At 34.2% G+C, this 126,149-nt stretch overlaps 8 protein-coding genes, 4 long non-coding RNA genes and 1 pseudogene across 18 annotated transcripts; 8 read left to right on the top strand and 5 right to left on the bottom strand.

Moving 5' to 3' along the window:
* Positions 1–1,168: 1,168 nt before the first annotated feature.
* Positions 1,169–7,112, top strand: LOC133857024 (uncharacterized). Of its 4 annotated transcripts, none has more exons than XM_062292119.1 (4): positions 1,170–1,414; positions 2,716–2,961; positions 5,397–6,595; positions 6,715–7,112. In XM_062292119.1, the coding sequence occupies exon 3, from the start codon at positions 5,407–5,409 to the stop codon at positions 6,577–6,579; it is 1,173 nt and encodes a 390-aa protein (XP_062148103.1). In that variant the 5' UTR covers positions 1,170–1,414; positions 2,716–2,961; positions 5,397–5,406; the 3' UTR covers positions 6,580–6,595; positions 6,715–7,112. The 4 variants fall into 4 exon arrangements, with proteins under 4 accessions (XP_062148101.1, XP_062148103.1, XP_062148102.1 ...); XM_062292118.1 differs by having other exon boundaries at positions 6,685–7,112; XM_062292117.1 differs by having other exon boundaries at positions 1,169–1,414; positions 5,384–7,112.
* A 4,076-nt stretch (positions 7,113–11,188) lies between these two features.
* On the top strand, positions 11,189–13,509 carry LOC133857828 (uncharacterized). Of its 2 annotated transcripts, none has more exons than XM_062293181.1 (4): positions 11,189–11,297; positions 11,411–11,873; positions 12,530–12,794; positions 13,096–13,509. In XM_062293181.1, the coding sequence occupies exons 2-4, from the start codon at positions 11,607–11,609 to the stop codon at positions 13,113–13,115; spliced, it is 552 nt and encodes a 183-aa protein (XP_062149165.1). In that variant the 5' UTR covers positions 11,189–11,297; positions 11,411–11,606; the 3' UTR covers positions 13,116–13,509. The 2 variants fall into 2 exon arrangements, with proteins under 2 accessions (XP_062149165.1, XP_062149164.1); XM_062293180.1 differs by having other exon boundaries at positions 11,195–11,340.
* A 1,540-nt stretch (positions 13,510–15,049) lies between these two features.
* Positions 15,050–18,469, bottom strand: LOC133857734 (uncharacterized). The gene is made up of 2 exons (XR_009898368.1): positions 17,466–18,469; positions 15,050–15,347 (listed from the first exon to the last, which is right to left on the bottom strand). It is a non-coding gene; the product is annotated as an uncharacterized LOC133857734 (long non-coding RNA).
* A 29,207-nt stretch (positions 18,470–47,676) lies between these two features.
* On the top strand, positions 47,677–50,100 carry LOC133857628 (F-box/kelch-repeat protein At3g24760). Of its 2 annotated transcripts, none has more exons than XM_062292907.1 (2): positions 47,677–48,944; positions 49,736–50,100. In XM_062292907.1, the coding sequence occupies exon 1, from the start codon at positions 47,767–47,769 to the stop codon at positions 48,919–48,921; it is 1,155 nt and encodes a 384-aa protein (XP_062148891.1). In that variant the 5' UTR covers positions 47,677–47,766; the 3' UTR covers positions 48,922–48,944; positions 49,736–50,100. The 2 variants fall into 2 exon arrangements, with proteins under 2 accessions (XP_062148891.1, XP_062148890.1); XM_062292906.1 differs by having other exon boundaries at positions 47,678–48,940.
* Positions 50,101–52,494: 2,394 nt separating this feature from the next.
* LOC133856550 (uncharacterized) lies at positions 52,495–55,392 on the bottom strand. Its single transcript, XR_009898219.1, has 2 exons — positions 55,066–55,392; positions 52,495–52,713 (listed from the first exon to the last, which is right to left on the bottom strand). It is a non-coding gene; the product is annotated as an uncharacterized LOC133856550 (long non-coding RNA).
* Positions 55,393–55,813: 421 nt separating this feature from the next.
* Positions 55,814–61,596, top strand: LOC133858034 (uncharacterized). The gene is made up of 8 exons (XM_062293446.1): positions 55,814–56,084; positions 59,619–59,699; positions 59,793–59,881; positions 59,984–60,058; positions 60,264–60,367; positions 60,505–60,651; positions 60,764–60,826; positions 61,049–61,596. Exons 1-8 carry the CDS (start codon positions 55,962–55,964, stop codon positions 61,285–61,287), a joined length of 921 nt encoding a protein of 306 aa, XP_062149430.1. The 5' UTR covers positions 55,814–55,961; the 3' UTR covers positions 61,288–61,596.
* A 6,589-nt stretch (positions 61,597–68,185) lies between these two features.
* On the top strand, positions 68,186–72,481 carry LOC133858041 (protein SULFUR DEFICIENCY-INDUCED 1). The gene is made up of 4 exons (XM_062293457.1): positions 68,186–68,376; positions 69,989–70,201; positions 70,361–70,516; positions 71,913–72,481. Exons 1-4 carry the CDS (start codon positions 68,263–68,265, stop codon positions 72,315–72,317), a joined length of 888 nt encoding a protein of 295 aa, XP_062149441.1. The 5' UTR covers positions 68,186–68,262; the 3' UTR covers positions 72,318–72,481.
* Positions 72,482–73,510: 1,029 nt separating this feature from the next.
* LOC133857936 (uncharacterized) lies at positions 73,511–74,404 on the top strand. The gene is made up of 2 exons (XR_009898399.1): positions 73,511–73,793; positions 73,970–74,404. It is a non-coding gene; the product is annotated as an uncharacterized LOC133857936 (long non-coding RNA).
* A 2,967-nt stretch (positions 74,405–77,371) lies between these two features.
* LOC133857782 (uncharacterized) lies at positions 77,372–78,572 on the top strand. Its single transcript, XR_009898377.1, has 2 exons — positions 77,372–77,946; positions 78,147–78,572. It is a non-coding gene; the product is annotated as an uncharacterized LOC133857782 (long non-coding RNA).
* Positions 78,573–84,088: 5,516 nt separating this feature from the next.
* On the bottom strand, positions 84,089–88,473 carry LOC133857933 (UPF0481 protein At3g47200-like; annotated as a pseudogene).
* A 5,325-nt stretch (positions 88,474–93,798) lies between these two features.
* On the top strand, positions 93,799–99,299 carry LOC133856937 (pantoate--beta-alanine ligase). Of its 2 annotated transcripts, XM_062291994.1 has the most exons (4): positions 93,799–94,657; positions 95,887–96,000; positions 98,135–98,266; positions 98,997–99,299. In XM_062291994.1, the coding sequence occupies exons 1-4, from the start codon at positions 94,052–94,054 to the stop codon at positions 99,117–99,119; spliced, it is 975 nt and encodes a 324-aa protein (XP_062147978.1). In that variant the 5' UTR covers positions 93,799–94,051; the 3' UTR covers positions 99,120–99,299. The 2 variants fall into 2 exon arrangements, with proteins under 2 accessions (XP_062147978.1, XP_062147979.1); XM_062291995.1 differs by lacking the exon at positions 95,887–96,000.
* Positions 99,300–99,810: 511 nt separating this feature from the next.
* Positions 99,811–102,686, bottom strand: LOC133856938 (vesicle-associated membrane protein 722). The gene is made up of 5 exons (XM_062291997.1): positions 102,348–102,686; positions 101,383–101,524; positions 101,122–101,242; positions 100,957–101,019; positions 99,811–100,191 (listed from the first exon to the last, which is right to left on the bottom strand). The coding sequence occupies exons 1-5, from the start codon at positions 102,535–102,537 to the stop codon at positions 100,042–100,044; spliced, it is 666 nt and encodes a 221-aa protein (XP_062147981.1). The 5' UTR covers positions 102,538–102,686; the 3' UTR covers positions 99,811–100,041.
* A 3,489-nt stretch (positions 102,687–106,175) lies between these two features.
* On the bottom strand, positions 106,176–109,910 carry LOC133858164 (uncharacterized protein At4g13200, chloroplastic). Its single transcript, XM_062293629.1, has 3 exons — positions 109,622–109,910; positions 107,504–107,658; positions 106,176–106,546 (listed from the first exon to the last, which is right to left on the bottom strand). Exons 1-3 carry the CDS (start codon positions 109,842–109,844, stop codon positions 106,301–106,303), a joined length of 624 nt encoding a protein of 207 aa, XP_062149613.1. The 5' UTR covers positions 109,845–109,910; the 3' UTR covers positions 106,176–106,300.
* Between the last annotated feature and the right edge of the window lie 16,239 nt (positions 109,911–126,149).

Below are 126,149 nucleotides of genomic sequence, written 5' to 3'. Positions count from 1 at the left end.
AATGTTGGTTTTTTTTCTTTTGGATGACTGATCGATTTAGACCCTGTGAGGTATTTAAGGACTGATGGAGAAAGATTATGACTGAAAAAAGCCGTGTGGATACGCAGATCATTTGAAGATTTCACCCAAAAATTTGATGCTCTAGTTTGTTGCGTAATTAGGGGAAGGAAAAGACAATTTGGATTAACTGACATATGTCACATATTCCTATTCCTCTAACTTTCTTCCCCCCATTTTTCCAGCAAACAAACAGAATATGTTCAAGAAACAAGAACATAAGAAGAAGAAATATCGATGTGAGTATAGGGACTTGGCAATGTTGACGAGGATCTTGGGGGCAAGGTGGACGACGTCGAGGAGCTTCATGACGGTGGCGCCGTCGTTGGAGATTGTGACAGTGCCCTTGTGGTCATGAATTAGCTTGTCCTTACCCCTGTACCCCAGTGTGGTCCTCACCACATCAGCCACCGCCGTGCATGCATGCATTGATGCAGATATGCATGCAGTTGCTGTTATTTTCACACAAATTTTTGTTTTTGTTGTTGTTGATGTGAGGAACATCATATTCTCTTTATTGAGCAATATTTGAAGATTACACCGCCGGCCGTGTCCCAGTTCCCACCCCCGGGGGTGGGATTTCCCCCGTAGGTGGCAGGCGGATATGATCGATCTTCTTCCTTTATAGTGGACTGAAAAGATATTTTGTTAAATCTTCGATCCTGGTTAAGAAGGATCATCATCTTCTTAATTAAACGAAGTTGATGCATTTAACTATATATATATATTAAAATTAAATAATATGACATTATGTTAATAATATAGTACCTTTAAATTGTACTGTAAAATAAATATTATCCATTTTCATTTCATTTTAAAATGGAGAATATTTTTGTCCGATAAAAAATGCTAAAGTGTAAACTTTTGTGTGACAAGTTGGGCCGCTTCCACAGTATTTTCTGGGCATTCTATTTTTCCTTCTCCCTCTCATTCTCTCCATAATATTTTCTAGTTTATTTTTTCTTGTCATTATTTTTTTTAAAAAAAATAATAATAATAAAAAATTACCGAAGATTTCACCAAGCGGGCCCCATAGCCACCTGGTGGACGCCACGCTAGAAAAGAAAGTCACCCAGCAGCAGCCTAACCCCTCCACCTGACCCCTCACACAAGGCGGTTGTTGTGAAAACCAACCTGTTTGAGAGTCCCGTCCTTTTTGACCCAAAGTGCGTTGCAATTCTCCTCTCTGTCTTTGGGCCTATAAAATAAACAATAGCGTCTCTTGCAACACAAATTTCACATTCTCCATTAATTTTTTAATTTTTTTTTTAATTTTTTTTTTCCTAATTTATCTCACCGAGTCCCTCACGCAATCTCACCACCGATTCCAGAGCGAGACCGAAAATTCAATTATTTCGTAAATCCTCCCCTTTACATCTCAATTAAATTTCAGTTTTTGTTTGATTGTTCGTTCTGATTGATTCTGATTCAGTTTGATCTTTGTTGGATCGGGTGCTTTGATTCTGATGTGTTTAATTCTTTAATTATATAAGAAAAAAAATGAGAAATTTTGGTGGGTTACAGCTGGGGTTAGGGTTTGGTGGAGGTTTGAAGTTGTGGGTTTGATTTTGGGGTTAATCTAATTTTGATTCTAAATATATCAATCTGTGTAGGAAAAAGAGAGAATTTTTGGGATCTTACAAGCCTAACCTGTATACAAGTTTCTATTTTTCTTTTCTTTTAAATTCTTCCAATTTAATTATTGTGATCTTACAAGTCTAACCTGTTTGCAAGTTCCTATTTTTTTTTTCTTTTAAATTTGTCTGATTTTCGAATGGTTCATTGGTAATCAAAATGATCAGCTTTAAGAATCGTCTTAATTTACTTTTTACTGGGTTTGAATTTTGCGTCTTTGGTGCAAACTGCAAATTGATGAATGTATTATGCAATTGTCTGTAGTTGTAGATGTATGGAAATAAAGTTTAAGGTCCATATGGAATCTCCAAACAACAATAGAAATGGCAAGAAGGGTTTTTAGATAATGGCTGTTGTTCTCATCTTGTACGTATGCTCATTGTTTTAACGATGTGTCTCCTTTTCCTGTGAAGATCCTTTAACCCCAAAAAACCTCACCTGTAATGAGTTGAACCCCAGACCTTAACTTTTAAAGGTGGAGATGTACCACCTTTTACTATAAATGCTGGCCATTTTCTTATATTTGAAGAAAATGTTTCTGGGAGTTCTGTTTGTTATTATTAAGTGCCGAGCTATCTTAAAAGATATTTCCTCGCCTTTTTTGACGGCTATGCATCGCTCTAATGCTACATTTGGTAGTCTAGTTGGCGAATGATCATGCGTGCTTAAGGGAAGTGAGGTTTGAAGACATTAAGAGCAAGTTCATGATGATAATGTCAACTGTTTTGCAATTTCTGAACTGATGTGTTGTCTAAACTGATTTTTGTCATATCTACCTATTAAATTATCACAATCTGCTGGAGATTAGGCTGTTGAGTGTTTTGGAGCAGTCTTGAGCTGGAGTTACATTTCCTTGATCTATTTTACTTTTCACTAAAATGGGTCATATTTTCCTGGTGTCAATTTAAAGTAGACACTGCTTATACACTTTACAATGATGTCATCTATAGTTTGATGACTGATAAAATTTTGACATTGAGATTCTGAGTATGCGACTCACTTCTTTTTGTTGTATAACTGCAGGGTTTTGGTATTGGTGACCTGGTGAGAACCAGTCATTAAGCAATTATTCAACGCTGTATTCCTTCAAGTTCTGATGTGCTATTCCACTGCTTCATTGTTTAAAACATACTCCAGAACATTGCTTAGCGCTTGCCTTGTTATTTAGTAGATAAAGTGAAGTAAAGATCTGTATTTTTCAACTGGTAAAACAAATAGAGATTCAGAAGCCTCGAGTAGGAAAATATTTAGAGGAACTACCCCCTCTTGGTGAGTTTATATGTGGTTGAATGATTTGTTTTCTCCTGTAAGTTCCAGCCTCTTCTCATTCATTAATTGCTTTCACATCTCAAAAAAATATTCGTCTCGATATGGGTTGCCTTCTTGTTTTATATCCTATTGTATATGGTTTAGTAGTGTTTATTCCTGACAGAATATAATTTTATTTGGCTTCTGCTCATGCATGTAGATTTTATAGTTATCTATTCATTAGTCAGAGTTGTGTTCATCTTGATCCTCACACGGTGAAGTTTGGGGAGTTGATACTTCTCAGTGGGAGATCCATCACATTAATGATTAGCATTTCTTATACTAGTTAGTTTTTGAATTAAAATACTCGGAGGACATTAGAAAATAGTGGATGATAGCCTAGTAGGTTTGTTTCTCATTGGGCTGGCTCATGCTATGCATTCATTTAGAAGTTTTGTGCTGTGGTCGAAATATTTTTTATGCATTGCACTTATATGAATGGAAAAAAATCATTTTGAAGTTGTTTAGCTTCAGTAAGACGTACCTATTCTAGCTCTTGTGCACATTGCACCCCATTGAGGTGAATTTTCTGGTAAAATGCTGGATGAAATTACTTTGAGGTTATATATTTTCAGAAAGACCGACTTATCCCGACACGTGCACATTTCACCTCATTAAGCAAATGTTGTGCTAAGATGCTGGTTATTTTCTTGTTTTAATGTGGAGAGGTCTACTCAAATGTAGTTTTATGAACAATAAATGTAAATTTTTTAAGTGGATTGAAGGAATTTGGTAGATTATAAATGATTAGTCGAGATGGGTTTACAGAGTGTTTTAGGATTAATAAAATTGGATGCAAAGTCTTGAGGATGCCATCCATAATGGATGAGAAAAAAAAAAGGTGACAGTTGTTATTTAGTGGTCAAGTATTCTATGTCAATATGATGATTTGTCATGGGTCCAAAAGTATTGACATGTGAACTGTGTCCTATGAGAAGGCTGATTAGATGCTGTCGATCTGGATAAAATCTTCCTTGTCATTGTTGATTTCGATTCATGTTTTATATCATACTTTTAATGCTAAAAGGACTAGTTGATTTGTGAAAATATATCAATTGTAATCCGTTTGGCAGATAAAGGTGATTCTAAAGCAAAAGTAAGTTCGGACAGTATTTGATGAATGATGAAGCTAAAGACGCTATATGTTACTGCTGATTATTGTAAACATATTAGATGAAAACTTCTCCATGTCGCAATTTTTAGGTTTGGATAATGTTCTCATTGTGTGTTTTTCAAATTTTCACTAGTACACAGATGCAAAATGGTTTTAAAAAGAAACAATTATATTCCGGACTTTTTCTGCAATTGTTAGTACACAGAACATGCTCCAATTCATCAAAAAATAAAAAGAAAAAAGTTCTCTTCTAATGCTTCTTTGGTTTGGTTTCGTCCAAAATCATTTATAGTTGGACTAGTTTTTGCTATTCAGATTACTATATTTTCCCTTACATTTGTCTTGGCCATTATGAAAGGCTTAATGTTGTGTCAAGCAAGTAAAGAACATTTTGTGCGGGAAAAGACAAATTTGGGGTCCATTATGGGAGAACATGTTTTTCTCCGTGTAAAATTGTTTAAGAAACCGTTGAGGCGTGATAATCTGTGGTGTTGATTAGTTTGAAGGATTAAATGATAACATTTTCTTCTGAACCATAGAGCAAGAATATGGTTCTGGGCTTGATTTTACTAGAAGTCTTGAAGCAAAATATCTTTCGGTGAGAGGGAAGATGTGATATAAGAGAATTGTAGTTACATGTAGAGGGCAGTGTTACTTAGTTCATGATTGCATTGTTAACTAGTTCATGATTACGTTGTTACCTAGTGCAACACAAACTATATATGCAGCACCAACAGCTGATTTACAAACATCATGAATTCTTGGCTTGTGAAATATAACACCTAGCTTACTTAAAGGGTCACGGATGTTGTAAGATCTAAAATTTGTTCATCGGGAATTTATGTACTATATCACTAATAAGCTGCTGGTTATTGATCTAGCAGCACATTCGGACAAGTGAATTTGATCTTGGAACCCCAAAACCCTTTCAAGTGAATTTAGGAATATTTTAATCGTTTCTTTCTCGCTTTCTGTAAAGCAGAGCACGTTGGTAGGGATGTGGGTGATAATTTTTTTTAATTGTTTTGGCTTACTGCTCATAGCTTGCTATAAATATTTTTCTGTCTGACATGAATGTATTTTCATTTCAATTTGGACCTGTTAGAATTTTTTTCTTGAATTGCTTGTCAAAAGAATTTCTCTGTCGAATTAATTGTCACTGATAAGTTTTACTCTCAACAATGTCATCATCTATTAGTATTTCTGTTTGTTTAATGTTGAAGTATGCTTGATGGTACTGCTTTTCTGATATATTAACTTGTGTTTAAGTAATTTACAACAGTGAAAACAAGATGGCTGGTGTAAAACGAAGAATACATTCTGATTCAGATATGTGTGCTCTTCACAAAGAGTTGGATGAGGCTTCATGCCCTATCTGCATGGACCATCCACATAATGCTGTTCTCCTCCTGTGTAGCTCGCATGATAAGGGTTGCAGATCTTACATCTGTGATACAAGTTACAGGCATTCAAATTGCCTGGACCGCTTTAAAAAATTAAGGGCCAACACTAGGAGCAGTCCAACTTTACCCGGTTCTTTACCTGTAAACACATACAATTCTAGTAATACTTCTGATGTGAACTTGGCTTTGAGCACGGACTTAAATGAAGCTAGTGAAAATCACAATCTAAATGAAAGAAATACAGTAATATCTGTTGGATTGCCTGGAGAACAAGGAGGAGATGGTTTTCGGGATCCAACTAGACATGAAATGCAAGAAGGCATTTTGGAAACAGTTGATTCTGAATCTGGTCGGGAAAGGGTTGAGATTGAAGAATTAGATGTGGAGAATTCATCAGAATCAAAATTGAGCTTGAAATGTCCATTGTGCCGAGGAGCCATTCTTGGCTGGGAGGTTGTAGAAGAGGCCAGGAAGTATCTTAACCTGAAGAAGCGAAGTTGCTCCAGGGAATCATGCTCATTCTTTGGTAATTACCAGGAATTGCGAAGACATGCCAGAAGGGTTCACCCAACAACCCGACCCTCTGATGTAGACCCATCTAGAGAAAGTGCCTGGCGACACCTTGAGCACCAGAGGGAGTACGGTGATATTGTCAGTGCTATTCGTTCAGCTATTCCAGGTGCTGTTGTGGTTGGGGACTACGTTGTTGAAAATGGAGATAGATTAGCAGGGGAGAGGCAAAGTGGTACAGGGGAAGTTAATGGGCCATGGTGGACTACTTTGTTTTTGTTTCAGATGATTGGCTCAATGGATGGTGCTGGGGAACCTAGGGCTCGGTCGAGGGCTTGGACAAGGCATCGACGCTCAGCAGGAGCTTTATCTGAACGGCGGTTTCTTTGGGGAGAGAATCTGTTGGGTCTACATCATGATGATGATGATGACAACGATGATGATGAAGAAGATGACTTGCGAATCTTAAGTGATATGGGTGATGACGCATCACCAGTTCCTAGAAGGCGTAGGCGTCTGACACGATCAAGGTCCAACGGAGATCAACCATGAAGTGTAGTAATGCCTGGTAAATTTCCAGTTTATAAATATTTACTGGAATTCTTTTTCGGAATGGCTTGGCTGACCCAACTGGTGTCTTCGTCATTATTGTTCCAGTAATGCGCTGAAACTGCCTTTGAACAACAGGATCCTTCCTGCTGATCAAGAAGCAGGATTTCAGAAACTTACAAGCTTGGTCCCCGTCAAGAGTAAGCAGAAAGTTCGGTTAGAGATGGCGTAAATTTGAGTGGGATTCTAGTTCAGCTCGAGTTATGTTCAGAGAGTGGAGAAGACTACCAAATTCTATTGCTAAAGGCTAACTCTAACACGAGTCACTCTTTGCTCTAGAACTGTTTTTATTACAAGTGGAAGTGGAGTCGATGCATTGTGAATTTGTGATTGCTATGGAGTTTGTATGTATAATAAGTTTAGCCATGGATTGATGAACTATTTTCTACCATTGTTTTTCTTTTTCTCTGTCCTTTCCCAGATGTAATTTTGGGATGTAAGTTAAATATGATTTTACAGTGTTTGGTTTTCTGCAATTTCAACATCATTTCATCTTTCTTCCTGTCTTAACCGTCCATGCACGAAAGTAATCACATTATGTCTAACCCGTTGTGCATTCCACGAGTCGAGTTTGTGTAAAAATGTGAAAAGACAATTATATCTTTATTTTTACACTAAATGGAGAGAATTTTTTTCATTTCAAATGAAGAGGATCCAAATTCGTCGATTTTGTACATGTCATCTTCGGATACAATGTAAAGATTAGGTCGAAGATCTTCTGTTACTAAAATGACTGAATAGCACAAAAATTTGGACAATTTAAGAAAAAAAGTTACGGAGCCTATATGCTCGTGCAGCCTAGAATGCGGGATTCATCACTCGGGGTGGGTGAGTCTCACAATCCCTCTCTTAAGCTGCTTGAATTTCTGTGTTTTTTAGGCAGTCTAATAGGAATCCTAATACAAAGAAATCTTTTAATGAATTTCATGAAAATGTGAAAAGCGATGTTGAACGAAGCCTACTTCCTCGGGCAGCCTAGAATGCGCGACTCATCGCTCGGGTGGGTGACTCACAATCACAATTCCTCTATTTTGCTCGAATTTCTGTGTTTTTCAGGCAGTCTAATAGGAATCCTAATGCAAATAAATCTTTTAACGAATTTCATGAAAATGTGAAAAATGATGTTGAAGTTGAGAATTTAGCTGTGCGAGTGAATGAGAAATACTTGGTAAGAAATTACAATTTATTGCATAAATTGATGTGCTAGCACTAGCAGAATAAAGAATTGGAGAAAGAAGAAAAATAGATGAATTGCCGAGAAAATTTTCATGATGAAACAATAAATTAAAAAATCATGGTGTAATGACATGTGAGATAGAAGTTATAATTATTTTAATTTCGTTTTATTAGAAAAGTCTTAATAGTTACATATGTAATGCATATTATCGGTTATTATTTATCAGATATCTAGTTCGATGATAAATTTTAAGTGAGAAAATGTTTAGTATATTTTTTAAATTTAATTACAGGAGATATTTTTAATTCTAAATATTCATCTTTTTTAATAAAATACTAACGGTTGACTAGAGTAACAGATAGTCAACGATGAATTCATTAGCATAGTATCTATTGCATTTAGATCATAATAAAATATGAGAGACAAAATACCACATTTTAGGGAAAATTGATCGTCTTATTTTGTCAATTGATTTGAAGAATGAAAAAAAGATAGACGAGACTCATTGGATTATTGTAATAAGCTTGGTGATTTTGTCTAATTTTTTTTTTTTTTTTCAAATAATTTAATAAAGAAGACAAATTAAAAAAGGCTCATTCGATAATATAATAACATTGATAGAAGTTTTCCTCTAAATTAGGTTGAAGAAAATTCTTTTAACTTACTGACTCAGTCTATTAAACTGATATCTATCCTTATAACAAGTAAGTTTTACATGCTCTAAGGCAGAAGCAGAGGCATAAATTCAATTTTTGAAAGGCCGAACTAAATTTTAATGATAAGATAATTTTTTCTTTTTTTCTCTTTATATACTATGTTTGTACTATATATAAAAAAAAATGATAAACACAATTAAAATATAAATGAAGTAAATTTCATAACACAATTGTGTATCAAACTTTATAAATGTGTTAAGATTGATAGATTTGTATAAGGTAACATGTGAAAACTAGTACAACAAAGAAATTACAAAAATAACATGTGCATAAAATTACACTCTACATTATTTTAGAGAACTAAAATCAAATCTGAATTGAAAATTCTTAGCAATTTTCCTTTCAATATAAATAATTAATTTTTTTTTGCAAGAAACCCATTCTTTATTTTGTTACAAAGTTTTGGAGGGGGGTCATGGTTTCCACTGGTCTTCGTGTGGTTCCATTACTGCTCTAAAGACAAACGTCAGTTTAACAGACTAAATTAAAAAACTTTGTTCATTCCTGTATTGTTTGCTTATGTATGAAACAAGGGGAGGCAGCAAACGTTGATTGCCATCCTACCACATATGAGACCCAAAAACAGCCCAAAAAAATAGTGCCACCATATCCATAACATAAGTCTTATTTTAGATAGACATTCCCCAACCCCAAGAGACTCTCTCTCTCTCTCTCTCTCTCTCTCTCTCTCTCTCTCATGCACAAAGCAATGGATGGCAGAGTGACACTTCAACTTACTTGGCTCTCATCAGATCCTATGAGGGGGAAAGGTGAGAGAAGCTCACACACATGATTAATAATACACAACAAACACAAGTGTTTAAGGATATGAAATCTTAATAACATGTCTTCTCTTAGTTGTTACTCAATGCCATGTGAGGCCAACATATCTCCTCTAAGGTCCCGGTCTCCATGCTCTAAAATATCTTCTTTCCCACATGCTCATGCAAAAGTTATAATTTTTTTTTGGGTACTATTATTGATAGATATGTGGAGGTAGATAATTAAAATTAAGCATTGTTTGATCAACATGGAGTTTGTCTAGCTGGCAAACAAACAATGGGAAGGAAGTTTGGTGGCTAGTAATGAAGTTTTCTTTTTCTTTTTTACTTAATGCTTTAACAAAAAATTTAGGCCGGTTGAACAAAATTTTCCTCTAAACTAGGTTGGAAGAAATTTTTCCAACTCAGTTCATTAAACTGACATTTTTCCTTAGAACTTGTAATTACCACATGCATTTTTAATAATGCATGTGAAATTGCTTGTTCCGTTAATTGATTGTATTGTCAAATTACCATTGACGAGAATGATTTTGTATCGAAACCCTTGGTATAAATGATTGAACAGACTTGCTGATATAGTGTAAATTGTATGACGATTTTTAATTTTCGCATTAAAAAATTTAATGAAAGTTTCAAATGTTCTTTCAAATTCAATTTAGAAGAGCTATGAATTTTTTACACGACTCACAAACCTAATAGAAACACATCACAAAATTAAGAGGTTAGGGTTTACTGATTTAGTGTAATAGGATTTGGGTCAAATTGGATCGACCACATTAATAAATGGATCAATCTTGGGTTAACCTACTTAGCCGACAAATTGGCCCGCATTACCCGTATAAATTTGAATTACATTCCAACTCTATCTACTTTCATTATGTTAATAATTATTGTTGATGCTTAGTGAGGGTGCTTTATCATGTTATTTGTTGCATTGTAATCTTATTTTCTTTGTTGCTACGTGTTTGTTTTATGTAGATAAATTTTATTGATTGTCATACCAAGTATTTAGGTCAATTTAACCCATATATATTATACCGGTTGAAATGGGTCGTATTTGGGTCAACTCAATACGATTTGTTTATTAAATGGGTTATGCAGGTTGTGTTAGAGTTAAAGAATTTGATCTTTTATTAAATATATCAGGTTATGGGTAACTCATATAGTTGTATACTTATGGCTCTGCTCGACACGATATGAACCCGACCCATGAATCAGAATTGCCAATCCCTTTAAGATCTGCTTCCTTACGTTCTATCAAGTTTCTAGGTCAGCTCAGGATTTTCCACCATAACCATGCTCTCGTACAACAATTAGGACCATTCACATCATCAAAGAAGCCTTCTTCACATCCTATCCCTAAATTTACTCCATTATAAGTGTAAGCTCTTAATTTCTCTATAGAATTTATATAACACAAGTAAATCTTGGGTCAAGTGAATTCCTAGATCCATAACATGGGGACCAACCTGCTTGATAAACCATGGAAATACAAGTGTATGGCTAAGAAACAAGCCACCAGGGCTAATCACATTTTGGCTCTTAATTAACTCACAAATTTTCCTTACTACCCACCACATGATCATCTTATATAATACTAAAACCCCATGTTAAAAAGAATCACAAGCCAACCCTCACCCACTCACTGCTCGGTTGTCTCACCATCTTCCTTAGATTCAACACAATTTCCTTTGTCTTCATCTCCCAAAGACCTCATGGATTAGACAGGAATCTCTAGCAAGCAGACAACACAGATAGATCTCTTGGTGCTGTCCATTTGACCAAGAAAGATCTCTCTCTCTCTCTCTCTCTCACAAACACACACACACACACAATACTATATAAACGAGGCTCTAAGTATCAAACACAGACATGCAAGTAAAATTTGCACTTTCTTGACCAATACTTTAGCTATTGTGCAGCATCCACACCGAAGCTAATCTCCCTCTTGGTGAACTGTAGCAGATTCTTCAATGCCTCTTTAAGGTAACACATGAACAAGCGAGGGAAAAGAAGGAAACCATTAGTGGTAAGCCAAAACTTCACACCAGTCAAGCATACATTTTGTGGGATTGATTTACATTTTCTTTTTTCTGCAGAACATGAACCAAACTCAGAAGATACAATTCTGTTGAGGCATCCTGGGGGGCGTCGAAGATTGATTGAAGTTGAAGGAAGTGAATTTGGTGGCAAGAATTTCAAGTCATTTTAAATATTAATTAGGAGAGATATTGCAAAGGCTTGCTTCTATAGCACCCTCAAGTTAAAAAGACTAGGAAGTGTTGGATCCACTCAATGAAAATGAAGAAAGAAGATATTGCTCGAGGGCTAGGAATCAGTCACAAGGTGGATTCTACTTCTCATGGAGGAAACAAAGTTTTGCCAATAAGCGAGACCACATTGTCATCATCCACTAACACAGATGACCAATGTGGCAGCACATCAGAAAAGAAAGACAAGCTCAAGGGGGACAAAACCAGAACCATGTCCAGAATGAAGGAGCTGCTGAGATGGGCTGCTACTGCAAAATCAGAGAAGGGAGGAAATTTCATTGGTCGAAAGGTAAGTTACTTAACCTCATGATTCAAGACTAATTTCTTTTTTCACTTTGTAGATTTGATCTCACTTTGTCATAAAAAAATAAAAAAATAAAAAAATAAAAAAATAAAAAAATAAAAAAGAGAAGAGAAAATAAGAAAATAAGAAAAAAAAAAAAAAAAAAAACAAAGGACGGAAACAAGGTTCGAAATTAAGACATTTGCTCTATAAGAACACATAATTTAAGAAAGAGAGATATAATTAAAGTGGTTCAGCTTATGGCCTGCGTCCATACGTTAAAGTCTTATTGACTACATCTTTCCTTGATAATTTGATTGCATACAAGACTTTATTTATAGAGAAAGAGTTTGAACGTTACACGTCTCTTCTATTTCTACATTAACAATAATAAATTTAATCTACACAAACCATCTTGTAACTTATGAGTTCTTGTAACTCTTGTCTCTTGAGTGCTTGTAACTTTTGTCTCAATATACTCTGATACCATTTTAAATTACTACTTATCTCGAAAGCTTAAGCTTATATTCTGACAAAACAAATGATTCTTCACCTAACAATTGGATGAATTTTCAATGGCGATTTTTCAATTAAATATTTCACGTATTAGGTTTCGGGGAGTGTTAATTCCTACTAAAATTAAGCAAAAGTATATGTTTCAGGTTCTGCATTTTCGAAATCGTGGCAACCTTAAAGCAGTCCCAAATGATGATCAACTTAGCAATGATTCTCCGAAGATCAGTTTCAGGTGGGATGTGGAAAGCTGCTCCACCACTTCCTCTGCCTACTCAGCGTTTTCTATGGCATCCTCCTCTCAAATTGACCATCATACCCTGAACGTTCCATCATCATCAAATTCAACTCTTTTTCTGGGCCACCATCATACCACTTCTAGAAAAGGAAATTGGATCACCACCGACTCCGACTGTAAGACCCTTTTTCCTCTATTCATTTTTCATTGCCGTTAGAGGTATTACGGTAAATTCTTTACAAACTGAAGTGATAGTTTACGTGACACTTATCTTATTAGTCACTAAACTGTCAAATTTTATTGGTTAATTTTTTTAATTATTAAGATACTGTTACGTGAGTTTGTAAGGAAATTGTAGTTCCCAAATCGTTTTCCTTCATTTTTTTTATTTTTTATTTTTTTGTATTTTTCATAAATAAAAATAAAATGCTAGGCCCCTATGCAACTAAACTTTTTTTTGTTTGTTTCAATTTGCAGTTGTGGTGCTAGAGCTATGAAGAAGAGAGTTTAAAGATGATCTTCCAAGGTTATAAATCAAAATCAACTGCTTAGAGCATTCGCATTTGGCTCAACAAATTTACTCTCAATTTTAGTTTTTTTTTTAAAAAAAAAAAAAAAAAAACCATGTTTCTCTATTTTAGCTACCCACTTTTCTAAACATGTATGTGATCCGGCTCTCTATTCTAGCTATTAACTTTCACTATTCTATTTACATATTTATTTTTGAAGATTTCTTTATTCTTTCTTTGAGAGAAGAGAGAATGTTAGAGATTTTTTTAATGCTTTTTTCACATTTGGTGAGTGAACCAGTGTTCACCAAATGTTTCAGCATTTTGCTGAGCCAGGTGTAGTTTATTTTAAATCTTATTTTAGTATTTTGACTATGCAAAATGACATTAGAATTATTTTGACTTGTCGGATGAGAATGGTTAGACTGTGTATGACAAGCATTGTTAGAGATGGTTCTTGTTCATTCTATAGTTCCTATAAAATATAAGAGGAATTTAATGTAACATCAATTTAAGGCTATGAAATGTACCTACATAATGAAGATGGCCTACATGGTGACTTGCCTACAGTGACAAGAGAATGTAAGCCGTTGCGTGCTCGCATAGTAATTTGGTTGCTGCAATAACTCTACTCAAATTGTCAAATCAAAACACACAGAAACACAAGTTTGTGAACTTTAGGTATTGGAGGGTGCTAATAGTTTTGTATCGTCATGGTTTTATTGGCTCTATTAAAGTCTCTATCCCGTTAGATAATATATTTTCCATATAAATAAATGTGATTAGATATGGTAAGAGTGCTACACGCGAGGGAGTGTGTTAAGAGTCTCACATTGTCAAGATATACTTGAGTTATTGGCTTTATAAGTTTTAAGCAAACATCTTCCCTTAAGATGCCTTTTGTGGAAGAATAAGGCTCAATAGACTATATCAATAGACTATAGGCTTTCATATGGCCCATAGTTGGCACATTATTTGTACTTTGGCATTTATGGTTTTGTTTTAAACCCATGCTCATTTCAGCCATTAGTTGGCTTTCATGTAAGGCCCATAGTTAGCCCGTTCCGGCCCAAAAGTTGCTGATGTTCAAGAGTCACTGATGCTTCCAATTCTGGCGCCATCACCTCCTTCAATGCTGTGTTCAGAAGCAAACTCAAGATTTCACAAGTTTCCACATTGAGTTTAAGGGGGAATATTAGATAATATATTTTCCATATAAGTGTGATTAGATATGGTAAGAGAATATATGAGATTGTATGATTTGATTATAATTGATTATAATCAAATCAGAACAATCAAACCAGAATTGAATACATTCAATTCTGATTTGATTTGATATTCTTTCATACCTTTTTGTACTCTCCTTATATCCCTATAAATATGGATCATTTGTATTGTAAATTCATCAAGAGAAATAAGAGTAAAATGTAGTCTTTTGGGCTTTATTTTGTGAACGTAGGTCATAAACCGAACCACATAAAATGCCTTGTCTCTTTTTTATTATTCCGCTTTATTTTATTTTAGCTTTATGTTTTCTTTCATATCCATCCTGCATAAAGTGTTTTTTATCTGATTGGTATCTCTAGGAATAATAGTATAATGTTCATTTCCTCATACTCTCTTTAGATCTTTCTCAGATCCCATTGATTTCCAATTGTGGCCTGCTCTAGGCCATGCATGCCTTACTAAGGTCACCTTATGATACTAAAGGTTCACTGTAACTTACTCAAGTTACAATATGACACAAAGCTGCTTTAACCAGTCCTCAGAGCGTAATGCTCTGATACCAAACTGTAACGCCCCGCCTTTTACAAAAAGGTGTAAGTGAAAATTTCGATTTTCACGTAGCATTACGACATCATCAGAGTTAAATATTGGCAACGGAATATATTTTTTTTTTCTTAACAATGACACATCAGAGCTGACTGAATAACCTCAATATATAAAATAATAACCTTTGTTCTGATAATATAAATACATCTCAAACAATAACACACGTGCCACAAGCGGCACTTAATAAAGTATCAGTAATACCAAAATATTATAGCATCAAAGAGACATATAAAAAGAGTTTGGCATATGTACATGAAAGGATAAACTAAGGAGGGTAGTCCATCACATCCAAGAGACCACAACACAAGAGGTAACCTAGCCTCAAAAGACTGCTACTCATATCCATCTAAGCATCTGGATAGTCCTGATACTCTTCATCCTCAAATCCTGTATTAATAAATAATATAGATAGAAACAATAATACAAAAATACCTAAGTGAGTCAGCTGTTTCCAATAATATAATGAATGCTGATATATTTATGAAATGCAACACAATGAAATATAACTCTATGATTATATGTATATGCAATTCATGTTCCGAGCATGAATTGAATATATATATATATATATAATAATAATAATAATAATAATAATAATAAAGCAATGATATGACAGTTTTATATGCAGATTTTTATTCATTAAAGCAACTTTCTTCTTACCTAATTCTAATTATAGCCTTTGCTCGGTTAACGGCTTATTCTAGGAACCTATGCTCCTTCCAATTGAAGCCTATGCTTCATATATTTAAAGCCTATGCTTCTTTTATTAGGGGCTTATGCTTATCCGTCAAATTGAAGCCTATGCTTCTTTTATCAGGAGCTTAAGCTTATCCGTCAAATTAAAGCCTATGCTTCTTATATTTGAAGCCTATGCTTCTCTCATCCAGAGCCTATGCTCAAAGCTTATTATATTAATACTGGTAGCCTTTGCATCCCAGTGTTGTTATTTATTAGATCTTTCATAGAGCCTATGCCTTACTGATGGCCTTTGCACACCAGCTTTGTTATTAACCAGTTTAGTTAAAATAGAAAATATGTAAAATCACATGCGCAAACAAATAAATAAATAAGTCACTACAAAAATACTGACAATTGGACGCGTGTCTACAGTACCGGTTACTGTAGACACGCGTCCAATTTGACACGTGTCTAATTGTACAGCCGCCACAATTGGACACGTGTAATTGGACACGCGTATTAAATACACGTGTCAAACTGTTATTTTTTTCCAAATATAATTTTTTTTATTAAATAGAATTTCAACAATTGGACACGTGTATTAAATACACGTGTCAAACTGTTATTTTTTCCCAAATATAATTTTTTTTTAATTAAATAGAATTTCAACAATTAGACACGCGTATTTAATACGCTTGTCCAATTAGACGCGTGTATTTAATACACGTGTCTAATTGGACACGTGTATTAAATACACGTGTCAAACTGTTATTTTTTCCCAAATATAATTTTTTTAATTAAATAGAATTTCAACAATTGGGGACGTGTATTTAAATACACGTCCCCAATTGTTGAAATTCTATTTAATTTAAAAAAAATTATATATGAATATGTAGGCGCGCGGGAATTATCCCGCGCCCACTGATGACCATTAAACTTAATTTAAGTTTCAAAAAGATTTTTTTTTTTTTTTTTTTAATATACTCTCGCTCTCACTGTTCTTTCTCTCTCTCACTATATCGCTTTCTCTCACTCTCTCTGTATCGCTCTCTCTCACTCTCTCTGTACCACTGGCCAGCTTCCCGACCACCGCGTGGTCGGCCTTCCCTCCGGCCTTCCCACCGTCTCTTGCTCGCTCTCTCTCTCTCTCTCTCTCTGTCTCTGTCTCTCGCTCTCTCTCACTCTCTCTCTCTCTCTCTCTCTCTCTCTCTCTCTCTCTCTCTCTCCGTCAACACTGGACCACCGGCTAGCTTCCCGACCACCGCGTGGTCGGCCTTCCCTCCGGCCTTCCCGACGTCTCTTGCTCGCTCTCTCTCTCTCTCTCTCTCTCGCTCTCTCTGTCTCTGTCTCTCGCCTCTCTGTCTCTGTCTCTCGCTCTCTCTCACTCTCTCTCTCTCTGTCAATACTGGACCACCGGCCAGTTCTAAGTGGACGACGAGTTGGTTCTGCATGTGTTTCGTATAGGTATATCGTATACGTATTAGGAAGGAAAAAAAAAAAAAAGAAGAAGAAGAAGAAGAAGAAAAGAACAGATCAAGAAAAATATATAATTTTTCATTTTTTTTTTGTATTAAAATATATATACACATTTAGCCACGTGTATGTATACACGTGGCTAACAATTTGGAATTTTTTTTAAAAAAAAATCGGTTTGACACGTGTATGAAAATACACGTGTCAAAATGTGCAGTTATTGACTTCCACATCCGTGTCAAAATGCACGTGTCAAACTGCACGTGGCAATTTGAAGTGATTTTTGTAGTGAGTAAACACAATATTAAGGAAAAGTTCACCAGCATCACCCTCAGTAAATATAAAGATACTTACCTTCTTCTGCTTCCAAAAGGATTTCCACACAATAATTGACGAGCGCTCCTAGAAAACGGGCCGAAAGCGCACCCTTGTTGCAGCATACGGGCGAGACGACTTTTCTGTTTTCCTTGCAAAAAGAATGCAACTCGTGAGAGGAAAAGAGAGTTCCTTCTTTTTTGTTTTCTCCCTTCCTACTCTTTTCTTTTCTTTTCTTCTTCCTTCCATTGTTTGTTGCACCCGAGAGAGGAAAGAAAAGAGAGTAGAAGAAATGGAGAGATCCGGTTTCTCTTTCTCAAAAGGGGAAGAGAGTTCTTGTTTCTTTGTAGAGGAAGAGAAAAGGAGGTTGTTTGCTGAAATTTACAGCAACAATGCTTTGCAGAAAACCAGAGAAAAAGCTGCTGAAAGTGAGAGGAAACAAGGAGAAAAGAGAGCTTTTGCTGTACTATTTTTCTGCAGAAGGAGGAGAGTTTTCTGTGGCTTTTTAAAGAGAAGAGGCTGCTGTTTTGGGAGAGAAAACAGGGACTTTACTTGCTGTTTTTGTGCAGCAAAGGAGAAGAAATGCTGCTGGTTTTACAGAAAGTTACAGCACCTATAGAACTGAAAATAAAGAGGGAAAGATGAGAGATTTTCTGCATTAAAGACCAAGAGAGAGGAGAGAACTTTTGAGAGATAAGTTTCTGCAGAAAAACAGAAACAAAAGAGAGAAGAACAAGAAATTCTCTGCTGTTCTACGTGAGCCTAAAACCAGAAAAGTGAGAGGAGAAACACTTGCTGAAACCCATACTTATTGTGGCGACAGAGTGAGTTCCAGGGAGTGGTTTGGGAGAGCTTTTGTTGCTGGTTTTACAGCAGCTTAACCGAAGGAGCTTGCTCTATTTTCTTTGGGTTCTGACCAAGAGGAAAGCAGAGGGAAGGGGATAATAATTCTTCATCTTTCTGTTGAAGAATTCCTCTAACAACAGTATTAGACTACTGCTTAGAGAAACACACAGAAAGGAAGAGAGTTGCAGAGAAATTTCTGCAAAGAAGAAGAAGGTGTGCGTAGGAACAAGAAGTGAGCTTCTTCTTTGTACTCAAACGGATGGCTTGGATCATTTTGGGTAAAATTGATCGAAGGGCTGAGGGTCTTAGACGTGTGTAGCAAGTTGGGTGAGTCATGTGGGTGACGTACGTGATGAGGAGGAACACAGCACCTGGACATCTATCCTCAACCAACTGATAGTTAGCTTCTCCTTGTAATGACACTTGGTTTGATCAATTTTCTGCTTGTATTATTGATGTTGTAACTAGGGAACAGAGAGTCCCTAGATCCTGAAAATCTTTGTACTCTGGGATCAGTTTTTTATCAATGAAGAGCTTTCGAACTTCGTTCAAAAAAAAAAAAAAAAACTGATAGTTAGCTTCTAACTTAGGAACTAATTTCCTAACTAAATTTCCTTTCGTTGGTTTCTCTGTTGATTGAACTGGGTTGGGCTTATGCACATGCTGGAAATCGTGGACTGGGCTGAGCACAATAATATGTAATAATGCAAGCTAAAAAGGAATGCTGGACTTGTGGAAAAGAAATGAAAACAAACCTGAACATGGGTTTTAACTACCCACGTGAACCATAACATTTTCCTTAAGTAAAAACTAGTCCCTTTTTAAAACATGTGGGCTGGTTCTACTTGGATTGGGCTGCCGTATGGACTGGGTTTGTGGACAAAATAACAAATGGGCTGGGCCGAGTTAAAAGGATGTACCCATCAATTATTAATGCTAATTTTCGCCCTAATTAGAGGGACTATTTTTCGTGGGTGTTTTCGTATTCTTAACGAAGTCTAAAAATTATGAAATTTGGAAGGTAGCTAGAGAATTTCAAGAAGAGTGTTCTGGATCTTGAATCGATCAAAACGGAGTTCGTTTGAATCTATTTTCGTCGTTACAAAGTTTAAGGTCCGTTTGAACTTTTATTAAATTGAAACGATAAACGCTTCTTAATAAATGAATATTTATTTTCATAAATATTCGTATTTATTCTTTTTCTTTATTATTGGGTCTAAAATCATATTTTAAGATATTTTATTTAATATCTTAAAATACGGGGCATTACATATCAGCTCTCCAAAGCCAAATAGCATGAAATAAAGTCTCCTTCTCCAAGTTACAGCAAGGACAAATGTCTTCCTCAATCACTTTACGCTTCAAAAGATTGGACTTAGTGGGCAGAATGTCATGGCAGGCACGCCAAGTAAAGGCCTTTACCTGATTTGGAACCATTAAACTCCAAAGGAACTTCCAAATTAACTTCTCCTCCAATCCCCTATAACAATGCCTCTTATAAAGGTCATTAAGGCACAAACCCAAATGGTAAGCACTTCTGACGGAGAACTTGCCATCTTTTGAATCCTTCCAAATCAGCCGATCAGGGGGAAGACATGGACTAAGAGGGATATTAAAGATCATATCAGCCTCTTCCTGAAAGAAATTCTCTCTAATAATGTCTTCCTTCCAGACACCTCGATTATGGTCAATGAGCTCCCCCACCACGTCAAGTTGGCCCACAAGCCTTTGGAGAGATTGAACTTCATGAGTAATAGGGGTGGGCAACCAGCTATCCTTCCATTAATTTGTAGGATTGACAAGGGGCTAAAACCCTAAACTGTCGCATTAATTTGTAGGGTTAAATACCCCATTTGTATCTGAGTTTTAAGCGTTTTTAAATTTAATACCTGAGTTTTCATTTGTATTATAGGTGGTACCTGAGTTAGGGGTAAAAACCCATTTGGTACCTCTGGTAGATTTTTCATCCAAATTTTAACGGATCACCACGTGTCAATTGTTGAAATTGACACGTGGCACTAGCTGTCATCCATCTTCAAATCCAACGGTTATAATTTATTCCACTTTTAATCGGACAGCTATGGGCGTTGCATTTTGAATTCTCGAGAAACATGCTGGCCGACTCGATTTTGGGGGGAAAAAAAAATTCCCTCTCCATTTTTTGGGGTTCTAGACTCTTCCTCTCCTCTTTTTTTTTTAAAAAAAAAAAAAAAAAGAAAAAAAACAATTCTCTTCATTTTTTTAACTAAGCCTTCCAAAATTAATTTTAAAAAAAAAAACTTAAAAAAGACTAGTCTAAATTTCTAATAAATTAATAATATTAAAAAATATATTCATTTTCATAAGATAAGTTATAACTTATAAGTGTATTTTTTTTGTTAATAAGTTTTGTTAAAATACCATGTTATGTACATTACTATGTACAAGTCTACATATGATGTAGTATTAATATATAAGTTAATTTAAGGAGACTAGTCTAATTGTCTAAGACTCTAAATGTTACTTTAAATATATATATATATATATATATATATATATATATATATATATATATATATATATATATATATATATATATATTGTCTAAATGTCTAATAAATTATTTGTTATTAAAATTAATAAAAGTAAAAACCAAAAAAGAAACAACTTAAGTGCTTAACAAAGGCTAGTCTAATGAGTTAATAATATTAAAAAAATAAAATTCATTTTCATAAGATAAGTTATAATTTATGAGTTATAAGTGTATTTTTTTTGTTAACAAACTTTTTTAAATACCGATATACCATATTATCTACATTATACATTTATACATTTATACAATTGTACATTTATTTAAATATATGATGTAGTTTTTTTTTTTTGGTATAGACCATATAGATTGTATAGTTATTACTTTTTACTTATTCCTTGTTAATTAAATACTAAAATCTATAGGATTAGGGTTTTAATGTAGATGTAATTATTACCTATTGGCTATTACCTAATGTTAGTAACTTAGTATAATAGTATTAATGTATTAGTATATAAGTTAATTTAATTATGAATCTATGATATTAATTAATTTGTAATTATAAACAAACACATTACACATTGTTAATTATAATTTATAATACTATTAAGTCTATTATACATTTATACTATTAACTTAAATTGGAATTACATAAATTTATCTAGTAATAATGTGTAACATATCTAATGATAATATGTATATAATTATATTTAGGGGTGTAAACGAGTTGAGCTACTCGTGAGCTTACTCGAAATCGGCTTGAATAAACTTTACTCGTGCTCGAATCGATTATTAAATGAGCTATTCGTGAACACGAAAATCAAACTCGATTATTAAACAATGCAAACTCGTATAAACTCGGCTCGATTCGACTAAAGCTCGTGAACCCGCTCGTATAAGGATCGACTCGTTTATTAAGGCTCAACTCGTATATATATATATATATATATATGTTAAAAATAAGTTTTAATTTTTTAATATATAACTTATTTGTACAATATACTATATATAAGCATGAATTAAGTAACAAATAAAAATAGTCAATAAATATTAATTGGTTATAATTATTTGGTTGTATCAATATGTATATAAAATAGTAAAAGTGAATAATATTAATACTTAATTGTTAATCATATAATCATATGATATAAGGACAATTCAGATATTTAATCATATGATTCATATTATATTATTTATGCAATATAATATGACTATATGATCATATAATAATATAACATTGTGGCATATAACATGTAATTATTGATTCACTATATTCAATATTATAACTTATAAGTATTATTCTTAGATACTTATGAATCATTACATCACCGTCATCACGTGATTCAAAATCTAAGATCATATGAGCATACAAATAAAATGATTAAGTATTTAGATACTTAGATACACTGATTAAGTATGATGTAAGATTTTAAGTATCTAATTATTATTAATAATACTTAGAGTCTTAGATACAATGAATATGTATATAGATTATATACATAAGTATGAATTCATATTAATTATACGAATTATAATAACACTTTTTAAACTTAATCATATTATTCATATATAATGACAATGTAATTCATATAATCCCAAATTAAGTTATTAGAATTGGTCGAGTGGTTCAATTGGAATTACTAATGTGTTAATTATGATAATAATTTAGGTGTTATCATTAGAATTTAATCATATGATTTATATTGTGCATTTGTGCTACATAACCATTAGATATGAATCATATGATCTAAAAATTATCATTAGACTTTAAAAAAAAAAAAAGGTATTATTATCATTAGATATATAGAACCATATGAAAATATAATTATTATAATTATTAATGTTTTAACTTAATATTTATATTGACTATTGTTATATATATTTTTTTTATTTATAATTAAAGGACATAAATTTCCTACAAACCAGTAGGTAGGAAATTTAATAGAACTCACATATAAGATTGACATGTGTCCCTTAACATGTGAGAATCACATGTTGTTTTAATAGCAAGTGCTTCTTGAAAGAATTCAATGTCCCATATGACCTGACACATAAGACAACTTATTAGACTCGATCTTAATGTGGTTAATTAATCCTCCTTTATTAATTGTTGGTTAATGGTTAATTAATACACCTTAATAAAGTGTTGGTTAATTAACTACGAGAAGTTAATGTTTCTTATTAATTAATTCTAACTTTGATGGAAAGTAGAATTAATGGTAAAAGAACAAATGTTAAACTCGTATAAACTCGGCTCGACTTGAGCTTAATTGTTACCGCTCGAACTCGGCTCGAGCTCGTGATGAATGAGTTCGAGATCGGCTAGGGCTCGTGATGAATGAGCTCGAGCTCGGCACAAGCGAGCTCGAGCTCGGCTCATTTACACCCCTAATTATATTGAACGGATCATATGCTTATATAGTTATATAATTATAAACTTATAGTTGTATTCATATGAATCTAATGATGATCAAAGGATATGATCTATATAAGATATATCATATAATTAATAAATTTTTATATCCAAATTGTTGATTTGAATTTTTGAAATTTCAAGCCCTAAACGTGTCGGGCAAGAGGGACGGGTCAAGCGATACTCAAGTCGAAAATTTCGAGCCATAAACGAGCCGGGCGGGCAAGTCGGTCCGATCAGGTCTTAAACGAGCCGAGCTCTAGAGGCCTCATACAAGCCGGGCGGTTCGGTCTCTGAACAGGTCGAGCTTACGAGCCACCGTCGAGTTATGTCGGGCGAGTTGGGTAGGTATCACTAATTAATCGAGCGGATTTCAACAGTAACGAGCGGGTTTCAACAGTGCCGAGCTCGAGCTCTGATCGGACTAAACCGGGCGGGTACCGAGCGGGACCTCGAGCCTAGTCGGCTTGCTTACAGCCCTATGTGGGAGTAAAATGGGCTCACAATGTTATATATTAATTTTTGTCTAAATTAGAAGTATTATTTTTTGCAGGTTTTTTTATATTCTTAATGAAATCCAAAAAATTATGAAATTCAAAGGGTAGCTAGAGGACTTCGAGACGAGCTTTCTGGCCTTTGAAACGACCAAAACGGAGTTCGTTTGACCCTATTTTCATTATTTCAAAGTTTAATGTCTGTTTGAACTTTTTATTAAATTAGAACTATAAACGCTTTTTAATTAATAAATATTTATATATATTGTTTTACCTTATCATTACGTCTTAAAATATAATTTAACACATTATATTTTATGTATTAAAATCTGAGGCGCTACATAGGGTTTTTTAGTTTTTATGGCGCAGGGACGAAACAAAATGGTTTTTTTTTTTTTTTTTAATTTAATTAAGCATAAGACCCGGTCCCAGGTATAATCGGGTCTTGTGAAATTAAGAACTCGGGACTGGGATCGGGTACCCTGGGTACCTGGTTTCCCGATTTTTTGAGCCTGGTTAGTGCCTGGATTTGGTTCCGGTTTGGTTATAACCAGCCCGGATTTACACCCCTAATCTCCCTCCTTATTTTTTCCAAAAAGAGAAGAGAAAATATGTCAACATCTTTTTAAAACTATTACCAAATAATTTTCATCATTTTTTTCTCTCAAAAAAAATTTAACCTTGTTTTTATTTTATATCACATTGCACTTTTTATTATTATTCAAACAAAAAATTCACAACAAAACTCTTTATCAAACGACCCGCAAGAAGAAGATCTCTCTCTCTCTCTTTTACTAGATAGTGATACATTAATTTTAGCAAAAATCACTATATCCTCTTGAAGTACAATCACTTCCGCGTTTTAGTTTTTAAAGTTTAGTGCATTTGATCTTCACAAACTACCAAATTATGATAATTTAGCTCATATGTTAAGTTTTTTCGTCTTTTTAGACGAAATAGAAGTCGCTTGTCTTCTTAGTCTCTAAGCTCCTGAAAAGATCTAAATAAAATTTGCAAGCCACCTTCTTTAGCCCAAATGAGGGTGGTCAAGCTATCCTCTTGACCATATGGCTACTCCCAAATGATTTGGAGGTGGTCCTGGCCAACCCCGTGCCAGCAATATGTGGTAGCTCCACTATACCCAATTGGGGATTTAAGAGAGAGAGAGAGCAAAATGCAAACATGAAAGTGTAAAAAATAATAAACAAATCATGTGAGTAAATATTTTTTTGGGATTAGTTAAAAAAGAAAAAAAAAAAGAAAAAAGAAATATCATTTCAACAGTTGAAAGCTATAATAAATGAGAAATGATACTGGTACACAATGTTTACAACAATGTTACAACAGTCCTACGTGGAAAGTGGGTTTAAACGTTTTTTTTTTCATTTTTTTCAGTTTTTCGTCAAAACCGGTTGGAGGGGAAATGAAATTTCATTTCCCCCCAACGCACCCGCCCTCTCTCTCTCTGAATTCTCTCCGTACAGTCCCCGTCCTAAATCCGGCGTCCGGCGTCCCTCTCCGGTCCTTTACCGGAGTTATCCTCCTCCGTCCGTCGGAGACCGCCGCCCGCAGCCCCTCTCTCTCTCTCTGGCCGGATCTGCCTCCTACGCACCTCTCTCTCTCTCTGGCCGGATCTGCCGGATCTGTCCATCGGAAACCGCCGCCCGCAGCCCCTCTCTCTCTCTCTGGCCGGATCTGCCTCCTACGCACCTCTCTCTCTCTCTCTCTCTGGCCGGATCTGCCTGCTCCGTCCGTCGGAAACCGCCGCCCGCAGCCCTCTGTCTCTCCCGCTCGCTCCGGTGCCGGTCGTCCCTGTCCCTCCGGTAACTCTCTTTCTCTCTTTGAAATTATTGTTTGATGTTAGTTTTTGTGTGGTTTGCAATTATGTCTTTCTGATCTTTCAGTATCTAACTTGACCAGAATGGATAGACAGCGCCGTGAAGAAGAGCAAAAGAACAGTTCTTCCAAGAAGGCACCTGAGGCAGAGCAGTCCATTTTGATTAGGGTGTGGACTTATGACTTTCTGTACAATAAATTGAAGGCTCAAAGTTATGATATTTCAGATAAATAAGTGCTTTGATGTCTTCATATCCCTCAAATGCATGATGGAATTTCCTTTTAATTTGGATTTACAGCTGTATTCTTGGTTCCACTTTGTAGGCCACCAGTCCTCAAACAGGTGAACAAGCTCGAGGAAGCTTAAAATTAATGAAAGACAAATCATAGAATTGTACATAGAATCATAGAATTGGAGTTGGCTATTTTTTGTGAAGCATCACCTGAATTTTCTAAAATACTTTCAAGAAGTGGATGGTTTAAATTATTTAAAGTTTCTCTATTTGATTCAAGATTGGTTTGGGCTCCTGATATGGTCATGCATCAGTTTATAAAACTCTAAACTGAAAAAAGTATCTTTGGGATTTAAAAAAAATGATATTTGCATATTTGAGTTTCTTCATGGCTTGTCTCTTTTAGTAACTGAATTGCGCTAGTGAAAAAAAATGGTTTTTGAAGCAGATGTTGGTGAACAGTGATGGTAGAACTATGGAGATGGAATAAATGTTTTACACGATATAGGAGCAACTAGATGATCATTTACTCTTTAGGAGCATTCTTTTCCTCAATTTACTCTTGAAGTTGTTCAATCTATGTTCATTGTGATTGACTTGAATTTGAATTGCAGAAAGTGAGGATGGGAGAGTAGTTAGGGAGTTTGCAGTATTGCTGGATGCTTGTGAAGCTCATCTCGACAAGGTGAGATCCCCATACTTTTAGCATCATATGATGAAGTGTAATAAAAAAAAAATGATGTCTTGGTTTTTCAGAGTGGCAATACAGCTTGGGATGTAGATGAACACCATCAGGATGAAATTGAACTAGACAACTTCATTGAAGATCAAAAGAACATCAACATTTGCTCATGAAGAAGATGAACCAAAGCAAAAATTTAATTGAAGATCAAGGCAACGTTGCAATGTATTTTGTTGTGTTTTGACACTTTTGTGCTGCTTTTTTTTCTTTTTTCTGTTTTGTTCTGTAATGTTTTACCTCCTTGCAAAGGCAACATTGAGCCCAAAATTATCAAAGTCTGGTTTTAGAACCACAAGTAGACATGTGAATATGTTCAAGATGAAATCACGTTCACTTTGTCATTGTTCATTTATTTCTCTTTGTCTTGGATTTTCCTTTGAACCTCAAACTCCATTTTTTGTGGAAGACCATATGGACAACCCCAAGATATACACATGTTTTAGGCTTTATTGACCTGATTACCTGAGATTGGATATGCAAGAATGAGGTGCTTTGTAAATCTTCATTCTTCTTTGCTTAAGGTTTGAGTTTTATACAATTATGCCTTGGGCTATTGCAAAACAAATTTTACAATATGTTTATTTAAATTTCAAGCCTGTTTCTTCTTTTTAGTCTACTATATTATTCTTAATGGAATTGGACTCACTTCATGAGCAAAAATACATGTAAGAGTCTCAATAGAATTAGAGGTCCACCATTATTACATTCCTCAATTTCTTCCTAGCACTGACATTAACATCAGCCTACCAATTTAGCATGACAATGGATGGTTTCGCCACCAGCGCCATGTCATTGGAGGGTACCTGATTAAAAAATTTCAATCCATCAAATTCATAGTTAACATAAAATTGGTAGAATTATGAATTGCTATTTCTCATTAATCCAAGTAGACAATATATGTACACAAATATTTACAGAGCATCGAAACAACGTCGCTGAAGTAAGTCGACATGTCAGAAAGTCTACCAACTACATATTGCTGGACTACATTTACACCAAAATCTTCCTACAGAATCCTTTTTTTCTTCCCCTTTTCTTCAGATACGATTTGAGCTGCGAAAACCAGGGCCTTGTTCGAGTGGGTTGCATCCAAACAAGCCTTGAGTTGTCCCACCATGCTCCATCAATTTTCCTTTGTACAACTCTTGGCTGCTACTTGTTCCAAGATGAGGACTCTCGTCTAAATGCTGCCACATAGTAGTATTCCATGCATCCTGTGGAGAAAATTAACCAGAGGTAAAAAGACAATTAATTACAATTTAAGACGGATTACAATCAAAGCTTGAAGAAATGGACTCCCAATTCAAAGTCTTACCCATTCAATCGAAAGCGACAATATCAAACTCAAGAAAAAGTGCAAAACCCAAACAGCACTACAAAAACTTTAACAAACAACAAATCAAAGTGAATTCAGCTGCAAACCATATACTCCCAAGTCCCAATCAAAGTCTCAGCTCTGCTCTCAATCATCCATAGATTGCAGTGAATAGAGAAATAATGGGGGGGTGAAAAGTCATAGAAATACACACAAACACACAAACAAACCAGCACTAGAATAACCGTAAAATGATAAATGAGACATCACTAAAAGGGTCATTCGTCAAATTTACAAAATAATGCATCATGAAGACCATTATTCTGATTCAATAAATGTTAACTAACACATACTACTAATTACTAAAATGTGACAAAGCTGTTGCAACCAATAAAAAAAATAATATATGAGATAACCAAGTATCAACTATGAAAGAGACACAAAAAAACCAGCTCTTTATACAAGATCAAAGGAAAACTTGGACATTAAAAATGAAAAACTGAAGACTCTTCAGTAAGGACTAGTTCGAAAAATAGGCTTCAGCTATGTGATAATGAAAAAAACCGAAGACAGATGAGATGGGGCTGATTTCCAGGACACTTACTACTAAGCAATGACAAAGAGAAACAAGGAAATCTTGGTCCAGTGACTCCACTTTAGCACACTCCAATTTCAAATGCAAGGACACTTACTACTATGGAGGGCCAAGACATACAAATTGAACAAATTCGATTAAATACCAAAGTGGCAACGCCCGTGGTCAACGAAAAAAAATTGTCTTGCTTCCAAACTCGGCCTTGTACATATCTGACCTTTGGCTTGGGTTGTATTTTCTAACTCTACCTTTCATGGCTTGGAAAGTCTCACCCCAAAAAGAATGAAACAAACACAGACGAAAAAAAAAAAAAAAAAAACCCCAATCTGCAACACTTATACTTCGTTTTCTTTAACAACAACAAGCATTTCGGAAGCAGAATATGCAACAAATTTCAGATTTGTACAGTGGGAAGAGATGCAGATAGGGATGGATGAAGCAACTCAAAAAAGCCAAAAACAACTCAAAAAACCAAATCTGTATGAAGAAGAGAAAATCCAAATGAAAATCGAAACAAAACAAAGAAGATCTTACGATGGATGGGTCGTCGGAGTCGTCTGCGGTGGTGGTGGTGGTGATTCGGCTTGGCTCGTCACCGGCAGTGGTGGCCCGGCTGGGATCGTCGTGGCGGAACGGTCGATGGGTCGTTGGAGTCGTCAGAGTTGAACGGGGGATGGAGGCCGGAGATGGGATAAATAGTGATCCGGCGGGAGAGAGAGCGGGGCTGGGGGCGGCAGATCTGGCGGGAGAGAGAGCGGGGCTGGGGGCGGCAGATCCGGGGGGAGAGAGAGCGGGGTTGGGGGCGGCAGATCCGGCGGGAGAGAGAGCGGGGCTGGGCGCGGCAGATCCGGCGGGAGAGAGAGCGAGCGGCGCTGGGGGCGGCAGATCAGGCGGGAGAGAGAGCGGGGCTGGGGCGGAACTCCGGTGAAGGACCGGGGACGGACGCCGGAGGCCGAGAGAGGGGGTGCGTTCGTTCAGCTTTGGGGGGAAATGGAATTTTTCATTTCCCCCCAACCGGTTTTGACGAAGGCTGTGTGATATTAAAAAAATGAAAAAAAAGGTTTAAACAGTCTTTCCACGTAGGACTATTGTAACATTGTTGTAAACATTGTGTACCAGTATCATTTCTCATAATAAATACTTCATTGATTGATTTCGTCGTTACATCACCTTAAATAGTACCAACACGTATTGAATAATCGATAAGAAAGAAGTACAGTTAAAGACAATGAAGAATTCAAATATCCACAATTTTTAATTTTTAATTATTTGGCTCCCATTTTCTCTTTTTATTATTACTAGTTGCTTGGCATATACTAAAAGTGGCCTTCCACATCGAAATTTGTGATGCCCACAGCCGATTGCCCACGTAATTGATGGATGCCAGGATCACGCGCACTCGACGCCTACGATTGCAAGTTTCGTAGATTAGGTTAATTAGATGCAATATATATATACATATATTAAGCAGTGGCCCCACTATAATAATTGACATAAGAGTAAAAAATTTTGTACAACTTTTACATAATTTTTATACAACTTTAACTATTTTTTTTAATGATTAATCATTTAGATTTATTTTCCTACATGTGAGCCCTAAATATTCAATTATTGATCTTAAAAAAAAGTTGTGTAAGAGTTGTGTAAAAAACATTACTTTTAACGTGTTATTATTTATAGATAGAGTAGAATATTGCTCTGAAAATAACGAGAAGTCGAGAAAACAGTGTAGAATATGACCCTTTTTTTTTTTTTTTTTTAATTGTGTTAATTGTTTTCATTAAACTATCAACAAATGTTAATATTCTCTCTAAAGCTAGTAAAAAGAGAAAAATAACCTTAAAAAAGTTTTAATAAGATAAATATATTCTTATAAATTTGAAAAGAAAAAAAAAAAAAACTAAAGCTAACATTTTTTTTTTTCGAAAGTTTTTTTTTTTCGGAAAGATTTAAAAAAAAAATAAAATTTAAAAAAAAAAATTAAAAATTTAAAAAAAAAAAAAAAAATAAAGAAAAAAAAAAAAAAGAGAAAAATGAAAATTCAAGGGTGGCTCAAACTGAAATTATATAAAACAAAATCTAAAAAATAATTTTTCAGTTTTTTTTTTAAATTTAATTTTTTTGTTTTGCTTTTATATAATTTTTATAATTTTATGTAGAATATTTTTGTCATTTTGGAGGATATTGACATTGTTTGGCTGTTTAGGGGAGACATTAACACAATTGGTAATTTAGATGGCACATTGACAATTATGTGATAGTTTAAAGGGGCATGTGTGCTTTTTTTTTTTTTTTTTACAGCCGCCCCTTGTAGGGTTGACAATTTAGGTTGTTGGATTTGGGTCAAACCGCTTGATCCGCCAATCTGAACCTAATACGATTATTAATTGTGTTGAAACCCGACACGACCCAACTTTTTAAAAGATTTATTATTATTATTATTATTATTTATTTTAAAAAATAATATGTTTTTAAATATTTTTTCATTTTTTATTCTCTTGGATGTCGGGGAATCATGCATTTTGTTTTAAGAGCATTTTTTTTTGTTTATTTTTTTTGTTTATTTTATTTTTTTAAAAAAAAAGTCAAGAACTTCTGTTTTTTTTTTTTTTTTTAATAAGTAAACGAGTTGACGGGTCAACCTGCGAGTGAACAGGTTAACATGTGACCCGAAAACTAAACAAGTTGGCGGGTCAACCCGATTATATAATCGTGTAGGTAAACAGGTCAATCAGTCAACTCGTTTAGCTTAAACCATAACCGTATAATTTCATATTGTGTTCGTGAATCGTATCAAATTTGCGGATCATGTCAAAAATTATCAACCCTAACCACTTACCTTTTTTGATGGTCGTACATCTACCTCTCTTTAATTTTGATGGTTGTAATATATATATATATATATATATATATATATATATATATATATATAAAGCAAAAAAGTTAATATCTAAAAGTCAAAGATATAAATTTTCCTTACCTATTTGAATATTTTTCCTCCCATTCTTGAAGTTATAAAATGCCATATTTTTTTGTTGGCGTGTCTACTTCAAACCCAAAGGAATGAAAGGACTCAAACGAGAGAAAACTCAAAATCGACTCATAAAAGAAAATCAAAGAAACCGATAAAAAGTGGGGCATGAAACAGGTTGAATGCGACACACAGGGCGGACCAACCCATGTGCCAGCGTAGCAGTGCTACTGATCTAGCCGCCATGGTCCTAGCACTTCTGTTTCATAAACTCCTTGCCCCGTTTAATAACCCTCCCCATTCCCCTTATTTTTACCTTTCCCAAAAAAATTAACTCAAAACATTCTTAATTTTTTTTACTTTTTATATCACATCAACAATTTTTTATTATTATTTAAATAAAAAAATTCACTACAAAACAATTTTTTTTTTTACTTTTTTATATAAATTCTTTCTACTTTATATCACATCAATCCCTTTTTACTCACACTCAAAAAAAATATTCTCTCATAAGGGAAGGGGAGGGGAGGAGAGGGGTCCCCGCCCCTTTTCCCCCCTTATCAGTACGATGATCAGATGACTGAAACGGTTGGCTTCTTCTATAAGCTAACATTTCAGTCTATTCTCATTTTACCCCTAACATTACAATCTATTCCCTTTTTTTTTTTTTTCCTCGTATTAATAGGTTGAGGGTAAAACAGGAATAGGATGAAATGTTGCCTTTTTATTCCTATTTATTGAAAGATCGGGGTAAAATGGGAATAGAAATAAATGTAGAATTCTTTTTCAAACTCCCACTACTTTTCCGTACCGACACAAAAAAAAAAAAAAAAAAGGAGGAAAGGGGAGAGAGAATTACTAAGCATGGCCCATTTCTAAAAAGACAAGGGGGATTATGTTCCCATAAAGGAAAAATCAAAAGAACTACATAAATGAGAAACGATGAGAATGCAGTCAAAAAAATAATTCATTTGTCACTTGATGAGTATAGAAATTTACACTTCGGTTGATTTTATGAACTGTTTATCTAATAAAAAGTAGAATAATAAAATTAATAACTGAAATAGTAGATGCAATTCTCCAATTTTATATAAAGGTGGATAATTGGAGGACTTGAATAACCATTAAATGATCCACCTTCAAAAGAAAAAAAGAAAAAAAAAAAAGTTAATATTGCATTCCGACGGTATAAAAGCGTAAGCATCACGAATATTTTTGTTTACACATTTCTCGCTCTTTGTGTAACCAAATTAGGAGAAGTGATTTACAAGGGACGGAAAACGTCACCCGTTCGTTTTTTTTTATTAAAAAAATATTTTTTATTAAAAAAAGTAACCACTTATACGACATTAACGGTCATCTTTTTCTTAAAAAACATTATTTTAATAAAAAATGATGGGTGGGACCGTGGGGGATGGCAAACAAAGAAATGATTATAGAAATTGCAAATGCAGGATATCCACTCAGTACTCACCCACCGCATGTACAAATTTCTTTCGAAGTACTTCAGCCCAATTTATAAAAATATTATACCTATAGAATTACATATTTTTAAAATAGTAAAAATAAAATTGGAACAGACACAAGTTTTCTTTTTTAATTATATTTTTATTATTTTAAAATATATATTTTTCACATGTAAAATAAATCTGTGATAATTTTATAAATGTAAACTTCCTCCAACTTAATTCCGAGAAAAACTATATAATTACGGTATCCATCTAAATATAAATAATGATTACCAAGTTGAGAAAAAAAAAAATAAAAAAACTATAAATAATGATAAAAAAAATAAAAAAACTTGGTGGGGGCACGTTGCTTAGAGAAATGTTAGAAATGCACCTCTCATTCCCCCTTTGTCTCCTCCTTTTCTTTAAAAAAATTGATTTTAAAGAAAAAGTTGTTTCTGATGTCATATCATAGACAATTTTTTTCTTAAAACCAATTTTTTTATTATGAAGGGGGATGAATGGTGCATGTGTAGCATCCCTCCGCTGCTTAGCAGGAACCAAATGCAACCGCGCACCTGTCCCCTGTTTTTAGCCTGAGCACCGTCCATATTGGAAGCCCCCATCTATCCACCTACTCCCATACGCTCTCACAAACGCACAAAACGCGACAAAAAACCAGCTCCTCAGCCGCGAGCTCTTCAGAAAATGACAAACTTCGGCTCCCTGAGCGGAGACCTGACAGTGCACATACTGTCTCTTCTCCCAATCCCAACCCTCATCAGGGCCTCGGCAGTCTGCAAGCACTGGAACTCCATCATCTCCTCTCCTACTTTCCCCTCCGAGCAAACCCAGACCCGCCCTTGGTTCTTCCTCTACGGCCTCCACAACACCTCCTCAAAGAACCACCAGTCATTCGCCTTCGACCCCCTCACCAACCTCTGGTTCCGCCTCCCGTCCTCCTCCTTCCCTTTCCCTTCTTCCGCCTCCTCCTCCTTCCTCGGCTCCCACGGCTTCCTCTTCACCACCGCCCCTACCTTCTGTTTCTCTCCTATTCTCCACCGTCTCTCCTATGTCTTCAACACCTCCTCTCTTAACTACTCTCGCGTCAACCCTCTTCTCGGCGTCTTCTATGCCAACTCCATATGAGAAGGCCAAAATTAAATGACGGTAGGCTTTCACTCCACCAAATATATAACCAAGTTCCAACGTACATACGTCAACCCTTACCTCCATAATATCCATTAATATTACTCATCAACCTGTAAGTTCACCACATTCTTCAATATGATTGTTCCGTCAGTGTAACTTTCTCCAAAAACTTAAACCCAAAACAAAATTAGTGAGATAGGGTTAAAAAGCTTGACTTGTATAATTAAATGGGTTGACTTATATAGTCTTATATTCATAATTCAGCACGACCTAAACCCCACACGCGCGCAAACAAGAATTTTCCGTCAATTACAAGCACATATTTCTGTCACTCGTGCAGAACAAGCAATATCCATGCCCATCACATATGGTGGACACTGTTCATTTTTAATTGACTAAAGCTCATTAGCAAAAGTATAACGTACGTAAAAACCTCTTGTGTTTATCTTATTTATTTACTCTTTGTTTGTTTCCCTCTAAATTGACCTCGTTGCTACATGCTAGCTGGACAGTACCCATTACCCAATTACCCGTGTTATTAGCGTCCAGAAATAATTTCAAGTGAAGTCAATAAGACTTTAACGCATGGACGTAGGTCATAAGTTGAATCGCTTTAATTATATCTCTCTTTCTTAAATTATGTGACTGATTCATATTAGGCTAGGAATCAGTCACAAGGTCGATTTTACTTCTCATGGAGGAAACAAAGTTTTGCCAATAAGCGAGACCACATTGTCATCATCCACTAACACAGATGACCAATGTGGCAGCACATCAGAAAAGAAAGACAAGCTCAAGGGGGACAAAACCAGAAACATGTCCAGAATGAAGGAGCTGCTGAGATGGGCTGCTACTGCAAAATCAGAGAAGGGAGGAAATTTCATTGGTCGAAAGGTAAGTTACTTAACCTCATGATTCAAGACTAATTTCTTTGTTCACTTTGTAGATTTGATCTCACTTTGTCATAAAAAAAAAAAAAAAAAAAAAAAAAAAAAAAAAAAAAAAAAAAAAAAAAAAAAGAAGAAGAAGAAGAAGAAGAAGAAAGATGGAGACAAGGTTCGAAGTTAAGACATTTGCTTTATAATAACACATAATTTAAGAAAGAGATATATAATTAAAGTGGTTCAGCTTATGGCTTACGTCCATACGTTAAAGTCTTATTGACTACATCTTTCCTTGATAATTTGATTGCATACAAGACTTTATTTATGGAGAAAGAGTTTGAACGTTACACGTCTCTTCTACTTTTACATTAACAACAATAAATTTAATCTACACAAACCATCTTGTAACTCATGAGTTCTTGTAACTTTTGTCTCTTGAGTGCTTGTAGCTTTTGTCTCAACATGCTCTGATACCATGTTAAAGTACTACTTATCTCGAAAGTTTAAGCTTATATTCTGACAAAACGTATGATTCTTCGCCTAACAATTGGATAAATTTTCAATGGCGATTTTTCAGTTAAATATTTTACGTATTGGGTCTTGGGGAGTGTTAATTCCTACTAAAATTAAGCAAAAGTATATGTTTCAGGTTCTGTATTTTCGAAATCGTGGCAACCTTAAAGCAGTCCCAGATGATGATCAACTTAGCAATGATTCTCCGAAGATCAGTTTCAGGTGGGATGTGGAAAGCTGCTCCACCACTTCCTCTGCCTACTCAGCGTTTTCTATATACGGCTTCCTCCTCTCAAATTGACCATCATACCCTGAACGTTCCATCATCATCAAATTCAACTCCTTTTCAAGGCCACCATCATACCACTTCTAGAAAAGGAAATTGGATCACCACCGACTCCGACTGTAAGACCCTTTTTCCTCTATTCATTTTTTATTGCCGTTAGAGGTATTACAGTAAATTCTTTACAAACTGAAGTGATAGTTTACGTGACACTTATCTTGTTAGTCACTAAATTGTCAAATTTTATTGGTTAATTTTTTTAATTATTAAGATATTGCTACGTGAGTTTGTAAGGAAATTGTAGTTCCCAAATTGTTTTCCTTCATTTTTTTTTTTAATTTTTTTTTTTTGTATTTTTCAGAAATAAAAATAAAATGCTGGGCCTCTATGCAACTAAACTTTTTTTGTTTGTTTCAATTTGCGGTTGTGGTGCTAGAGCTATGAAGAAGAGAGTTTAAAGATGATCTTCCAAGGTTATAAATCAAAATCAACTGCTTAGAGCATTCACATTTGGCTCAACAAATTTACTCTCAATTTTAGTTTTTTTTTTAAAAAAAACCATGTTTTTCTATTTTAGCTACCCACTTTTTTAAGCATGTATGTGATCCGGCTCTCTATTCTAGCTATCAACTTTCACTATTCTATTTACATATTTATTTTCGAAGATTTCTTTATTCTTTCTTTGAGAGAAGAGAGAATGTTAGAGATTTTTTTAATGCTTTTTTCACATTTGGTGAGTGAACCAGTGCTCACCAAATGTTTCAGCATTTTGCCGAGCCAGGTGTTGTTTATTTTTTAAATCTTATTTTAGTATTTTGACTATGCAAAATGACATTTGAATTATTTTGACTAGTCGGATGAGAATGGTCAGACTGTGTATGACAAGCATTGTTAGAGATGGTTCTTGTTCATTCTATAGTTCCTATGAAATATAAGAGGAATTTAATGTAACATCAATTTAAGGGCCATGAAATGTACCTACATAATGAAGATGGCCTACATGGTGAGAATGTAAGTCCAAACACAAGATTTTTATAGAGGCAATTTGAGGGTTTTGTTAAAAGTAAATAACACTATATATCCCCCATTGATGTTAAGAAATCAGTACAACAATAGGGAATTTGATCTTCTGAGCCAACAAAAAAAAGGCGAATTTGATTTCAAATTTCTGAAACTTGTTCCGACGGTGGCACAATATATGAAGAAAATGTGCTAACGTAACGAATAAGCAACAGACTGAATTGCCAAAACGTGAGTGAAAGCCGTTGCGTGCTCGCATAGTAATTTGGTGGCTGCAATAATTCTACTCAAATTGTCAAATCAAAACACACAGAAACACGTGTTTGTGAACTTTAGGTATTGGAGGGTGCTAATAGTTTTGTATCATCATGGTTTTATTGGCTCTATTAAAGTCTCTATCCCGTTACATAATATATTTTCCATATAAATGTGATTAGATATGGTAAGAGTGCCACACGTAAGGGAGTAAGTTAATAGTCTCACATTGTCAAGATATACTTGAGTTATGGGCTTTATAAGTTTTGAGCAAACATCTTCCCTTAAGATGCCTTTTGTAGAAGAATAAGGCTCAATAGACTATATCAGAGTTATAAGGTAACGCCATTGTTCGATCCAAGGGTCCTATGAATTCTTTTTTTTTTTTCTTTATTCTTTTATTGCCTTCTCCTTGATAGTCTGCAAATCTCCTCATCATAGATTTTGCATAATTAATTTGATCAAAAAAAAAAATCACTCCATTGTTTTGTTTTTCTTCACGGCAGAACCTGTTTTTGCTTCTCTTTTTTTGTTTTTCTTCATTTCTTTTTGGTTTGCGTTTTGTCAAACAAGTCGTGTGCGTGAGTTGAAGATAAGTTTTACTCCAACCCACACCACCTGTGATCTCATTTGGAGACAAAACAAACCAAAACCTCTCATACACAGCAAGCATCAGATCTTGCTTCGTTACTGTTACTCTCCATAAGGCCCAGCCGAATTCCACCCTTCACAGCCGGGCTCGGTCTCTCTGCCGCCGACCACGTCTCAGATCCGGCACCTCCTCCTTTGATTGTGGAGGCCCAGCGTCGGCGCCCACTTCTCCGGCCATCCATGGCCTGTCGCAAGTAGAGCTTCTCCTCACCGTCACAGTCACCACCTTGCCGCTCCTTCGCCGGCCATCCATCAAGCCCACGGTCCTCTTCAAGGTTGCGATCGCATTTACTCTTATTCCTGCGAACTTCTTGTAGCTGTTGTTCGTAAAGACGATTATTGCTCCTTTGGTTGTTATTCAGAGAAAAGGTGTGAAAAAAATTAAAAATAAAATAAAATAAAAAAAGAGGCAAAAATAAATAATAATAATAATAAAAGAGGCAAAAAAAAAAAAAAAAAAAAAATTGCCTATAAAAGAAGCTAAAGTTGCCAACATTGATTTGGCCCTTTGTTGGCCCATTACTTGTGTTCGACCCTTATGGTATTGTTTCAAACTTAGACCAATTTTAGCCTATTATAGGCTTTTATATGGCCCATAGTTGGCACATTACTTGTAATTTGGCATTTATGATTTTGTTTTAAACCCATGCCTATTTCAGCCATTAGTTGGCTTTCATGTAAGGTCCATAGTTGGCCCGTTCCGGCCCAAAAGTTGCTAATGTTCAAGAGTCACCGATGCTTCCAATTCTGGCGCCATCACCTCCTTCAATGCTGTGTTCAGAAGCAAACTCAAGATTTCACAAGTTTCCACATTGAGTTTAAGGGGGAATATTAGATAATATATTTTCCATATAAGTGTGATTAGATATGGTAAGAGAATATATGAGATTGTATGATTTGATTGTAATTGATTATAATCAAATCAGAACAATCAAACCAGAATTGAATACATTCAATTTTGATTTGATTTGATATTCTTTCATACCTTTTTGTACTCTCCTTATATCCCTATAAATATGGATCATTTGTATTGTAAATTCATCAAGATAAATAAGAGTAAAATGTAGTCCTTTGGGCTTTATTTTGTGAACGTAGGTCATAAACCGAACCACATAAAATGCCTTGTCTCTCTTTTATTATTCCGCTTTATTTTATTTTAGCTTTATGTTTTCTTTCATATCCATCCTGCATAAAGTGTTTTTTATCTATTTGGTATCTCTAGGAATAATAGTATAATGTTCCTTTCCTCATACTCTCTTTAGATCTTTCTCAGATCCCATTGATTTCCAATTGTGGCCTGCTCTAGGCCATGCATGCCTTAAACAAATGCCAAAGAAAGCCACAAAACTCATCCATTGTAAATGCAGCTAGTGGTTTTAAAAACTATGTTCCTTTCTTCTTGCTAGCATCAAGAAGGTCCTCTATCTTTCTTTTTCTTTTTCTTTTTTGAACAGAAGAATAAACTTCACATTAAACTAGAGAAATACAAAGGTGATTCTAAACAGAATCTAAAGATGCAAACAATCTCTAACCAATAAATCTACAATACAAGTCAGTGGCTCAACCATCCAACAAGAAGATAAATTTTGGTCAACTGCCAATTTTGCTAAACAATGAGCAACTGCATTTCCTTCACTTTTAACGTGAACAAATTTGGCAGATGTCAAGTGATAAATGTCATGGGTAATACTTTCAGTAAAATGGCCAGACTTAGAAAGATGAGGAAGAGGGGAACAAATCTCATCAATCACTTGAGCCGCATCCTCAAAGATTACCTCACGAAACTCCATCTCCATGCAAAATCTAACTGGACAAAAAGCTGCCAAGGCTTCCGCTGATTTTGCCTCTATTTTCTAAGGGTGCAAAATACATTTGGCAGCAAAAAAAAAACACCATTATAGTTCTTGGCCACCAAACCAAAACCAACACAGCCTTTACTAGAGTTTAAAGCTGCATCCCAATTGATTTTAATGAAGTTTGGAGGAGGAGCTGACCACACTTGACACTTCCGAACTGTAGATGCATCCGACTCTTGCCTATTAGTGTTGTCACGGCACAAACTATAACGATAGTCTTGCAGGGAAATCATCACAGATTTAAGGACATTCGAAGGATGTTTAAAAGAACCTTCAAAACTGACAATATTTCTTCTAAGCCAGATCTTACGTGCAATATTAACAAAGAGTTCCATATCTTTTTTGGAGAATTTGGACATACATTCCTCAAAAAAGGATTTAAAAGAATTATAAAGCATGTTGTACTTTTGAAAGCAAGACTTGGAGTCCCCCCATACATCTTGGGCCGCAGGGCAAAGCCAACATAAATGATTTGTGGGGGACGAAAAACGGTCCCCCATCACCCTCTTTTTGGTTTTTTAAACCAAAAAAAAAAAAAAAAAAAAAAAGGGGTGATGGGGGACGGGACCGTCTCCCATGTATCAGCTCTCCAAAGCCAAATAGCATGAAATAAAGTCTCCTTCTCCAAGTTACAGCAAGGACAAATGTCTTCCTCAATCACTTTACGCATCAAAAGATTGGACTTAGTGGGCAGAATGTCATGACAGGCACGCCAAGTAAAGGTCTTTACCTGATTTGGAACCATTAAACTCCAAAGGAACTTCCAAATTAACTTCTCCTCCAATCCCCTAGAACATTGCCTCTTATAAAGGTCATTAAGGCACAGACCCAAATGGTAAGCACTTCTGACCGAGAACTTGCCATCTTTTGAATCCTTCCAAATCAGCCGATCAGGGGGAAGACATGGACTAAGAGGGATATTAAAGATCATATCAGCCTCTTCATGAAAGAAATTCTCTCTAATAATGTCTTCCTTCCAGATACCTTGATTATGGTCAATGAGCTCCCCCAACCACGTCAAGCTGGCCCACAAGCCTTTGGAGAGATTGAAGTTCATGAGTAATAGCGGTGGGCAACCAGCTATCCTTCCATTAATTTGTAGGATTGACGAGGGGCAAAAACCCTAAACTATCGCATTAATTTGTAGGGTTAAATACCCCATTTGTACATGAGTTTTAAGCGTTTTTAAATTTAATACCTGGGTTTTCATTTGTATCATAGGTGGTACCTGAGTTAGGGGTAAAAACCCATTTGGTACTTCTGGTAGATTTTTCATCCAAATTTTAACGGCTCGCCACGTGTCAACTGTTGAAATTGACACATGGCACTAGCTGTCATCCATCTTCAAATCCAACGGTTATAATTTATTCCACTTTTAATTGGACGGCTACGGGTGTTGCATTTTGAATTCTCGAGAAACATGCTGGCCGACTCGATTTTGGGGGAAAAAAAAATTTCCCTCTCCATTTTTTGGGGTTCTAGACTCTTCCTCTCCTCGTTTTTTTAACTAAGTCTTCCAAAATTAATTTTAAAAAAAAAAAAAAAAAAAAAAAAAAAAAAAAAAAAACTTAAAAAAGACTAGTCTAAATTTCTAATAAATTAATAATATTAAAAAAAAATATTCATTTTCACAAGATAAGTTATAACTTATAAGTGTATTTTTTTTGTTAATAAATTTTGTTAAAATACCATGTTATGTACATTACTACGTACAAGTCTACATATGATGTAGTATTAATATATAAGTTAATTTAAGGAGACTAGTCTAATTTGTCTAAGACTCTAAATGTTACTTTAAATATATATATATATATATATATTGTCTAAATGTCTAATAAATTATTTGTTATTAAAATTAATAAAAGTAAAAACAAAAAAAGAAACAACTTAAGTGCTTAACAAAGGTTAGTTTAATGAGTTAATAATATTAAAAAAATAAAATTCATTTTCATAAGATAAGTTATAATTTATGAGTTATAAGTGTATTTTTTTTGTTAACTAATTTTTTTAAATACTGATATACCATATTATCTACATTATACATTTATACAATTGTACATTTATTTAAATATATGATGTAGTTTTTTTTTTTTGGTATAGACCATATAGACTGTATAGTTATTACTTTTTACTTATTCTTTGTTAATTAAATACTAAAATCTATAGGATTAGGGTTTTAATGTAGATGTAGTTATTACCTATTGGTTATTACCTAATGTTAGTAACTTAGTATAATAGTATTAATGTATTAGTATATAAGTTAATTTAATTATGAATCTATGATATTATTTAATTTGTAATTATAAATAAACACATTACACATTGTTAATTATAATTTATAATACTATTAAGTCTATTATACATTTATACTATTAACTTAAATTGGAATTACATAAATTTATCTAGTAATAATGTGTAACATATCTAATGATAATATGTATATAATTATATTTAGGGGTGTAAACGAGCTGAGCTACTCGTGAGTTTACTCGAAATCGGCTCGAATAAACTTTACTCGTGCTCGAATCGATTATTAAATGAGCTATTCGTGAACACGAAAAATCAAACTCGATTATTAAACAATGCAAACTCGTATAAACTCGGCTCGATTCGACTAAAGCTCGTGAACCCGCTCGTATAAGGATCGACTCGTTTATTAAGGCTCAACTCGTATATATATATTTTAATTTTTTAATATATAACTTATTTGTACAATATACTATATATAAGCATGAATTACGTAACAAATAAAAATGGTTAATAAATATTAATTGGTTATAATTATTTGGTTGTATCAATATGTATATAAAATAGTAAAAGTGAATAATATTAATACTTAATTGTTAATCATATAATCATATGATATAATGACAATTCAGATATTTAATCATATGATTGATATTATATTATTTATGTAATATAATATGACTATATGATCATATAATAATATAACATTGTGGCATATAACATGTAATTATTGATTCACTATATTCAATATTATAACTTATAAGTATTATTCTTAGATACTTATGAATCATTACATTACCGTCATCACGTGATTCAAAATCTAAGATCATATGAGCATACAAATAAAATGATTAAGTATTTAGATACTTAGATACACTGATTAAGTATAATGTAAGATTTTAAGTATCTAATAATTATTAATAATACTTAGAGTCTTAGATACAATGAATATGTATATAGATTATATACATAAGTATGAATTCATATTAATTATACGAATTATAATAACAGTTTTTAAACTTAATCATATTATTCATATATAATGACAATGTAATTCATATAATCCCAAATTAAGTTATTAGGATTGGTCGATTGGTTCATTTGGAATTACTAATGTGTTAATTATGATAATAATTTAGGTGTTATCATTAGAATTTAATCATATGATTTAACATTGTGCATTTGTGCTACATAACCATTAGATATGAATCATATGATCTAAAAATTATCATTAGACTTTAAAAAAAGAAGAAGGTATTATTATCATTAGATATATAGAACCATATGAAAATATAATTATTATAATTATTAATGTTTTAACTTAATATTTATATTGACTATTGTTACATTTTTTTTTATTTATAATTAAAGGACATAAATTTCCTACAAACCAGTAGGTAGGAAATTTAATAGAACTCACATATAAGATTGACATGTGTCCCTTAACATGTGAGAATCACATGTTGTTTTAATAGCAAGTGCTTCTTGTAAGAATTCAATGTCCCATATGACCTGACACATAAGACAACTTATTAGACTCGATCTTAATGTGGTTAATTAATCCTCCTTTATTAATTGTTGGTTAATGGTTAATTAATACACCTTAATAAAGTGTTGGTTAATTAACTACGAGAAGTTAATGTTTCTTATTAATTAATTCTAACTTTTTTCTCTCAAAAAAAATTTAACCTTGTTTTTATTTTATATCACATTGCACTTTTTATTATTATTCAAACAAAAAATTCACAACAAAACTCTTTATCAAACGACCCGTAAGAAGAAGATCTCTCTCTCTCTCTCTCTCTCTCTCTCTCTCTCTCCCTTTTACTAGATAGTGATACATTAATTTTAGAAAAAATCACTATATCCTCTTGAAGTACAATCACTTCCGCGTTTTAGTTTTTAAAGTTTAGTGACATTTGATCTTCACAAACTACCAAATTATGATAATTTAGCTCATATGTTAAGTTTTTTAATCTTTTTAGACGAAATGGAAGTCGCTTGTCTTCTTAGCCTCTAAGCTCCTGAAAAGATTCAAATAAAATTTGCAAGCCACCTTCTTTAGCCCGAATGAGGGCGGTCAAAGTATCTTCTTGACCATATGACTACTCCCAAATGATTTGGAGGTGGTCGTGGCCAACCCCATGCCAGCAATATGTGGTTGCTCCACTATACCCAATTGGGGATTTAAGAGAGTTTATAGAGAGAGAGAGAGCAAAATGCAAACATGAAAGTGTAAAAAATGAAAAAACAAACCATGTGAGTAAAGAAATTTGATTCTTATACTATACCATCACAACAAGTACACAACAATCCTTCACATGAGGGTGAGTTCCAGTGTGTGGGACCCACCCTCATGTGAGGGGTTGTTGTACAATTGTTGTATTGGTGTTGTAAATCTAACATTTTTAGTGAGTAAATATTTTTTAGGATTAGTTAAAAAAGAAAAAAAATAAAAGAAATATCATTTCAACAGTTGAAAGCTATAATAAATACTTCATTGATTGATTTCGTCGTTACATCACCTTAAATAGTACCACCATGTATTGAATAATCGATAAGAAAGAAGTACAGTTAAAGACAGTGAAGAATTCAAATATCCACAATTTTTATTTTTAATTTTTATTTTTAATTATTTGGCTCCCATTTTCTCTTTTTATTATTACTAGTTGCTTGGCATATACTAAAAGTCTAAAAGTGGCCTTCCACATCGAAATTTGTGATGCCCACAGCCGATTGCCCACGTAATTGATGGATGCCAGGATCACGCGCACTCGACGCCTACGATTGCAAGTTTCGTAGATTAGGTTAATTAGATGCAATATATATATATATATATATATTAAGCAGCGGCCCCACCATAATAGTTCACATATGAGTAAAAATTTTTCAACAATTCTTACATCAGTTTTATACAGCTTTAATTATTTTTTTTAATGATTAATCATTAGATTTATTTTCCTACATGTGAGCCTTAAATATTCAATTATTGATCTTAAAAAAAGGTTGTGTAAGAGTTGTGTAAAAAACATTACTTTTAACATATTATTATTTATAGATAGAATAGAATATTGCACTGAAAATAACAAGAAGTCGAGAAGACAGTGTACAATGTGACCCTTTTTTTTTTAATTGTGTTAATTGTTTCCATTAAACTACCAACAAATGCTAATATTCTCTCTAAAGCTAGTAAAAAGAGAAGAATAACCTTAAAAAAGTTTTAATAAGATAAATATATCCTTATAAATTTGAAAAAAAAAATTACTAAAGCTAACATTTTTTTTTTTCAAATTTTTTTTGAAGATTGAAAAAAAAAGAACATATCAAAACAAAAATTAAAAAAGTAAAAAAAAAAAACGAGAAAATGAAAATTCAAGGGGTGGCTCAAACTGAAATTATATAAAACAAAATCTAAAAAATAATTTTTCAGTTTTTTTTTTATAAATTTAATTTTTTTGTTTTGTTTTTATATAATTTTTATAATTTTATGTAGAATATTTTTGTCATTTTGGAGGACATTGACATTGTTTGGTTGTTTAGGGGAGACATTAACACAATTGGTAATTTAGATGACACATTGACAATTATGTGATAGTTTAAAGAGACATGTGTACTTTTTTTTTTTTTTTTTTTTTACAGCCGCCCCTTGTAGGTTGGGCAATTTAGGTTGTTCAGTTTGGGTCAAACCGCTTGATCCGCCAATCCGAACCCAATACGATTATTAATTGTGTTGAAACCCGACACGACTCGACTTTTTTAAAGTTTTTTTTTTTCCTTTTTTATTTATTTTAAAAAATAATATGCTTTTAAAATATTTTTTCATTTTTTATTCTCCCCTGGATGCCGAGGAATCATGCCTTTTGTTTTAAGAGCATTTGTTTTTTGTTAATTTTTTTATTTTATTTTTTTATTTTATAAAAAAACTAAGTCTAGAACTTCTTTTTTTTTTTTTTTAATAAGTAAACGAGTTGATGTGTGACCCGAAAACTAAACGGGTTGGCGGGTCAACCCGATTATATAATCGTGTCGATAAACTGGTCAATCCGCCAACTCGTTTAGTCTAAACCCTAACCCTATAATTTTATATCATGTTCGTGAATCGTGTCAAATTTATAGATCATGTAAAAAATTGTCAATCCTAACTAATTACGTATCTTGATGGTTATACATCTACCTCTCTTTAATTTTGATGGTTGTAATTTTTTATTATTTTTTTTAAAGCAAAAAATTTGATATCTAAAAGTCAAAGATATAAATTTTCCTTACCTGTTTGAATATTTTTCCTCCCATTCTTGAAGTCATAAAATGCCATATTTTTTGTTGGCGTGTCTACTTCAAACCCAAAAGAAAGGAAAGGACTCAAACGAGAGAAAACTCAAAATCGACTCATAAAAGAAAATCAAAGAAACCGATAAAAAGTGGGGCATGGAACAGGTGCCAGCGTAGCAGTGCTACTGATCTAGCCGCCGCGGTCCTAGCACCCATGGGCCCTGTTTATTAAACGCCTTCCTCCCCACCCCTCCCCTCCCCTCCCCTCCCCTCCCCTTTCCCCCCTTGTCAGTACGGATGATCTGAAATGGTTAGTTTCTTCTAGAAGCCAATATTTTTGTCTATTCTCATTTTACCCCTAACATTACAATCTATTCCTTTTTTTTTTTTTCCTCATATTAAAAGGTTGAGGGTAAAACGGGAATAGGATGAAATGTTGGCTTTTTATTCCTTAATTTTTTTTTTTTTCCTTTTTTCGTATAAAAAGATTAGGGTAAAATGGGAATAGAAATAAATGTTAAATTCTTTTTCAGACTCTCACTACTTTTCCGTACTGACACAATCAGATAAAAAAGGAAAGGAGGAGGGGGGAATTACTAAATAGGGCCCATCTATAAAGGGGGATTCTGTTCCCGTAAAGGAAAAATCAAAAGATCTACATAAAGGAGAAATGATGAGAATACAGTAAAAAAAAATAATTTATTTTATTTGTTACTTGATGGGTATAGAAATTTACATTTCAGTTGATTTTACGAACTATTTAACTAATAAAAAGTAGAATGATAAAATTAATAACTGAAATAGTAGATGTAATTCTCCAATTTTATATAATGGTGGATAATTGGAGAACTTCGATAACCATTAAACGATCCACCTTCAAAAGAAAAAAGAAAAAAAGAAAAAAAAAGGAAGTTAATATTGCATTCCTACGGTATAAAAGAGAAAGCATCGCGAATATTTTTGTTTACACATTTTTTCGCTCTTTGTGTAACCAAGTTAGGAGAAGTGATTTACAGGGGACGGGAGACAGTTTCTCATCCCCTGTCAGTTATTTTTTTATTAAAAAAGTCTTTTGTCAGTTATTTTTTTATTAAAAAAGTGATCACTGATATGATATTAACGGTCACATTTTTCTTAAAAAACATTATTTTAATAAAAAAAATGATGGGTGGGGGATGGTAAACTGCCCACCACAAATCATTTTCCCCAAATTAGACAAAAGAAATGATTATAGAAATTGCAAATGAAGGATATCCACTCAGTACTCACCTACCGCATGTACAAATTTCTTTCTAAGCACTTCAGCCCAATTTATAAAAATATTATACCTATAGAATTACATATTTTTAAAATAGTAAAAATAAAATTGGAATAGACACATGCTTTTTTAATAATTTTTTTTAAAAAAAATATATATTTTTCACATTTAAAATAAATCTGTGATATTTTTATAAATGTAAACTTAATTCCGAGAAAAACAATATAATTATGGTATCCATCAAAATGGAAATAATGACTCCCAAGTAGTTGGGAAAAAAAAAAAAAGAGGAAAAAAGAAAACTATAAATAATGATAAAAAAACTTGGTGGTGGGGGTGGTGGGGGGCATGATGCTTAGACAACTGGAGCTTTTTTAAACTTTTGGATGTAATCGACGGTCACGATTTTAAGGGGATCAGAATCCAATGCAAACCACACACGTCCCCTGTTTGAAGCCCCCATCTATCCACATCCACCTACTCCCATATGGTCTGACGAACGCACAAACGCGACAAAGAACCAGCTCCTCAGCCGCGCGCTCTTCCGAAAATGACAAACTTCAGCTCCCTGAGCGGAGACCTAACAGAGCACATACTGTCTCTTCTCCCAATCCCAACTCTCATCAGGGCGTCGGCAGTCTGCAAGCACTGGAACTCCATCATCTCCTCCCCTACTTTCCCCTCCGAGCAAACCCAGACCCGCCCTTGGTTCTTCCTCTACGGCCTCCACAACACCTCCTCAAAGAACCACCAGTCATTCGCCTTTGACCCCCTCACCAACCTCTGGTTCCGCCTCCCGTCCTCCTCCTTCCCTTTCCCTTCTTCCGCCTCCTCCTCCTTCCTCGGCTCCCACGGCTTCCTCTTCACCACCGCCCCTACCTTCTGTTTCTCTCCTATTCTCCACCGTCTCTCCTATGTCTTCAACACCTCCTCTCTTAACTACTCTCGCGTCAACCCTCTTCTCGGCGTCTTCTATGCCAATTCTAACGCACCCAGATTCATTGTTGTCGGTGGCGTCAGGTTCATCGGCAATCTCGTCGATATCGAGGACCGTTTGGCCGTCGAGATATACGATCCCCAGTTAAATTCCTGGGAAATCTGTCCTCCTTTGCCTGATGATTTCAGATCCGGAAACTCCTCGTTATCGCTGTCCTCGGCTTTGTTTGGAGGGAAATTTTATGTGCTTGGGATTTATTCGTGTTTCATATCGTCCTTTGACTTGGAGAAACGTGTCTGGACCTCAGTCCAGACGCTTAGGCCTCCTGGGGTTATCTTCTCCTTCTTGTTCTCGTGCCAGGATCGGCTTGTTCTTGCTGGAATATGTAATTCGTCGCATGGGCCGTCGTTTAATTTGTGGAGGATCGATGAGAGGACCATGGAGTTCAGCGAGATTGCGATTATGCCTCAGGATTTGCTTTACAGCTTGTTTGATAGCGACGAGGATGATAAATTTGCGAGCTTGAAATGTGTTGGGTTGGGTGATCTTATCTATGTTTTTAACGAAGAGTACCATAAAGGTTACCCGGCTTGTGTTTGTGAGATTAGCAGTGAGTCCGGGAAGTGTAAGTGGAGGAAATTGCCTCCATTGCCTATACCTGTTAATAAGTTTCACAAAGTCATTAGCTTTTGTTCCCCCGTTTCGCTGCATAATATTCTTCAGGGTGGAGAGGAAGGAACTGGTGAGGTGCGGGCTATGTATCTCTGAGTGATCAATTCTTCTACTGGTTGGTATCAACGCACCATGAAATTTCTCTCTCTTTTTTTTTTTAATGCTTAATTGATCTTATTAGCACCTGATTTACCCTTGTTATCGTGGTTTAAGCGACTTTGATTCACTTCTTATAATATCTATCAATGAGCAAATCTACTCTATAACCAATTTTGTTTGAGCTGTGAAATCTTTGAATGAGCAATTGTAATAAATGCGTATTACAGAAAACTTGACAGCCATTGTATATAGCTGCCATCTTGGCCTGCGATTTTAGATGTAAATCCCTAAAATCCACGTGGTTGAGAATATGAAAAGCATAAACCAAGAAGGCTATGGAGTTAATCCATGGAGGAGAGATGGAATATGCCTATATGTTTTTGGTATAGGCGATGATTTATTAGAGGGGGGCCACAATGTTGACCCCATCCCGCACCCCCCAAAAAAGCAGCACTTCCACTCAATCTTGCTTAGGAAGACCATTAGTTTCACTGAAGCCATAAACTGACTACAAAAAATGATGATCTTTGAAGTTGGCCTTTGATCATATATTGCCCTCAAATTCTAGTATAATTCTCATGTTTAGTATCTTCTACTATATTTTGTATCTCGGAAGTCAACCATGCTAGCAATGCTGCGAGTCTTAGCTCTTTTTTCTTGTCATCATTGTTTTGTTCGTGCCTTGTTCTTGTCCTCCTGACATCTAGTTATTCTTTGTGTCAAAACTTATTTGCATTGAAGGGTATGACCCTTGGATGCTGCAACGGCAGTTGAGATGTTACTAACTTACAGCTGTCCACTTGTCTGACAGCAATGCAGATGATGGATTTGCAATATTCAAAAGCTTTTATGTCTTCTTCAAATGAACAAGTAATGCAGCTGGATTTAAGGCCTTTTATCTGCTTGCAAGATATTCTTGGTGCAAGTAAAATGGATATCACCTATGTTGTTGTTGTTTTTACAGCATCTAAGCCAAATCCAAAAAAAAAAATATAGTTATGTCTGTAATTATCTGGTGTGCATTACTTATAATGCAATGAAATACACTGTACCTTGTAATAACTTTCAGCTTGAGTTGGTTGTGTGATTGGGTTTAAGGCTACTGTGGAGTTTTATTGTCATGTAGTTTCAGTTTTCACTCTGTTATTGCTATATAACATCAAGATATTTCTTTTCTGGGATGGAGGAAAGTGAAGAGGGGTAATGTACATTACAATATGTTGAACAGATGAAGTCGAGGTCGGCACGTAAGGGGGAGTGTGTAAAACGCACGTATGGATAGCATTACTCTTTTTCTAAACGCAAACTTACCCAGCAGGTTCACCATTTGAAAGACCAAGGAAAAATAGATGTACTCTTGGTTTTGTGGGCATTGTATGAAAAACATCCTGTGAAGCCCTTTCTGTATTAGTGGTTGAAGCTTCTTTTATTTATTGAGACATGTTGTACATTTTTCCATGGTTCTTCCATTCTTTTACACAAATTCAATGGTAATTTTGAAAAGATGAGAAATAGAAAAAAGTCAAGAAGGAAATGAATTATTTAATTTATTTCTCTTATTTTATACCCCATTTCAGGTAAGTGGTTTCAATTTTAATTTCTGATTGCGACTAAAAGTCTAAGTCAATCCATGTCTGTCAGTGATGGTTTAATTTTCTCTATCTTTAGGTGCATCACTCCACAGCTGAATACAACATAATACTACTAAGATATCATGAAAATTGATAGTTTAGGGCCAATAAAACTGATGAAGTCAAATAAGTAGAATTTTGTGATTTACTAAAAATGATGTGATTTACCATTTGATTTATGATAGATTATTATTGAATTTTGATCAAATTGTGATTTTAAAAATCATATCAGTTTTGAAGGAATACAAGAAGGATATGAGTATGATGTCTATAATTACTCAAAGAAAAAAAAAACCTTAAATAGTTTTAATGAGGAAAAAAAAAAATCCATTAAACTTCTATTAGTTTTTGGAAATAACTTCAATCCGGTCATGGCAGAAACTATGCATTTTTTGCATTCCAATGAAAGGTTGACACGTAAGCATGGAACAAAAAAATCAAATAGAACAAAACAGACGATCACTTCTTCAACGCATGCTAAAAAACAAAATACCCTCTATTCTTAAACACCGGTGAATCGCCACCTAAATCCTAACGTTGCTGCTGCCCAATCCGAACGCCGCTGACGCCGCTAAAGCTGTCCAGGCTCGAGCCGAACGCCGTCGACACTGCCCAGGCCCGAGCCGAATGCCGTCGACGCTGTGGCCAACCCGAGTTCGATCCCGACCGCATCACCGTTCACATCTCCGGTTGAACCAGAATGCCGAGAGCACCAAACCACTGGACCAGATGTGATTACCGCTCCGCAGGAACTGTCGGACCTTCATTGCCTCGCCGGAAGTCGGTTCTGGCCACCGAAAATCGCACCTTTGGCCACCGGCCGACGACCCAGAACCGAACGTCGCCTCCTGCTCCTCCGGCACTGGCCTACCGTTGATCGAATCCTCTCTCTCTCTCTCTCTCTCTCTCTCTCTCTCTCTCTCTCTCTCGGCATCTCTCTTTCTCTCTCCGATAGCATCTCTCTCTCTGTTTCACTCTCTCCCCGATCTCCCCCTCTCGAACCCACTCTCTCCCTCTGCCTCATCGAGTCCCTCTGAAAGGAAAGAAAAAGAATAGAAGAAAGAACGAAGAGAAAGGAAAAATGGGAAGATGATTCAGTACATCAGCAACATTTCAATTTTTTGGTTTTTATTGTTTTTAGCTGACGTGTCGACTGATTATTGGTGGACAAAAAACCCATGTTCTCTGCCAAGACCGAACAGAAGGGGCTCTTTTAGTTTTTTTGCACAAAGAAAAAAGAAAAGTTTCTTCATCTCAATTTGATCGGTCAAACATATTCAATTGATTGAATTGTTCTCATTAATTTGAAAGGCCTATGTTTTTTTTTTTTGGGGGGGGGGGGGGGGGGGGGGGGGGGGGTTATTGAAAATCATCTCTTGTAAAATAAATTAAATCAATTCATTAAACCAAGTGACCATAAGTTAAACCATCCCCTCACCTCATTAATGATCAAGATCCCATGACAATATCCTAGGGATGGGGTGCAATAGCTTCAATTGTGATAGTTCATTTTACAAAATGTGTCGCGTCATCAATCTAAATTAAAAACTAAAATACCTTTATTTGTTTCCAACATTTAACCCCTACCACTATAATGACTGTTGTAGCTCCATTGTCATCACCATACTGCCACTTCTAATTTACCCCAGCCACTAAAAGCTACTCTTTCGGCCAAATGGTGGTTTGGCCACTTAAAATACCAGATTGAGAGTGTCCAAATCATCCCAGTGTCCCATAGGAGCGGTCAAATCACCCTCAAATGGGGTAATTTAAACACCTCCAACATTACCTTTAGGAGTGGATGAACAGCTTCCAAAGACTATTGAAGGTGATTTGGTAACCCTAAAAGGCCATTTTGAGATGGTTCACACCTACAATTTGGCTTTTTGGATGGGTGAACGGTCACGCCCCCGTTTTGAGATATAAGGAAAACGTGAACTTGAGTGCTAAAAACATTTAAATGGAAGCATGCATTTACAACATATAGATTGTAACTTCCTATTCTATTATTCATACCTATTAACAATTCTTTACAATGCCATAAATTTCAAAATCAGGCATACTATACAATATAAAGGTTTGGTCGGTTCACAACGATCTATTGCTCTTAGCGAGGTCTACGCCATTACAAAGAAATGACTCCGTCTTACTGTGTCATCTGAAAAGATTTGGGAAAAAATTGGTGAGTTTGACAATTCAGTAAGGAAAGCACAACAATAATAGTGTAATTTTCTTTTCAGGAATTCTAAATAGAGTTCAAATAATTTAACAAGTAAAGAAACAATTAAATGACATACAATTAGATCAAATGCTGAATGGTGCAAGAATCATTTATACAGCGTGTAAGTTTTACTCTCCACCGACCCATCTCCGCTATTTAGCCGTGAGCGGCGCATGTTACCTTTGGCACATCCACGAGACCAATCCCGAAGGACCAAAACGTTCATCCTGTCGTCACAGGGAAGAGCCGACGGGTTAGGAACTTCCCTAGGTGAAGACCCCCTGACCGATAGCCCACACTTTTAGTGTGGTTGCCATGCTACCCATATGAATCCGGATCAAAATACGATGCAACCGTGGGGAAAAATTGTATGTAATATATGCACATATAATTACAATGATGCCATCATTTTTCTCGCTCACATGAAGCACGTGCAACATATCCGATATGGTGCACAAATACAACTATACAAAACCTCATGAAATCATCATATAACACATATATATTTGATATCATATAATCACATGATTTCTCAATCACATTTGATAATAAGAGTAATATCATGACAATATATATTAGAGATAATTAATATAAAGGAATAAAGGAGTTTAGGAAAAATTCCCGACTTTTTCTTTTGAAAAGTTTTATTAAAATTTCGTCGGGGTTTTTAGGGTTGTGTTTCCCTTACCTGGATTCCTGAGCGAAATCTTAGTTACTTCTACCTAGATTAGATCATAAAAATAGATTTTAGAGGATATTCCAAAAGATAGTCAAATTCGATGCATAATATATATTGAATTAGCTAAAAAAAAAAACTACTGTATTTACAGCAAGCATCAAACCAAGGTTTTTCACATGTTCAATGGCAATTTTTGAAGATACAAGGCAGGCAACAAAATCTTTAAAGTCCATCTGGACTTTTGACAAATCTTTCTATAGCACAATGTTGTCTAGCCACATGGCCTATAGAAGTTGGACTGAATACTAAGTTAACCAATTGAAACAATTGTCACTGTTTGGGCCTTGAGACATCTTTTTCTTCTCAATCATATTACGTTACTCACTATTCTGATATGGATTCACTTCAGGTTTTCAAAGTACATGACACTGTCAAATGGAATAATTCCAATGCTAGCAACTTAAGATGGCTTCTTTGATTTCTATCAACGATATGTAGAAACATTACTTAGCCAAACTATAAAACCGACATCCAGAATTACAAAACAACTCACACATAATTTCAATATTCATATAATTGATCACAAATATAGAAGCTTTCCACCAAATATAATCACTAAATGAATAGAGGCAACTTGTCGACAGCCTAATGAAGATCAAACAAGCATTTGTAACAGCATCTAACACATCACGAAAATCTTGTCTATTTATCTGTTAGGTTTTGATGAAGAATACAAGCATACCCAAAAAAAAACACCACCCAGCCATCTCAAACAGCCCCAAACAAACCAAAATTTCTACGAAATCACCACACCCATATACAGAAAATCCTCCACAAAATAAACCTAAAATCAAAATAGAATTTACACCCATTCGACTATCAACAAAAAGTCACCAAATCCAAAAGTCCAAAACTCCTTTTGAAACCCAGTTGACTTTGAGAACACAAAACAGTTCAACTCAGCTTCAAAACCCCCAAAATCAATCTAAAAAAATTTTCCACACTCATACGGTTCTCGGAAATTTTCTATACAAGCAGACCCAAATCAAACTATGAAACCAGAAAAACCCCTTTGATTTTCAAGAGAAATCCCTTACAAAAATAACTCCAAACACATTTCACTTTCATCTAAAAGAAATCAAAACCTTAGAATGGGAATTTAAGAAACAAATAACTCAAAATAAAATTTCCATCAAATCAGTACCAAAACTTCCAACCCAATCGGACATCCAACACAATGCTATACAATCTAGAAATTTAATTGGGAAGTGTAGTAAAATTCCTCAAGGATAAAAATCAAACACATAAGAATACCCATAAATTTCTACATAAAACCGATCTACTAAAATCCACAGAAATCAACTCGTCATCAAATTCAAACTTCCATCAACAACGATTCATTCATTTAATCACCAGAAAAACCCAAAATCAAAACACCCATACATTTAATCACCAGAAAAACCCAAACAAAATCATCACTATCATTCGGTTTCTCTACCAAAATAAACAACCCAAAATTTCAACATATATAGGAGTCCAATAATACCCATTCAGCCGTGAATCAACAAGCATAAATCAATAAATCGAACTAAATCACAAGAACCACTTACCACAAGGATTTCGACAGAAATCCATCGGAAAAAGTCACCCAAAAATCGCCGGAAATCGCTCCCTACCTCGCCGGATCCTCTCTTACCGGAGACCCACCGAAAAACGGCCTCCAAACGCCGGAAATCGCGCCTCTCCATCGGCGTCATCCGCTCTGCCGGCGTCGTCCGTCGACGGATCGGGACCCACGGCTTGGGTCACCGGTCGGTGCTTCTCCCGGCTCTCACTCTCTGTCGGCATCTCTCTCTCTCCCTCAGTCTCTCCCTCTCCGAGTGTCTTGGGCGGAAGAAGAGAGAAGGAAATAAGAAAGAGTAAAAGAACAAGAAAACTTGCGCAGCAAGTTGTTAGATTTTTTTTTTTTTTTTTTTTCCTTTAGCAACTTGTTGATTAAGTTAACTTGTTTGATAAGTTTTTATTATTATATGATTTAATCTATAAAATATCTTAAGTTAAGATAACACTTAAGATTTTTATCAAAAAATTTATTAATTACTTTTTCTTACTGATATTTTTATCTCACATTTTTATTAAGCTTTTATTTTTTTTTTTAATAAATTTTTTTTATTAAGCTAATATTATCATTTCAAATAATATTTATTTTCATAAATATTCATATTTAAAAAAAAAAAATACAGAATATTACATGAACCACCGTTTCGTGTTTTCCACGCCCTATAAAGCAGCGCGTTAGCGTACAAAAGGCGCTGTAATTACCCAATTGTGTCAGAATTGAGTAAAAAAAGAAAAAACAAAAAACAGAGAGTGACCCTAAAAAGCAGTGAAAGACCAGCAGTCTCTCTCGCAGAGGAATTAACCCCACGCTTTACTCTCTCCCGCTCTCTGCTAGGGTTTTAGGGGCAAGGGTTTCTCGTAAAAATCCGAAATCCGAATTCAAGCCATGGATAGGTACCAGAGGGTCGAGAAGCCGAAGCCCGAGTCTCCGATAAACGAGAATGAGATCCGAATCACCACTCAAGGCGCCATCAGGAACTACATCAGCTATGCCACCACTCTTCTCCAGGTGGGTATCCTTTACATTTTTTTTTTATTTTTTTATTTTCCCTTTTTCTGTTTTCTGGGGTTTGGGTTGTTTTTGGTGGGGTTTTGTTCATTTTTTTCGTTGTTTTATTGTAGGAATTGTACAGTAGTATTCGTTTAATTTATGCGGTTGTGGTTTTATGTTTGAATCGTCTATAGATAGAGCATGTTATACTGTGATGGGCTGTGATGGTTTGGTATAATGGTTGTGGTTGTTGATGATGTTTGATTTCTGTAGTTCTATATAAGAATATCCCAGATGGGTTTAGTCTGGGTAGTGTTTATATCTGTCCTTTATGGGTTTTTGACTAAATTTTAATGGTTTGGGGAGATATGGTATAATGGTCTGTTTAGTTCTGTGGTCTTATGTCTTTGATGGGTTCTGTTTTGTTTCTATGCTTGATAATGCATATAAAATTGTTTGTCTGTTTGATTTTTATGGTTGTATTTTATGGGATTGCTATTTATTGTCATGGTTGAGCTCAATTTAAATTAATTTTAAAGCTAAATTTTCTAATATATTGGATATGTTGTAGTCTGTTTGAGTTTTATTAAATGGTCATTGTAATGTTAATTGACATATATATATATGTCTTCAATTTGATACTTCACATCTATTGACTGAGTTTTTGGCCCTATGGTCTTGTGGATTGAATGTTTTGTCATCTGTTGAGGGTTATACTTCTCTTTATCTTTTTTGCCTTTTATGTTTTTGCGTCCTTTTGTATACTCCCTGTATGCTAAGGGGCGCCTACATCTTATACAAAATTTCTCTGCTTTTTCAAAAAAGAAGAAGAAGTGGAATGAAGTTGATTTTTCTCTTTTAATTTCTTCCTTAAGTTGAAGTGTCTAAAATTGAGGGCTTTCAAGTGGGCTGTCACAGAAAACGGCATGCTTAGCATTGTGAAATTTTGAAACGGTGGCTTTTATTATATCCTTTAATTGGTCATAGACCGTCAACTTTGATAATTGATCCAATTTCTAAAGTGGCTAAATCTTTACTTTGGATTTGTACCTTTTGAATGCTAGCAAAATTAATAGAGCTGTCTAGTTTTCCTATGATAACCATATTCTACTGCTTTCTTCAGTTTTGGGTGATTCAGTGATTGTTTTTTCAATTAGCATAAGATGATTCCGTTTGAGGGAGATGATTTTAAATGATATAATATACGATGTATCTAAAAATTCCCCCCGCCCCTCTCTCTTTTCCTCCAAAATTATTTGTTTGAAGTGGGTTTCTCTCTCTCTCTCTCTCTCTCTCTCTCTCTCTCTCTCTCTCTCTCTCTCTCTCTCTCTCTCTCTCTCTCTCTCTCTCTCTCTCTCTCTCTCTCATTATGTGTTTTTAACTATTTTTGGTTGTAGGAGTACATCAGTTGGCACCAGAGCTATTAATTCTAAATAAAATGAATATTACTGGTGACAAGATGCATAGATTATGTTAAAGATAAGTTGGAGGAATTATTTACTCTTGCCATTTGGATTTAAATATGTTCGATCAACTTCGATGCGAGGGGAGTTGGTTCTAACCGGGTGAAAGGCAAGAGGGCTCGTGCGGTTGTAATGTAGCCTAGGTCTCTTTGTGGGTTTGGGTTTCCGTAGTGGGATTTTGGGGGTTCTTCTGTCTTCGGGTTTTGGGGGTGTTTTCCTTTGTTTTTTGTTTTCTTTCTATTTTGGTGTCCTTTCTGTATACTTCATGTATGCTTGGGGGCACCTGACGCTTTTAAATGCTATTTCTATATTACCTATAAAAAATAAGTTTAAATATGAGCAATTGATATAAAGCAAAGGCATTGATCAAAGACATAATTCCTCTAGCCTTTGATGTAGATTAGTAAATACCTAGACATGGATTGACTTTTGAAAATAGCAACATACTTGAAATAGTCCAAATAGAGTTTGCGTAGTCAGATGTTGCCACAATTTATTTTTCTGCGTGTCTGTTAATTCAATGTAAATGCCCGACTCTGAACATGCCATGTTTGCATGCTTTCATTAGGATCAGGATGCTTTTTGGTATAATTAGTGGCTTGGGATAATTCACTTGGAGTAGTTTTGTATAGAAGTTTTTTCCTGTGTTAATTTGGTTGTTATTGGCACTTTTCACGGTGATCTCTCCTGGTTGCGTCAAACTACATGAATCTGGTAGTGTTTAACGCAGCTGGAAACTCTTGGTTAATTAAACCAAAAGGTGGATGCTGGCATTGTTAAGCAGTTGCTTCTGGCATGGGCCAAAAGATGTAGCCAAATCCTATGTCCATGTGTTAAGACCATTTGCTGTGTGGCAGCAGTTTAATTGGCTTCTTTGAGAGAACAACCTTATAGCTTATCAATAAGTTGCATATTGGCCATTTTTCACATATCCACAATGCAAAGTCATGCGCACTGGTGAGTGCCTGTCACTTTGAATTAAGATGGGGGAATGACTTCATAAAGGGCCTTTCTCCTTTTCCAGTAGAGAGGTTATCTAATGCTGTCATTGCAAAACTTTCCAAGTGTTAGTAACAAAAGTCCAATTAGATCATTCAGTGAGTAACCTGTCATGCAAATGATCCTTTTTTTCTCGCGCTTGCGGACAAGGACCTCAAGATTGACCTTGAGGAGGACGGCTAAGATTGATGGGAGGAGTAAAGAGTCAACAGTGGATTTCAATTTGAACGAAGCCAAACACGCATGTGCTTGTAATTGGTTTGCTCTAGTGGTAGTTGTTATTTGGTAATAATTGAGTATATACTGATCCTTTATTTTGTTAATGGGTTCTGTCAAGATGGTGATATTTTGGTGTATTAAGCCTGCAAAACCGCAACTGTTTCTACCTTAAATATTAAAAATCATAAGATTGAAAATAGGGGTCAAACCCACAGCTAAATGCTGGTGTTTTAGTTTAAACAGGTAGGAGGTAATCGGTCACTTTAAAGTTATTACTTTCAACTTTTCCTTTCTGTTCCTTCTAAATTTATCTTTAGGCAATGTGACAATGGCTCTTTGTGAGCCTTATCTGTAAAAAGGTTCCTTGGTGCTGCTACTTTATACTTAGGTTTACAGTATTTACTGGTTCAGTTCTATGCCTGTGACTAGTAACTGGGGTTCTAGCAGCTTGTGCAGTATTTTGGCCACAGGGCCAATGTTCTTTAATAAGAAGAGCTCTAGTTAAAGGTCAGATTATGGAGGCTTTAAATAAACTCCAGTTATGAATTTTATAAGACCAGTCATGAACATTGTGGATGTTTAAACTTGAGAGCACTGCATGTATCTGTTAAGCATTTATTATGGACATTTTTTTTTTTGTGTGTTTTTTCCCCTTCTTTTGTCTGTCTTTGTTCTGGTAGCTTTCATGACTCTCTCCTTGTTTTTTGTAGTATTTGCCTGTTTTGCTTGACCATTAAGTCCTACATTCAGTGTTTCTCATATGGTATCGCGTCTGAATGGTATTGCGTGTTTGGTGACGGCGTGTTGCTTCACTTTTTATCAGAAAATATCTGCTGTGTATTTTGTTAATTTTATGACATTTGGTAATTAGGAAAAACGTGTTAGAGAGATTGTCTTGAAAGCAATGGGGCAGGCAATCAGCAAGACGGTAGCAATTGCAGAGATTTTAAAGGTTGGTATACTTTTCAAGATATCTCTAAGACCTCTCTCTCTGTCTCTCCTCTCTTCCCTTGTGAAGTAATTATCTATTCATGTCCTGAAACAGAAGAGAATCCCCAGGTTGCATCAAGATACTGCCATTAGCTCAATAAGCATAACTGATGTATGGGAACCTATTGAAGAGGGTCTAGTACCGTAAGTTTTTTTTCCCAGCATATTTCGATTTACATATTTGTGTATTTATGATCAATACTTATCTTAATGCTATAGATGACTGAGCGTTAATAACTGATGCAGTGTGGAGATGACTCGCCATGTCTCAATGATTTCAATCACCTTATCTCCTGGAGAGCTAAACAAAAATTCTCCTGGGTAAGTTTGTACAAACTTTCGTTCTCTGCTCAGTCTATTGCTTCATGGACCAACTATTGGTATTCTTAAGCTATATTTTCCTGCTGCAAGTTTTACAAGCTCATGCTGCCTCTGAGACTTATAATGTGGATAATAATCTTCTTTCGTAGTTTTTCAACTTGAGTATTTTGGTGTGTTCTGCGAATGTCTGAAATTTTTTCCATAGGTACCAAGCTCCACATTATGCTGAACAACCAAAGCCACAATCTACTTATCAGCAGCAACCACCACCAAAACAAGCTCGTCCTGTGTACAATGCTGTTAATGAAGGTGATGCCAGTGACAAATGAATTTGTTTAGATACTTCTTTAATTTTTTTTCCTAGGCCAGGACCTCTTTTGTTTTAACTTCTCTTCCGTTCCATCTGCTGTACAAAATTTAACATGTTTCTTGCTCTTGATTTCTAGATTCATATGGCCGAGGACGGGGTCGTGGTAGAGGAAGAGGGCGGAGTTGGGGCAGGGGTGGATATGGGAACTACCAAGGTGGATATGGGAACTATCAAGGTGGAGGTGGATATGGATTTTATCAAGGTGGATATGGAAACTATCAAGGTATAAATTTAGAATATTGGATTATGTTGTGGTAGCAGTTGAGGTTATATAAGATGCTCATTTTCTTTTGAAGTGTGACATTTCTTTTCACTTGCACTCTTTTTACTAATAGATAATGGTGGATATCCAAACCGGGGCCGAGGAGGTGGGCGAGGCAGAGGTTGGGGCTATCGTGGTAGGTTTCCTTATTTAACTGCATGTGCAAGGAAGACATGTTGTTGCAACATTGTTGGTAGTGGGATTAATTTCTGCAAATATTATATCCATAAATGTGCCACTTTTGATACTGCTTAGTCGCCATAGGAAAGAATTCATTTTGGTGCAGGTTCTTCGTATGAGATTAATAAGGCTTGTATACAAATTGGACTAATCATTTCAAGCACTGCTTCTTTGACAGGTACGGGATATGAAAGAGGTAACCAGGCATATGAAAGAGGTATGGGATATGAAAAAGGTAACCAGACATACGAAAGAGGTACGGGTTATGAAAGAGGTAACCAGGCGTACGAAAGAGGTAATCAGGCGTATGAAAGAGGTACGGGATATGAAAGAGGCCGAGGGGGAGGGGGTAGAGGGTATGGCCGTGGCCGGGGACGGATGGGTGGCCGTGGAAGGGGTGGTGGCAACCTGGAATAGTCCTTTTTTTTTTTTTTTTTTGGCTTTAGCTAAATGCTTGCCTTGGCCTGTGGGTTGAATGTATACGAGTACAGTGGTAATAGCGTGAAATATGGTTCACAATCTCCAGCATTATTATGCGGTGTTTTTAAAAGTGTTTTTCATTATATGGATGTGGGCAAGGTTGTTCTGCTCATCTGTTGCATCTACCCAAAGATCATTGTGGTGGGTTTATGAGTGCTGTAATTCATTTACCCCTTTGGTTTCCAATACACCCTTTTGTATTTATATTTTCCTCCCGTTATTTCTTTAAAGAATTTCTTTTTTCTCTGTCGGTGTCCTTGTGCCATGTTCAGATGAATTTGCATTTGTGAATGTTTTATTACATTTTATTCAGTGGTTCCTGTGGAATATGAAGCCAAGTATAACTATTAGATTTATTCTGAGCGGTAAAAAAGCAAAATTATAAGCGTTTTAAAAGCAGGCTGATGAGTTCAATTATATGAAACATACGAGTAATGCTACACATCATCCCTTTATCCTCATTTTGTCTCTCTAAAATTGATGTGGCTCTTAAAATTACCATTGAATTTTTGATATATGACTATTAGATTTTGATCCAATGGTGATTTTAAGAGCTACATTAATTTTGGGAGGATAAAAAGAGGACAAGGAGATAATGTGTAGCATTACTCAAAACATACATAGCCATGCAGCTTCCAAAGGCAGAGGAGGCAATTAGATTGACTATTCTATTTGGGCGTGATTATGGTAGTATTTGTTTGCGGGGAACTGCACAGGAAAAGATCTAGACGGATGAAACTGTATGCGTTTTTTTAAGTTCGATCAAGCCATAGTCTGATTTGACGAGGTGATTGAGACTGCTAGATGGGTTATAGATGAGGGACCAACGTAAGTTCTTTAAGGCATCTAAGATCAAAGAGGACCATAAGCACAAGTTAGACTTAATTATACACAGCCATTTCAGTCCGTGTGTCGTTATTGTTGGTACATTACATCTTATAAGCTCCAATGCCTATGCCTAGCATTATTTTAATATAGAAAAATTTTATCTTTCCTCTCTCATTTCTGTAGCATTTATTTGAAACAATATTTAAATAATTTTTTTTTTCATTTATCTTTCTCTTAGTATTTAATTTAAATAATATTTAAATGATAAGGGAAGTTATTATGGAATGCATTTTAATAGGAAAGCAAAAAGTGGTTTAATTCCCTAAATTGAGAAAAATTTTAAGGGAAGTTGCTGCTAGTGCTCATATCTTAAAAATCATCTTCTCAGATAACTTCTTGTGTTAAAAATATCGAGAAAAAAAAATTCAGAATTATCTTTAGCCACTAAAAAAGAAAAACTCCAGCATGAAAAACCCTAAAAATTAATTTAGTAAAGAGAGATATCTTCCAACCATTCCTTACGCCTAGTTGTGCCTTCAAGTCCATATTGATGAAATGCATAGGCTCTTTATTTATAGGCTAGATCATGGACCCTTAATCAAATTTTCACCTTATTTATTCCTCCCGTCAAGAGATAAGAATCAGAACAATTCATTATTTGGAATAAATTACCGAACACTCTAAACTTAAGATTAATTAAACCACACTAAATATCATGCGGCATATGGGCCACACTTTTTCTTTTCTTCTTTTTTTTTTTTTTTTTTTTTTTTTTTTTTCATTCTCCCACTTGTCCTATTTCAATAGTGAAATGATTCTTATTATAGTACAAGGGTTTGCTTGAGTTTGCGATTTCAAAACTTACAATTTAAAAAATAATAATTTTAAAATGTATGATTTTAAAAATTACAATTAACCATTTGGTAAAATAACAATTTAACCCTTAAAATCGTAGCTTATTTTTTAAAATCGTGAGTCCTCCAAACGATATATTATTTACTATTAGTTTAAAATGAAACACAATCTAATCATGTGAAGCCAACTTTAGTTGTCAAAAAAACATGATAGATAAGTTTCCAACGTCATGAATATTTTGTCTTTTTTTTCTTCTTCTTAGAGCGGCAGTTTTTTGGAACCACACGGCATACAAGCTAAGGTTTACTACTTATCCATTTCTGATTTTCTCTAAGGACATGAAGATGTCTAGGTTCTACCCTAAACAAAACATGTCCAGGTTCATTTGATCTTTTCCCTCCAGAAACAGACGGACCCACCCACACTTGGCTGCTTTTCAGATTACTTTTTTATTTTTTATTTTTATTTTTCCTTATTTTAGATTACTTTTTTGTTTTGCCTGTTGATGTATGTATCTTTAAAAGATGTTTCAATTATATGATCTTAAATTTTCTGAAGAGAATATAAACTTTCCTAAAATATAATAGTTTCCAGATTATGCTTATAAATAATAATAATAATAATAAAAAACTTCAGTTTGACTGAATTTTAATGCCGCGATGGATACTAGAATTGGTTCGTTGTCTGAAGTTGACAATATAAAAATTGGATTGGCTTGAAGTCATCGGCCGAATTATAGTCGGCTTGATCCGTGAATGAGAATGGACTTTTATGGGGCTCACTTGCCTGAACAACCGAAAACCTAGGAAAATAAATAGTATGTATTTGTTGTCACTTTGCTTGGAAGTATTGTCAAATATAGAGCAAATATAAAAATTTATATTCTTGATTACTATCCTAAATGAGTAAATTTTGACAATATCTTATAAGGTTAGATTAATATAATATAAATATGCTATAAAAAAAACAAAAAAAAAAACTAATTAATCTAACGTACCTACATAGTTGTGATCGATCTTCTTTTTTGTAGTCTCAAAGTTTTTAGGTTTTAGTTTCGAGTTATTTCTTGTCTGAATTAGATTCGTTGAGATTGGGACACAGGTCCCATAACATCATATAAGGAACACGTACATGACTAAATCCTAATAAATCCAATTTTAATTGAAATTAGACTCAAGCCGAATCCAATTTTATATTCAAATTCATAAAGAATCATACTAGAAGGAATAACTGTCTTTCTAAAATGATGTAACTTTTAAAATTACCATTGGATCAAAATCCAATAGTAGTCTATCATAAGTCACATCAATTTTGAAATGACACAAAGAAGATATGGGTCTTTCTTCTAACATTGCTTCCTCCGCATACCCACTAAAAGATAGGAGGAGAGAAGCGTACAAGAAAGCCCCTACTCCTAACAATAACAAGTTGAGGAGTTCTACCAATTGTTTATTTGCAATGGCTTGAAAGAATCTAACGAAGAATCCCTTGCTTGATAAACGCTAACCGCACCGCCATAAGTAGTTAGCGATGGTTGAAATGGTTAGAGCATCTCTAGTGAGCTCTCTAAATTTTCTCTAAATTTTAGCGCAAGAATCAACTTTTTTGATTTTATCTATCACTTTTAAAAGGCTTCCTACATCAAACTCTCTAAATATTTCTCTATTTCAACTAAATATTAATATTTTATTAGTTTTAAGCAACCAATCCTAACAAATGACTATTAAATCAGAATATACTAGAAGAAACAATCTAATACATTCGGCTATTCTTTGTCTCGATCTTTTTATTAAACTCTTAATATTTTCATACATATTCTGATTTATCTTTTTTTTTTTTTTTTAAAAAAAAAACAATTATCAAAAGTTTAACCAATCGTTAAAATCTTAATCTGAATGAAACAAGCATGTCTATATGTATATATATACACACATGTATGTGGTATGTATATCATTGTGCCAAGTAATATGAAATATCCCCAATAATATATAACTGAGATTCGCCAAAAGCTGCTTACTTTTTGTAGGGAGCTCCATTAATGGGTTAACATCATTATCTTAAACTTAATTGCAAGTAGCATTAGGGCTAATTATACAATTCAACATGCAATTAATTATCCCATTTCATAATATATCCAATATGGTTTGTCCAACCGAATCTATCTACTTTGATGACCAGGTTCATCCATACTATGTGATGTCATAACCCTAACCTGCTCACCAATGGGTTGCTCTTGCTAAGATATTATATTATCTGGTTTTGAATTTTAATTTCATTGTGACCAAAAATTAAAAGGATAAGAGTAATGTTAAGAAACCACTGTTTTTTTTTTTTTTTTTGAAACGAAGAAACCATAGTTTTATTGTATGATTATCTCATCCTGTTTTGCTGACATGACAATGACAATCAGTATATTATTGATGAGGCTTGCTACACAGGGGACACTTATCCGTTCTCTATGAGCCTTTTTTAATAAAAAATTATTTTTTTATTAAAAAATTGGCTTTGAGTCACATCAAAGCCAACTTTTTAATAAAAAATTATTTTTTTTATTATAAATGGGTGATGGGAGACGGATGAGTGTCCCCCACCAAGCATTTCCCATTATTGATACTGTCACGTCAACATAATGAGATAAAAGTATGGTTTTTAAGATTAATAAAGTTTTTTTTTTTTTTTTTTAAACTAGGTTAAGATAAAATTCGTCTAACCTTGTCTATTAACTTACCATCGATTTTATATGCTTTAAGAATATATGTCAATTTAATATATTATTATTATTATTATTTAAAAAAAAAAAAAAAAAAACTTTATCCAGATACTTAAAACGAACAACGTGGACTAACTATGACCAATTCTTCAACAAATAAAGAAGGGAAATGCTAAAGAAACGACACAGACAATCAAATAAAGAAACGTGTCGAAAAGGTTAAGTTCCTAGTCATGATTGGGAAAGTTGTTATCAAATGGTATTTTGAGACAGGGTCAAGGCTTACAACCTGTTGTACGTAAGTACACATTTTCATTGAAACCACCGTTTGGGCTGCCTTTGGCACTACAAAAAAGAAAAAAAAAAAAAAAAAATGAGAATAAAAAAAAAAGAAAAAGAAAAAAAAAGGTGTTGTAGTGTCGTTTTTATTGATGTGTATCCTATCCATCTTATGTTATTTTCACATCTTAAACATGATACAAATAAAATTAAAAAGAAAAAAAAAATCAATATATACTTGCCCCTCCTCCTTTTATTTATATATATATATATATATATGAATCAAATAGATCAGGACTCTCTACAATCTTATGCTTGAAGTGCATGAGATTGAGAGACTCCTCTTTCTATGTGAATCAAATGTCTCAGGATTTTTTACAGTCTTCTATCTGAAGTGCAGGGAATTGTACGTAAGAGATTATGAGAAGTCTCGATGGGGCCCATCTACTCGAGCATGTGCTCAGGCTGTCTGAGTACTTGCTCCGACCGGTAGCCCATTCGAACTCTCATAACCCGCTGACCGACTGTAGGGGAGGATCCCCATTGTATGTAGGGGATTTTGGTAGTTAAAGATAAGAAATTTCTTTCTGGTGACTACAAATTAATCATCACCATACTAAGATAGAGGCTTTGTTTGATAACACATTTTCCTTTTCCCTTTTGTTTTCTTTGTTCAAAACAAAAATATTAACAAAAAAACAATCTAAACTACTTTCACCTTTATATCGCATCAAAACACTTTTTAAAATAAAAATACATAAAAGCACCATCTTTATGTCACATCATAATTTTGTTGATGTAACAATGTATTGGTGTACGCTACAAAATGTGGATGTGGATGCAGATATTTGCAATATCCGTATCTGCATCAGCATAACGCAGTTAACACTGTTAGGTATCCGCATCCTCGCGGTTATTGCTGTTATTAAATGTGACTATTATCCACTGTCCGCATATGAGTTAATGAGCATTTTGGGCATCGAAGTTGTAATTCCTACTTCTAGTAAACACAAAAAGGATATTATCTATAGTTGAACACTATTATTCAAATCACATTTACTAATCATTTTGCCATATATATATATATATATATATATAAAAGGAATGCAGATGCGGTTAACCGCATTCGTATTTCCTAAAATCGATATCTGCGTCTGCATATGCCTTTAGTGATTTTTGCTAACCGCATTCACATTTGCATATGCGGATAGCGGATAACAGATCGATATGTGCGGATAGCGAATGTGAACGGTCATTATCCGCCCGCATTTTCATCCCTACTATACACAAAAAAATTTCCTACAAAAAGTAAAAATTATGTTGACTAAAGCTATTATTAGTCATACTAGTAATTGAAGGTAAATCGACTATTAATTAACTTTACTTGTAATATCTAAGTACATAGGAGTAATACTATAAAACTGTATTTTTATCTTATCATTATTTAATTATGTTGATGTGGCAGTGCCAATAAGCTCTTGGATCAATTATTTGTTTAAAAAAAAATTCAAGAGTTAATTGATATTGCCACATGCATCAACAATGTGTGACAGTAATAAAATAAAAATGTAATTTATAGCGTCACTCGTTATATAGGAGTGAAGTAAATTTTACATGTACCAATTTTGTAATTTTTGGGCCCGTTCCTTTTCATATAATTCACCACTTTTCTAATACCATATTTAATTTATTACTTAATATTCCAAAAATTTAAGCTAATTATAAAACATAGGAAATTTAATCATTTTTAATAATTCAACGAGTTCTATTCCATGAAGAAAAGTAGGTAATTAAAGGTGGGTGCCTTTGACAATTGGATCTTCAAAATAAAACAACACAAAACTAACATTGAATCTCTTTGATGAATCAAAGAAATTGTAAGAGCAAGTTTGACCAAGTATATTTATAACCCAATAGAAACTGATTGGGAAGAGAAAAGTAACACTAGATAGGTTCTGTAGGATGCAAAAGGATGAATGATTGAGAGACACGTGTGCCATCCAACGGGTCTGAAAAACAGTTGATTGGCTGTTAGTTCAGAAGGAGCCAGCATAGTCGAACTTAGACGCAGTGTCGTCCAGATTCAGTTTTCATCACCTAACTCTCTATATATTGGCTTCCTCTCTCTCCATTGTCTCCCTTTCTAGGGGGGAGTAGGCCATCTTTTCATGAATAATTCTCTCTGTTTATATCCAGTAGTGCTGTAATTAGTAGGAGATAATCAGAGATAGATACAGAAGATGGAAGGAAGTTCCAAGAGGAGCTCAAAAGGGAACAAAGAGAAAGACGTGTATCATATTATACACAAGGTTCCATACGGTGATACTCCTTATGTCAGAGCCAAACATGCCCAGGTGTGCTAGCTTCCCCAACTTCTTTTCATTGTCTTCTTTCATGATCTAAATTTCACGATTTGATTTGTATGTTTTTTACTTATAATAATGTTCTTTTTGCATGAATAGTAAGCTTATGGTTTGGAATTTTGATGGCACATTAATTGAGCAATGCATCAATGTTGTCTCTCTTTCTTCAAACTTCATCACCTGCTCCCTCTTTATGCTTCCTTGCTTCATGACTTGGTTCTGATAAAGTACTCTTCTTGTTCTTAAGCTTATGAAAGTATGATTCAATCTTCATTCTACACATCTTTCTATCATGAGCGGAATGGATAGGTTACCAGTTATCTCAAAAGTTTGAATTAGCGTGAAGGATATCACCTTTCTCACGCAATGTGGGCGTTGACTTTATAAAACTTTTCATGTCCGAACTGGAGATAGATTTCAGAATTTTCCTAACCAAATTGCGCGCATGTAATTCGATTGAACGGTTGACACAACCTTAATTTCTTCATTTTATATATATATATCGGAGTATCTGAGGCTTTGCCCTGACTAGATCTCAGAGACACCTTAAAAGTCTAACATGAGCATCAGATTGATCTCAATCTGTTGTTTCCACTATATAAGTTTCATTGGGTCATGGCCTTTTTCTGCTCAATCTTTTGTTGATTCTTATTCAATTCTTTCCTTATTTTAGATCATTCTACTCACTTATTTTTTTTTGAAGATCATTTGACAGCGTCGATAATTTTTTCTTAATCATGATTTTTCATCGTTACTGAGGGAAATTCATAAGTTTTGTTTTCTGTTAGAATATATGATATGGTATATATTCTTTAGATGATAATTACTTTATAGGATTGATTAGACCATCCTTATTTTTATCTTCATCTACCTCAATTTTTCTATAAATATAAGTTTTTTTTACAGTAAATATTATCAAAGAATAAGAGCAAGATATAACCCTTTTGAACTCTTACCTAGTGGTGGACGTATGTATCTAACACTGAATCTCCTCCCGTAAATATTTGTCTCTGTTTTCTCGTTTTCTACTTTTCTATTTTATTTCCATTTCATTTTGAGTTTCTTCACGGTATTAAAGCTATCGGCTAATACCAATCTTCAATCTCTAATGGTCCTACGAATTCCAATATTTATTTTCTTCCTTTTTCTCCTCTCACCATTCTGTCTCTAATTTTGATCACATTTTTCAAATTTCAACTTTTTTAATTAAACAATTAATTTGATGAACCCTAATCATCCCCAAAAACAAAATTGATGAACTTCTTTCGGTTATAAACTTCTTATAATTAAGACTCTTCTTTTATTCTCAGCCTTTTGAAAATTATTTGAATCTTTCTACGTAAACTATATATATATATATATATACATACATGTATACTAAGCTTTAAAACAACCACCTTCATCATTATAACTGTATGGTTTTATTAGATCGATTGATTTCATTTGTTTATTACCAGAAAAATTCGACATTCATACAAATTAATAGTCATTTTTACAGGATTTCTTTTATATCATTTTGTTTGTTAAGTGATTGAAAACATGCATGATCAGCATCAAATTAATATATTATTTATTTAGTTTCTTCAATTTAATGGTGTTTCAGCTAGTTGAAAAGGATCCAGAAGCGGCTATAGTATTGTTTTGGAAGGCAATAAACGCCGGAGATAGAGTGGATAGTGCCCTGAAGGACATGGCAGTAGTGATGAAACAACTTGATAGAGCTGAAGAAGCGATTGAAGCTGTCAAGTCTTTCAGACGCCTTTGCTCCAAACAGGCCCAGGAATCGCTTGATAACGTCCTCATCGACCTATACAAGGTATCTAATTATGCCGTTTGTCAGGTTTGGGTCGTATTCAATTTAAACATGAGTATAAGATTATATAGGTCAATCTTAATCGCTTGATTGCATGCTACGTGCATCATATATATATATATATTAGTGTGTCTGCATGCTGATCATAGGTTTTCAACGCAGAAATGTGGGAAAATAGAGGAGCAGATTGATCTGCTAAAGAGAAAGCTAAGATCGATCTACCAAGGAGAGGCCTTCAATGGAAAACCCACCAAGACAGCACGCTCTCATGGAAAGAAGTTCCAAGTTTCTGTTAAGCAAGAAACTTCGAGATTATTGGTATGCACCTAGCTTTTACCGGATAACTTCATTGATGACCTCACATTAATTTTTTATGTTGCTAGTTGGACTAGCGTTAAAATATTAATTAAATGATTAAATTTATAATTTTTTATCAATTGTGATTTAACATGATATATATCAGAATAAATGTCATGAGTTCGAACCTTATTTTCGTAATTCACTTAATTTGATCAATTGACTATTCCACGTATTAAACTTTACTTATTGAGCCCACACGTAAGGGAGAATATTAACATATTAATTTATCGAATAACGCCCAAAGTCTCAATCAGCTCTCGGCCTTTCGGATGAAAAATATAATTGAACAATGCTCAACAACAGAACTTTACTTTCTTTGTTCTTTATTTTTTTCCGCGGGGGGGAGGGGGGGAAATATAGAGAAAAGTACACATAACCTCCTCAAACTACCACCTTATTATCAATGTACCCCCCAAACTACTAATTGTGTCAATGTCCCCCTAAATTACCAAAAAATGCCAATATCCCCCTAATGACAAAAATGCCATTCATAAAATTATTAAAGTAAAATAAAAACTAAAAAAATTGTACTTTTTCCTTCTTCTTTTTTTTTTCGTTTTTTATTTAATTTAATTTTTTGAATTTATAAGGACATTTTTGTCTTATTCAAAAAAAAAAATTAGTGTCATTTTTGTCTTTTTGTTAGTCTTAGAGGGGAAATTGACATTTTTGGGTAGTTTAAAGGGGGACATCGACACAATTGATAGTTTGGAGGGTACATTGACAATTGAGTGGTAGTTTAAGGGAGATATATATACTTTTTCCAATCAGATAATATTTTTGTTCCAATTTTTGCCTCTTCTTCTCCCCCTGAATTAAATTTTTATGGTTCAGTTCTATATACATTTACGTTAAAACTATATCATTATAGATATCGAGTAAGAGTCACGAAAGTTAGAGACATCAAATGGCTGGTTGTATGTGAATGCAACTATATGTGACACCTTCATACAAAATTTTATGGGACTGAATTACATATTCTAAAGACAGATGTCAATTTAATAGACTAGATTACAAGAATTTATTTCAACCTAATTTAAAAAAAAAAAAAAAACTTTTCCAATTTCACGTCCAAGCTGAATACACATATAAAGAGAGTTAATTAGCCATGCATGTTTAACATTTTGTCAATATTTACAACCAAATCTATACTATTTGTAAGCTTTACCTTAATTTTGAGTAATGTACGGATAGAAACATCAGCGTTCGAACTCACCCTTAAAAATTGGCTTGCAAGAAAAAGGTGTCGAAAAGCATATATGCAGATGTTGAACTTAAACGATGCGGGACACCTAAGATCGTAACATATCCGTGTTTCGCCATATTGACCAGTTCCATGTGGTAAACTTCATAGGGCAATCTGGGGTGGGCCTACATGCAGAAATCAAACTTTATGATGGCAGAGGTAGTGTACCAGAAGGCCCAGATGATCGATGCAGACGCAAACAAGGCTTGCAACCTGGGCCTCTGCCTGATCAAACAGGGTCGATTTGATGAGGCCTACTCTGTTATTCAAGACGTATTGCAGGGTAGACTTCCCGGCTCCGATGATTGCAAGTCAAAGAAACGGGCGGAGGAGTTGATAATAGAACTGAGGTCCAGCTGGGAGCCTTCACTGGAGTCGTTGGATCTAGTGGGACTTGATAATGATTTTGTCGAGGGGCTTGAACAGTTGATGAATGAATGGGGCCCATTTAGATCAAAGAGATTGCCCATCTTTGAAGAGATCTCTTCATTTAGAGATCAGTTGGCATGTTAAAATATTATTCTTTCCTCTTTGGATTTCTCTTGTTCATATTTATATAGTTTGAAATGTGGGGGGGTGAGAAAATATATAGTTCTTTGGGAGTAAAATAGAACAAGGTTCCCTTGTAAATAATGGGCCAAAAAAATTGTAATCCTTGGAAAAGAACCAAGTGCTTTCGGGTGTTTAATAAAGAAGTTGATGGAACCAACATTTAATTGGTTCCACTTGTGATATCACATGTATAAACTGTGTTTTAGGTGTGCAAAATATTCTCCGGAAAGGTAATGCATTCGGGGGGTTAAAGCGGTGAGCTTTTCTGAGCGTAATTTGAGTAGATTTGGACAACTAATGAAAAACATTCACATGATTTTAAATTCACTGTTTAGTTGGCAAATTCACCGTATTAGTAGAGTCGCAAATAATAAGACATATGGGTTAGCTGAAGCTGTTGCTAAACATATCATAGATCAGGTTTGGATGGAAGAAATTTCTGACCGTATTTGTGACATTGTTTTGTTGGAACAATCTACTCTATTTTTCTAATTAATAAATCAAAGTTTCATAACTTAAAAAAATAAAAAATAAATTCCGTAAACCTAACATAAACGAGAGCCCAAGTTGTAGTGTATTTTCTAGTTTCTACATGTAATTTGGGATATAAATGGAAATGAATACGACTTTAGAATGAATAATAATGATTGAATATCAAAGATTAGATGGTAAATGAGAATGGGTGCGCATTTGAAGAAGCCCCAGAATGCACAAACTTGATTTGAGAAACGATTTTACCTCAATTTGTACCATTTTTGCTGTTGTAACTGTCTTGTGTTGTCCTTTGAGATGACCGAATCATTTATTTGACCTATTTCCTAACTTTTGTTTATATTTCTGCATTGTTGTATTTTTTTTATGGAATTATTGTTGGAGAGCCCACCCTTTTTCCAGCTTTATGATCGCTCATTCTCTCATCCTTTCAGATTAGGAGTGAGAATGATCCTCCTTTATAACCATTTCCTTAATTAATTAGAAAGAATAATAATAATAATAATAATCTCCAAAAAAAAAAAAACGTTTATTGAATAATCATTTTCATTCCTAATACAATTCTATCATGAGTATTATATAGAACTAAAGCATAACTATTTCAGCCTAACTCTCAATTAATAATATTTTTTTCAACTATTAAATATACCCATTACACAAGTCGTAGCTCAAACAAATCACAAAAGCACATAGGAAGAAGAATATTGCTTTCATTTTAGATCCATTTGTTATGACTTTTGGGGACTCCAAACAGAACGTGAGAAAATCTATAGAGACTGTTTGGATTTCTTAAGAGCCAAGCAGAACAATAAATTAATGGCCCATTGACCCTAGTTTATCATTACCATTTGGTGCAATTGAGGGAAAACATGGCCAACATTCAAAAGTTTGTTCATGTTTTTCTGTGTGCCAACCTCTTCGTCTTCGTCCACTTTACTTGCGCAGGTGTGTAGTTTTACAAATCTTTTCAAGAACAAGTTTATTTAGCAAACTGTTATACGACAAACTGTCGTTGACCGTGAAAATCAACAGGAACTTTGTAAAAATTACTGTCACGTCATCCGGCAGTCGTATAACATATTTTTCATTTCGTTTCATAATTATTTCTTTGTGCTTGTTAGGAGTACTCTACGCCGAAGGCTGTGAGACATATAATGAAAAGTGCAGGACATGTTGGAGAGCAAGCCATACGTGGTCGGGTATTTGTGTTAATGGTCACGTATGTGCTAAGGCATGCAAGGAGTGGGAGTCTGCAATCGATGGACATTGTTCATGGTTCAAATGCCTTTGCTCCATCTTGTACTGTTTTTAATTGACAAGACATGCTCGATATAGGATGAAAGGCAAGCAAATCAAAGAAACTTCTCATATATATGGCCCTGCCGAGGGGATCGGGTCGGTCAACTTCTTATTGTTTGATTATACTTCTACAATGTTATAGTCGTTTTTGGTCCTTTATTGGGGAGCTCACCTATTCTAAGTGTTTTAATTTGATCCTTTGTAACCATTTCCTAATTTGATCAGGAAAAAAACACATAAAATGAAATTTCTATCTATTTTTTTTTTTTTTTTTTGAACAAAGTAGCCAATTTTCATAGATGTAAACAAATTGATCCCATAACAGGATCTAGGGAGAGGAAATCTCCCTAAGTACAACATGCAAAATAAAATTAGGACAATCTTCAAGCCAAACATAATCAATTTCCTTTGTAGAGGCCTCTTTCGCTAGTAGATGAGCAATATTGTTAGCATCTCTTCCCACTTGAGAGATAGATACTTGTCGTAGCCCTTGCATCTCCATGATTATCCCTTCCACAAAATGTCCAGCAACATCATGGTTGGGGGTTCTTGAATTCACATCATCTAAAACTTGTTTTGCATCCCCTTCTAATATAATCTTATAAAATCCCACTTCTTTACAAAACACCATTGCCTCATAGGCTGCCATAGCCTCCGCTAACTTTGGAATAGCTACAACCTTCTCTGTGAGGGATTTTGCTCCAAGGACATTCCCTACAGAATTTCTCGCCACAACATCAATACCAATACACTTCTTTGTAATATTTATTGAAGCATCCCAATTAACCTTTATAAGTCCACTAAGAGGGGGGCACCAACCTGTTCGGGGCCTAGGAAGGTGTGGCATAAGATCCCCATAAGAGAGAATATCCTCATTTTTGTTACATCTTTGATACTCCTCAAGATGAGCCATAGCCTCCGAGAAAATTTCTATCTATTTGATAAAGAAAGAAAAGCAAGGTTCTGTTTGCATATTAATTAAAAACTATGAAGTGATTAGTGATAGACACAATTTTTATTTTTTATTTTTTTGAAAAATTTCACTTAAAACCTCCTGATTTTTTTATTATTTTTGCAATTAAGTATTCAAACTTTAAAAAGTGTCAATTTAAATATCTATCTTTCAATTTTTTTTCAATTTCAACCGTTCATTAAAATTTTTCTCAAAATTTTCCTGTATTTTAGGAATTTTGACAGGAAGAATTGTAGCCCCTAATAACATTCAATTTTAAAAGTTTATTTGCGACCAAAATATTTATTATTGTTGCTAATACTCTAGTAATTTTAAACAGATTGCATACGTTCGTAATTAATTACACGAGGGCACATATGCTGCCTAACTTGACATGGTCACATCCATGCCCTATTTGTAAAACAACATTGTACTAGTGGAAACCTTTGTTTTGTTTTTACGTTTTTTTTTTTTTTTTTTTTTTTTTTTTTTTTTTTTTTAACGGTGTTTTGTTTTGGAAAATAAAGACTCATAATTTAACCTGTGTGTATGATCAATTGTGCAACAAAATATTTAAATGCAAAATTTAAAAGAGAGAAAATATTTTGTTGACGAAGTGGAAACTCTTATTAAGAGAAAAACCATTTTCGGACAACCAAACCAAAGAAATCCACTATTCAAAAGAAAAAGCTAGTTACAAAGTACTCGTACAAAAGTCGTACTCACATACCTCTTATGCAGTAGTCATACATTTAACTCTAACACATACCTATATGTGAATGCCTCTCAACCAAGTCTTCACCTGAATGGGTCTTCAATAGAGTCTTTTAACTTAGGGCTTCTCTCTAAGCTAGACTTCACGGGTTGATCAAATCACACAAAGAAAAACTATTTGAGAGCTAGCAAATCTCACAATTTCTACCTAAACATTCTCTCTAAAGTACAATGAAATTCTATACCGAATTCACTAAATAATACAAGCTTAGCTAGAGACCTCTATTTATAGGTTTTAGACAACCTAATACAATTTTGATTCGGAGTTTCCTGGGCGGCGTCCAGACGTAGACGATGGGTGTCCGGACGATAAGTAGCAACCGACTTCTTTCACGCGTTTCTTCATTAAACTTCAATCTCTGCGTTCTAACGGTGTTGCCCTAGCGTCTGGACATTTGCATGCTGTCTTCACCAACCGTGCCTGCTGAGTTGTTCTGAATCTTCTCGAACATTGATGGGCGTCCTGACGTTTCTTTGGGCCATCTAGGCAGTAACTAGGGAACCGACTTTGCTTAGTTGTAAATTGCGCAGAATCTTCCCTAGCTCTGGAAATTGCCTTCTTGATATTTGTGATATCGATATTGCTATATTAAGGCTCTTTCCAAGTTAGAGAAATAAACTTTAAATATTCTGGAAGACTCTAAATAATAACGGTATCTCTATTTTAGCAGTATACTGATATGGTAGTGATTTTGTCAACAAAATGTAGCAAAAAAACTAACATATTTCTACTTTATTGCAAGTTAAATAGTCACACCGTTTTTTATAAAATATTATAATGTTTTTTTTTCAACAAAAATTAATAAATTATATTTAGCGTATGAAAAAAATACTAGTCAATTTGTATAATTACCCACTCATTACTAATTATTAATTTTTTTTTTATTGTTTTCTTGTGCAGGTTAAGAGTGTTATAAATTTGAGCCTATGTTGAATCAGCTCCAATTATTCTATTATGTAACTTTCTTATTTGTAAATATTTTTAATTATAAATTTTTTCTAGAAATATGCATTAGATATGAAAAAACTTTTAGAAATAAAAGAATAAGAAATTAATGAATATTAAAATGAATCTGTTTAACAATATGACGTTGAATCTCAATAGGGAAAAATATAAATTTTTTTTTAAAAAAAAATAAAAAAATAAAAAAATAAAAATTTAATATTTAAATATTACAAAAGGCCTCATCTAAAATATTCGCCTTAAGACCTCACCAAACATAGAGCCAGCCCAGTCTCCAAGAAATGATTTTTTACCTTAATCTGAATACCTTTTGCTTCTGTAACTGCCTTGTGCAACCCTTTCAGAGGACCGGGTCATTTATTTGACTCATTCCCTAACTTTTATTTATATTTCTGCACTGTTCTATATCTTTATGGGATTATTGCTCGGAACCTACCAATTTTCCGACTTTAGGGTCGCTCATGAATCCATGATCCCCATCCTCCTTGTAACCTTTTCCTTCAAAAAAAAAAAAAAAAACAAAAAAAAAAAAAAAAACGTTTTATTGAATAATCATTTTGATGCCTAATACAATTCTATCATGAGTATTATATAGAAGTAAAGCATAACTATTATATTTCAGCCTTACTATGAGCCTAACTCTCAATTAATAATATTTTCTTCAACTATTAAATATGCCCTTTACACAAGTCGTGGCTCAAACGAATCACAAAAGCACATACGAAGAAGAGTATTACTTTTATTTTAGATCCATTTGTACATATATGACCTTTGGGGATTCCAAACAGAACGTGAGAAAATCTATATACTGTTTGGATTTCTTAAGAGCCAATTTCCGGAAGATTAGAAATTAGGGCAGAGCCTTCTTTGTTGTAGATTCTCACAAGGTTTCTCTTGTGCAGTAGATTTTTAGTGTCATGCTTTGGCCCCCCGGCCTCCATCGATAAGAATTTCTGGTTACGTCTTTGACCATGTGAGAACATATACACTATTCTATGTACCGACCCTACTTTATCATTACCATTTGGTGCAATTGAGGGAAAACATGGCTAAGATTCAAAAGTTTGTTCATGTTTTTATGTGTGTCAACCTCTTCATGATCTTTGCGGGTGTGTAGTTTTACACATCTTTGTAAGAACAAGTCTATTTAGCAGATTTTTATACGATCGGCTGTCGTACAATTGAAATGACGTGACCGTGTAAAAAAAGAAAAGAAAAAATCAATAGCTGATTCTCATTGTCACGTCATCCGGCAGTCGTATAACATATTTTTCATTTCGTTTTATAATTGTTTCTTTGTGCTTGTTAGGAGTCTACGCCGAAGACTGTGAGACATATAATGAGTGCAAGATATGTTGGAGAGGAAGCCATACGTGGTCGGGTATTTGTGTTAATGGTGAGAAATGTGCTAAGCAATGCCTGGAGTGGGAGTCTGCAATAGATGGACGTTGTTCATGGTTCAAATGCTCTTGCTCCTTCCTGGACTGTTCGTAATTGACAAGATATGGGATGAAAGGCAAGCAAATCAAAGAAACTTCTTATATGATGGCCCTTCAGAGGGGATCGGTCGGTCAATTTCTTATTATTTGCTTATACTTCTGCATTGTTATTAAGGAGCTCACTTATTTCCAAGTGTTTTGATCATTAGTAACCATTTCCTAAGTGTTTTGATCCTTTGTAACCATTTCCTAATTTGATCAGGAAAAAAAATACATAAAAATGAAACTTCTATCTATTTCAAGAAAGAAAAGCAAGGTTCTTTTTGCATATTAATTAAAAACTATGAAGTGGTTAATGATAGTCACAAATTTATTTTTTATTTGAAAAATTTCACCTATAACCCCCAATCTTTCGTTACTTTTGCAATTAAGTACTCAAACTTTAAAAAGTATCAATTTAGGGATTCATTTTTCAATTTTTTTCAATTTCAACAATTCATTAGAATTTTTCGTTAAATCTTGTCAAAATTCTCAAAATACCATTTTTTTTTTTTAAAAAAAAAAATTAGAAAGATTCAGGCATGGGTAGTTTTGTAAATTCTGTTAAATTCTGACAACACCTGAATCCTTGCAATTTTTTTTTTTCTACAAAAAATGAGGTATTTTGGGTATTTTGATAGGATTTAATGAAAAATTCTAACGGAGAGTTGAAATTGAAAAATGAATATCCTAAATTAACACTTTTTAAAGTTTGAGTACTTAATTGTAAAAGTGATGAAAAATCAAGGGTTATAAGTGAATTTTTTTTATTAGTTTGATGCATATCGAAGTGTTTGGTTATGAATATGGAAATCCAAAAACTAATGTTATTATTTTATAATTATAGATTCCAATTATCCTAGAAAAGAGATTATTATATATCTAGCTCTCACAATATCAATATAGTTAAAAGTTTTGCCACAGCATGAATCTGGCGAACATCATGATGACCATTTCAATTGTTGTGCTCGATTTCAAACATTGGTGGGACTTATAAATTGGTTTTTGAAGCTTCTGAGTTGCCTCTAGCCAGTTTGGTGGAAATGACAAAAAATAATTCAAAAAAAATAAATGAAAATTTGGGTTAATTACATTTTTCCTACATGAATTATCACCATCAGTTAATATGGCCTTTTCCTACTAACACTCTCACCACCCGGTTACCTTGAACTACCATTTACTTATCAAAATTCCTCAATGTTAGGGAGTCTCGTTAAATCAGTTGGAATATTTTTTTTTTGGACGTTAACTCTCGTTAAAGGACATAAATATCCTCAAATAAAAAATATCAATATTATTTTTTTTTAAAAAAAAAAAACTAAAACTTAAGAATTAAATAGAAACTAAAAACAATTAAAAAAACTTAAACTAAAAAAAGGGGGGGATAATTGGATAAAATTAAAATCAGTCCCTATGGTTGACCTAAATAACAAATCGCTCTGTGCGGTAAAAAAAATAAAAAATAATTCAAAGGTCCTCGGAGTAGAACAAAATAACAATTTAGTTTATACAATCAAATTCTATCAAAACACTGATAATCTTCAATTTATTTATTTATTTATTTTTTTGTCGATAATAATCTTTACATTTTTCAGATTATTAGTGACAACAATATTTATTCCTAGCTAATATTATCATTATTAGCTAGGATTTTTATTATTGTTGCTAACAATCTTCATCTTTTTCGCTTTATTAGAAACAAATTGCATCTTCGCCCCCTGTATTACCATTATTAGTGATGAGAAGAATTTTCATCAATAGTAATCTCCATTTTTACGGTTAATTAATTTATGTTCATTGCTAATATAACAATTATTAGAGATGAGTAAAATTTTCATCAGTAAATAAATAATCTTCAAATAATCTCCAATTTTTTTGGGTTAATTCGCGACAAAATTATTTACTTTCGTAGTTAATATTCTGGTGAAAAATACTTGATTCATAAATAATAAGGCGAGAGGACAATTTTCGATGAATTTTCAACAAATGTCACTGCTAGAGTTTATTAGCAACAAAACAGATTTTTATCACTCATCTTATGATTTTTAGGGACAAATTGCTCTTTTATCACTGATCGATAATCTTCAATTTTTATTTTTTTTTATTATTTTTTTCAATCTATCAGTGACTAAACTGCTTCTTTGTCACTAAAATTATTTTTATTAGCAACCAGTATATTTTTCGCCGCTAATGATGTTCACTTTTTTTTTTTTTTGACTTATTAAAGAGTTGAGAAAAGTATACATAATTCTCTTAAATTACCATTTTATTATTAATATATATCTTCTCCAAACTATCAATTGTGTTAATATTTTCTATCTAAACTACCAAAACATGTCAATGTCCTCTCTAATAACAAAAATACCTTTCATAAAATGAGTAGAAGAACAATTTTAAGATGTCTGGTTTGGAGTTGGATAACAGAGATGAGCCTGTATATGTCTCTCTCAGAATTGTCTTCGAACTTCCAAAAATGCTTAGAGTCAATTAATCAAAATGGAAAAGGCTAGACAAGGTGGGAAATCTCAAGAATCAAATGGAAAGGCCAGTCAATTACCCAAGTACATGGGAAATGTGAACCTAAAACAGAATATTAAACATAATTTTCCAAAAAAATTAATGGACCTGCAATAGACAAAAAAAGAAAAAGAAAAAGAAAAGGAAATTGATTCATATGCGAGAGATTATCCACCAAAAACATAGCAGTAAATGCATATTATTGAGAAAATTCCAACCCAAAAATAAAGTCATTCAGGCCAAGAGAGGAGACTAGCACATGCTAATGTCTATTTCTTGAAATTTGTTTATATGTGACTAAACAAGTCTCAAACCCATTTCAAAAAAAAAAAAAACATTTCATCAATAAAAAAACACAGTTCATAAAAAATTATATATAAAAAATAAAAAAATAAAAACCACAAAAAAAACGCATACCATCTCATTTTCCTTCAAAACCCATTGTCAATATTCCTTCAAAACTCAAGATTAACACCAACCCATACCAAGAAATCAAGAAAAACTCATGGATAAGTCACATAAAGAGAGAGAAACCCATGAATAAGTCACATAAAGAGAGAGAGAGAGAGAGAGAGAGAGAGAGAGAGAGAGACTGACGGTGGGTCGGCAGGGGAGGGGGACGGTGGAAATGGGGTGTGTGGCGCTCTTGGTAAACGGTGGGTGGTCGGAATGATCGGCGTGGCATGCTCGGAGTGGTCGGCGTGGTAGTGGACGGCAGTCTGCAGTGTACGTGGCCGGCAGTGGGTGTCTTTCGGCCGGCCTCCTCGGCAGTCTGGGCGGAGGGAGGGGGGGGGGGGAGTACTTCCTGTCCAGCATGGAACATTTGCTTGCTCGGCTGAGTCTCGAGGATCTGGAGCTAGTGTCGATCATCACGCAGCAGCTTTGGTTTCGCCGAAATAAAGTAGTTTTCGGTGGGACAGTCATGAATTCTACAGCCTTAGTAAAGTGTGCACAGGACACACTTGAGGCTTTCCATCAGGCAACCGTGGTGGCCAACCCATTTAGTCCGGCCCCTGTCAACCATGGAGTACTGTACGCAGTGGCAAAAACCACCTCCTGGCCAGTTAAAGCTCAATTGGGACGCCGCAGTGGATCACCGAAGTAAACTCATGGGCGTGGGAATTGTTATCCGAGATCATGATGGCTTTGTTCGGGTGGCCAAGTGCACTACCATTCGTTATGTTGCAGATCCTTTAGTGGCAGAGGCACTTGCAGCTAGGATGGGGGTATCACTCTCTGGTTTTCACTCTTGGTCCGTCAATCATATATGTCCGACGGGAATGCAATGAAGTGGCCCACAAGCTAGCTAGCACGGTTGGCTGTCTCTCGATCAACTTAATTAGGCATGAAGTATGGTTTAATTCTTGTCCTCGTATTGCAGATTGTGTATCTGCCTAACCTGTAACCCTTTGATTAATGAAAGTCGAGTTTACCTTCCAAAAAAAAAAAAAAACCCTCTTTAGCTTTTACAGCATAAAGTCATACACATACCATCCGACATTCCTTTCTTTAATTTCACATGTGTTCCAAAGTATATAATCCTTGGCCAAAGTTGTGTGAAATGAATGTGCTTGTAAATGATGCCATATTGCTATTGCCATTTTGTTCTGATTTAGGAAAAAAAGGAAAAAAGAAAAAAAAAATTGCTATATAGGATTTAGGTATTAGTCAGAATTTAAAGGAATTTACAAAAATAACTATGCTTAAATCTTTGAAAATTTTTGTAGTTTTTTTTTTTTTAAAAAAAAAAAAAAAAAAAACCCAAGAGTATTTTGATAGGATTTAACGGAAAATTCTAATAGATGGTTGAAAATTAAAAAAAAATTGAAAGATAAATACTCTAAATTGACACTTTTAAAAGTTTGGGTACTCTATTTCAAAAGTGATGAAAGATAAGTAGTTATAAGCGAAGTTTTTCTTCAAAATTGAAAAATGATATTTGGGTTATAGTTGTTTTTGAAAAAAAATAGAGAAGAGTCAATGTCATGCATTCAAATATCTCCTTAATACTTTTTCTTTTTTCAATTTTCAGAAATCGGGCTGGCAGCCTGGCTTGGGCCAAATAAGTGGCGGTTTTTTTTTTTCTTTTTCTTTTTCTTTTTTAAAAAAGGGCAATACAAAGGAAAAAGAAAACTTCAAACCAAAATATAAAAAACGGCAGCACAATCTAAACAATTAGGAATGTATATGCGGACGGATATTAATTAACTGCCTGCATCCGTTATTTGTAATTATCCGTCACCTGTATATGAGGATGAGGATAGCAAAAACCGCTATCTGCATATGCGGATGCAGATATATATATATATATAATAAATTCACCAAAACGACGTCATTTTAAAATAGATATAAGATATGTTTACATTGGTTTGTAATTTAAGAGTAATATTGTAAGTTTATAAATATTACAGGAGTATAAGAGTTATTTCACTATTTGACCATGTACGTAGTTTGACCCCAAACTTTAACAGGAGGGGGGACATTACAAAAAAATTGAAACTTTGATAAACTAAATTGAGAGTTTTTGAATTTTGAGGAGGTAATTACAAATATAATGGTAGTTCATGAGATCAATTAAGTGAAATTTTCCCTAATATATACCAACTTTTTATGGTGTACAAAGTTTGGAAGAAGAGGATCAACAGGTTTTAGTTGTGGGTGTTTTATTTTGGTTGTTGTCATTGGTGTCGAATGGCCATTGTTTGTGGCATTGGTCATTTCTTCGAATTTTTTCTCCATTCATTCCATGGTTAGCCTTTGAATGGACAATAATAACTCCAAATTAACTCTAAACAACCAAGTCGGAAGTCTGACATATTTGAACCTCTGGGTAATTGGCAAACTAGCTATCTTTGATACATTTGTTATGAGAATTCCTAACTTATTGGGTCACTCTCCTCTCAATAGAGAAAGAAGCAGGTCAAACGTCGTAAAGATCAAGGAAAAAACGCTAGTTACATTTACATTATTACTTCAAAAAGATAAATCAATTTGGAACTTCTCTAAAATTAAATTACTTATAAATTAAGCCCAGTTTCACTTAGCAATTAATGTGAAGCTTAGCACAAATAAACAACTCTTATAAACCATTCGATCACTCTCTATCTAAACTACTCATCTTATCAAAATGAAACCGGAATGTTAAACAAAGATTTACCATATTCTTCATGCCTATTTTGCTGAAAGGATATTAAAAATCTATATGGTACGTAGGATATTAGAAGATCCTATGCCTCGATCAGGCAATCACAATGTGTTAAGGATAAAACTTTGCATGCTTTTTTATTAATCAATCATCACTTAAATAGAAATGCAATATAGAGTAGTAACTGAAACGAAACGATAAAGATAACAAGTCTTAGCTAAACTAAGATATAAGGATACTTATTTTGTTTAATTAGTCGACTCTACTAGCTATAGAAGAATGATAAGAGATAAGAATATTCTCCAGCTCTCTTCAACGTACGTACGTGCGTTGAGGATTGAGCACTTACTCCATGCAACTCTTCAGCCTTGTACGTGTCTTGGTGGAGTCCTCTAGCAAATGCATGCAAATTCTAAATACGTACCGTAACAGACCAATTACATAACAAGTTTCACGAGGTACGTTGTAAATTGTAATACTAACTTTTTATGCTATACCAAGTTTGTACCAAGGTGAGGATCAAAAGGATAACAGCGCCCAATGTGGAAAGAATGGCCCATGGATTGTTGAAATAATTGCGCATAAGTGTTCCACGCCATTTAGGCCACCTGTGTTGGCAAAAAGTATTCACTTGCCTGCAAAGGTCTGTGTAGCAGTAGTTCACATAAGTGTTATGGTAAAGCTTGCAAAGGTCTGTGTAGCAGTAGTTCACATAAGTGTTATGGTAAAGCTTGTTGAAGAGCTGGGCCGCATCCACAGGATTCAACCAGTTTTCAATTATCTTATTCTCGCACAGAATATCCATGTCCTTGGCAGTATTAATGAGGCCGTTTAGAAGTATCGCATAAGAAGTGATCCAAGCTTCACATTTAGGGTAACATTATTCATAGCTGATGAGATTTCTAAAGGAAGTTTCTGTTATGTCACGAATTACTAATGGAGGAATTTCCAGAACGCCATCAATAAATTTGATGTCCAAAATGTTTTCAGAAGACGTACTCCTTTTGAATTTGATTCCAGCCTCCATGAGGCTCGTAGCAGAAGGCATGAGTTCCCATCCCCCTATTCTTTTTTTTTTTTCTTCAATTGACAAAGTTGACAATTTCCTGTCCAGGTCAACAATATGCTTGATGCCTTGGATATTCATGTTGGTCTGAATTGGCTGGGGTAGCATTCTACATGATAGAAATGTGATATCAAAGAAATTCACGGCAAGTCGACTTAGGGGCACGAAGTTGCAGTTACAATGCTTTGTCAAGTTGAACAAAATCTCAAGTACGAACCAAGGTACTTGGTTTTCTAGCAATATCAAGTCATGGCTTAGAAACTGTATCATACATGCATGACTTGGTGAAAATAGGGTCATCTTCTTCTCTAGGCACCAAATTAGATTTCTTGCGGAACAACTCAATAAGAAAGCAACCATCAATTACCAAAATTTTCACAAAATCTTCTGGGTTGTAAATGATTGCTTCAGCGCGCATAACACTCACGAGCGTTTTTCTCCACCTTTGTGATAGAACTTATGAGAGTTTCTAAGATTGTATGCGGAGAGTCTGAACGATAGATATATAAGGCCTTCCAAATACTTGGCTTTAATTGTTTCTGTGGCTTTCAAGTTTGGAAGGTGATGATGGAGAGGCCCAATAGAAAATGCATCGGGAATAAAAGCTTTTTCATTTTGTCTGTAGAGAATGGCAGGGGTTTTGAAGATGCAACACTTAGCCGACATGTTCAAATCATGGGACACCATATCTTTTATTGAAGACATGAAGCGGTCAATATCAATTCTAACACTATCTCTCCATTCATGGCCATATGGCCCATATGTTGGATCTATAAACTAAAAAAAAAAAAAAAAGTAGTTAAAAACAAAGCAAAATAGATTTGATTCTTTAAGCACAATTCTTTTCAAATGGAGGGGAGAGAAAAAAAAAATTACACAGGCACTTATGAGCATAACATTCATTCAAAAAAGAGTATTAGTGGAGCATCTTTAACAAGAGTAGCCAAAATAACTACTGAAAAAGTACAAATTTCTATTTTAACTACTCATATTTTTATTGCTAATAATATTTGTATTCACAATGTGTGTACAAATAACACATCTCTAATTTTATACACACTCCATTAGATTTTTTATTCTTCTTTCTATTTTATTTAAATATTATTTTGAGTGGAAAAGAGTATGAAAGAAAGAGGGAGAGAGAGAGAGATAGAGTGAAAGAAGGATAGAGAGAGAGAGAGAGAGAGAGAGAGAGAGAGAGAAAATAAAAAAAATAAAAAAAAACTCTTTGTAGTGTGAATAGTAAATAAGCTCTTCCCTATTCACTATTTACACTAGAATGAAAAATTCAATTCTACCCATTCTTTTAGAAAAGAAAAACAACTCATAATAATCAAATTTAACTATTATTAATCACTTGTATATTCTGTTGGATGATACTCTAACACTAACTGTCAAAAGAAATGTTATCAATTTATAATAGCCCACCCGTGGCATAGGGTCTGTTTTGCCCTTAATGTGAGTGTGAGAAGAATGTGTAGCAGTGTAGGTCATTATATACTTTGCTTTTGAAAGAAAAAATTAATTTGAGGAAAAACTTCACTTATAACCTCTGATATTTTGTCAATTTTGTAATCATGTACTCAAACTTTAAAAAGTGTCAATTTATGGTATCCATATTTCAATTTTTTTTTTTTTTTTTTTTTTTGTCAACTTCAACCCTCCACTAGAATTTTTTGTTAAATTCTACCAAAATTTCTAAAATACCCCTGCGTTTTTCTTTTTCTTTTTTTTTTTTTTTTAAAAAAAAAAAAAAAAAACAAAAACAAAATTAGAAAAAACTTCACTTATAACCCCTGATGATTACTTTCAAAAAAAGATACCTAAACTTTAAAAAGTGTCAATTTAGGGTATCCATCTTTCAATTTTTTTCAATTTCAATCATCCATTAAAATTTTTCACTAAATCTTATCAAAATTCCCAAAATATATGTGTTTATTATTATTTTTTTAAAAAAAAAAAAATATATATATATATATATATATATATATATATATATATATATATATATATATATATATATATATATATATATATATATATAAATTTTAAAGATTCAAGCATGGCTATTTTTGCAAATTCTGTTAAATTCTTACCAACAACTAAACCCTAACGAAAAAAAAAAAGATAGGGGTATTTTGGAAATTTTGATAGGATTTAACGAAAAATTCTGACGGATAGTTGAAATTGAAAAAAAAAATGACAGATGATACCCTAAATTGACATTTTCTAAATTCTGAGTACCTTTTTTGAAAAGTGATGAAAGATCAGGAGTTATAAGTGAATTTTTTTCCAAAAAATTATAAAAAAAATTCAAAGATTCAGGCATAGGTATTTTTGCAAATTTTGTTAAATTCTGACCAATACTTAAATCCTTCCATTTTTTTTTTTTTTTTTTTTCCAAAAAAATGAGGGATATTTTGAAAGCTTTGACAGGATTTAACAGAAAATTTTAACGGAGGGTTAAAATTGAAAAAAAAATGAAAGATCTATACTCTAAATTGACACTTTTTAAAGTTTAAGTATTTAATTGCAAAAATGATGAACGATCGAGGGTTATAAGTGAAGTTTTTCTTTGATTTAACTTTATTTAATAATAAATAAAAAAAAGCAATATAAGTATGTATTTCAAATGGAACCAAATTAAGGCAAAAATAGGTAACATTAAATTCACATACAGGATAAGAGTGCAATAACTTGCCGGTTCCACCACTCTGAGATTAAATTTAGTTTTCTTCCGGACTACCTTGAGGATCCTGCAGAAAAATATAATTTAATATAGACCCATCAAACAAATTTTTTTAAAAAAATTATAAGAATATTTTTCAAATAATGTATAGTACTTCTACTCAAGAAATCCAAGCTTTAGACAACAAAATGATAGCTCTTAATTGTCCCCCGCCCCCCCCAAAAAAAAAGAAAAAAAAAAGAAGCTCTTAGTGAACATGGCAACTTCCTTTCTTATTTTTCGCTCATTTTCATAGACACAAGTCACACAATGCCAAGATATTGAGTATACATTTTGCACGCTTCTTTGTAATATATATTTAAAAAAAAAAAAAAAAAAAAATTAGATTTGATATTAAGATCGAGGAGTTGAAGTAAAACTAATGCAAATTAAGCAGATCCATTTTACGTACTATTTCTACAGAAACAGCCAAACAGGTTTAGGATAAAGAAAACTCCATAGAGTTTCTTTGCAAAGCACAAATGAGTGAGCTTCATAGTAGCAAATTAACATATTGATCGAAGATGATTATAGAAATTAGATTGATCGAGTAGCAACAGTGACGATCGAGCTTAGAGAAAAACTCTACAGCTAGCTACCTAGCCATGAAAATAGATAAGGATATAAAAAGGATCCTCACCTCAATCTTTGTTCCCAGGAAAATGGTCAGCTAAACTACCATAGTCATGAGTACTTGAGGTCGATCCGTTTTGCAGTACAAGTTTGGAGCTACTGCTCCCTTTTTATAGATGCAAATGGAAGTAGTGCCAACCGTATATTCTGAATATATATATATTACTTTGTCCTAATTATTCGAACGTCCGGCCATGGTGGCCGGAAGCAACACATGCATGCAACTGACAACTTAACACCTAGTAAGATTTTACTTTAGAGAAAGACTTGAGTACGTACTGCATTGTACCAAATTTTGACTGTGTCATTATTAATTAATTAAGAGCTAGCAACTTGCATGCTCATAATAATTATTCATCAGAAATAGACTTATAAACGTTCGTTTTCTTTCTCATTCTTAAAATAACATCCTTTTGAGCGTCCGGTCCGGCCATGGTGGAAGCTAAGCAACGACACACGCTACCGAAACAGCTAGCTAGCTACTTTGGAGAAGATGATCGATCACTTGAGCTGAACCAATAGCAGCTGGCACGTTCGTTGTACCAAATTTTATTTTGTCCTTATTAAGAGCAAATTGCTCATAATTATTCATTAATATTAGATTAAGAGGGCTTAATTAGAAGAAAATAATTAAATAGACTCAACTAAACGTTTACTTTCTCGATCTGATGATCATATATTCTTTATATATCATCCTTAATTCACAGCGTGCACGTCCGGCCATGATCGATGTATCATCATCCTTAATTAGACCTTAGTCTTAGAAGAAAATAAATAGCCAAGTTGGCACGTTACGTACGTTGAGTATACTATGAAAAAAATGTGGTCATTTCTTCTTCAAGATAAATTAATTAAGGTTAATTTAATCTTACGTACGGGTCAAGTTAGGGAGCAGATTTGGTATATGTTGGACCTTGAACACGCCGTAGGAGTGTACATTTGCCCAAAACTTGCCCCTGAGCTAGGCTGGGCTAGTATATATGATTAGCTTCGGCTCATGGTCATTTTCTTCTCTAAGCATTCCTGCATAATAGCTCAATAATAAAGCAATTAACCATCGATTACCAAAATTTTCACAACTTCTTCTCCGTTATAATCAACCGGTCGAGCATAATATTTCCGATCATCTCTCTCCAAACAATTAGCATTGATATATCTAATGATATAAATAATGCCGGGAGATAAATATGTTGACATACTATATTAAAAAAAAAAAAATAGTTAATTCATGTGACATTACTACCGATTGATGTAGGAATTAGGATTCTCTCCATTTCCTCTTCATTTAGTGTTAAAGTGAGGGTATAATCATCTTTTCACGTTCTATAAAAATATGAAAAGATAACTATGTCCTCACTGTTTAACTAAATGGAGAGGATCCTTGTCCGGGGGCATTTTCATTGCATCGGGGCAAACCACGTATGTACCTCTTCCCGTTAGACTTCGTATAAAGGTGTGGGACTTTGCGTAAATACTAGCTTTGTGTACCTTCTATGGTGGTTTTGAAGGTTTAAATGGGCAAGGTGACACCGATAATATATGCATGTATTATGGTCCTGACCGAGGCCCAGCTACGGCTGGGGAGTCTTCAAAGAGTAATATGCTTGGAAGCACTCTTTTATCCAGATTTCATTCAAATAAAAAAGTTTTTTCTTCACAATAAATATAAGCGAGAACCACCGTAATGAGTGGTCCTCACAAAAATGCAAAGAAAAAAATGAAATATGGATTAAAAAAAAAATGGATAATTATACTACTGGTTTTTAAGGTTGACCTAAATTACGAATCACTCCCTATGTTATAAAAATTTCATGGATTGATCTTTTTGGTAAAATATAATTACGAATTACTCCTTGAACCCGTTTTCCGTCCGGCCACCAAGTTAACAGAATCCATTAGTTTGGCACGTCATATAAATAGTGAGACAACCTCTAAATATCATTTATATTATAATCCACTAACGGACTCTGTTAACTTGGTGGATGAAAAATAGGTTAAGGGATTGATTTGTAATTATAGTTTACCATAAGGACCCTAGCTTTTATGAACTTTTTGTACTACGGAGAGTGATTCGTATTTTAAGCCAACCTTAAGGATCAATAATACAATTATCCCTAAAAAAAAGTGCTCCCAAGCATTATTCGTCTTCAAATCATCACAACACATTTGCGCTTCTCGTTTCTTTATGTTATCTTTAGTTTTTTTTTTCCTCTTATGTTTTTACTTTTAATCTATTTGATTTTTATGTGAACAAGAGATAGATGTAAACTTTAAAGTTAAATATATTGAATATAATAATAACTTTAAGGATATAAAGATACTATAGCTCGACGCAGGACAAAAGAAAATAAGGACAAAATTCTATGTTGAATAAAGTTTCGCTAAACAATAATTAATGAGTCTTTGTATTAGCACATCAAATTACATGATAATGGAATTTACATCTAGTAGCAAACAATCAACCATCATGAATTATGAGATTGAAAAAAACCTCTATAGACATAAAACAAATAGATTAAGACACAAAAAATAACCCTTACCTAAACCTTCTGTCAAGTCAATTAAACCACCTTGGTATGATGTAAGACACATAACCCGTCGGGTTTGGAAGCAAGCAACAAATCACCGATGGGTCAAAGAAATAAGGTTTAACATCGGATCGAAGGTGAGCGGAAAAGTACTGTCAGGCCTTTTTAGAACCGATGAGTCTAATGAGCCATATCCAAGGTTCTCGACTAAGAAAAGAAAAGCGAAAATTAAATTGATAGAGGGCAATTTGGAAAATATCCCGCATAATAATTTTCATATTTAGGTTTCCTTTGGCACCAAGCAGCAAGCACTTCCATAATTAGTTTATTATTCTGACTTTTGTTTTATTCTCATTCTTAGAAGATTTTTGCCTTTTGTAGCTTTTCAATAAATTTGGATAAGTTATATTTGAATAATTAGGTTTTGCCATCAATAATATTATTAGTTTTCTTTATCAACGTTTGTATTGAGAGCATAATTTCTCATTCACAATTATCACTTTCGCTACGTCATGGTCATAAGTTGGAAAATCCATTTTACATTGGGAGTTGGACAATATATATATATATATTCCTGTATTATGGTCCTGACCAAGGCCTAACTATTGATTACATGTAGTTGAACCAAAGGTCGAAAACAGACCGATTACGAAATTGTCTACCTCTTGCAATTGGTGTGGGCCGGTGTGGCACACCTATCTTGACTGAGTCCTCACTTCGTCTCAACTCTCAAGTCTTTAGATCACACCATATTTGTGCTTCTCATTTCTTTATGTTCTATTTTTCTTTTTCTTTTTTTCTTTTATGGTTTATTTATTTGATTTTTATGTGGTCAAGAGATATATGTAAATTTGAAAGTTTAAATATATCCATTATAATAACAACTTTTGCTATATAAAGATACTGTAGCTTGACGCAGCACAAATGAAAGATCATGCAAGAAAAGATCATACATATAGACCCGTCAAAGAATTTAAGAAAAAATTTCAGATAATGTATAGTTATACTAAAGAAATCCAAGCTTTAGACAACAAAATGAGTAGCTCTTATTTATCCCAAAAGGAAAAAAAAATTAACATATATATATATTAGCTAAAATCAAATTTTCCAGCAGACCCTACACTCACAATGAATTATTTATTTTTACCTTTAGGCTAAAATAGATAATAAAAACACTAAAATGCTCCTCCAACTGATTATGTAAACCAAATCTAAAATACATTTTCCTTACATATGTGAACAGATCTATCTTTATTTTATTCTTTCTTTCACCTCCCTTGTTCATTCTTTCAGCTTTTTTTTTTTTTTTTTTTTCCTTTCTTATGCAATAAATATTGAGTTTATTATATAGACGTCATTTACATGAAATTAAATGTTGTTGAAATACAATAAATATTCTTGAGAGCTGCTGAAATGTTGTTGTAGAGAAAATTTATTGACGTTAATGAAATCAGACCAGATAGATCGACAAGCCAGCCCCACATCTTTTATCTCCTTAAAAAAATAAAAAGGACAATAAAAAAATACGATAGTGAAAAAAGTAATAAAAAATAATAAAAAAAGAATATAGAGTTAAGAATAAATAATCGGATGTATGATGCCATTTAAAACCCATTAACTAAATTAGATAAAGTGAGTTTTGGTTAACTATTTTAGATTGAAATATACACGATCTGCTATGAATACTCGCATCTTATGTCCCTTATGCATTTTCTATTGGGCGTCTCCATCATGGCCGTCAAAACTTGCAAGCCATGGAAAAAATTGAAGCCAAGTATTTGCAAGACCTTATAGATCGATCACCCATTCCGTTCATGAAGTTGAGAGAGCTCATCAATTCTATCCAGGGTGTGGAGAATGAGGCCCGTGAGTGTTATGCTAGTCAAATTGCTTACTCCCCCATCTGAATTTACAGAATTTTTGGGAATTGATGGCTACCATATTCTTTAGTTGTTCTATAGGGTTGCTTACCGCAATATTAAAGACAGATATAATTATATAAAATAGATGACCCTATTTTCACCAAGCCTTGTATGCTCTGATTTCTACAACATGCATGACTTGATATATATTGCTTGAAAACCAGGTACCTTGGATGGTACTGGAGCTTTTGTTCAACAAAACCAGGGATCCTGGACCCCAAATGACCTTGATTGAACTTGCCACCTTATTTTTTACTGAAATGTTTTCAACCAAAATGCCTTCTCCAAATGACTGTTGGAGACGCGAAGCATATTCCAGACTTGTTGAGAAAATGGTTGATTTCAACATCTAGAGGAGAGGAAGAAGGTGGGTTAGAATAATGGAAACTGACGCTAAAATGGTTGGTTAATTTCAACAAATACAGAACAAGATCATGCAGGAAGAAGGCAGATTACATTTGAAACTCTTGCCTTCTGCTACGAGGCCTCCTAGAGCCTGGAATCAAATTCAAAAGGCCAAGGGGTCGTCTGATAAATGCATCTTAGATATAAAATTTACCGATGGTTTCTTGGAAATCCCCTTGATACTGATTCAAATAATTTTTTTTCTATCATATATTTTTATTAAAAGAGGAATACTAATTATTTTTAGTAGATTCCTTTATAATTGTAATAATAGACTGCTATACGACTGCTAAACAATTTGATCATGTGGTATTAAAAATCAGTTATTAGATCAACATCTAAGGTTAATTGTTATTGATACACCATTAAGTTGCAGTTCATTAAATAGCATTACTATATATATATATATATATATATATATTCTCAATTCCATTTATTAAAAAAAAATTATTTTCTATATTTTGATTAATCTTTTTTTTTTTTTTTTTTGAGTTAATATTTTGATTAATCATTTGAAGTTTTGAACAAAGAATTCGTCAATCGTCAGCAGACGGCCGGATGAGACTTCGACCAAGCCGCCGCATACACTTCATTCCGTTATCAACTCCGGGTCTTTTTGATTTCTCCTTTCATGGTCATCTACAGAAACGTAAAGCAGACAGCTTTCCTTGAATCTCTTAGTATCAATTCCCACCCTTTTCACTGCAGAATTTCAAGAATCGCCTCAATCCAAAAGCCCCTGAAATCCCACTCTTCGAAAAAGGAACACACGAATCCTAACCCCAATTCCCGATGGCAGGCAAGGAGCCAGAGATAATAACAGACAAAAACCAGATGAGGAAATGGTCAAGAGCCATGAGATCCCAAGGCAAGACCATAGGCTTGGTACCCACCATGGGGTATCTCCATGAGGGCCACATATCACTCATCAAAGAAGCCCACAAGCGCACCAACCTCATAGTGGTCTCAGTCTATGTGAACCCAGGTCAGTTCTCTCCCACTGAGGACCTTTCCACATACCCATCTGACTTTCATGGTGATATCCAAAAGCTCATGGCTGTTCCCGGTGGTGTTGATGTCGTTTTCCACCCCCACAATCTTTATGACTATGCAGAAGGTAAACCCACTGGTATAAACAATAATGGTAGTAATTGTGAGAATTCTGGTGTTGGTGAGCCAGAGAGGAAAGGGGTGGTGTCCTGTGTGGAGGAGAGGGGGTTGGGGCATGAAACATGGGTAAGGGTTGAGAGGTTGGAGAAGGGTATGTGTGGTAAGAGTAGGCCTGTGTTCTTTAGAGGGGTTGCCACTGTTGTCACTAAGTTGTTTAATATAGTGGAGCCTGATGTTGCAATGTTCGGGAAGAAGGATTATCAGCAGTGGCGAATTATTCAGCGGATGGTGAGTTTTGAAAGAATCCTCAAGTTCTTGTTTGAATATTGGAAAGAATGAGAGAAAGAAAAGGAAAATACTTGTTATTGATCAAGATTATTTTCTTTCGTTCTTTGGGAGAATTAAATAGAATGTTAAATGTCATTTGATTGATATATTATGATTGTAGGAGGAATTGATTTGACCTAAGAGTTAAAGGCAGCAACTTTGTATATATATATACTCGACAATTTTAACTTCATTTTGGTTACTGGTAATCGTAGTATCGGCTGCAAATATGTAATATTTATTGGTTATGAGAGCAGAACGTGGAATCTTGTAATTTATTTAAGGCCCGAATGCTCGTTAAGTTCTCTTTCTCCTTTGATATGTTTTCTTGACGACTTAATTGAGAATATTGTCATGTGCAGGACATCAAGTTTGTTGGTTTGTAAGAAAGAGGCAAATTTGGAATTTTATCTTCGTTTTTGGGTTGGAAGGGTTGTTGTAGAGCCCAACCTTCCCCTTTTTTCCCTGTGTTTTTTGGAAACCAGAATGAATATTGTATTCTTATGTTGGAATGATAACCGTTACATACCTTATTTTGACATTGTGGGAAATGTGGAAATTGAAGAAGGAAATGCTTTATATTTACCACATTTTAATTTTTATAAAGCATGATGAAAGAAAGTAGAAACTGGAGTTTGAATAATATGAACGGGCATGTAAAGCAGCCATCTTACTTACAATGACCTGCACATGCTGTTCAAGGGCTATCCAGTACTTGCTTTGTGAAGAGAGAGAGTCTTCCACTGTTTCAATATTTCCAGTCTGAGTACTTGGGAGTGTAGAACTTTTTAAGATAATAAGGGACTTAAAAAAGCATGAAAGTGGAAGAGCTTCACAGCATTAAATTTGAATAAAATTTGTCATTGAATCTTAGCAATATTTGTTAAGCTTGATATGTTGTATTTTCATCTTTAGGTTTTTATTTTGTGCAACACTTAACTGGATTTCTAAAAATTTTAATTGAATGGTTAAGTCTCAGGTTGGAAAATTTAGTGTGGGTTCAGTTCTGAGCTTGAACAATTGAGTTTTGGTTCTGGGTTGTACTGATCCCATAGCCCTTAGAAATGAAACAAGACCAAATTAAGACCAATTGAGTTTTGCTAGATATTTAACAAAATGATGTCATTTGCGATCTATACTAGGTCAGACAGTGCTGCTTATTGTTTCATTGTCTGGTTGAATTCTTACAGGTTCGAGATCTTGATTTTTCCATAGAAGTGATAGGTTCTGATATAGTACGTGATGGTGATGGCCTCGCAATGAGTTCACGCAACGTGCACCTATCACTTGAACAGAGGGAAAAGGTTCTCTTACTGCTAGTTATTCCTTTTACTTTTCAAATTCTTGTGAATCTATACTTCTAATTATGTATATAGATACTTTGTTTCCACCAAACTATGTTTTAATGCCGCCTAATTTTAGTTTCCACAAAGTTAGGGTAACTTTGGCCGGATGAACTCTCTCCACTTCTCTCTCTCTTTCATCGACACATGTAGGCAAGGACGAAACTTGGATTTCTTGTGAGGGGGTTCAAAACATGAAATTTGTTTTGGTGAATAGCACTCCTTCCAGATTCTTCAGTAGCTCTCATAGTTTGAGATAGGGAGATCATTTGTCTCCTTTTCTGTTTTTCATTGTCATGGAGGTATGTAAAATGCAATTTGCTATTGTAGATGGGGGCTTTCTTTTAGGTTTTTATGTGGAGTCTAGGAACCTTGGTGCGCTTCACATCTCCCACCTTTTGTTTGCGGATGTCGCATTGATATTTTACGACGCAAATCCAGACCACTTAGGCTATCTCCCTGCCTTATTCTTATGCTTTGAAGTTGTATCTGGCTTGAAAATTAATCTGGCTAAGTTAAAATTGGTTCCTTTGAGTAATGTCAATAATGTTGATGGACCGACTAGTATTCTAGGCTACGAGGTTCTTCTTTGCCTTTGAAGTATTTTGGCCTTATGTTGGGAGCTTCTTTTAAGGCCAAATCTATTTGGGATAGTGTTATTGAGAAGATTGAACGTTGTTTGGCTGGTTAGAAGAGGATGTTCTTGTCTAAGGGTGGAGTGATTACCTTGATCAAGAGCATCCTATCCAATTTGTCCACGTATTTCATGTCTATTTTTTCCCTTCCGACTGATGTTGCCAATATCATAGAGAAGTTACAGCGGGACTTTTAATGGTTAGTTGGTCCAAGGTTTATTCTCCAGTTTCAAAGGGAGTGAGAGTTGGGGGTCCAAAACTTGCTGTTCAAACACGCTCTTTTGGGAAAATGGCTTTGGCACTATTTGTACAAGAGCGAGGTCTTGTGGAGAGTCGTAGTGGATTTTAAATATGACAGCTCGTGGGGTGGGTGATGTTCAACTGAGGTCCATGGTTCGTGTGGGGTGGGGTTATGGAAAAATATCAAGAGGGGTTTAGGGAATTTTCTAGTTATACTAGATTTGAGGTGGGAGGCGGTCCCTAGATTAGATTTTGTCATGACATGTGGTGTCGTGGGGATCAGGCTCTTAAGAAGCTTTCTTTGATTTGTATAATATTGCTTAAGTTAAGGATGCTTCTGTGGCAGATTACTTGGATTTTTCTAGTGATTCTCATAAGTAGAATGTAAACTTTATCAGAGCATCTCACGATTGGAAGGTTGATATCTTTACTTCATTTTTTTAGTTTGTTTTACTCCTTTAAATTGAACTGGGGAGATGAAGACAAGCTTCGTTGGGTCTCTTCCAAGAGTATTTGGTGGATTGAGGTCCTCTTGAGTATAGTGTTTTTTGCTTGGACAGCCGCCTTGGGAAAGATTCTCACCATGGATAACCTATGGAAACGACATGTCATTGTGGTTGGCTGATGTTGTATGAGTAAAAGGAGTGGGGAGTATGAATTATCTTCTACTTTATTGTGAGATTGCTTGTGCTTTATGGAGTGCTATTTTCAGCCGTGTTGGATTAGCTCGGGTAATGCCTAGAAGAGTAATAGACATTTTCGCTTGTTATAGAGGGTTGTGCGGTAGTCTTCAGAGTGCAGTAGTGTGGAAGATGGTTTATTCCTGCATTTTTTAGTATCTTTGGATGGAAATAAATGATAAAAGTTTTAAAGACTGTGAGAGAACAATAGTGGAACTAAAGTCCTTTTTCAAAACTCTTTATCACTGGACAACTGCTTTATATTTTAATTTGCTTAGTTTACACGACTTTCTTGACATTGTTTTCTCTTTCTATAGTTAGGTGTATCTTTTATATATTCCTTGTGTACTTTGGTTGCTTCTTTTTTCTTTTTCTTTTTTTTTTATTACGTTTTTCAATGATATTTTGATTTACTTTCAATACATGTGTCTTATTTGAAGAATCTCAATTACTTTTTAATCATTATTTTCTATTAATTACTTCTCTGAAAAACATATTTCTTGTATATCATTGTTCAACTTTTCCCTGTTTATTCTGCAGGCATTGTCTATCAACAGGTCATTGTCAGGAGCTAAATCTGCTGCTGAAAATGGTCAAGTAAATTGTAGGGAGTTAAGAAACTTGGTCATCCAAGCAGTAAATAGCGCTGGTGGAAGAATTGATTATGCTGAGGTGAGCCACAAAACATCTTCCTTACCTTGGTGTTTTCTTTTCTTTCTTTTTTTGGCCATAAGTGGTTCAAGTCTTCAAGGTGTTTTGGGGATTTAATTGGTACATAGCTGATGTACGTTGAGCTTGTTGCATTTAGGGGTGGGAATTTGGCAGTCTACTGAGCTGAGTATCTTCTGACTCGGTGTAAATATCTTGGAGATCAATTTGATGCAAATATAATGAAAGCAAGTCATAGATGAGTAATTCATTTTATCCTTCTCTGCCACTAATAAGGAGCCAGATCCCTATCAAATGTAATTTATTTGCTGTGCAAAATCAAGAATTTTAATGGAGGTTTTGAAGAGGACTTTGAACTGTCTGTGCTGTAATATGTGTAGGATCAAATCCACCTTAGATTGTTACTTGAGTAAGTTTTTGAATTTGGGACTGCAAATTTCTGCAACATCTGCTAAACAAAGAGAATCACACATGAATGACATCTTAATTGTATGGAAATCTTTTGTGGTTGGCTATGGTCATTCAAGATGCCATCTCATTGTTCTTTTGAAGTGTCCAACATTTATGAGGAGAATATTTGCCTCCACCTAGGCAGCATAAATTATTTGTTTTTTTTTTTTTAGTCACTTTTTAGCCATTACTTAGTAATGGAGCTTGTGCAGATTTGGAACCCATATCTCTGGTCAGAGTGTTTTGAAGTTTAAATTACATATGCTTCTCTTCTTGCTATCAGATTGTAGACCAAGAGACTTTGGAGGCAGTGGAAGAGATCCAGAGCCCTGTTGTGTTCTGCATTGCTGCCTGGTTTGGGAAGGTCAGGCTGATAGACAACTTGGAAATAAATATATCAAAGTGATGTTTCTGTTGTGTTCTGCATTGCTGCCTGGTTTGGGAAGGTCAGGCTGATAGACAACTTGGAAATAAATATATCAAAGTGATGTGTTCAATCTTCTACTCAATATTGCGCACAGCTGCATACCTTTGTCAAAGATTCTTTTGCTTATTTCTATCGATTTCTTAATGGGTGCTTCTTTAATGTTAGGTATATGTGACTTTTAAATCCTGTAAGATACCATTGAAGAGCTATTTAATGGGCATTTCTCTACCCTAAACATGGAAACTAGGGTTATTTTTATCAATTGTAAACTTGAATAAATAAAAATTAACAATAAGGTACTTATACAAGGAATTCTCAAAGACTTTAGCTCTTTCATTTACCCCGAAACGTCAATTTCCTACAACATCATGAAACGTGTCTATCCTCATAATTGAAAAGGTAACCATTCAAAGGGCTGGCTTTATCGGCTCCAACTTTTAAGATAATTGGTGATTTAACATGATATAAAAACAAATCCCTTAATTCAAACTTTGACTCCAAGGTTAACCTCATTTTCAATTAATATTTCACGTATTATGTCTTACTTGTAAGAAGCTTAGAAGAAAACTTTATCCACACCAAAGGAATCACAATTCACTGGTGTCACATGCACATCTGCGATGAAAAGTTGGCATGAAACTATGACATTATTGAAGTACTTTAAACAGGCTTAAGATGGAAAAGCAACCTCAACACTAAAATGAATTTCCTCAACCAGAAGTGTCATGTAACAGATGAATGACAAGCTTAACACACATCATGCGGCAAATTAGTCTCAAAAGAATTCAAGGATACAGACTATACAAAGCGACATCTTATAATATATAGTAGGAAAGTGGAACGTGTGACCAAAAAAGCTATAGGTAAACCAGCACTAGTAAAATCGCAAAGCATCATTCCACTAGTGACCGCATTTGAAACCGCCGCAAACAGATAGAATTATGATGAGAATCAGGGCGATTATGATACCGAGAACTATCAGCTTTATCTTCATGTTCTGCAACCACATCTTTCTCCTCATCTTGGTTCCTTGCTGCCTGAAATCTTGTGCCTGCAACACACTCATATTACCTCACAAGTAAATTGGAAAAAATACAAGCCTCTAGAAAATTAAGTCAATGTCATATGATGGAAAAAGTACCAATGCAATTCAATATCAATAGATCCCAAGGTTAAAGAAAATAAAACCACACCCAACCTTGAAGTCCGCTTTTGAAGAGTTACTACTGTTACTTGAGGGAAGAAATTTCTTTAGGCCACCTTTAAAAGTTCAGTATTTCTGTTTTACGTACTCCAACTGGACAGATAGTTACCATGTGAATTACAGGGACAATTTGTAGTTTTAGATAAAAACATTGATATACAGATCTACTAAAATAAGAAATTGCATCATTATCTTACTATCTTCAACATTCGCACAACATTTTTTTTATAACGACAAGTAACCCCACATCCAGACCCATGTAAAGCGCCCCCTCTACACAAATTGGGTAAAACTTCGGCTTTGCCAGCGGGCGTGGCCTAATGGAATTGTTTGCATGCAAGGGGATTCGAACCTTAGACATGATGAGGATGCCACCAAGACCAATGCCCTTACCACTTGAGCCAACCCCATGGGGGTTATTTGCACAACATTTTTGTAAATCTCACCAAACATATCTTATCTCATGTTGTTCTTTCTATTAACTATATGTCAAGATCTTGAACCAGAAACCTAACCCATCTATAAGTCATTTCCCGTTTGTTTTTAGAATTTAGATAGCACTATCCCTCTAGCATTGGGTGGTTTAAAAACAAAACACATGCACTTACTCACCTGAGAACGAAGGTTCTCTGTTTTATCCACAAGCAGCTCAATCTTCTCTCCACGGTCGAGAACCTACACAGAAAAGTCTCTTGAGTTTCACTGAGAAAAGATTCAACAAAAAGAGAAGAAAATCTTTGCAACCAGTAAATAGAAGAGATAGCAAAATTTTCCTACCTTCTCTATATTTTCCATCATAACTCCTTTCACTTCTGAAACCTGAGCTTTTACTTTAGCCAGCTTGCTGATCTCCTCTGGATGATCTACACAATACTGCATCTGCTCCTTCAATTTGGGTCTACATCATCAGGACCAAATTTTTTGCATTAAAGTAATTTATGATTACAAAATAGCTTCCCATTTTACAGCATGTAAAATATAGATTAAAAGCAAAATAATAAAAATAATAAGAGATGAAGAAGAAGAAGAAAAGATTACCCAAACTCTTTGTTGAGGCTATTGGCAACTGCTGTTGCAGCTTTTCCTCCACCATATCTCTTGGTAAAATCATCCTTGACACGCTCAAGGTAGGCAATTGGAATCTGTCGCCCAACAGACTCAACCGCAACCACACAGTAAGCTGCAATATTCAAAAGATGAAGTTAGCTCCACTAATATTAATGCGGATGCAACAACACAAGTGAGCAAAAACAAAAAACAAATATTTTGAATAGTCAACATTACAAAATGAGATATCACTGTCTAACCAATCCCTCAAGAGTCTAGTATTCATGCTTACTTCCCTTTCCATGTTTCACATATAATTGAACTTAATCATTAACCTATTGTAAAACTAAGGTTGTCCTTGCAAATTGAAAAGAAGGGGCTTCGGGAAGCGAAACTATGAACCCTTTTCACTAAAATACGAGTATCTTTGCACAAGAGAAACTGAAAGGGATAACATTTTCACGAGGATCCAACAAACATAGCATGGCTACAAGGAAGATAAATATGTATATATTGTTATGCCCAACCTATAGATTTTGAAAGGAAGATCTAATAAACCAACATTGGACTAAAAAACATAAAAATTAGAATCAATACCGATTGTTTTATTTTCTCCAAAAAAAAAAAAATCATAAGCTCTCTTAAAAGAGTTATTAACTTGATTATTTATCCCAGTCAGTTGAGATGTAAAAGGAAACCAAACCAATGAACTCCACAACACTAACAAAGTTTCATTTTCTTCTCCTCCTTTTTTTTCCCGAAAGTTTTCTCGGAAATCAAGCAGAAATTAACAAACAGATTCCACGGCTATTACGGAAATCAAACGTAAAGATCACAAGGAATTCAAAACAAATAAAAAAAAAAAAAAAAGTTCGACATCGAGCAAAAAGCAGGGAAATGAAAGAACGAGATGAACAAAGAGTAGATCAGAGCATCGGAGAAAAGATGAAAAATACTGAAGCCGTTGTCGACGAGGTAATTGAAGGTGTGGCCATCGCAGTTGTAGGTGAACCTGTTGTTGGAGGCCGGGAGTTTCTGGAGGCACTGGGCGGCAATTGTCGTGAAGTTTCCGGTGAACTCCGTGAACTCGGCCAGGATCACCGTCCCTCTCGCCACAAAGCTGTAGATCAACGATTGCTGGCCCATCGCCGTTTCGATAACCTCAGAGCTAAAGAGAAACGGACTCGATCTACGAATGGACGAATGGTTTTCTGGTTTTGCTTTTCTTTTCTTTTCTTTTTTTTGTTGCTTAGATGCGAAGAGAGAGATAGAGAGGTAGCGTAATTTTGTGTCTTTCTTGAGTCCGTTTAGCTGACCCACCGATCCCAGATATAACCGAAATGCCACGCAGTCAGCATTCTCATGCGCGAAACAGACTTCCTGTCTGCGATTTGAATTTATTTATTTTTATTTTTTTAATTACAATCATTTTCTTTGAGTACCACTCATTTATACCAGATATTCTTTTTATTATATTATTTTAAAGTTAATATGACTTTTAAAATTATTGTTGAATTTAGATAAATAACCTTGTGATAAATAACCTCCTTTAATTACCAATTGTTGGTAAAAATACCATTCCTGTCGTTAATGGCGCTAAATTATACGAAAAAAAGGAACATGTGACACGCTTTAATTTTTAATGTGAAATAACGAAATGAACATAATTTAGAAAATAAAGTTAATTAAATATACAATTTTTTTTAAAAAAATAAAATAAAAATTCCTTGGAGTGGCTGAAGCAAACTAAACACGATAGGAGTGGCTGAGTCACCCCAGGTACCTGGGGTGACCACCTTCTTTTTTTCTTTTTTTTTTTTACTTGAAGAACAATTTTGCTATTTTAAGTAAAAATGAGCATATGCATGTCAAGTGCTTATTTTTTTGCCAGATTTAACGTGCTTGGCAAAATAGTTTTTTTGGCCGACGATTAGTTGTTGAAGGAGGTTGTGTGTCATGAGTAGTGTTATGTAAATGCGTAACGGATCTAGTAACACGCCTCTTAACAGAAAAAGAAGCAGAATCGTGCTTCTTATTCTTGCTTGTGGTTGCTAATTTAGAAAAACTAGCAGTAGGAAATTAGAGATTTCTAGGTCTCATATCAAACATAAAGTTTGAGATTAAAATTTGCATGCTTTATTGACTCTTTAAATAGGAAATTACAACCGTAAAGATAACTTCTTCTTCTTCTTTATTTTCTTTTTTTTTGATATGTCCACACAAGAGGAGGGAGGGGGATTCGAACTAGTGACCTTCGCTTCATGAGGCGTAGTCCTCAGCCGATTGAGCTACCCTTTGGAATAATCTCTTAAAGATAATTTAAAGATAACTTCTCTTAGTGTAGGGATAATCTCTCGATCAACATTCTCCAACATAGAGATACCTACTAACAATTTGAAAATAAAAAAGGAAAATGTTAGATTTACAACACTAATACAACAACTGCACAACAACCCCTTACATGAGGGTGAGCCCCACACACTGGGGTCCGCCCTAATGTGAGGGGTTGTTGTGCAGTTATTGTGATGGTGTAGTGTAAGAATCAAATCCCAATAAAAAATAGAAATAACGACTAACAACATAAAGATAAAAGATAGACTCACTGAAACTAAAACACTTGAAAGCATGCTAATCTAGTAGAACCCGTATCAAGTAGCAGTTCAAGGGATTTATAAATGAGTGGTAGTTAAAGGGATTAAGTGTAATTAACCCTATTTTTTTCTCCTAAATTTTTTTCAAACAAATTTTTTCCAAATTGAAGCATGTATTCTCAATGCATTTTCTAAGAAAACAATATCACATGCTCTGTTAAGCCTATTAAAAATGTACGTGAAAATCACATACTCTAATGACATATGTCAATTTAATAGACAATATTAAAAGAATTTCTTTCAACCCAAATTAAAGGAAAACTTTGCCATCTCTTAAAACAGAAAGCTTCTGATATGAATATTTGTTCTTATAATTTTGAATACTTCGTAATTGTGATAGTTTAAAGTTTAATAATCGTTTAGATAAACTTGGATTTAAAAAAGAACATGACACTTACTGCATAACTAATCCACCTCCTGATTAGAAAAAAGAAGCCAACATTTTAATGAAGTATGAGCATGATACCCTACCAACCATGATGCATATACTCGATCGTGAACAAAGTTTTCATCCAAAAGGGTCGGAATTATTTTTTCAAATTCAGTTTATTAAATTAACTTGTTCAAAATACATGTATTTTTATCAAAGCATGTAAGAATTACGTGCATCTTTAAAAATGTATGTGAAAATTACATGTATTTTAGACGCAATTGAATAAAAGAAAACTGTCTTATTAATTAATCTCTGAGAACACCAAGTCACTTGTTTGATCAATTTGTTACTATTTGTAATTATTTTAACACTGTTTTAGTTTGGTTTGAATTTATTATTGGGGAGCCCACCCATATTTCTTTTATATGATTGTCTACTTCTTCTTCCTTTTGGATTAGAAGTGAGAATGATCATTCCCTGTAACCAGGGGCGGAGCCGGCTTTTAGGTTTTGGGGGGGGGCAAAACTATAAATTTTTTAAAAAAATAGGGATAAAAATTAAATTTTATTTATTTATTTTTTTAGATTTATTTTTTTGGGGGGGGAGACCTTTGGCTTGGGGGGGGGGGAGCCCCCAACCAAAGTGTGGCTCCGCCCCTACCTGTAACCATTTCCATATTCAATTAGGAAAATAAAAAATCACAGAATATTTCCAGTAAATTTTTTAACGGTCTAGGTTTAATTTCATTTTCTATTTCTTTCTCTTGCAAAACTTAGAATTAAATCTAAACCATTGAAAAAACTATAAAAATAAAAAAAATAAAAAAAAAAATAAAAAAAAAATCCCGGTACCTGAGCCAAATCATTTTATCACCTAGACACAAAAAAAATGGATTTTTGTGCAAATTCGTTAAAGGGCAAGGGTAGATTGAAATGAAAGTAGAACATGAGTGCTTTGGTATTTGAGTTCTTTGTTTTAATCGCAGGATGTCCACATGATTAGTGAAATGGTGCCAGAATGGTCGCAGATGAGGTCAAGATCTTACGAAATTGAGCTGTTGAGCTTTGTCCATTCCCTTGAATTGAATTAAACAAAAATCCAAAATAGTTTTTTAAGCTTTCAAAATAGAAAGAGATCTAACCGTTACAACCAACAATGCTAATCTAATGGCTTAGAAAAAAAGAATGCTAATGATGTCTTATTCAAACCACCCACTCAACTATGGCATGTGAAATTGTTTTTAATGATGATGTTAATTAATCGGCATTTATCTGCGTACGCAGTCTTTAATTATGTGTTTGGATCCATACCATTATTATTATTATTATTATTATTATTTTTTAAACTTGAGTCTTTTCATGATAGCATGCATAAGATGAGATTAGGGAATAGCTTATCTTTAAAAGGATATCTCAAAAGCTTAAACTAATTGAAATGAGAGTGAATTACGAAGACATGATTCAAATTTAGGACATCGGGTTTAACACATGTTAAATCATTACTTATTTAAAAAACTTAAAGTTCATAGTGGCAATTCGTGTTGAGTGTTGGGTTCGGGTAGGTCGTATCGTATCGATGCGTGAATCTAAAACTATATAGATCAATATTCTAACCCAAAACATTTAATTAAATAGATCAGACCCATCTACTCTAATCTGCTAATTTTATGTTGGGTTTGTATCGGCAGAATTAAGTCCACAAAGTTTGTGTATTACGTTTATATCTGTATAGATCTGACATAAATAAGAACTGGAAAAACATTGCTACAAGAGACTATAATAACTAACTTATTAAACGGGGTGAGACACAGGACATATTCATTGTATCAGATTCCACAGTAAGTAACACCCATATATTAGTCATCATTTGACACCCCTAAAACAGGTTATTCCTTGTTGGCAGCGTCCGGTTCCGACAGGGCCGTGGGGGTTGGGGTAGTCGGACCGGACCGTGAGGATGGACTTGCGGAAGCGGCGGCACCAATCACGGAGGACGGAGTAACTGAATTAACACGATCAGTGGCTGGTGTTTTTCGTTCTGTAGTAGTAGACTTTGAAACGAGTCCTTGTGCCTCCATGGCCTCGCGTGCTGCTCTCTCCTTCACTTTTTTGGCTCTTTCCAACACGTCTTCCTGCATATAATAAATGAATATAACATACAGCAGTGATGGAAGAGCTTATAATGAATATTAATTAAATGATTAAATTCAATATTACAAATTAGTTTAAGTTTTTGAGATAAGTGATGGTTTAAGATAATAACAGAACAAAGATCTTAAGTTTAAACCTTATCTCTATAATTCACTTTCCATTTTAATTAAATATTTCAGGTGTTATGCATATGGAAAATGGGAGTATTATATTCCACAACCATGAAAGAATTTTCCCACGTATGGGAGTCTATTCCTCAACCATATAAGAATTTCCCCAGGAATGGCTATTATGACACATTCTGAATCGAACAGTATTCTTGTCAACATCTGCTAACTTTGTTTTCCCGTCCATCGTGAAAGTAAACTTCAAGATCATTTTGAGTTTCAATCAAAGAGGAAAAAATTCATCGTTTTGGCAAAATTAGAACCCTGGATTTACAAATGCATTTCCATTAGATTGGAAAAGTAGATAATAGAAATGGAAAAATCCCATTTTTGTCGCACAAGAATGAGACTGAATGTTTAGGACAACTGAGTTTATCATAATGACTAAAATTGGATTCTTTCATCACTTTTATATGCTATTTTCCGTAATCAAGCTAAAAATACAGGTAGCTGGCCAAATACCAGAATTATGATCGCCAAACTATGCAGCTTTGTCCAAGGGATGGGCGCAAATGTTTTTCTGATTTTGGTATCCAGAGAAGTAATTGGAGGCAAAGTGTTTTTCTTTTCTCTGAGATACAATACGTTTAATAGAATCATTACATGATTTTACTCGTCTACAGTAGAAAACAAGACATATGTGATTTTCCAAGAGATTTGACCTGTAATGAAGCTAATGTATAAAACAAAGAAAATAAAAGAACATAGAATGTAGCTTAAAATAAGTAATGAATCTAATGTGGATCTATTGCAACTTGAATTGCTCATTACCTGGAAGTCCTGTACTTGCTTTTGTTGCTCGGCTTGCAGCCTACCAATGGTACTCAAAAACTCTCCCACTGTAGACTCAATGCGTTCATTTACGGCTTCTGCCAGAGCTTTTCCTAGGAAAAATGCATCCAGAACACTCCTGCTGTCACCATCACCTACAAGATTCAGTACCTCAATTGTTTTCAAAGACAACAAAAGAAGTGATATTGTATACCTAGAAATGTTATATAAAAGATCAACATCATTTCTTAGCAAAGAAAAACTCTATCAATTAATCCAAGTTTCCTTCTTTCTTCCATTACTACATAATGATAGGTGAAGAATGAAAAAAGAAGAGTGACAATAGATATAGAGAGGTCATATCATCAAAATCTGCTAAACAAGTACCCAGTCTTGTTAGAGAAAGCACGAGTGTAGAGATGGTCCTAGTAGGCCCTTACGCAAATCCACTTCTTGAAAAGACATTCCAATTTATTATTTCTGTGAATTTCTTTCTAGTTATTGCTTTCAACGTGTGGATTCACACAGTTGAGCTGATTCCTCCATAAAAAATGATAAAGCAGGAGGACGAAAAAAAATAAAATAAATAAATAGAAGCTAGAACGACCCCCGGATGACAATGCTTTCATGGTCCCAGCAGGTTCTATTTCCAAATCTTATCCAGGAATCCTAATGGTTGGTTGTTCCCCATTAGAGATAAAGTTTCTTGAATCATGAGCAAGCTATTTTGTGGTAGAGTGGAACAAACAGATGATCTTGAGACAAGAACTACGCTTTTCTTTTCTTTCTTTTTTTTGGCGGAAATTTTGGGGGATGATGGGAGGAATCCCCTGGACCCTGAAAACAAAAATGAAGATGCATTTATGGATTCTGTTAACCCATTGGAAAGAATTATGTTCTGGTTGTTTCAAGAGATACATTTTGAAGTAAATCCCGCACTTTAATGAAATATATACCACCTAGCCTCTCAGTCAGTAGCAGACTCAGTGTTACTAAACTCATCAACAAGTCACAAATGTTCTCGAGACACATTGATTGTGTTATTTTTTGAAATTTAGCTACACCCAGAATCAATGTCTAACAAGCAATTAATTCTGCTCTTCAAACAAGCTTTGTACAGATAGCACTAAAAGCAAGACTTAGTTCAAGCTCTCCTCACCCACGATAGCACTAAAAGCAATTTCTTCATTGGAATTAACCATCCACATGGTTTATCTTCAAAACACCTAAGTAGTTTCTGACTTGCCATGGGGAGACTCTAATTTCATGGTGTACAGCTTCATAACTTGAAACCATGATTATTTCCTCGTGGAAAGCAATTCATGGGAGTTTTGTCTGAACAATTGAAACACGTGCATTAGCTCCAAATTGATCTACTAGCTTTCCCATCTCTTATGACTTATCAGCAATAGCCAATCTCATGACCTTGTCAACCCACTTAAAATTTAATCTCTTCATAAACACAAGATTTACAAACTCCTTAATGAAGCATAAATTGACTCCCCTCCCCTCACATTCAAACGCCAAAAAGTTAAGGAGAACATAATATATCAAAACCATAGACAAAGAAAGGAAGATACCTAAGTTGGAAGCCAATAGTAAGACTTTGTTTGGGATTGTGTTGAGAAATAGAGTTTTTATATCCAGAAAGAGCTTTTGAGAAAAATACTTTATTTTCAAGCTTTTGAGAAAAAGCTTTAGTTTCAAGCTTTTGCAATTTTATTTTATTTTTTTTTTTTTTTTTGCTTTTTTTTAATAGAAAAAAGTCAAGAAATACTTTTGAGTTTTTTACTAAAAGTACTTCTTAAGCTACTTAACGCAATCCCAAACAAGTTCTAAACCAACACCTAAAGCTGCAAATTCAGATACAGAGCACTACATTTCATCCTTCTAATCAAAGAGCAATTCTCATATCATTATTGTACAGACATGAAACATCAAGTTGACTCCCATCTTTAATTACAGAAACAAGCCATCCTAGCACTTTTTTCGAAGAAACCCACTTCATATAGTTTAACAACTCACCATTTTAAGGTCAGCTCGTCACAGCACAGCAACCTATGAATACCCAAAAAAGAAAAAGCAATAAAATTTTGAGGGAAGTAATGGGTATTTTACCAGAGCCAGAACCACCGGGTCTGGTGCTGCTATTGCAAGCTATTTTGATTCTATGAGGTCCTTTCACTCCAGAAAATGTGAGGCCTTTGAGCTTGAGATCTGGGGAAGATAGAGTACGAGGAATGAGAGAGCTGGATGCATAGTAATAACGGGTAGCTCGGGGTATAGATGGCGGAGAACACAGGTTGGATTGGGAAGCTGAAGCTGAAACCCCACTTCTCATTTCTTCCACTATCAAAAGTTCTGTCTCTTCCTCTTTGTTTCTCGATTTTTCTAGTCAACGAAAGGTTACAAAATAGAGAATATCTTTGGCATAAGGGGATTGGGCCCAAGTCCCAAGGTTCTAAAAAGAAAGAAAATTAAACAAAATAATAATAATAATAAATTAATTAATTAAAATTTTACCTTTAATTTTTTTTTTCTCTTTTAATTTAACTCCTGAAATTGCAGATGCTAAGAGCATTTGTAGTGAACTCGCCAAAATTTTAGCAAATTTTAAGAAAAAAATATCACTTCTGTTATTTTAGCTGCCTAGTTTTCAAAAGCTCTAAATATCAAACTCCTCAAATATTCCCTACTTCAAATAAATATTAATTTTTTATTAGTTTTATAAAAATTAAATTAAAAAAAAAAAAAAGAACCTTCCGGTAGATCTGCGGGAGCAAAAACAGGAGAGAATCGGCCAGATTTTTGACGACTGGAGCGGAATCGGCCGGATTATCAACACTGGGTATCGAATTTTTGACGCCGGGAGCATAATCAGCCGGATTATCAAGCCCGGGTACCGGATTTTTAAGGGTCGGAGCAAAATCGGCTAGATTATCAAGCCTGGGTACCAGATTTTTGGGGGTCGAAGCAAAATCGGTTGGATTGTCATGCTGGGTACCTGATTTTTGATGGCCGGAACAAAATCGGCCAGATTATCAACGCTACTAACGCCGACGGGAACTAGGTCAGCCACGCCGTGGTTTGCCGACGATTTGCCGTACCTCCACTTGAACAGCTCGCCACGCCAATGCTCCACGCCCAACTGGCCATCCACACAACATGTCGAATGAAAGGATCCTACTCCGGTCGTCGCATCTGAGACGATGATGAATAGGAAAGTAAGAGAAAAAAGATGGAATAAAAAATTGGGAAAAAGCAAGAGACGATCGACGAAACGCTCCTCTCATTAGACGAGGGCTTCTGACAATCCTCCATTTGACGATGGTGTTGACGAGCTCGTTGTAGACGACATTTTTAGCAAAATCGTCTGATTTTGGTGATTTCGTCTGTTTGACAACTTCAGTGCGAATGCTCTCTCCAACCATGCTCTTTGGGTTAAATGCTTTTAAGGTACACGTGTAAAGGTCTTTATTTATTATTTATTTTTTATTGGTGTAAGGGTATTTGTTAAATGGCCCCCTTATTTAGAGTCTATTTAGCTTTGTGATTTTAAAAAGTGCGATTTGAAAAATTAATTTTTAAAAACGCAGTTAAATATTTGGCAAAATCACAGTTTAGTCTTTAAAATCGCAAATTAACTTTTAAAATTATACATTTTCAAAAAAGCACAAACTTAGTTGCGACTTGAAAAAACAGATTTTCTGTGTTTTCAAATCGCAATTTTTAAAAACGCAGTTCCCAAACGATTCATGTCCTACGATTTGGTTTAAAATCGCATTTATTATCTGCAAAATCATAATCTCAAACGCACCCTTATAAAAGTATCAAACTATCGTACATTGTATCTGTCTTCACCCTAAATGTCAATATTATACTTCTATTCATTTTTTGTCCATAATGTTAAGAGAGAAACATGTTACATTAATTAGTAACTATCATGTAGCCCATATGCCTCACCAATAGTATTTTTCGAAAAAAAATAAAAAAATAAAAAATTGGCCATTATCTTACTAATTGGTTTGACGTGTCTCTCCGTTAAAATTATGAACGGAAGATAAATGGAAGTACCATATTAACATTTAGGATCAAGGCTTTTTAATTGCGACATTTTTTTGGAAACCGAGGCGACCATTTGATAAAGAATCTTACCACTTGTACTAAAAAAGTAAATAAGGTAAAATTAAATTTGTTTAGAGCTGCGTATCTATAAAATGATACTTGATGCTTTATAGCATATAGCATATAGCACAAGTGTAAGAAAATGTTATTAGCACCAATCATTTCCAAAATGTAATTTACCTTTGGTAATTTTCACTAATACTATGGTCCTGTTTGGTTTGCGGAATAAACCCCTGAAATGGAATGGTTATTCCTATGGAATAGCTATTCTTTTGTTTGGTAGAGGTCTATTCCATGGAATAGCTATTCCCTTACGAAGAAGAATATCTATTCCTCTAAAAAATGAGAGGAACATCTATTCCAATGGGAATATACTAGATTTTCCAGAAAAATTACTATTTATTTTTTATTTTCTTTCAATTTTTTTTTTTTTTAAAAAAAAAAAAATCAAAACCCCACCTCCCTTAACAGTGGCTTCGGGGGTGGTGCGACCACCCCCGGGGCAATTTGTGGGTGGCTCGAATGGGCTTCGGGGGTGGCCTGGCCACCCCTTGGATATTTCTTGGGTGGCCGACCACCCATTGTGGTGGTCAGCCACCCTACAGTTTTCAATTTTTTTTTTAAATTTTTTAATTTATTTTTTAAGAGAATAACTTCAATAAGGATGGATTGTAAAATCTCAATTTTACGGCCTTCAATAAAAAGGTGTCACGTCATCTAAAAACACCAAATATAGTATATATAAAATAGACAAGAAAACACAAGATTATAAGACAATTTTTCTCCTTTCAACCCCACAGGATCTACCCCTAACCACTCCCACAGAAACGGCCGGTACTGCAGGAGGCTTTATTCAGATCGATCTCTTTCTCGTAGTGATCAACAGGTTCAGAAGCTGTGGAGGGGGTACTGGGTCTACAGGTCTAGCATCTGCTACACTTGGTTTTTTTTTTTATTATTTATTTTATGAAAATCTGCTACTCCCTTTTTTTTTGTGAAATCAAAAATTGGCTACTCTTAGTTAGCTTTGTGGTTGCGGATATGTAGGATTGTGGGTCAGGGGTACCTCTGTAGTTAGCTCCAACTTCTTTTTAGATGAAAATTAGCTCCAACTTCCAGTTTGTAATTTTCTTTTAGGCATAGATAGTTTTCTCCTATGTGTATTTTATGATCATGTAGGGTTGTGGGTTGGGGGTGGCTCTGTTCATGGGTGGCGGTGGCTTTCGGCAGAATCCGACGGCGGCGTTACATTGAGGAGGGTGATGGGTTGTGGGTCGGGGGGTGGTTTGTTTTGTGGTGGGCTGAATCTTAGGCCTTCGGCAGTATTGGCTCTATTCGTGGGTGGCGGTGGCCTTTTGTGGTGGCTCTATTCGTGAGTGGCGGTGGCTTTCGGTGGAATCCGGCGGCGGTGTTGGGTTGAGGAGGTTGTGGTTTTTTAGTATTAGTTGGACTCTTGAAAGGAAAAACAAAAAATTACTTTCTTTTCTTTTTTTCACAAGATTAGGTGCTTTCATGTCTATTGTATTTAGTCTTTTTAAATGATGTATCAACTTCTTATTGGAGGCTGTAAAACATCACTTTTACAGCCCATCCTTATAGAAGTGGCTCTCATTTTTTAATTTAAGTTTTTATTTTTTATTTTAATTTTAATTTTTAAAATATATATAATGTGGGGTTTTTTTAGTAATTTTGATTGTATTCCAATTAATGCATATGAGTTGTTACCAAACTAAAGATTAAGAATAACCATTTCCTTCCACCACCTTTTATTCATAGGAATAACTATTCATTTTCCTAATTGAATAGTCATTCCGCAAACCAAACGAGGCCTAGATTTGTAAATTATTTTGGAATAATTGCACAATTGGTCTATATAGTTGGCTTAAATTATAAATCACTCTATGTGGTATCAACATGAATTCAAAGATCCCTATAATTGGCTTAATTTACAAATTCCCTATAATTGGCTTAATTTACAAATTGGTCCCTGAAGTCATATTCCGTAAATTTTTTTGACAAATTCCATTAAATGCAACGTAAGCGCCAATAAGATGGCGACACGTGTCTATTTTAATAAAAAAAATATTAAAAAAAAAGAAATAAAACTTAATTTTTTTAAAAAAAGAATAAAATTAAAAAGCAAAAAAAAAGTTTTATTTTTTTATTAAGATGGACATGTGTCGATCACCATCTTATTAATTGCGCTTACGTGGTGTTTAACAGAATCTGTCAAAAAATTTAACGGAATTTGACTTTAGGGATCGATTTATAAATTAAGCCAACCACAGGGATCTTTAAATTCATGTTGAAACTACAAGAAGTGATTTGTAATTTAGGCAAACCCATGGACCAATAATGCAATTATCCAAATTATTTTTTGGACTACTATATTCTTGTGGTCTAGTGGTATTGTCTTGGAAATAAAAATCTCATGGGCCTTACGTAATAATATTTGGACAAATTTTTTTAAAATTAGATTAAAAATATTAATTTCATTACGGTCTATTAAATTGATATATGTCCTAAAAAATACATGTGAATTAAAGGAATTTCATCTAACAAAATTGGGAGGAAAACTTTTTCAAAAAATTTGTTGTATTGTTTTACTTTTTCGCATAGACACATCACATAGCTTGTAATGAAGAGGCCAAGCCCACAGTAAGCGTGGTAGCTCAGCCCAAGCATAGAGCACTAGCCAATGAAAAAGCATTCAGCCCAGCCCAAGTGCAAGGGGGTCTCTTCCCAATATGAGCCACATTATTATTATTATTATTATTATTATCATTATTATTTCCTGCAATTGGCAAAGAAGAAAAATTAGAAAGTGTTCCCTTACGCTCGACTATAACATACCAAGGGAGCAATGGATTTCCATGTCTAATTAGGAAGCTCTTTCATAAATAAAACATAAATTTTAAGTTTTTCTTGAAATGCAGATTTGGGCTTTCAGGAAAAAAAAAAAAAATTAATGTAAGATTGCGCGATCCAAATGCCACGCAAAGGTTTAAAAGAAGGGACGTGTTTGATGTCGTTTTTCTTGCACATATATTTTGTAAATTTATTATTGAATTTGTGAAACCCACGTCTATAAATTCAACGGTGGATTTGCACATTTCTTGTACTGAGATGGACAAAAAATGTGTGAGAGAATAAAACCAAACATTTATCTTAAAATAATTTGTTTCTCCAAGACTTAGGGTGTGTTTGGAATTGTGATTTTGTAGACAATAAGTGCGATTTTAAACCAAATCCCATGATATAAATAGTTTGGGAATTGCATTTTTAAAAATTGCGATTTGAAAACGCAGAAAATGTACTTTTTCAAATCCCAGGTAAGATGATGCTCTTTTGAAAACGCGAAATTTAAAGGCTAAACTGCAATTTTGTCAAACGCTTAACTACGTTTTTAAAAATTATTTTTTTTCAAATCGCACATTTGAAATCATTATTTTAAATCGCACCTTTTGAAATCACAAACTCAAATAGACCCTTAAGATAATGCAATTGCGAGAACACTAGAGCCTCGAATATAAAATACAATTATATTGGTGAATGTGTTCAAAATTTAATTTGGTTGGACCTCAGTTTCTATCTCAATCAAATGGGTTAATTAGTTTAATTAACTAGATTATTGCTTGAGGATGACATCCAATTAAGAGTGCGTTTGGCACTGTGATTTCATAGACCAGAAGTGCGATTTTAAACCAAATTGCATAAAATATATCGTTTGAGAGTACATTTTTTATAAATTGCGATTTAAAAACGTAAAAAACGGGGTACATTTTTAAAAACGTACAATTTTAAAGGCCAAATTTCGATTTTAAATGTTAAACCGCGATTTTATCAAACCCTGAACTGCACTTTTTAAATAGCATTTTTTAGAATCGTAAATCCGAACAAACCCTAACCATATGTGTCTTGGCCTTGAGTTAAAATTTTGGCAAAAAATTTCTTAATACATTTTTTATTAGTAAGACGAAACATATATCTCACATAGAATCATTTTTTATAATTAGAATAGATTTATTTTTTGCTTGAATAAATTTGAAAGAATTCAAGACCGGCCTGCTCAATCCTACCATGGATCGAGACCTCCTATGTATAATTAATTAGCTACCTAAATTGCATACGTGCAATTTGGACAGAAAATTGCGAGAGTCCTTATCTTCTTAACGCACCCTTTAATTTGTTTAATATATAATTGCCTTGAGTAATTAATTAAGGCCCACGGCCTATTTAAAATATGATTTGTCAACAGTGAATACCTTTGTCTCTATCTCTTATGTTTATTGCTGAAAAAAAAAAAAAAAAACACTCCGACACGAAGAACTGTGAATAATGGATTTACACACTGATGCAAACCAAACGATTATAATTTAATTTATTCATTTCAGCTCAGCTTCTAAATATTATATAGTTTTGTTGACAATGACCAAACACTATATATATTTATTATTTACATGCACTAAAGCATGCAAAATTACTAGTAATTAAGAACTATTCAGTTCCAACTTAGATGGCTTCTATTTTCTTAATTAAAAGAACAAATTGGGTTGAATTAAGTTAGCTAAGGGTGGTAATTTGTGTTTGTGTGTCGGATTTAAGTCGTGTCGAGGTATAGGTATATATAAGACTATATATATAGGTGATCAACTATAATCTGATTAATTTAATTAAACGGGTGAGACCCCTGATTAGCCCTAATTAATCTGCTAATTCCGTGTTTGGTTAATTGGTGTCGGATTAGCAAGGCGTGTAAAAAATTGTCAATCTTAGTTGAATCAGTCTATTAAATAAATTGATACCCGTCCTTAATTAGAAGTACTACTACATGTGAGAATCACGTGATTTAAAAATAGATGTTCGTTTATATTAAAAATACATATGATGAGAACCATATGCCAGTCGGTCATTCTTAAAATGATTACTTGCATTAGTTTTCGTTTTCATAATGATTGGTAAGCTAGGAGAAATGTGGAAAAAATATATCGATGGAAACTAGCAAGATCGAAGCTGTGCTCCAGCTAAGGTGTTTTGAGTGTCGATGATTTTGGAGGGATATAATTGTTTCAAATCTACCTCTTTGTATCTTCTTAATTCCTAGACCCTCCTCCCTAAGTAGCCCCTTAGTGCCTCTCTTCTGGCTTGCAATTTTTCTTTGACTTTGTGGCATCAAGCTAGCAATGAAGACATTAAATATTTGATCAGGCGAAAATGGAGGAATAACTTCCTCCAACTTTCCATTCAACCTTAGCCCTTAGGGTTTAGGTCTTTGAACTCATGCGGGGCGTTGGCAATGATGATCGGGTGAAAGCTAGCTTAGATAATGCCTTCAACTTTTCTTTCTTATTGCCAACCAACCAATAATGCAGACGATATTTTGTACCTAAAAATGCAATTTAATGAACATTTTCTGGCAGGGGGAAATTTATTTATTTATTTAGGGAAAAGCAGCAAAAACAACCTGTAAATATATATATACTTGCAATAGTACTGGATATATATCAAATGAAGAATATAGATTTTCTTTATTTCTTTTTTCGTGTTGAGAATGATACTGCAGGAATTTTCAATGTAAGGAAATATGCTCAAACTAATTACTTAAGCACTCTCAGTTCACATTATTTATCTTGCACTAGTGAACAGAAAAGAAAAAAAAAATCATTTGATACATATTGGCATGTGTTATTATCCTGTTTAAATTTGTTCCATTTATTTGATTGCCATAATAATAATAGGGCAGAATTTTTCTCAATGGATGGAAATTCTAACTAATTAAAGAAACTTAAATACATTGATTTGATTTTTTATGTAAAAGGAAAACCTAACATGAATGTTTTACCAAGTAAGAAAAAGTTTAATTCAAGTTTTCTACACTTAAACAAGTATAATATCTAATTCAAAATGTTTATTATTTAAAAGCTAAATAAAAGCCCTAAAATGATCAATTTAATTCTATACACTAAATGAATCATGAGAGAAAAACCACAAATTTCTACAATATTCAACATAAATAATCAATTTAATTTATGACATAAACATGTGGATTTTTAAAAAACAATCCAACCATCAAATAAATAAAAAAGAATTTAAAAATTTAGGACTTAAATTAACGATCTTTTTAATTACTTCCACAATTATAGATATAAATACCATATTTGTTCGCAATTGCGATAAATGGTATTAAAGCCAACCTAACAACATGATGTGGTGCTAAAACACTGCAACACAATGTGGTTCATGATGAAGATGTACGCTAGTATATATATATATAATTTGAGTTGAAGAGATTGTAATACCCTAAATTGTAAAAGTTTTAGTCCTATATTAGGTGGCTAAATTATGAAAGGCGTATGTGTATGTACCAAGTTACAAGTTGTGTATTAGATGAAACTCTGTTGAGAACTTCCATTAATTAGTTTTTTAAGAAATAGTCTAACTTTTTTTTTTTGGATCGAGATAAACACACATAGCTTTCCCAATTCCCATCTATGATCATATATATATGGGACTAAAAAATATAAATCATAGCTTTCCCAATTCCTATCTATGATGATCATATAGGACTAACAAATATAAATCTTCAATAATTCTATTGGTGAATCTTACACTGAAAAGCATACTGATTGAAAATTTGTAAGTATTCAAGTTATCTTTTAATAATGGACTTAAGATTTAATTGGGTACTTCCCATTTCTTAAGAATGAATTTTTGGCCTAATTAATGCATGAAACTGCATGTTCCATCCGAAACAATTAATATTCAATCACTTCACAAAGAAAAAAGAAAAAAGAAAAAGGAAAAAGGAGCTCAACACTGTTGATAATATGACCTGACATGCACAAGTCAAAATCGTATTTTTTTGGGTTGAATAAATGCTTCTTTTTTTCAAATTTTATTTTTTCAACAAAAAAGCAGTATTATTATATATTTATATTATATAGCATATGATTGGCAGCAGACTATTCAAAAGGAAACAATGATACTGTTATTATTATCAAATCATAGGGGGGTGGCTCATGGGTCATGGCTTTGGGTTGGTATCAGCTTTCTTGGGCGATGTGTTTGACAAGACAAAAGCAAAGTCCAAAGGCTAAAATAGATCCAGGGCAAAACAAAAAAATGTCCTCTCACACTCTCACTGAACGTACGTCGCAGAAAACGAAACACTTCTTCCGCTTCAGATTCCGATCTTCTCTGCTTCTTTTCTGGCCTCAGCCTCTGGACGGAAACCAGATGGAATGAAATGAAACCCATGGATCATCTTCTTCTCCTTCTTCCTCTTTTTTTTTTTTTTTCCTGAGTTTTTCAATACTTTTTTTCCCCTTTCACTCGCAAATTAATAAACATTTTCAGCATTTGCAGTACATAACTAGCAAAAAAACTCAACCTATTATAGGGGCGTGCAGAATATTTGATTGCCGTTCACCGACTTTCAACGGTCGATACTCAGAACAAAAAACGTTCTACCATGAAAAACATAAGAACCAAGCAAATCACATCTGCCATCTTTGGACTCCGTCTCTCTATATTTTCAGAACTATATATCTCTAGCGAAAAATCCAATTTGAGGGGAGCATATATATAAGCCAGACAAATCACAAATATATATATATAATAGATAATATAATTTAATCACCAACAACAATATTATACCATCCTCATCAATATATGAAACAAATAGATGGGTACAAACATATAGAGAGTAAAATAGAGTATCTGATCTTGCTATACATTAATTTCTAGCAAAAAGAAAGGAAGAAAAAGGAAAAGGCAATGCTAACAATTATGAGGATGACAACAAAGGAAACAAACCTCTCACTGAAGACAAGTAGTATTAAATGTTGACTCAAACAGCAACCATAAAGATGACAATAATTATAAATTTGCCGTTACATACTCTTATCATCTTTCTTTTTTTTTCACATGCAGCAGTACTTGTTGATCATGATGCTTCAGGCGGCTTCCTAGTTTGATATGGGGTTCGGACCACTAGGGACTTCGTGAGCTTCAGCACCAAACTCCCCTTTAGAGGGCTTGTTTCTGGCTTGCTTGGGATGCAAGTTTGCTGTAGATTTAGCCGATGGTGAGGGGTCCAAGAGAACCCTTTTGACGGGCGGTGAGGAGGCCATGGATGATGGGGTCATTGGGTTGGACAAATTAATGAGCAGAAGGAAAATGAAGAGAATGGCAATAAAGAGAACAAAAGGGTGTGATGATTTTGTGTGAATTGTATCAGAGATTGATGACGATGATGTTTTAGGCACTGCCATGCAATTTGGAAAAAGAAACCACCCCCCAAGAGCCCACAAAGGTTCAAAATCCATGAACCAGCACCAAGGCTAAGAAGGGAGACAAACTGACAAAGAGGAAAGAGAGAGAGAGAGAGAGAGAGAGAGAGAGAGAGAGAGAAGAAGCTTCAGCAAAAGTGAATGGAAAGGAGGTTTTGAAATTCGATACACATTTGGTCTCAGAACCAAGAACCAATTCTTAACATGGGAGTATATATGAAAGGTGTTGGAGTAAATGGGTGGGCAAATTTACCAGAAAGGCCATGCCAGGCCCGGTTTTCAAATTTTAAGGATAACCCTAGATTTGAAAATAATTCGAGATCTCTAATCAATTATTGAGCACGACCAAAGTGCCCTAACTAGGACTTAGCCGATATGAAACTTTTTTTTTTTTGGTATGTAATACACATTTATCACAACCATAAAAAAAAAAAAAAAAAAAAATTCATTGTAGAATCATTACAATTTATACCATTAAATACAACAAAACAAAATCTTGATACTTACATTTCACTAATTCCATTGAAGCACCTAGCATACATTAGTTATAGATTGCAATCATTTGGTGGCTTTATAAACAAATCTTGATACTTACATTTCACTAATTCCATTGAAGCACCCAGCATACATTAGTTATAGATTACAATCATTTGGTTGCTTTATATATATATATATATATATATATATATATATATATATATATATATATATATATATATATATATATATGTATAATATTTTTTTAGATCAATAAATTCTATTTTGCAAGCACTCCACCCTAAAAAAATTTAGTGCTTTTGATTCATTATTTTTTCTAGGTTAGTCCTTTGGATTCATAAATCATGAAAAAGTACATAACTTATATATATATACTATATATGTATTTATGTAAACTGTCACATCATTTGGATTGTCCCCCTCTCCTCCTTTTTGGCTTGATAATATCCCAATCTATACTACCAGTTTGCATCGATCGTTATATTATGAAAAATGTTATAGTAATACTATTATTAATGTTGTTGTTGTTATCTAATTGTCATAAAATTAAAGAAGGTCAATAGAGTCATATTGTGGAACCCTAATGCGCCATACAATAAAAAAAAAGGCCCATCTTGTAAATCAAATACTAAAGAATCTTGAAAGAAAAAGCCAATATAATGGAAGGAGATGGAAATTAAAGAAAGGGGAGACGTGGTGGAATAAGGCCTGTGTGGCCTTTTCTTGCTTGGCCGGTTCCCCCAAGAAATCTTTCTTTGACTTGGAGAACCCTAAGTAAGGAAAAATATAGTGATTTTGTTCCTTGCTTGCTTCCTTTTCTTTACAACACCTACACCCCTTCTTTCGGTGCGTGGTTTTCACACTCATAGAATCATCAGTATACATATACACACTAATTAAATAAACCCTTTTCCATCTTTTAAAGCCTCTTTATAATTTATGTAGTACTATATATGTTTAACAAAATAGAAAAGATGTATTATTAAATAAGACGAGCTTCTACTTTTTCCTTCCAATGAATTCAGCATCTTTGACAACTTTGGATGAGAGAGAGAGAAAAGGAGCACCAAAATCCATATATATATATATATATATATATATATATATATATATATATATATATATAAGGAGACTTTTATTCCGAGAAAATTAAATAAAAAAAGAACGAAAAAATGGAGGGTGAGAGGAAAGCGCTTAAAAGGAGAGTGGGTCAAGGGCATATAAAATTAAATTGTATTGAGAGGCAAATGGAGAAAAAAAAAAAAAAAAAAAGCACACGGAAAGCAAAGCATCGTATTCTTTTATGGGGCAGAGACACTGCTGCTGCTCTCATGGTGAAAGAGGCCAAAGAGATGTATATATGTCTCCCATAATGGGTGATGCATGGGTCCACACTGCCTCCATTATTCAAGAGATGGATGGATGGATGCTATATACGTTAATTAAGCCCCGTTTATGTAAAACTACTCATCCATCAATCCTCTTCCTCTTTTCTCTTTATTTTCATTTTCATTTGGCACAGTACGTAACTAATGAGTGTCTCATTATCATGCTTTACATGCCTTTACTTTTACTTTTCTTTTTCTTTTTGTAAAATTTCAAGCTTTCATATTCAAATTATAATGACGCATCACTCTCAACAATTATGTACAATATTATGAATAAAAGCATAATAATCTTTCATCTATATTTCGCTCTAATTAAAGATTGCTGGATTGTTGCATTCGCTAGAAAATGGACCATCATGTTTGCTTCCCGGCCTTTAATTTTAGTATGACTCACATACATATCATGATCATATATTAGAGACATTTGAGCACCGTTTCCGCATCATCAATCAATTGTCCATACCGATCGACTTTAAGTTTGTCCTTCATTCCACATCATGTACTATCTCTCTAATATGCATGATATTTTCAATACTCAAATCTCAGTTAAATTTTACAACCTTCCATGCCGTATATATTTCAACTATACTATTAATTAGGTCAATTATATAAGGTTTAATTTGAAGGAGCATTAGAGACAATTTTTACCGTTTATTTTTGCACAAATAGATCTTTTATATATATATATATTATTTTTATTTTGTTTTGCAGGAAGTAATAGTAAACAATCTTTCAGGAAATGGAATCTTTTTCTTGCTGTGAAGTCGTTGCATTTCTGGCATAATATTTGAGGTTTGGTCGTACGAGCTAGGCACAAAAGTAGACACAATAAGAATGGAAGAAATATTTGGAGTGTAAATAAAAGAAGCCCTATCAATAGATAGATATGACTAAAGCCACTTTTAGGCATAATGTGGTACCAAAATAGCTAAGTGTGATTAGACCGTGTTGATATAAACTTCCCACCCACCTTCATATTCAATTCAAATTTTCGGTTTTAAGAAAGGAAAAGGGATTGCAGAATATTTTTGCTTCATTTAGAGAAAGCAAATCCTTTATTCGTTTTGTGTTGCATTTTCATTCCCATAAATCCCTTCTGGTGTCATGCTTACATAAACAAAAGGTGCCGACTGTTCAAACAGTTACCGGACACCAAATACTCGATCGGTAGCAAGCTTCGTATAAAGGTTAGAGATGTACCTTGATACTGATAGAGTTACCTCTGAAGCTTAAGTCAATAAGAAAAGAGTGAAGGGAATAAACTCATAGAATATAGGTAAAAGAAGCGTACCTAAGAAAGCTATATCTCCGCCTTTTATAGGCTTTCCGTCCCTATTTCTTCTAGATATGGTAGATAGATTCTGAGCGTCAATTTGACATCTACCAAATGCAAGAAATCAATACGGGAAGATAAGAAGGGAAAGTGTGAAATAAGAAGTATAAAATGTAGCAGATTCGTCAAATCTCCAGTAATTAATTTCCCCTTTACAGAATTACCCAAAGGTAAGTTTCCCCCACAAAGCTAACCCTAAATCACCAAGATAATAAATGGCGGATTGTACTTAATTCCTTGTACAATCATAATCGGTTTAGCACATGCAAGGAGAGAAAAAAAGATCTAATGTGTTGCACTCAAGTGATATTTGGAAGTCCCCTCGGCCTTGGGAGGTTGATGGATCCCTTACTTCCGTCCCTACTACAAAAAATAAAAAAATAAAAAACATCAAACCAAAACGTCCCTCCAATAGCTACTCTTAATCTTTGCCTCCCCATATCCATATGTTTTGCAAGCTTCCATACGTACATTTTGTGCTAGAGTCAAAGGAGTGGACCTCAAAAACTTTATTTAGTTTTCTCTTTGTTGGGAACCAATTAATCATGAACCATATCAACACCTCAAAAAGACAAGACAAGCAGTGTGTATAGATAAATGCCTATTTCTTATGTTAGGTAAGCAGCAAACCCAATGCCATACTATTTGTGACCCAAAAAGTCAAAAGAATGAGCACAGCTCTTACTAGCTAGCACTTTAATTTGTGGATTAGATCATTTATTTAATTTCATTATTTCAACGCGATGATCAAGATGATTAATTGTGGTCTTAGTTAAGTGCATGGTTTTTTGGGACTTGCCAACACGTACATGAACTGTTAAAAATGGGTATCCAAATAAACATGAGATTAGAGAAACTAGTAAAACCCCATATATATATAGTTAATAATTATTAAGAGTTCATCTGAAAAAAGAAAAAATAAATAAAAATAAAAGCAGTTAAAAGAGTAATGCTAGATATTGGACATATATTTCTTACAAATTAACCGGCCTCTAAAAGTGACGTGTGCGTGTCCTTAATTAACATGTGAGTCACATGCTTTTTTAATAGTTTAAACGACTCATGCATGCATGTCACTTTTAAAGGCTGGTTTATACGAGTTTTTTACGAATCAGTTTATAGAAAATTCGTGTCCATGCTAGATGCTATATTTTGAACACAAATTTCGTACAAACTGGTTTGTAGGAAATTCATACAAACCAACCTCTAAAAGCAATATGTGTCCTTTAAGCTATTAAAAAAATATGTGAGAAACACATGTAATTAAAAAAACATGTGCTTATCATATAGTCACTATTAGAAGTTGGTTTGTATGAAATTTTCTACAAACCAGTTTGTATGAATTTTTTGTCCCTATATTTTTATCCTACATGTAGAAATAAATATAAAATAGAAAATAAAATTATGTGAAAGAGAAAGAAAGAGAGAGAGCGCGGAAGCAGAGAGAGACATATAGGCTACATCTTGTCTATTCAGTATATTAAACATTATTACATAACGCTTTATTTATAGAGAGATAATAAGTAGTGAGCAAGAAACTCTAGACTTAAATAAGGTAAATATCGATAAACCTAATTTAGAGAATATAAATATTCAAACATAATGGGAATAAACCCTACAAGGAAATCAAACCTAAATGAGAAATATTATTATTAGAAAATACACCAACGTAATATGAAATATATATTCTAACACTACAATTGCCTAACAATGTTGATATGGCACTTCAAATCAACCATTTAATTTTTTTATTTTTTATTTTAATTTAACAATGATTAATCCAAAGGTTAATTAGAAGTGCAACATCAATTTTATTGGATGAAATTGTAGTATTTAGTATTTCTCTGTCTAAAAACATGGTTTAAACATGTCTAGCTAAATATGAAAGAAAAAAAATCATCCTTATTTAAAGGAAAAGACATGGATCGTTCCAAGCCCTACATATATATAGAGTTGCATGTAAGTTCACATGAGTAAAGAGGACATGGACCGATGGTGCATTTTGAAGATAGATATGTATGTGGCCAAGAAATAACATGGCGACCAAGAATATAGGCTGCATGTTTTTCATACTTGACAACCTATCAATCGGCTAATTCTTGTTCCTACTTTTCTCTTAGCCCACTATATATATAAATATATATATTCTTATGTTTTAGGGTGGGAAAAGAATTAAGGAATCAGCTGGAAAAGCATATAATAATTACTTTCAATCATCGTATTCTTTTCCCACTAGCTTATAGATCGATGATCGATCAATCGATCGGTGTGCGCAGCGTACGTAGAAATCACTCCACTGACTTCGATATTTATAGAAGCAATCATGGTTTTTGGACAAGTGGCTCTTCTTTTCCAACATATATCTTAGTGTAAAAATTTGGACCCTTGAATTTGGGAGCTAATTTCGTTCAGACTCTCTCTCTCTCTCTCTCTCTCTCTCTCTCTCCCTCCCTCCTTTTGTCCATTTGTAATGCAAGTTGGAAGCTAAGTATCACAAACTTTTTATTCATTCGACAAAATTGAAAAAATATATGCAATTAATATATAGGTAATTATATACCTCCGGATCATATATAGTCATTTCTATGTAGGTTTTATTTACTTGACAATTCATGCATGTATATATATATACTTGGAATTTGCCAAGGAGATCTGAGTTGGGGAAGAATATCATTTGCATTAATCACATCCGTACGTTATTCTCTACTAATATAAAAATTGTTTTGCTTTTCCATGGTCCTCCTAGGATTTTGTTATAACCTAGCTACACTTCACGTACACTCATTTCACATCGGTTAACTTGACGTGTATTAAGTGGTTAACTTGACGTGTATTAAGTGGTTAATATGAAAAATCACCTTAAACATGCAACGTCAACTAGTGCATGTGCATTACTCTAAGCAAAATTTCTATTAGTTTACTTAGGTTCTAGCTACAAAGTTTTAGCAGTTAATGATTGAATAATATTGTAGGTGTGCCATGTATATATAAGCCAGCATCAAGGTTGGCTC

Source organism: Alnus glutinosa, chromosome 14 (assembly GCF_958979055.1).
Source record: "Alnus glutinosa chromosome 14, dhAlnGlut1.1, whole genome shotgun sequence".
NCBI lineage: Eukaryota > Viridiplantae > Streptophyta > Magnoliopsida > Fagales > Betulaceae > Alnus > Alnus glutinosa.
This window is presented reverse-complemented; position numbering and strand designations above follow the sequence as displayed.

What these genes read in the sequence shown, in the direction of transcription:
- LOC133856937 (XM_062291994.1), top strand. Translation starts at nt 94,052, where the DNA reads ATGGCAGGCAAGGAGCCAGAGATAATAACAGACAAAAACCAGATGAGG. An exon ending in CACTTGAACAGAGGGAAAAG is followed by an intron (nt 96,001 to 98,134) that starts GTTCTCTTACTG and finishes TTTATTCTGCAG; the next exon opens with GCATTGTCTATCAACAGGTC. An exon ending in GAAGAATTGATTATGCTGAG is followed by an intron (nt 98,267 to 98,996) that starts GTGAGCCACAAA and finishes TCTTGCTATCAG; the next exon opens with ATTGTAGACCAAGAGACTTT.
- LOC133856938 (XM_062291997.1), bottom strand. Translation starts at nt 102,537, where the DNA reads ATGGGCCAGCAATCGTTGATCTACAGCTTTGTGGCGAGAGGGACGGTG. An exon ending in CCTCGTCGACAACGGCTTCA is followed by an intron (nt 101,525 to 102,347) that starts GTATTTTTCATC and finishes TGAATATTGCAG; the next exon opens with CTTACTGTGTGGTTGCGGTT. An exon ending in TGATGGAAAATATAGAGAAG is followed by an intron (nt 101,020 to 101,121) that starts GTAGGAAAATTT and finishes TTTTCTGTGTAG; the next exon opens with GTTCTCGACCGTGGAGAGAA.
- LOC133857628 (XM_062292907.1), top strand. Translation starts at nt 47,767, where the DNA reads ATGACAAACTTCAGCTCCCTGAGCGGAGACCTAACAGAGCACATACTG.
- LOC133857024 (XM_062292117.1), top strand. Translation starts at nt 5,407, where the DNA reads ATGGCTGGTGTAAAACGAAGAATACATTCTGATTCAGATATGTGTGCT.
- LOC133857828 (XM_062293181.1), top strand. Translation starts at nt 11,607, where the DNA reads ATGAAAATGAAGAAAGAAGATATTGCTCGAGGGCTAGGAATCAGTCAC. An exon ending in GAAATTTCATTGGTCGAAAG is followed by an intron (nt 11,874 to 12,529) that starts GTAAGTTACTTA and finishes TATATGTTTCAG; the next exon opens with GTTCTGCATTTTCGAAATCG. An exon ending in GATCACCACCGACTCCGACT is followed by an intron (nt 12,795 to 13,095) that starts GTAAGACCCTTT and finishes TTCAATTTGCAG; the next exon opens with TTGTGGTGCTAGAGCTATGA.
- LOC133858041 (XM_062293457.1), top strand. Translation starts at nt 68,263, where the DNA reads ATGGAAGGAAGTTCCAAGAGGAGCTCAAAAGGGAACAAAGAGAAAGAC. An exon ending in TCAGAGCCAAACATGCCCAG is followed by an intron (nt 68,377 to 69,988) that starts GTGTGCTAGCTT and finishes ATGGTGTTTCAG; the next exon opens with CTAGTTGAAAAGGATCCAGA. An exon ending in AAGAAACTTCGAGATTATTG is followed by an intron (nt 70,517 to 71,912) that starts GTATGCACCTAG and finishes TAAACTTCATAG; the next exon opens with GGCAATCTGGGGTGGGCCTA.
- LOC133858164 (XM_062293629.1), bottom strand. Translation starts at nt 109,844, where the DNA reads ATGAGAAGTGGGGTTTCAGCTTCAGCTTCCCAATCCAACCTGTGTTCT. An exon ending in ACCCGGTGGTTCTGGCTCTG is followed by an intron (nt 107,659 to 109,621) that starts GTAAAATACCCA and finishes TGAATCTTGTAG; the next exon opens with GTGATGGTGACAGCAGGAGT. An exon ending in AGCAAGTACAGGACTTCCAG is followed by an intron (nt 106,547 to 107,503) that starts GTAATGAGCAAT and finishes TATTATATGCAG; the next exon opens with GAAGACGTGTTGGAAAGAGC.
- LOC133858034 (XM_062293446.1), top strand. Translation starts at nt 55,962, where the DNA reads ATGGATAGGTACCAGAGGGTCGAGAAGCCGAAGCCCGAGTCTCCGATA. An exon ending in CAATTGCAGAGATTTTAAAG is followed by an intron (nt 59,700 to 59,792) that starts GTTGGTATACTT and finishes GTCCTGAAACAG; the next exon opens with AAGAGAATCCCCAGGTTGCA. An exon ending in CTAAACAAAAATTCTCCTGG is followed by an intron (nt 60,059 to 60,263) that starts GTAAGTTTGTAC and finishes TTTTTTCCATAG; the next exon opens with GTACCAAGCTCCACATTATG.